This window comes from Homarus americanus, unplaced genomic scaffold, assembly GCF_018991925.1.
Source record: "Homarus americanus isolate GMGI-L3 unplaced genomic scaffold, GMGI_Hamer_2.0 scaffold20465, whole genome shotgun sequence".
NCBI lineage: Eukaryota > Metazoa > Arthropoda > Malacostraca > Decapoda > Nephropidae > Homarus > Homarus americanus.
The window spans coordinates 200,098-344,276 of NW_024756914.1; the positions used below are offsets into that span (position 1 = coordinate 200,098).

The 144,179-nt window shown below is 37.5% G+C and overlaps 6 protein-coding genes across 12 annotated transcripts in view; 3 read left to right on the forward strand and 3 right to left on the reverse strand.

The window, feature by feature from the left end:
* Positions 1-5,761: 5,761 nt before the first annotated feature.
* On the reverse strand, positions 5,762-31,287 carry LOC121857245 (GDP-fucose transporter 1-like). Of its 2 annotated transcripts, none has more exons than XM_042353226.1 (9): positions 31,174-31,287; positions 24,721-24,797; positions 22,994-23,201; positions 20,683-20,821; positions 19,267-19,353; positions 18,610-18,689; positions 16,609-16,821; positions 14,741-14,945; positions 5,762-7,093 (listed from the first exon to the last, which is right to left on the reverse strand). In XM_042353226.1, exons 1-9 carry the CDS (start codon positions 31,192-31,194, stop codon positions 7,056-7,058), a joined length of 1,068 nt encoding a protein of 355 aa, XP_042209160.1. In that variant the 5' UTR covers positions 31,195-31,287; the 3' UTR covers positions 5,762-7,055. The 2 variants fall into 2 exon arrangements, with proteins under 2 accessions (XP_042209160.1, XP_042209161.1); XM_042353227.1 differs by lacking the exon at positions 31,174-31,287 and adding an exon at positions 27,483-27,620.
* LOC121857244 (protein AAR2 homolog) lies at positions 27,571-35,782 on the forward strand. Of its 4 annotated transcripts, none has more exons than XM_042353225.1 (7): positions 27,571-27,662; positions 29,297-29,474; positions 29,858-29,973; positions 31,216-31,368; positions 32,917-33,328; positions 34,693-34,876; positions 35,171-35,782. In XM_042353225.1, exons 2-7 carry the CDS (start codon positions 29,308-29,310, stop codon positions 35,387-35,389), a joined length of 1,251 nt encoding a protein of 416 aa, XP_042209159.1. In that variant the 5' UTR covers positions 27,571-27,662; positions 29,297-29,307; the 3' UTR covers positions 35,390-35,782. The 4 variants fall into 4 exon arrangements, with proteins under 4 accessions (XP_042209159.1, XP_042209157.1, XP_042209158.1 ...); XM_042353223.1 differs by lacking the exon at positions 27,571-27,662 and adding an exon at positions 27,829-27,941; XM_042353224.1 differs by lacking the exon at positions 27,571-27,662 and adding an exon at positions 27,842-27,957.
* A 10,985-nt stretch (positions 35,783-46,767) lies between these two features.
* LOC121857148 lies at positions 46,768-68,001 on the reverse strand. The gene is made up of 7 exons (XM_042353039.1): positions 67,337-68,001; positions 59,752-63,612; positions 58,356-58,439; positions 55,573-56,304; positions 52,379-54,471; positions 48,708-48,801; positions 46,768-48,205 (listed from the first exon to the last, which is right to left on the reverse strand). The coding sequence occupies exons 2-7, from the start codon at positions 63,580-63,582 to the stop codon at positions 48,071-48,073; spliced, it is 6,969 nt and encodes a 2,322-aa protein (XP_042208973.1). The 5' UTR covers positions 63,583-63,612; positions 67,337-68,001; the 3' UTR covers positions 46,768-48,070.
* Positions 68,002-70,690: 2,689 nt separating this feature from the next.
* LOC121857170 (bublin coiled-coil protein-like) lies at positions 70,691-73,500 on the reverse strand. Its single transcript, XM_042353085.1, has 2 exons — positions 73,152-73,500; positions 70,691-71,437 (listed from the first exon to the last, which is right to left on the reverse strand). The coding sequence occupies exons 1-2, from the start codon at positions 73,249-73,251 to the stop codon at positions 71,277-71,279; spliced, it is 261 nt and encodes an 86-aa protein (XP_042209019.1). The 5' UTR covers positions 73,252-73,500; the 3' UTR covers positions 70,691-71,276.
* A 971-nt stretch (positions 73,501-74,471) lies between these two features.
* Positions 74,472-91,954, forward strand: LOC121857079 (spliceosome RNA helicase DDX39B). Its single transcript, XM_042352931.1, has 10 exons — positions 74,472-74,600; positions 77,976-78,187; positions 81,169-81,296; positions 83,897-84,173; positions 84,323-84,441; positions 86,206-86,337; positions 88,859-89,005; positions 89,237-89,374; positions 90,832-91,017; positions 91,620-91,954. The coding sequence occupies exons 2-9, from the start codon at positions 77,977-77,979 to the stop codon at positions 90,961-90,963; spliced, it is 1,284 nt and encodes a 427-aa protein (XP_042208865.1). The 5' UTR covers positions 74,472-74,600; position 77,976; the 3' UTR covers positions 90,964-91,017; positions 91,620-91,954.
* A 30,742-nt stretch (positions 91,955-122,696) lies between these two features.
* Positions 122,697-144,179, forward strand: part of LOC121857121 (p53 and DNA damage-regulated protein 1-like) — a 71,617-nt gene continuing 50,134 nt past the window's right edge. The window contains exons 1-2 of one of the 3 annotated variants that reach the window (XR_006087108.1): positions 122,697-122,825; positions 139,781-139,921. Coding sequence is in view for 1 of the 3 variants with exons in the window: in XM_042353011.1 (XP_042208945.1) it covers positions 139,909-139,921 (13 nt within the window). In the remaining 2 variants the exon portion in view is untranslated. Of the gene's footprint in view, positions 122,826-128,634; positions 128,764-139,780; positions 139,922-144,179 lie in introns of those variants that run through there. The other 2 variants (XR_006087109.1, XM_042353011.1) reach the window with 2 other exon arrangements.

The window sequence follows — 144,179 nt, forward strand, 5'->3', positions numbered from 1 at the left end:
CTTGCATAAATTCCTCACTATCCTGAACTTTTGGAGAAATGTTAGAAAAAATTAAATTGCCTAGTACCAGGTATTTACTGCTTCCTCAAGCTTTGTAATTATTATTATTAGCCTTAAATCTACTGCAGGCTGGCACCATCTTATGGTGGAAAGGAAGTAAAACTGTACTGTATCTGTGAGTTCATGGACTATCCAAAGTGACTTAATAATAACTATATGATGAAACTGGAGTAACTGGAGCAGCATGTTAATACATAAATACATTACCATTCTGTAAACAGCTCACTTTAAAAGAAGCTATTTTATCATAAACATACTGTTAAGGGAGATAGTGGACAATAACAAAATACAATTTGAGTTCATGACATGTAGAGGGCACAACAGTGGTGTTATATAAGGCCAAGAAAACCTAAGGAAGGAGAGAAAGTTGTAGTTTGTATTTGCAGACTTTGAGAAAGCATTTGATGTGTACAACAATGAGAAAGCTAGGGGTCGAGGAGTGCTTTGTTTGAGTGGTTATGGCATTAGTATATGAACGCTCAAAAACTGTTATGAAGTTAAATGATGAGGTTGTGCTAACCATGGGAGAATTTCAGAACATAACCCCAGTCGGTGGCAAGGAATTACTATACTGTACAATGAAAATCTAAAATTAAAGCTCAAAACCTTAATACTGTACAGTTAACCCTCACTTTACGCGGTTAATGTAACCCGGAGGGTCCCGCGTAAAGTGAGAAACGCGTAAAGTGAATAACATAACATATGGGATTAATTGAAATGGAGTCCGGGCCGATCCCCAAACTCCACTTTTTGACGACACACAACTATGTTGTAGTAAAAATTTTATCTTAACTTTATGATGGTATGAAAAAACAAGTAATATAGAAGAGGTTAGGTTAGGAAAAATAAAGGTTAACATAGGAAAAATAAAGGTTAGGTTAGAAAACTAAAAGTTAGGTGGAACACTTACGGTAGTAGAAGAGATGGGTCGGCATACGGGGATGGAGGCTGGTTCCGAGGCAGAGGGCAGATTACTGGCCCTCAGGTGAATCACCATTACTAGGTGAATCACCATCACTGTCACTTACAGTTGTCAGGGCTTCCCTGACAAATCCCTCAAAGTCATCACTTCACTGTCACTATCACTGGCTTGGGCTGGCTGTGGTGGGTTGCGGGCGAAGAAATCTGTTATGCTTTGCTGACGGCTGGCGTTGATGTTGTCGTGATACACCTTGATGTACGGCTCCATAGCCTGCACCAGCCGGGTATGGAAGACTTCATAGCGGTCATCGTCATTGTCGCGGGAAAGGAAGGACTTCATTTTCTCTGCACACTCCATGGCACCCTTAATATCACTATGACTTAAACTGTGTTCTTCGGAGAATGACGCACCTTCTTCCTCCTCTTCACTGACGTGTTCTTCTTCCAACATCTCGTCGGCAGTCACTTCAGGATCTCTGATCACCTCCAGGATGTCGTCGTTGGTGGTCTCGGAGAAGCCTGGAACTGTAACAGTCTGCGCAGCTTCTCTGGCAAGGTCCACTGCTACTGCAACATTCTGAACCTCACCAGTCACAGATTGACTCCTCCTCTCACCTGGTATTCCATGCAACACATGTCTCCATGCGTGACGAATTGTAGCAATAGACAGCTGATCCCATGACTCCACCAAGAAGTCCACAGCTTTCTTGATGTTAAATACTCTCCAGAATTGTTTGAACAGTATTTTTTGCTGTTCCAACTGTTGATCCTCATCTTCTTCGCTCTTGCTATCGGTGGTGGTGTCACTCAGGTTACGCAACTCTTCCCTGGTGTTGGTGTAGTCGTTCAGGAGCTGGAATTTTTTTGTTGAGAATGCAGCTTTTACATTACAGATTAACTCTTGGTCCATGGGCTGTAATATAGACGTAGTGTTGGGAGGAAGGAAGACCACTTTTACGTTGGGGTGACGATCTAACAGTAGGGGCGAGTGTCCTGGTGCGTTGTCCAGCAGCAACAAAATATTGAATGGCACATTCTGTCGCTCACAGAATTTTTTTACATCGGGAACAAAACAGTCATCAAACCAGGAGAGGGACAGTGTAGAGAACATCCACGCCTTACGTGCGGTCAGCCAGTGGACATTTAGCTTGGTCATGTCCATGGTTTTGTAGGCGTGCGGCTTGCGTGCTGTGTGGATCACCGATAACTTGAGCTTACAGGTACCGGAGGCATTGGTGGTAAACAGGACGGTGATGCGTTCCTTCTGCATCTTCCGGCCCCGAATCCTGCTGGCATTCTTTACAACGAAGGACTTGGAAGGTAGCTTTTTCCAGAAAAGACCAGATTCGTCCATGTTAAACACCTGGTCGTCACTGTACTGTCCTTCCTCCATAATCTCACGTAAAAACGGAGGAAATTCCCGAGCCGCAGCACGGTCAGCACTCGCTTCTTCACCACCAATGTTTATATTGGTGATCTTGTTCCGGATCTTAAACCTCTGTAACCACCCAGAGGAAGCATTAAAGGGTTTGGGCTCTGTAATTCCCATCTTTCGTGCCACTGCGATGTACAGTTCACGTGCGTAGTCCTTAACAGAGCGCGTGTCGACCGCCATGTTCCGTCGCGCCTGACGCACCAAGTACCTCACAAGTAATTTTTCTGTCTTGAGAAGCACCTGGTTGTGAAAATACTTGATCATAGAAGCACCTGTAGACTTTGTGATCTTCATGTGCTCCTTTATCTTGGCTGCATCCTTCTTTATTGTTCGAATCGTAGATTCATTCACACCATGCTGGCGCGCCAAATCAACCTGCCTTGTTCCTTTCTCCAACTCTTGGATGATGGTATACTTCACCTCGTAGCTTAAGGAACGTCGTGTCTTCTTTGGCTTAGTGCTGCTGGGTCCAGGTAAGGAAAGGTTTCTCTCTGGGGGTGGTGGTCCGGCGGAAGCCATTTTACGGAACAATGGATGCGCGTTTACACGGAGTGGCCTTGAGGGATGAAACTGCCGCGGCTAGGTCAAGCGTCGTCTTTCCTCCCTCCCTCCCTCCCCCGGGTGGACACGTCATAATACTTTAAGCCAATTACAGCTAGCAGCAGAGGGGGGTAGGGATGCATGGCCAATCACAGGTCTGATACGTCATATGACGTCAGTGATAACGCAACAAAGACACACACTGCGCAACCTTACCGCGCCGCTTGCCCAAGCGGAGGGAGGAGGAGGGAGAGGCGAGGAGCACAGGCAGGCAGGCGGGCGGGTGGCGGGTGGGGCGAATCTAAAAATAGCGTCGCGCCGGACACTCTCCGAGTAATGGGGTTCACGTACCGCATAATGTGAGCACGTGAGGATCTGGCAAGGCACCGCGTAAACGTGGAAACGCGGAATGCGGGACCGCGTAAAGTGAGGGTTAACTGTACAGTACTATACTGTACACCACAAATAGGCTCTCAAACAACCAAGATATGGCAGTGTGAACTGGGTAATATAGGAATCAAAGACACTTATTCTAACAGTCCTGCAGCTGGACTCGCATCAAGTTCTGAAGTTAAATGGTATAAAATTCTCTTTCAGTGTAGCTAATAAAAAGTTAGTAGCTACATGGCCAACAAAATCTTGCATGTAAATTTAAACTTAAAATATCCTTATATCTCATTTTACAGAGTCTGGTTCAAACATCTCAATATTGTCAGCATCAGCAAATCTATGTGCTGATGCCACAGGGTCTTGATTTCTGACTGGAATTTAAGAAGCACACAAATTTTTAATTAGATTACCCCTCACTTCCATATAGGGAGCGGCTGAGTTAAGAACATCTGACTTACGAATACCCAGACAAGAGAACGAATTTATATATTGTAAAGTACAATGTAATATTTCATTACTGATAAAATGTATTTAAATAAGATAGAAACAGCTTTTTTACCAAAGTACAGTGACCCCTCGTTTAACGAACACCTCGGTTAACGTAATTTCGATTAACGAACTGCCTTCCATAAGGATCTTCAATTCGTTTAACGAAAAAAATTTCGCTTAACGAACTTCTTACGAACCGACCTCAACATGTTTTCGCTTGCACTGACCGGGCAACCAGCTTTAGTATCAGTCCGCCAATACATTAATCGGTTCTAGGGCTTAAATTCCTTACTATTTTTGTAAATATCAAGAAGTTTATACTATTCAATAATTTTTAAAGTTTAATATTCAATTTTTTAGTCATTTTAACAATTATTGAACAAAATTGAAGGTAAAGTGACTAGTTTAATGCGCGGCATCCAGCCTCTTAACACAGCAAACAGGCGTCAGTCTCTCTCTGTTTTCAGTGGAGGTAACATCTTGCTTGAGACTCTCTTCAACTAAACGCTTTTTTTCTGTGTTTCCAAGCAAATTATTGGTCATTTTGAAATATATTTTATATATTGACAATATATAATGCAGTGCAGCGTTGATTTAAAGAAAATAATCTTGAATTAAACCAGAGAGCTAAAATTTTATGGGTGAAATGGCACCATGGGGTGACTTCTCTTCCACCCCAATGCCTTCTCTTCTTCCTTCTCCTCCACCCCCATTCTAAATCCCATCATCATCATCATCATCCAGGAGCCTTCTACATACACACCTCAAAGTAAGTGAACTTTTCTACCATTTTTGTTGAATTTAGGAAATTTTCGGTGAGCTGGAACCAATTACCCAAAACCCATTGAAACAATGGTTTCGGTTAACGAACGACCTTCTGGAACGGATTGAGTTCGTTAACCGAGGGGCCACTTAAGGTAATTAATTTGTCAAATGAGATGCGACCGACCGTCTCGGTGTAAACAAGTACTACCGTATACGTGTGTTGGACAGTTGATCAGGGTCTACAGTCTATTGTACAAGCTTTATCCACCTTTTCCGTCATTGCCCAGTGTTTGAGCCATTATGTCTGACAACACTAAATCTGGTACTATACTTAGAAACATTAAAATTTTTATTGGGGCAGATTACGAAAACTACCATTGTTTTGTTTGTTTACCCCTCGGCAGATGGTGTCCCTCATAATTCATAAGGGTTAGGGCTCCTATTATTATGTTGTTGTTTTTTTACTGTACTGTAGTGTGATGAATAATATACAACATTATTCCAAGTTTTGAAGAATTTTACCTTTTTTACTCCCATTATTTTTTTTTTAATACTGTATAAGCATCAATAAAAGTATGACAATAAATCCATTTAACAAAATAAAACAAAACAAAAAATGGGAAAAATAGACATGAAGACAAGTACTGCACTACACCCACGAGTTTGTGTACTTTAGGATAACCATGAAATGCATCTGCCAGACACATGAAGCAGAAATGAAATTGCTCCAATAGGTCTAGCTTTTACACCTATGTTCTTCCCCATTCTGTGTATGATCTCATATCAAAGAACAAATGACACACCACAGTGGGACAAAACACCATACAGTACAGGAGGTCCCAGAGTTATAAACAAGTTATGTTTCTGGACCTTGTTCAGAAGTCTTCGTTTGTAACCCAGTACCATGTTAATGTAATTTCACAATAAAATAAGATTAAAACCCATCCCTACCTGCAAAATCACTTCAATTATAATCCACAAATAACAAATAATGTAAATAATGTACAAAATAAATTGTTATAATTACTGTACCTTGACACCCGAAGATGGCTTGATTACAGTAACGGATGGTGTATGGAGGACTGGTGGATGATTTAATTATTCAACAAAGTAGTGTCACATTCATAAATGTTGTACATGTACTGTACTAGCAAACAATTGTAAGTTGAGCTGGATTTTTATCATGGATACAATGGGATCACATTCATAAGTATGGGTGTTTTTACCTCATGGACACACTGTACTGTACTGTAAATATTGATTGAAATCAGAAAAAGTTTTCCATTACATAATACTGTATACCAAATACACACTTATGTATGATGAAGTGCAGTGGTGAATAAGTACAACTCATACTGAATATAATCTAAAGTAAAACACAGAACTTCATACAACTAAAACTTTGTATATAATCATAGCACTGTCCTCCACTATCTACCAGGGTGGATATAATTATGTAGATTGCCCTCATGCACCCCTATTTCTGCACAGTTAAGCACATTCTTCAATACTCACACCTCTCTCTGGCATTTTAACCTTCTATGTCTTCATTTTCTCCCTTTCTGTTTTCAATCATCCTCTCCATATGCTAATTACAGTGTAGAACCAAAATATTTAAATTATTGTTTTCACCCTCACCTTTTATATTCCATATTTTCCTTACATTTTAACATTAAATGTTTATTCAGTCTATACTGTACTGTACTTAAAAGTTAATGTACCCAACTTGCAATTTTCATGTACTGTACAAATAATTCAAAACTTTCCAATAAATTTCACTACTTTAAGAACTGCAATTCATTTCAATAAATACATTTTGGCTTAAGAAATACTAAAATCCTAGAAAAAGTTTTAAAAATTTACCATGATCATATACTGTACAGAACACATATACAGTACCCTGTATAATGAAATCACCAAATAAAACAAACAGACCATGATTACTGGTATGGTACTGTACTATACTATACTCATATCATGTTTATTCTTTTCACTCCTACAAACCTTATCCCACAATGTTATGCAATGGTGAAAATCAATCCTTTCACTCTTAAATATGTGACATTCCCATATCCCACTTGGTGCCATGCTTTATTGCCTCCTGGATGTCCCCCCCCTTTCTTCACTCTATCCTTCCATCTTCCTTGTCTTCTTCTTTCCTTCTATCCAACTCTGAATTACACACTCTTTATCAATCTTTTATTTCCCATTCCTCAAAGTCTATACATTGCATATGAACAAACCTTGGTCAGTATTCTATCCAACACTTACACTACTTCATCTCCACATTTCTATATTCCTTATTCTTTGTATCCTATTCACCTCACATATTACTATTTTGAACATTACAGTATTTGTTGTTGTTGTTTTTTCTTGCATCCAGAGTTCATACTGTACTCCCATAAATTTGCTGAGCTTCTGAACATCACTGGTGACAATAAATTTCTCCAACTCTTTAACCCTTCATCTGTTCCTCGATTTTCCCTGTGATGTCTGAAAAAATTATAAACTGTAAGATACTCTTAACAAATACAGATACTTCATTAAGAACAACCTACCAAAAAGTTAATGCCACATACATTATACAGTACTTATTCTAGTTCCTTTTTTTTCTCTATAGTTTCAGAGTAGCAATCATAATACAGTACAGCTACTCCTCGACATACGACCGCCCCAGTCGTACCAAAATTTTTTCAAATTACGTATTTTCGAGTCCCGATGTTAGTGATTGCGCTGTGTACTGACTAAATTTTCGTTTGTAATTCCTTTTAAAATGGCTGGCAAGCTTAAAAGTGAGAGTTTTGTGGTGCTGAGAAGAAAAAGAGACACCCATTTTAGATTTTCTATGTATTATTTAAGCATTTTCGACTTACGACCAATTCGACTTACGACCTGGATTTGGGTCCCTAAGTTGAGGAGCAGTTGTACAAGTAATGTAAAACTGTATATGATAAAATATGAAATTCAAACATTGATGCAGTACTACTTTATGTAGATTCTTAAAAAATAAAGTAGGAAGTACCATATGCTTATTACTACACAGTCAGCCAATTAAGTTCACAAAGACCCAACAAGTACAGTACAGGATAGGCCAAGAGATCTGGTAATGGTGTAAAAACCTCGCATCCAAATGCTTGATATACATGAACATGCCAACCAAACAGTATCCCACAAATAACAGATCATACATAAAATTTTATATCTATATAAACATCTAGAGTAAAAATAAAGCTTTAGATAACTGAATATAAATACAGTATAAAGGTCTAGGTATAAATACTGTAAGTCAGGTTTATGAAATTCAGATTTTCTACTAGTTACTCTTAATAGTGTCATCTGCTCAGTTTAATCCTACAGTCACTAAGTTTATTGTTTAATACATACAATAACTACTGTAATATGAAACTACTGTACAGAGGGAAGAACCCGGTAGCACCTTCTTGTTTTCATAAATTAGGTACTGTACAATAAACCCTTGTTAAATCATGACAATGTGTTTTGGTGGTTGCCATTTTATAATTATGCTACTCACGTTCTACATAGCACCTTAATCCTATGAAAGGAAAACTTTTGGTTCAAAACTGTGAAATCTGCACATTAGTTGGTACAGTACTTAAATATATACCGAGAAGGGAAATCTGGGTCTCTGTATGCAGCTGAAGCAATACTCATATAAATTGCATCAGACTCTGACAATAATGTGAAGGTAAGCTCTCATAAATAATGTAGAGAAAGAAGTGGTGGGTCCTGGTTCCACGTCGTCTAGTCTAGTGGGTGATGAATGAAGCAAAAGGCTTACTCCTGAGAGGAGGCAGAGTGTTGTAAGCCTTGGATGTTAATCTCAGGTTTATTGCCAGTTCCTGCTCAAACTACATCACCATAGGGGTGCCGCAAGAGCAGGGGGTGATGAGTGTGCTTGGACACCACCAATAATGGACATGTAAGGAAGCAAAGAAAAAATCTGCAATGAAGCAGATAGCAGTAAGCAGCAGATCTCAGAAAACAAAGGGAAGAAAAAACAACACAGCGTTTGAAGGTGACTCCTCAGTTCATTTTAGTATGAGAGGTTGTGTGGGTACTGGCATAAGGTGCTGTTGTTGGTAGCATTGGAGGTGATGTGAGTAGTGGTATAAGGTTGTGTTGAGGATTGTGGCATAAGGCATGAGTGGCTATGTGGGCAGTGGCATAAAGTTGTATTGTAGGTGGTAGTATGGCAGCAGAGTTGTCTACTAAATGGGCAGTACTGGATACGATGAAAGAAACTAACCTTACAAATGCCCTAGAGGTACAGTCTCGTTCAAGATTCTTTGAACACTGCTGGAGACAGCTGGCAACTCAAGGCCGTTTGTTTACTGTAGTACGTAGTACAATATAATACGAAACAACAAAGCCCAACCATTAATTAAGCAACGGGGAACTAAGTAGCCAATCACCGATCACTTTTGCATTCATTCATAATTTTGACTACGTACTATAGTAAACAAAGGGCCTTGAGTTGCCAGCTGTCTCCAGCAGTGTTTGAAGAATCTTGAACGAAACTGTGCATAGCCCTGAGGATATGCTAATGAAGTTCTTAGCCAATACCTAGGTCCTTCTCTGTGAGATGAAATTGGGAAACAAGCTACTGTAGTACATACCAAAGTATAAGGAGATGCAATACCCTTCAGGTCATGCAACCATCAAATGCAATTATGATGAATTAATTTAATCATTATGACATTGGATATATAATACAGTACTACCTGATAACTCCACACTTATATGATTTCAACTCAGACACTGCTTCAAACTTAGCCTAAGACTTGCTCTTGACAGAGAAAGACTGAAAGAAAGAAAACTTTCACCCTACTTTAGATGTTCTGTACAGCTGAAGTGTTCATAATAAACTGTTGGCTTTGCTGACCTGCCATAGACAAAGAATCCTGCCAAAACATAAAAATTTACTCCTCAAAAATTAGTTTACAGCGAAAAATAAACTTTGATACTCACGGCTAAAATGTAACAGGGGTTTATTTTCCAATAATAATGGCTAACTACAGTATATCATGCTGATGAGAGAAAATAGCTTTATTAGGAACAGTACATATAATAATACAAAAACACATTTAAAAACACACAACACATGCAAAATTAATATAAAAAATCTTCACATTTCCTCCTTACCAGGATAGGGTATCCTACCATTCTTCTCTCAGGACATACGCCTAAAGATCTATAAATCAAATAAACAAGACCGTAAATATGAAAGTGTTCTTTCTGACAACTTAAATGATGTTTTGAAAGAGGAATTGAAAAGATAACCTACTTAAACTAGCTATTAGCTATTCTTACTATTTAACCGAGACATGACTAAGAACACTACCGGTATATTTAAGCGAACATCATGTCATAATTGCATTAGTTTCTTATAAAATTTACATACAGTAAATAAAATTTCAATTTTAGAGAACCTCTTATGAAAAGTCGAGGACAATTGGGGCTTACTGGTACCTGTACATCCTTTTAATTTGGAAATCTACCACAGCCCTTTTCAAATTTAATAAAATATTTATGGCATTTCTTGATGATACATTTAAGAAATTACTTTTAAATTTAAGTTTAATTATGGTAAACTCCACACAGTACATCAACACAATGCAGGGGAAACTTTATTCACAAATGCGATTGGAAGCAAAACATAATGTTATTACAGAGAGCCCCATAAACATGAAATTAAAAATAAATAAATTCCAGGTTAAGTTCTGTTTTACAAAGCTGGGACATCTAGACCTGAGATGACCCAGGATGTTTCACTGTTTTCACCAATTAGATATTACGTATGTATCCTGAGGCTGACGTACATGAATTGAAATCAGTGAATACCTAAAGTATGAAATGTATTGTATCAATATATACTTCAATATATATATATATATATATATATATATATATATATATATATATATATATATATATATATATATATATATATATATATATATATATATATATATATATATATATATATATATATATATACACACACACACACACACACACGTATGGGACTTTTTTTTTTGCAACTTCGGATTTTCGTAAATCGAACCTCCATAAATTGGGGACTACCTGCATCAAAAACTAAAATGTATTCCTGTTTTGTTTTAAAAATTAGAATCCTTCAGCAAACAATTCAGTCATACTGTTGACCCTCTCAATACTTCTGTAAGACATGATGCCGAGTGATCACTATAAACTTGAGAACATTTTGCTGGCGTTATGGTTCATACAGGTACATACAGACAACATATCATTCACACAAAATCCTCATCATATATAAATCAGTTAAATGATTTATATGCAGTAGAATATTTATAAATCAATACAGACTCACAACAAAGTAAACTGTATCATTCACAACAAAGTAAACTATCATTCACAACAAAGTTAACTATCATCCCCTAACTAATAGATAAAAAGATTGCTAAAAGATAAAGCAGCATGTACTCCTTTACACCTACTGACCATTTGACAGAATTACAAAGGAGCACCAAAAATAATGCTACAGTAATGCTGAAAAGAATACATCATTAACTGCCACGGACTATTACAATCTACACTCAAAGACATGGATCGGAAATTATGATTTAACAACAATAAATAAAACCAGCTGACTTGTAATTATGATCAGAGTTTTTTTACAGTCTTACAAAAGAATCAATAAATCCATGTATAATCTTAGCTCGTCTCAAGTGAAAAAAAAGTATGAATGCTTCTACACATCTTGAACACTTTGTCACTATTGACTGTTCCAAGAGACTTCAACCTCTGTGCATTCTTCTACTTTCTCACATCTTTTTTCTTCACTAATATTTCCTTAAGATAAGTGTTGTACGGTACTGTAAATCTTCTTTGATTATTTTCGTTCACTTATAAAATAGCTCCATTCTTTCACAATTAATACTGTACTGTATATATCAAACTACAGTATATGACTTGCAGGTAGTACAGTATTATCACCCAGCTTTTGATAGTCAATTCCTAGTCAAAACTAGGCTAACTATATATTGTAGTACTGTACTGTACTGTATAAAGTAATGCTAAAAAGTGATCCTAAGTGCATGGCACTGGTCTTCCTGACCAGTATGTGTTTACTGTATATTTAGTCATAAGGAAATTTATTATGATGAATGATAAACACTAATACAGTGGTCCCGCGGTTAACGAACGCCTCGGTTAACGAATTACCTTTCTTAACGAACAAAAATTTGGTTAACGAAATTCTTACGAAAATGTTTTGGCATGCTTTGGCTTGCTCACCAGCTGGAAGATTAGTCCGCCAATACAGAAATCAGTTCTAGGGCTTACATTCGTTAAAATTGGAGTAAATATCAAGAAGGTTGTGCTATTCAATAATTTTCCAAGTTTTATATTAAATTTTTTAGTCATTTTAGCACTTATTTAACATAATTGCAGTGCAGGGAACTAGTTTTTGGTGTGCCCATCAGCCACTTCACTCACCCACCAAGGCCTCAGTTTGTATCTCTGGGCAGTGGAGGAAACATCTTGTTTGTGGGTCTCTTGAACACAAAGTATTTTTACGTTTTTACAGTACAATTATTGGTCATTCTGAAATTTATTTAACATATTGACAATATATAGTGCAGTGCAATGTTGATTTAAAGAAAATAATCTTGAATTGCACCTAGTGAACTTAAAATTTTATGGGTGAAATGACAGCATCAAGCATGGGATGATTTTTCTTCTCCCTTCTCCTCCAACCCCACTTCTAATTCCCATCATCATCATCATCAATCAGGAGCCTTCTACATACACACCTCAAAGTAAGTGTACTTTACTGCATTTTTATTTTACTTTGTATGTAATTTTCGGTGAGCTGGAACCAATTACTCAAAATCCCATTGAAACAATGGTTTCAGTTAACGAAATTTTTGGTTAATGAACGACCTTCTGGAACGAATTGTGTTCGTTAACCGAGGGACCACTGTAATAATAAATAAAACTTCAATATTAACTTTAAACCCAAATATTACTCTTAGTCATTTATCTTTATATTGTGTTATGGTTGACTTGCCAGTAATACAAGTTATACCATTTACATTACATCCCATTACACTAAAAATAAAATCTTATTATTACCTGTCTATACCTTTCTTCTATCCAAACTTTACCCAAATTCTGCCATGTAACTGTAAAGACATTATTATAAATAAAAGTATTTATTTTTATGAAGCAAGAAATCGAGGAATGGAAACCAGAAAATGTTGTACAGTATGAGGGCAATTTGAGTATGCACATGTAAGAGATTATAACCTATAACTATAGACAGTACAGTACAGTACAAATATGTACACTTGGTAAAAATAGTATCTTTATAATTTTGTGTGAAACAAAATGACACCACAAAAGAAGGTTTTTTGATAAAGGCCCATGAGGTATACCTCAGATCGGTAGTGAGCCAAAAGGATTGTTCAGTTCAAAATTCACCAGACCTCTCCTAAGATACTTCTTTTACTGGGTGTACGTATGAGGCATCAAGAAAATCAGTGGAATGTAAATTATGTACAATAAGAACAGCTGACAAAGTAAAATATAAAAGAAATAATCTGTCAGTTTTGAAAGAGAAGAAAGCATTACAAATACAGAGTGCACCTACAGTACATATTATACACTGTTATAAGTTATAATCAATGAAACATAAAAAGATTAGGATAAACTCCAGTAAACTTATGGATATCTTGTAAAAAATAAGCAGAAATGATGGCAGGACCATGATAGATACAGCATTGTGATATGCCCTTTTAGAGGTTTTAGACAGTGTGAGATGTTGATACAGGTATACCAATACAGTATATATACTGTAGTATTATGAAATAAATCATGATTATGAAGTACAATATGCATGAGAACAGTGGCATAATGTTCTTTCAATTTTACATCCAATTTACTACACAGGTGACTCACCTTGTCTGACTCCACACAACCTGTTCAATGTTCACACAAATTTTATATTCCCCACAATTTTTTTAAATGCCCAGTACAATATCTAAATTATTATAAATTTATGCGTTAGGTACACTATAACCCTACTGAAGAGAAACATAAAGAAAAAAGATACAAATGATAATCTTCGTATAATTTGGTGAGCATACTGTAAGTGTTATGTGCCACATAACTGAACTTGATGCGTATAAAGTGCCAGAAATGATGGAACAGTTGTGTTTTGATTTGACAAATATATAGATCATATATGACAGAGTGAGGTTAAGATTGGGCCCCAGTCCTAATAAGCTCCAGTCTTAATGAGCTCCAATCCTTGTGTGCCCTTATCCTCATGTCTTCAAACACTAAAATTTAGGTTACATTGGGGTCTATTTTGACCTGTAACCATCTTTGTACTGTACATAATTTTCTGAATCGAACCTTACCATAGCTGGGGGGGAAAAAGAACCTCCCTTAAACATCATTAAAAATTAAGACTGGAAGACTAAATGCTCATGATTGTAAATATTGTGTTCAATACCCATTTTGTTGAATATACACAGTCCTCAACCTCATGTATAACAATAATTTTATCATGGAATATCTGCACTAACCTTCCTCTGAACAATCTCATTTTAAATAAATAGACTATGCTCTTTACTTATTAAATACAGTATATAAAACTAATTATTTATTAAAGGAACCAATTAAAGTAGGAATAAAAATTGCATTTTGTCATAAATTTCAACTCAAAGTTTTACTGTATTCTTGGGGGTAAATAAATAAAATATCATTCAATCACACACACACCACATTTGTACGTCCTGAGTGAAGCAAAAATAACAAAATTTGCAACCTTGTGCATATATTACATAGTAAAGTCAAATCAAGGGTGAAAAAGCAGTGCACAGAAGTGATTTATTTTGTCCCTGAGAAATGCAGAAACAAGACAGAACAAGTTAATTCTCTTACAAAATACTTTGTACTGCTGTGGAAATTATACCTATTTCTAAGCTATTTCCACAGTCCTATCTAGTCTTCAATCAGAGAATCTTTATCAGATATTATAAAAGAGTGCTGCATTTTAAATCACAGGTCTATAAAGCATCAATAATTAACTCTTTAACCACTACGATCCCTACTTTCAAATTTTCTCTTTACCCGACTGAAGTGGTTTTGGAGCATTGTGAGTCGCTCTCATTTCAAGCTGCTTGATGTATGTGTATGCTAAGGATCCCCCTAACACTACCCAGTTGCTCAGCCACCAGAGTACTGCCTTCGACTCAGCATACCACCATGTTGCCAACACCGTCTGGGCACATGCCTTGGCTGTCCCACTGATATTATGGGTGAGTGGAGATGTAACCTGCAAAGGAAATCAAGGTAAATTGCAGAATAAAGGTAAAAAACATTGTTAAAATCAAACAGGCAGATATCATATCAAGTACATAAATTTTAGAAATAGAATTTACAAAGATTAATTTCATAAAGGCCTTCATTACTTTTATCTACATTACAGGTATTTGACCACAACCAAAAGGTAGTGACTAGGCAACCCTTATCAAATATTTCAACCTCTGACTCTTTTGAAGAGTTGAAGACATTACAACCTTGCTAGAAACACTGCATGATGAGCTTTTATTTAATGTTTAAGTTATTTCAAGAATCTTGCTTTCATACTTAATCTCAAGACGAAACACTTGGGATAAGGAATTGTACACAACTGCTTAAAGAATGATGTGGAACTATAGCAACCCTTATTAAAAAAAAATATATATGAAAAAATTTACATCAAAGAGACGAGTAAAGATAAAACTGCCTTTTGTATTATGTGGGTCTCTCTATATTAACACATTTCCACATAAAATATTCAAGTTTATTTTCATTGCTGTTTGACCAGGTAACACAATATGGAAACAACAAAATATAAATCTTAATAAAGTATACTGTATAGTAATATGAAATATGGCTCAGGATTATTTCTCCGTGGGATACATTGTCTTCATCTCTATTTACATTATGTACTTAATGGGTAAACAAGCAACAGACTCATAACCTTACAACTCAGTAGTATTAACATGTGTTCATTGTTCAGCTCATTATAATGGGACCTTTTAGTTAGGAGGTATGTCCTTTCCTCTGTGAAGGAAACCAATGAGAAGGTTCATGAGTGATATGAACAATACTGCAAATGAGTAAAAATATCCCCACAATATCTATATGGACTTTTTTCCTGTTTAAATTATTTCCTGTGAGCATAAATTTAATTATACATTTACCAATAGTGATATTCTGTACTGATTTACTGAGCTATTATAACACTACCGGGTATGTCTAAGGGAATATTACTTTTACTATATGACTTTTTTGCTTTACACACGACTTCTGTGGCATGTATCTCTTGTACAGTGAGGACTGTCTGTACCCCTAAGCTTTCAGTGGTAACTGCTGCTTCTATTCTCCATCTTTCAGGGTGATGGCTGCAATAGAGGGTATTACTAATCAATGGATTAAATCTAGATGTCTAAATTATAGGTGTTATGGGCTGCACCCTGTACACCCTAGTTAGATACATTACATGAGGTAATCTTGGAGGGCATCACAAATACCTTAGTAATACCTGTAGTCTTATACACGATTTCACTCATTGTTTTATGAGACATGCAAAGCATTTTCAAGTTTGGATAATCAAGAGGTTTGTGCTTTTGATAATAAACAGCTAAAGATTAACTGCCTACTTGGGCATTCTATCAGAGTCTTCAAGCTCATCCAAACTTAATCCATGAGCAAATCTGGTTAACCCCAAACTAACATTAGATCTGATCAGACTGAGACCAGTTAAGGCTAGGGTGGATTTGTCTCACCTCCAAGCACTGCATATTACATCCTGCTCTCTCTTAAAAGCAATTATCTCCTGGGTCAGTACCTTTTCAAGATTCACCTGTACCATCAGGACCTCAGATCTCACAAACATTATGTATATACAGTATTACCAATAATACTGTACAATATAATAATTTGAACATTACCTGAATTTGGAGACCAGCGACATACCCCATAGCAAAGCCACAAAATCCTCCAACAACCATCAGACCCCAGAAGTGTAGACTGCCTTCAGTAACCATCAGGTAAGCAGCATACAATTCTCCATTGAAGACAATTAGTGGCAGGAAAAGTACGGAAGCCATGACATTGTTGTAATAACAGAGAACCCATATAGAACCATCCAGAGTGGGCAGGACCTGTGTTGAAGAAATAATGCAGGACATAAATTCAGTCCATAGTTTTTACAGTCAGTCAGTTGCAACAATCTAAAATAGTGAACTTTATTGTGAGAAGCAACTTAATGTATGCCTTTTGCTTTCTGGAATATAGTACTACTGTATTATATAAATTCACATTATTTACATAAGTGCTTTGGTTCTAAGAGTACCATAAACTCAGGTAACCTAAATATATCTAATACAGGTACAGAGTATGGTTTATGGTACAGTCTCGTTTAAGATTCTTTGAACACTGCTGGAGACAGCTGGCAACTCAAAGCCGTTTGTTTACTATAGTACGTAGTAAAAACTATGAGTAAATGCAAAAGTGATCAGTGATTGGTTACTTAGTTCCCCGTTGCTTAATTTAATGGATGGGCTTTGTTGTTTCGTATTATATTATACTATGTGCTATAGCAAACAAACATCTTTGGGTTGCCAGCTGTCTCCAGCAGTGTTCGAAGAATTTTGAACGAGACTGTACCATTATGCAAATTTATGTTATTCAGTACTACTGTATAATCTCAGCATAAATATACTCTGTTTATACTTTTTGCTTGAGAGAGAGAGAGAGCACACATATAACCTGTATATGCTTAGTGAGTGGGTAAGTGAGCGAGCAAGCGTGCTTGGAAGTATACTTATACTGTATCATCCGCATGTGTGTGAGTGTCTTTTACCAACAATTCCAGTTGGTGAAATAAATAAAAAACTAATCTCAAGTCTAGGAAATTTTACTCCCAAAATATTACTCAAACTAAATCTTCATCAAAATTAAAACAGAGAAACCTAGAAAATCCATCAAGTACAGTACCAGGGTCTATAACCAGATATCTCTGTACTCTCTGACTTAAAGAAGGAATGTGAATATAAACTGGATATGGCTGAGAGAGAAAACCAAATCCTACTAGGCTAAAAAGGAGCTACGGTAACAGAGAAGTGATAGCCTTGAACTGATTTAGTTTCGATATGGAAATTTGCTTAAGGGCGAATACCAGAAAATATGGACATCTCTTTTAAAAAGTGATCTTCTTTTAAAAAGTAACTGTGTTCAACATGAGGGATATATCACTGGTAGAGCAGCATACACAATTCTCTTATATCCCAGAACTATAGTCTGATCACTCGAACCTTACAACTGAGGCCTAAGGTCAGTTATAGCAAGGCATCTGATAGGTTGGCAGACGGACACACGGGAAATCATGACAGTTCTTTATTATTTAATCTATCACATTTATACTACAATATTTTAAGGGATAATAACTCTTCTGTGTTTATCTCCGATAATTTCCGCACTTGGGGAAGCAAAAATCAGTACTGTATGTGAAACGCTCGGGTAAGAAAAATATCATAAAAAGAACACGAACACGATGAACAAATTCTGTCTTGCTACATTATGTCACACAGCAAGGTGGAGTACAGTATGTCGCTGAAATTTTTACTGTAATCTTTTTCATGTTCTCCTTAAGGAACTTATATTACCAAAGCATTACACATGCTAATTTCTGCTTCCCCAAGTGTGGAAACTATCAGATATCAACAAAGAATAGTTATTATCGCTAAAAATATCAGAATATAATTACAAGATTAAATAATAAAGAACTGTAGTGACTTTCCCCGAGTCCGTCTGCCATCCAAGCAGTTGCCTTGCTACAATCTGACCCTTAGCCTCAGTTGGAAGGTTTGAGTGAATAGATTATAGTTCTGGGACATAATTATTAAAGAAATGAATAATAGCTATAATAAACTGGAAAAAAATATACTTACTCTTTTAGTGTATATTGCATTGAGAGAGACAAAAGCTGCAGAGAGAAATCCAAATGATACTCCCAGAAGAGACAGTGATCCTGGAAAACAAGATAAGTTTAATGAAGATTACTGGACTCCTTAGAGGCAAGGTTAAGCATAGCTGAGACACCTTGTGAGTTTTAAAGTTGCTCCTAAAGAAAATTCGCAGAATCAAGTCCCATTTTATGACCTTTCCAGCTTTAGCCAAAGTTTAATGAAATCTGACTACCCAAAACAGTGAATGGTGTCACTGGCAACCTCTTTCCAAGGTTCCAGAGTCTGCCAACTGTTTATGGGCTCCACATATGTGTGTCAGATAGCTCAACCATTCTGTGATGTACTTCATTCTCTCACTATACTTGCTGACGTCTAGTTCTACCAAGGGAGAAGCACAGTACTGAAGCAAGCATAAATAAATCACCCCCAAAAAAGGGTACCATGGGTTGGGTCATAATAAGACTCTCCCTGCCTCACACTTGAAGCAGTTAATTTCTCTAAAATTCCCCTCCCAAAGAAAGGTGGCATTTCTAAATTCAAACCTATTAAAAATACAGCCACTGAACCACCAAACCTATCTGAGACAGCTAACAGCCATAAAACTTTATACAGTGGCTCTGTGTAAGAGAACCTACATACCTGCAACATTCTCTTGGTCAACACCCAACCAGAAACCTCCAATGATGACAGCACAGCATAAAATGGCAGACATGGATGTCACCTGGCCTATAAGAAGGGGACAAAATAAAGTATTAGAAAGTTAGAGATGTAAAATAAATAAATAAATAAATAAATAACAATGTGTCACATTCTGCTTAATTTCATCTTTGAAAGTCAATCTAATTTTGTATGACAAGTCAAGCATATCCTTCGTCCAGTATCCTCTTAATTTGATCCAGATAATGCTCTTAAAAGCAAAACCAATCACCAAAACATATGAAGTTGGTATCTTTTGTCTCATCTTTTATTTCCTACACCACAAGACAACTGAACACACTTATTGCATATACAGTATACATTTACCTTCTAAACATTATGTCCAACTCTTTGAATAACTTAAGTACTGTATTGTTTTTGCTTTCTAGTAAGGGAGACTGCGTACATATAAGAAAAATGTTTACTTGAGTTTACTCTGTACATTACTATTGCCAACAAGCATTTTCCATTTTTAATTTATAAGTTTATAGGATAAAAAAAAGACTACTGTACTTCCATAATTTTATGGACCTCTAGATTAAAGATAACTTTTCAAATGTAAACCAAAATAAATTAGCTTTGAAACAGGGCACATTTAGTGCTGGTAGCTTCATTGGCATCCTTTCCTACAGTGTAATGTATTTTGGATCCAACTCAGTGCTCCTATCAGGCTATATCCACCTACTGAGAATGGTTGAATAAGGTTAAATACAAAGTCCTTATACCTCATACAAAGGGTTCAGTTTTAAACAACTACATACAGCACTAAGAATCATTAATATAGTCAACATCTAACTGAATTTGGGAGATATTTTAAATTTTCTGCCTCCTTGTTATTTCTATGTGCCACAGTAAATCTTTTTAGCCTCTATTAATTAGGTGGCCTTGAAAACAATAAGTTACTCCTTGTACTGTATGTGTTGATCTTTCATAAATAAGGTTCAGTTCAATCACTCTTGCTGCATCCTTACATTTCATAAAGGCTTATAGAATCCTTGTTACTGTCAATCTAAAGACAAGTACCCAAGAAATTTCTTAACAAATTTTAATTAACAATTATACATGTTGCTTCTGATGGATATCAGTAAAAACTTTGTTATATATTCTATGCAAATAAAATGTTATGCTTTTCCAACAAACAGCACTTTGGAAAATATAGAACAAAGTGAACCTGACAAACGGCATCAAGAATGGAAAATTTAAAAAAACACAAGTTCTAAGAATGTAATAGTCATCTAGTTTGAAGTAAACAGGACAAATAAATTGTTGGCACTAAAGAGAGTAACAATTAAAAAAAAATGGTCCTTGACATAAAATATAATTTTTTTAAAATTGGAAACATTAAAATAATCAACTCACCCAAAATCAAATATGTAAAGGTGACATTGAAGACTGTTGTCAGCGAACGACCAACAAAGTAGAAAGCTACACCCATATATTTCAAGGATAAATTGTTCATGGAGATCATTGCTACAAATACACAAGTCAAAGGTAAGACCTGTGAACAAAGTAAAGAAAAACAATTTCAAAATGTTTCTGCATTTTCACACATGTGCTGTAAAAATTCCCCCTAAATTAATTTGATTTTAAAAAACAATAAGGAGCGTAAGAACAAACCCAAATGTATAATTATTTAATTGGAAAATAGAAGATTATAAATAAACACAGTTACCCCTTGATAAGATGCTGCTTTGTGTTCTATTGAACTTCATAACCTAAGAAATCCCTGTCCTACCAAACTGAAAAACAAATGAGAAAATTTAATCATGCCAATGTCTAAATGTTATCACCATTTGGGCCTCAGGGTATTAGTAAGGAATGATTATATGAATCAAAGATTAATTTTCTAAATTAGCTAAATGAACAGACATGTCTATACAGCACCAGTCAGTCACATCAGAGATCCATATCCTGGGTTTTTAACCCCTAAAGACTACGCACTATAAGCAAAGATGCCTGAGAGGTACTTCTGTTATAAAAAGAAATGCATGATCACACATAGTACAAGTATCCCTCATTATCCAAATGGGTTAGGCTCCTTGAACACCATTCACATATTAAATTTGGGGATAGCAAATAACAGATCCAAATGGGGAAAAAGGATTTGGTTCCCACAAACAAGAAAACCCCAATAGTATACCGAAAATTAAATCAGTTTATGAACAACAAAAAACCTACCTAACTACTGTAATTTAGTACATAACTACAAGAAAACCCCAGAACTACTATATACCTAAAAATAGTGCAACCGGCTAGAGCCCTCCCACATTCATGGCGTCATTAATTCAAGTTTGTTTTCAATTAACACAACGCTTGGGTACCATTGAGAACAGAACCATGAAAGGATGGCTAAAATGCACACAGATAAAGGGAGAGCACTGCACTTCAACTGCACACAAAGGAAATGGTGTGCCAGACATGCGGTCTGAAGGAGGTTGATGATAAACCGGTAAAATAAAAAATATAAAACAATACTCTATAATACAGTAACTAAAAAAATTAATTTGGTTCATAAACAACAAAACATATTATACATAAATAATGACACCACAAAGTAATCAAAATACAGTAAATCAAGAATTACAATAAAGAAGTGTTCTTGAACAAACTTAAATATATTGATTGATCACCTGTGACAAGCTGCATGAATTATCGAGACATCGGAGAAGTTCAAAACTACCTTTACTGGAGTTCTTGATGATGTAGCAGTTAAAGTTGATTAGAATAAAGCTAGGACTGAACCCTGGATGACTAAAGAGACATTGGAATCAATCAGACACAGAGATCAACTTGTTTGTAAGTTTAAATGAAACAAACATGATGATGAGTTACACAATGAATTTTGTAAGTTAAGAAACAAAGTACAGAACAGTACCATACTGTACTCTATACAGTGAATGATGAGATTTAACTTACCAAAAGGAGAAAGACATCTCTCTAGACACAGTAATGACATATTGTTTCCCTTTTCCTTACTTAAAAAAAATTTGTACATCAGATAGATTTTTGTTTAGATTGCCCCCGAGGGGGCTAGTTTACTGGGCACCCCCTTACATCCTGTGCAAGGTGAAGCGCAGAAGTATTTACAGCGCCCATCTGGGAAGCATGCTAAGTCTATGCTTGCCTTTATGACTCATGCATTAAAGGCGTAGAAGCCTGAAGGGTCATAGGTTTTGTCAGCAAGTTACATAAAGTGACAGAATGATGAGTGTGTGGGGGGAAAGTTCCCGGTACATTTCATCTGTTTATGGCAAAGCGTGGCAGGTCCCTAATAATGTCAAGTGCCAGGCCTGTCACTAGGAGGAGGGATATCTGGTCAGGGTGGGAAGAGGTGTTGCTAACGGCTGGGGACCTGTAGGAGGAGGTCATAGGGCAAGTGAGGATGTAGGGAGAGAGGGTGTGAGAGTCGGGTTGGCCACAAGTACATCAGATAATCTACAGTACAAATGCAAATGTTTTAGGTGTTCGATGAAAAGTTTATGAAAAAAATCTGAAAGGGACACACATGACTATAAGAATCCTTCTACAAAAGGACACCAATAAAAGGGTGTGGGGTACTATATAGGAAACAGGGTAACAAAACAAATATGTAAGTGTTTATATAAATAAAACATGATTACAATATATATGCAGTTATGAACAAAAATATAGAGAACACATGCCAATTTACCTTCTTAGCTTTTGTCCGCTCTAAGCTTCCAACTTCAGGAAAGGTAACCACGTGAGGAAATACTTTAGTGAAGCATGAGAGAGAGAGACATGACACTGTAGTGACTACACACTGGAACCAGGTAACAAACAATGGGGCATCTCTTTCCCCCATAGATGAACCACCCAGCAGTGTCTTGTTCACAAACACCAGTGATATAGACACTGTCCTGTAAAGAAAAGTACATATTTTACTGTACTGAAATTAGCAAAGGTAATTTATAACAGAATTGGGTTTGGCATTGGCAGGCAATTTTCTTTACAAATAAATTATTTATTATTCTTTGTACATTTTATTTCTACAATGCCTGCAGATGAGTGACAGATTCTCTTCTTGTGTACTGGCAACATGTGTGAAATATATGTTGGTGAAAATGGAAGAATGGGCTATTATTTATTTTTATTTTGTTTTTATTAGATTTTGTTAGTTATTATTATTATTATTATTATTATTATTATATTTTCGCCCTCCAGGCCCTGATGTGGGTCACTGACCCGTGCCCGGGTGGGCTAATCCCCGTAAAAAAAAAAAATTGTAATTCCATTTTATGACCAAGAAAATGAGGAAAAGGTCCGCAAGATATACATACTAGTGCTGATTATTTCACAGGTAAAGTCTGGCACTGCACACATTGTGAGCATTCTTGATAGCAAAGACACTGCATCAAATCCACATGAATACAGTATAAAGTTAGAAAAATTTAAATAACTAACTTGATACTGTACAATACAGTACATACATTCTAATTTAAGACCGAGCACCTCACACCATTAAAGATTATTATTACAGTAATACCTGCGTACAAAATAATTTTACCATCGCCAAATATTTAATAGGCAATCAGTCATGCTGACATGACAACTTTAAAACTAAATTCCTCTAAATGAGAACTGAAACAGAAAAATTGTCATACTGTACTGCATTAAAAACAATATCACAGTATTTCTGACACAAGACAGTAATGTATACAGGTAAAATAAACTTTTGTAAGAAGTAAAATAATATTTTCAATTAAACGTGTCATAAAACCTTTATATTTTCATACCAGAAGCTAAAGAATGATCAGCCAACATGCTCACTTTTAGTACAGAAAAAAGAAAGTTTCAAGCTGCTAATACAATAACCTACAGCCCTATCAAAGTGTATTTTAACTGCATAGAGGGCAGTGTAGCCTTGAGGCACCTTATTTTGGCTATCACCATAGGTGAGTTTAGACATTATAAAATCAATAAAATATATACTGTACAGTATTTGAAACATTGCCTTGTACATTCGTCTAAGCAAGAATAGCTTTCATAAAATAAGAAAAAAGTGTAAGAATAGAAAATTTGTATCAGCGAATTTTTGTATCTTGAACGTTCGTAAAGTGAGGAATACCTGTACCTGTATATAATTTTTCCCATTTTACCAGAATCCCACAGTGATCACTGGAAGTCTACAGACACAGGAAATAGACAGTTTAGACTCTTCCTTTCTGTCAGAATCAAGGAAGTTAAGTGCAAGAAATTTAATTATGCAAAACATTTTTTATTAGGTGGCTTAATAATATTTAATTTCCGTACAATTAACCACTTGTGTACAGGCTCCCTTAAGCTGAACAAAATCATCTGCCATGGGCCAAATAAAATATTAAAAGAGGCATCCCCATAGTAAAGGGGTAAAAGTACAGTATATATTGTAGTGCTTACCAGTAGAGGCACACAACTGATGTAATCTTTGCATATTTGAATAACAATGACTCTTCCCTTGCAGGCTCCATGACTATCTGTAAAAGAAACAAAGGTTGTAAGTTAGTCAATACAGAATTATAAAATATGAAAAAGGAAGTACAGTTCTGCACTTAAAAAATTATGAGGCCTTGAGGATAGTACATACAGGGGTTACGAACGGGTTCCGTTCCTGAGGACGTTCTTAAGTTGAAAATGTATGTGAGTTGAAACACATGCTATGTGCATACTGTTCTTACAGAACTCTTTAAAATCCCACTACGGTATATCATAGCCTAAGTCCTTATATGCATCTAAAATTACATAATTTAAGAGAAAAGAAGAAATAAAATGACAATATACAGTAAATGAAAAAAAAATCATCAGGTAAAAAAATACTGTAAATTTAAAGTTTAACCTCTTTCATATCGGCAGGCATTTGTAAGTCGGGACCCCCTGTACTGTACTGTAAATGTTTCTTGAACGTAGCTAATGAATAATCAGGAAGTGGAGAAAATTACCCCCCAAATTTTTTTATTAATACAGTTTATGTGGAATTAACAAAATGCTGGAAAGTACATGAAAATAATTGCCCAAAATGCAAGTAAAGCAGTACAGTATAAGCTATCTTAGTACAATACAGTACTGTATGTGGGGGTTTCAAAGGGATAACTTTCCTTTAACTGTCTCTACCAGATGATTTACTTAGGCTTTAATTATGCCACCACACTTTCCCATCAGTAACCAATAGGTTAACCTGTGACCCCAAGTGAGACGGGAATCCACCAGTTCCAGGTATGAGTACTCGACTGAGTAATGCCCTCTGAGGTGTTTGCAAAGTTCTATTATGTCACTTCTTGCCCGCCAATACATGTACTATTAACTAGGCAACTGCAGGCATTCTAATCTCTCTGGGTAACTGAGGTGCTGTACCACAGGCACTATTCTGGTGGTCTTCCTTTGGACGTTTTCAATCAATCAATTTAAAGTTCGTATGGAAAGTGTGCTGGGAAGGTTGCTTAGTGATAGGATCCCGTCGCTGGCAAGCACATCAACAGTTTAACCCTAAATATGACAGCGATGATAACACCCACGATAAATTTTCCAGTAAGAATATTATAGAAAAACAAAAGTAGGAAAGTTGCAATTCCTTCAAACTTGAATTGATATTTGAAAGGTAAGAAACAATTTTTCTTCGATAGACTTTTTCCTAAAGTGGCTCATAACAATGCACACTGTTGCAAACTATTACTGATTTCTATAGTACAGTGTACATAAAATTTTCATACATTTGCTGGTTCGCAGAGAAATGTCCTTATATAACTTGTATACATGTACTACCTACTTACATGCAGAACCAACGTGATATTGTAGGATGATAATACAGTTAATGTGTAGATTAATGCTGCCAACGATTCTAGCAAGAACATACTGTTTTTCCACCAAAACTTTTCTTGTTAAGTGCTAGTGACAGTTTTATCTTTTGGGAAAGTGTTTCTTTTTTATAATTTATACTTTAGTAATATCATCAGCGAGCCCGTCAGAGAGCCTTGGGAGGGGAAGTGTATAGTGCGCGGGTCGTCTGAATCGCATTACCATGCTACAAAATACACAAACCAACTCTGAAAAGATAGCATTTCCCCTATAGGGGAATACATTACGTTAGGTTAAATAAGGGCAAGTTAAACACTGACAACATTATATAACCACCTAGGGGGTTCAAGGGGGGTGAAGTGGGCTGGGGGTTAGGTCAGGTAGTAAATTTTTTACTTTAGGGCATGAGTCCCTAAGGGTTGACCAATATGTTTTTCCAGTGTAATTTGGTGTGGTTTAAAAGAATATGACCTTCATTTTTGTCGGAAATTGCTCGTTTTGTCCCCCCTCAACAATAATGGGGGATAGCCTGGGAAATCAGGGTTTTTGTACGGGGGAGAACACGAAAACGAGTCATCTAACCTAACCTAACTTAACCGAACCTAACCTTACTGCTTCAGTAGTTTAAAACTTTGGGGCACGCCATGTACTTTAGTTAGAAGTGGATAGAATGACCGTCTTTCTCGTAAAACTAAGCAATAAACTTAAAATAATCGTAGGAGCACAAATCACACCCAACCTCCACCACGGCCACTGTCAGACTGGTCATTGAAATTCAAATCCGTACCCAGGCTGCTTCCTTTGAAAAAATTCAAATATGACTGGTCGAAAAAAATCGCGTGATGATATCGACACATCATTGGTCACAACTGGATGACATCAGTCAATATTGCGCATGCGTGATGCATAATTAACTCTGTTTCACACAGATAACATCTCTTTACAGACGAAGACTGAAAAGTACGTACATAGAATTAATTAAATTCAATTGTGTCGCTATTTTCCATTTCCGACTAGTATAAATTGGGTTCATAATGCTCAGAATAGGGAGATCTAAATGTTTCAGTAGTTTATAACTTTGGGGCTCACTATGTTCTAAAGTAAAATAATACCGGTCAGCAAAATTCATGCAGGAAAAAAATGTTTTTGCTGGCCAAATCGCTCACAGCACTTAAGTAAACGTTTACCGATAATACTGAGCAATTTTGATTTACCTAAAAATATTAATATTTAACTATGACTTATTTAAGCAAAACAGATACCCGGGTCAACAAAAGTCCATCACCCACGGGCACAACAACCACGAGTTATACTGTTTGGAGAGTTACTTAACACAATAAATGATGGTTATTAAATAAGGGAATATTAACCTCAGGAATATCACCAGATGACAGATACGTGACGGTCAGCCTCAACCACCCAAAGTTGTTTACGTCAACTAACTCGTCCGAGTTGGTGCCCGCCGCCACCGACGTGTCCCTTGTCCCAACCCTCGATCAACCTTCCTTCTTTTTAGTCATTTGAGTACATCTATGACAAAATTTATAATGGTAATTGCTATCCGAGAAGTCTATACAGACATACACTACCTGAATAATAAAGGATTAATTAAATTAAATTATAAAGCAATGCAACAACTAACAAAATGTTTACGTTTGCCATGAAGTTATTTTGTTTTCTCTAAACAAAAAAATTCTACTATTATTATTCTCGCCAAAAGATGGAAGCACAAAATAAGCCATCATGATATTAGGATTAGATTTATAACAATTTAAAATAGTTTCTCATGTGTATTATACTTGTGTAAACGTAAACAAAGAGTGTTTGAGGTAGAGTGACTGACTGGTTGGTATAAATCCTCACATGCAGTAGCCAACACATGTGGCTCAACTTGATTTAACTAAACCACAAACGTATAGAAGGTTAGGAGAATAAAGGACAAATGCTCAAGATTACACCACATTGATAATAATATGTTATCGACATTTTTATCAGAATGTTTGTAATGTTGTATTGTACTGTACATACAGTGCAAGTCAAGGGGAAACACTAGGGTAAAATGGGTAAATTTTTAGAAAAGCACCGTTCTTTTTTTGGATATTAAAAATATGTTTTTCCAATGGTATTTGATGAGCTGCACTGAAATAGTGGTGTTTGGGGTTATGTTCATAGAAGTTAAATTCTTATTTTACTTTTTCTTCACCCCTTTCCCATATATACTATAAGCTAGGCAATTGCAGGCTACAAACCTCCCTCTGGAAAACTAAGGTGCCATAGTGCAGGCACCAATCTGGTGGTCCTCCTTTGGACATTTTTGATCAACTGGCAGTCTCTGGCATATCTCGGGGACCAGATGGGGAACCACCTCACTCTTGAAGAACGTTACGAGGGACTGTCTAAATATCTGAACGACTTTCTTATTAGATTATACTAATTAAAATACATCTTGGGTTTTCTAAGAATCTAAAGCCCCAATATGGTCCGACTAATTACCCAAATGTAGCCAAATATAGCCGGAATGAAGTCAAATAATGGTCCTAGATGAATAAATCGGACTGCCAATCACTTCTCCACTAGTATTTGGTGTCACAAAGTCACAAAAAATTGGTAAACTTAATTTAATCTGAGTTAATAGATCGAGTGCATGTACCTAACCTAACCTAACCTCGACTAGTATTTGGTGTCACGAAGTCAAAAAAAATTGGTAAACTTAATTTAATCTGAGTTAATAGATCAAGTGCATGTACCTAACCTAACCTAATCTAATCTAATCTAACCTAACCTAACACAACACAACTCAGATTAAATTAAGTTTACCAATTTTTTTTGACTTTATGACACCAAATAATAATCGAGAAGTGATTCACAGCCCGAATTACGCTTGTACGACCATCATTTGACTTCATTGCGGCTACATTTGGGTAATTCCTCGCTCCGTCGGTACATGCACGCGATCTATTAACTCAGATTAAAGTAAGTTTTCCAATTTTTTGTGACTTTCTGACACCAAATACTTGTGGAGAAGTGATTAGCAGTCCGATTTATTCATCTAGGACCATTATTTGACTTCATTCCGGCTATATTTGGCTACATTTGGGTACATTTGGGTAATTAGTCGGACCGGCCCCAATATGGTGTCAGGTGAGATGGTGCATTTTCTCTTATTCATCTTTTTCCCTTTCAGAAGGAAGAATCATGGATCCAGATTTGGCTCAGCAGATGTTTGAGGAAGGTGGAACACTGGTCATGCTGGGTATGCCAACAGGAACTGAATTTGGCATTGACTTGAATTCATGGAATATTGGTGAAAGATTTAAAGGGGTGAAGATGATTCCACCAGGTCTCCATTTTATATATTTTAGGTTAGTATTGGTACGATAGTCATAATTTATGCCCTTAATTTCTGTTGTCTCCAGTGCTGCCACATTAGTACTTACAGATTATGAAATTTTGATTAGTAGGTGCTTGATATATTGCTGTCTGTCTCTATTTTTTCAAAAATTCTTTTCTTACACCACTTTCCCTCATCATTTCCTTGTCTTGAGATTTCTATTTCCTTTGAATCCCCCACACATTGGGAGTGTAGGCAAGGTGTAGACAGAAACAGTACAGTTATACAGTAGATTTATTAATCTGAAGTAGTTAATATTGTATACCTAATTGTTTTGTATTAAACAGTCCTGCATTAATTGTTAAATTTCTACTGTAATATGAATAACCATTTGTGCTCTCTTCTCCCTTGCAGTGCTGTCAGTCGCCAAGGAGATACAGCACCAAGGACAGGATTTTTCCATGTTTTCCAACACAGGGAGGTACTAGTGCGTCATTATGATCCAAAAGATGAGGACTTAAAAATGGAAGGTAAGCTAACATATTTTGTGTTTATAAACTTTCATCTGGATCATGCAACTGTTTAATCATGAAGTCTGTGGTACGAAAACCAGGACCTAAGGGTTTCAATTTGTGATTTGAATACTATACTTGCATATTTTATTACAATCTCCTTTTCTTAAGATTCATATTTGATCAGAAGTCAAGACACCTTCATAAAGTTCAACTTTCTAAAACACATACAGTGGGGTATGCTATAACGAACGGATCCTGCTACGAATATTCCTATAACGAACGGTTTTACCTATAAAATTGAGAATGCTATAACGAACGGTTTTACCTATAAAATTGAGAATGCTATAACGAACGCAACTCCTACAACGAACGCGGATGAATACGGGACTATTTCGCCTGGCGCATGAATATTGTTGTACCGTGACCCACAACAAGAGCGTCAGGCGCCATCTTTGTCTCATTGTGTAGCCAGTGCACCACTGTTATTGTTGAAATTTCGTCTTTTGATGTGGAAATTCGCGTTATTTGTATAACTATTTTGTTATACAAGTATACAATTGTAACAATGAGTCGTCCAAAGCGAGTGAGAAAGCTAATAACCCTTGAAACTAAGAAAGAAATTATAAAGAAACGTGAGAATGGAAGAAGCATTGCGAAACTTAGTGATGAATATGGGATGGCTAAATCGACTATATGTACGATTTTGAAGAATAAAGAGGAGTTAAAAACTGTGCAAGTGGCTAAGGGAATCTTTAGACTTAGCAAAGCAAAGTGTAATGTGATTGAAGAGATGGAAAATTTACTCTTAGTGTGGATAAAGGAGAAAGAAATGGCAGGTGGTAACATTAGTGAAGCTATAATTTGTGAGAAGGCCAGACAATTGTTTGAGGACCTTAAAGCCAAGACTCCCAGTGGAAGTGATAGTGATGTGCCAGTGTTTAGGGGTACCTGCATGCTGAATAACACTAAGGTAAGATAAAGTACCATATTTTTTACATTTTCCACAGAATTTTTTCAGTGTTAAGTGGTTGTATTTGGGGGCCTGGAACGGATTAATCCTATAACGAACGAATGCTATAACGAACGAGGTTCTGGAACCAATTACATTCGTTATAGCATACCCCACTGTACAGTCTTATTCCTTTTACTATTCCAGACTAAATTTTCATTACCAGATGATGTGATTTTTCATCTAAAAAATATATTGCCACATACTTGTACATCACTCAGATACATTCTAAGTTATTCTTCCCCCAGATGTAGATCCAGAAGAAGTGGAAAGGATCCGTGCTGGACTGCGTGATTTGGACCGACATCTTGGTGCATATCCCCTAGAATCATGGGAGAAATGGATATCTTTGACACAGTATATTGACTCGGGGGAATTACAAAGAATGTTACCAGAATCAGGTGAGTAAGTCAGGCAAAGGAGTGAAATATTCAAGACCCATACATATAAGTAACTCTTGGGATTTATTAATGGAGGATTGACTCATGAAATCCCATTTAATAACCTGACACAATCTTAAAATAACTCATGCATGCTGTGCTGCAAAGGCATCCAGGTTTGGCTCGGGGAATTTCCAAACTAAGGTAGCTCGGGTCTAATCCAGAGGTTAGCCTACTTCCCCTCAACAGTTATCACCATTAAGAAAGGGGAATTATAAGGTACATCTGCCATGGATGGATGGAAACTTGACAAATCCTGGGCCATTCAGTCACTGCACATCCTGCGTCATAAAGAGAGTATGGGCATTAGATTTTTTCCAGGGTGTGTGGATGATGCCCTTACATAGTTGTTCTGTGAGATACCTTGGAGCTTGTGTTGTTCTTTACCCTGGATCTTGGGTTAAAAGGTGCAAGTGAAGCTGATGCTTAGAAGTCATGACTGGCAAATTTAAATGTACATGAGTTACATGATCAATTGTCAGTTATAAATGAGGGATTGATTCTGGAATCCCATTTCATAACAAGCATGGATTTGACAACTCAGATCCTCCCCTCCTATCCACCTAGGGATACTATTGAGTTGGGGATGGAGATGCTTAGCCTGGGGTTCCTCTCAGTGCTTCCTTAGGTCATGGGGCACATGCTTAAAAGAGTAACAGCTTAAACACTTGTCTCTTGGCCTTCAGTCAGCTAGTTTATCAGAATCACCATCTGTGGTTGAACCAGGAGAGATTTTGTCTTTGGTTGTACAGTATCTAATTATGTTTATTATCCATATAATTGTGTTTAGCATGTTCAGAAGAAAAATTGGGGGTTGAACTGTGTATGTATCATTTGTTTGAAAAACTTTCATGATAAAATTGGATAACAATTTGTTTTTGATATCAAGGAATACAACTCCTTTTTCTTTTATGAGAACTTAATATAATTTTGCACAAATTCAGCTTATCTCTGCATAAATTGAGGTCATACTATAGTATCTTCAAAAGTTGATACATAATTTGTCCAGGAAACTTTATGTGTAGGTGACCTGAAGATGCTTTATGACCTTTTTATATATTAGTGACTAAATATCTGAGGTCATAAGATTACCTACAGACATTGTGAACCAGCTGAGACTGAGCTTTACTAACAATAGTTTTTCATTCACATTTTACCCATTTTTTTTTATTCTCGTTTATGTAACCTTGAAAAGGAAAGGAAATCACACCACATTGATTCCTAAATAGTAAATAATATAGATATTTCCTTCAAATACTGAATAAAAAAAATATGAGATTTCACTTCTTATAGTTACCTGGTATTTGATGTTTGTAATAAGCTGGAAAAGGTATGTGTTAATGAAGGGGGAAAGAGAAGCATTTGTTGTTGCTATATCAGGAAAAAGATAATGTGGAACTGGGATAAATTGTTTAAGCCTTATTAGGCAATACTTGAAAAGACTAAAATAATTTCATGAGATGTGCTCAGTAAGTAGTGTTAATGTGCCCCACACTTTTCAATTTGCAGGCAGAATATGTTCTGTAATTGAGCTGGCATCAGGAAATTCATGGCAAAGGACTGGAAAACAATCTAAAAGTGATGGCACAGTTGCAGCTGAAACCATGTCATCAGCAAGCTCTAGTGATCAATCAGCTGCTAGTGGAGAATTAAGTAACCTGGCCCTGCAGTCAAGCACATCAACTAGCAACAAACATAATACTGATTCAAGTTCAGAAATAATAATATTGTGTTCAGATATACCCAAGGAAGAAGAACCAATTCCAGTTCTACCAGAGATGATTCCAAAAGCAGGCACACAGTTTCGTTTTAGTAAATTCCCAGATCGGCCTTACCATGATGGTGCAACACCAAGTGAAGTGACACAATATAGCTTAGATTCCTCCTACAGTGTCAGACAAATGATAGCCAAAGCTAATCGGTAAGTTATTTATTGATATCCAATGTGCTGATAGACTAACAATTTGTGTTGTAGGCTTGTACCACTGCTTTTTGTCAGTTGCAAAATTACAAACTTAGTTGAGCTTATTATTTACAACAGGAACTCACAACCTCGGGGTTGATTTTAATGGTCTTGCTTTGAGGAGATTGATGACTCCAGTGGTGCTGCATAGAGGGTCAAAGTTGTCATCTGAGGTTCCCATGAAATGCCTCTTTACCTTTTAGATTTTACAATAGGTTACATGGCAATGGGAAATCTTTTAAAGTTAATCGTTTCTCTTATAGATACTGCTACAGTTATTAGATAATTTTTCATATTAGATTACAAATAAGCATAATGCTTGGGGCTCTCTTTTCCATCTCTTCCCATTATCTAGTTGACTTTATATAATGGGGATCAGGGCCATAAAAGGAGGAATCATCATCATCACTGCCATTTTTCTGGCTTGCATGAGTTAGCCATGATTACCTTTTGACATGGTGTCCTAGTCGCCATCAGACAAATTTGAGGCAAGTTTTACAGCTGAATGCCCTTCTTATTGCCAGGATTGATCCTGAAATCCCCTTTTTTATAGTTAAGACTATCTAAGAGTTCTCCCTCCTCTAGAATTGTAAAGGGTCAGTTCATGGTCACATGCTATTGTCTGAGACAAGCGAGCAGTGTGATGTGCACCTGCTTCTTGATTTAATATCCCATTTGTTTTGAGTGAAAGCAGCTATTTCTTGAGGAACCCTTTGGAAAGACCTGAATTATAGGTGGCTGTTTATAGCACATGGCTGCCCATTGAAGGTGAAATATGGGTTCTACTGAAGTAGGTTGAGGTTTACTGTCAACATGAGTCACCCACTCTGGTCTTGGCTATAAAATTAGACTTCAGGATCAGTTTCTTCATTCTTAAATTTGGTACATTTGTTCTACCTCATTTAAATAGTTGGATATTGTGTTTGGTTGCTTGTTAAGTTCTAATATTTAAACATTTACAAAGTATTTATTAAAAAACACTTTGCATACTTCAATGGTAGATACCATAGAGCTCAAACTATCCTTTTTTTCTACAACCAGAAGAGAGGACCTTTTCTGTTACATTATACACTTGGATGTTCATGCTAAGTACTCTAATACATAATGTTCTTCTGACTTAACCCACTAAGAATTTAGTAAAAGTTCCCAACAGTATGAATGAAATTCCTCTTTGCTTATTCACAAAAACACTTACTGGTAACACTGATATATGATTTAATTCCTACTTTGTGTTCCTAACATCCTTTTGGATGTTTAGAGTGAAAATGATGCAGCCCAGTTAAATGCACATGGGTTAATTACTTATTTATCTTTCTTTTCAGACCTGAGAGTATGTTATCAGAATTGCAGTTGGCTTTCATAAGTTTTTTAGTGGGTCAAGTTTGGGATGGATGGGAGCAGTGGCAGCGCCTTTTGTCAGCACTATGTCGTGCAGAAGAACTTTTGATGCAGTATCCAGAACTGTACACCAAGTTTCTTTCTATATTACATTTTCAGATTCATGAGGTAAGCCACCAGTTCCAATAAATATACTGTACTCAAAAACCTAAAATACATTAATCTATAACTCCTTTGATTTGTCTGAATTTTCCTTGTAACTTAATCAGTTTAAGGATATTACATCATGCACTAAGTTCTTTTATCAAATGCAACCTTCCCACTCCATGGGATTGTACTCCTGTCTCCAGGGTAGGGAGTTACATTTTATCAACTGAGTGATGATGTCCCCTTTTAATATGATGTAAATTTTTTCTTGTTTTAGGGTTTTATATAAAGTAATTTATATTGTTTGATTGACAGGTCCCAGAAGATCTTTTTGTTGACATTGTAGAGAGCAACAACTTCCTGGCAGCAGCTCTGACAGCTCTATTTGCCAATATGAGTGACAATTCTAACTCTCTTCCACCAGCATTAGTGAAGAAAGCTCAGCGTTTTAAAACTCATGTGACTCGTAAGTTTAAGTGGGATCTTAATTTAGAGGATGAAGGGGAAGATGCTCCAGTCATTGTGGAAACCTAAGATTTATCCTAGCAGCAACTTAATTGAAATGTAATGACCAGCATCATTTAGTTTATGATGACATGCCTTTCAGCCAAGCAGCTCATGTAATGTACAGTTTGCTAAATTCACTGATTCAGACCCCAGGTAGTCCTGGGATTCATGGCTGAGTAATAAACCTTATTATTAGTCACCAACTAATTAAGTATAATATAATTCCTGGATTTTAATAATTTGACTGGTCTGTGACCAATTGTAAGGTTAGTTACCGAATCATTAATCCCAGGAATACCTGGGTCCAAAACCTATGGGTTTGGTGAACTGTATATTACCTGGGCTGCCTGGCTTTAGGCTTTATCATAAAATGTGATTTCTGGGTCAATCCATCATTTATGCTAATAAACCTCTACCAAATATTGGGTTTTCTTGACCAAACCATATCCCCACATTTAAAGAGGGTTGTTAAGGTAAAGTCCTCTTTCTCTGTACAGATATCAGAAATCAAGATACTGTACTAATGTAAGTATACAGTACATAAGTTTGTATGGTTTGTCACTTGTCTTTTGGAAGCAACCCTTGGGAAGAATAATTAACAACTTATGAGATTTTGACAACAATGACAGGGTCTACACACAGACTGGCTCTTCCTGGGTAGCATTATTTCTGTAAAAGTTAGTTTTGTGCCTTTTTAAGAAACTTTGAGCATGATTGGCAAGAATTACAGCAGTTTTAGCTATTACGCAAGTAATACTGATTTTATGTCTTATATTGTACTCATAAAGTTTGTTTATATTTGTTACCAACTTTCTCAAGTCTGAATTAGCATTTAACTTTAAGTGGCTAGTTTTGGCACTAGACCTGAGAGTCTTATGAACATTCGTCACAAATTATTATCATGAATTGTGCAATGATTTTTTTATTTTTTTTTTTTTAATAAATACACCATATTTTGACCTGAATGTATGTAGGAGACATATACTTTAAGTTGGAGGATTCACTGTGTTGAGTGTCAAAGTGACTGCTCGAACTCAAAGTATGTGTCTCCTATGTTATTTGTTGTTATATTTGTTAGTTCATGTTTTACAACAGTCAATTCAAATTGCAAAATGCCATTTATTGACTTTCATACGTCACCAGCCTCACCACCAAGTGAAAAACTGTCCATACAGACCAAAAAATGCTGTATGAAGTTTTAATTATTTCATTCTATGAATGGCATACACAATATGAATTTTTGGGATGTTTTTAACAAAAGTCAAAATTGACAATAATTTTATTTTAAAACATTGGTAAAAAAGGAAACAAAGCAATCTGGTTTGTCTACTGTACTGTACCTGTACATGAAACATCGTGGAAGAGTTGAAACATAAAACAAAGTACAACAGCCTTAGCTAACAAATAAGTACAGTACTGTATAGTCCATATAAGAAACTGATTTTCAAGTTTTGGATACAAACTGAGCTACTATAAAAACTATACCTCAACCTTGTACAGTATACTAATTCAATCAATGGGAAAAAATTCCCCTCACTCCAATATTGCATGGTTTTCTTTCACTGCATCTACATTTCTCCTCCCTGTTCTTTCACACAGGCCTTATGAATATGAAAAAAGATTCCTGGCCAACATAAGGCACAACACTTAACCTAAAAACTAAGTTAGAAGTGATCAAGTGTCATGAAGACAGTGAAGGGCCAACAGTAATTGATAAAGTTTGTCCTTAGTAATAATGGTAAAAGAAAAACACAAATTTTTAATATTTTTCTCTATCATTATTTTTAGAGGACATAGAGTGGTGAACGCTTTGTTAGGAATTCCTCCAGTTGACCAACATTTTCCAAAGTAATCCATAAGAATATACAGGCTCTACCATTCATACACTTAACTTGTGGCTTTCCAGGAATGCAAACCCTTTGTATATCAAGGGATATACAGTACTGTATACATATACTGTATACAGTACAGTTGCCCCTCATGTTCGAAGATGTCCAGGCTAAAGCCACCTAGGTGTGAATTTGTTTAAGGTGTAGAAGCTGTCGCCAACACAACGACCACACCCTAGGTTAAAGAGTTGATGACCGAGTGTCAAGGAATAGTACACGAAAGAAAGACGTAAAGAAACTTGCCCATAGTTTCACTTTGTCCAGGAATTAAACCCAGGACTCTCTGACTTACGAAGAACTTGTTTATGAAAATCCAGTTATAAAAAAAAAGTATTTTTGTCCCATGTATTTGTAAAGATTTTTCTCAGAGCTACCTGTACCAGACCTGGTCAGTTTATAAAGACAATTAAACTTAATGCAACATACAGTATTATGTTGTTTATTAAGAAATGTTAACTAAGCTAAAAATAATTACATGTGGTGTTTTAGTTATCATGGCTCACAGGATCAACAAATAAATCCGTGGCAAGATTCTGACTTGAAATATTTTGACTGGAAACAGTGATGTGCACAGTATCTGATGTCAACAGAAACAATACAATGTTAAATGGATAAGTTTAGCATTTCTTCAGACAAAATCTCATCAAAAATTACATCTAGTGAAAGCAAAACATCTCAAAATGTATACAAGTGCAGAGGATTTGACTAACTGATGATGTGCCACTAAGAAATTAAAACCACATGTCTAGGCTGGGCCTCACAATGCATCATAACCAGTGGTGCAGTTTCTCAGTGTGCTCCCCTGAAGGTACTGTATTTCAAAACCTTTGATCCACACCTGTTCCTTACAATATACTGATTGCTGGGTACAAAAGGTTGAAGTATAATTTTATTTAAATAGGGCAGTTTGTGACTTTGTATCATTAATTATACAGTAATAATAATAATGTAATACAGTACCATAATTAATAATTGTGCATGTGCATTGCAAATTACGTGAGAAAAAATGTGCAATAATAAATAATCTAATGCAGTCCATTCAAAAGGGAATTCCTAAGGTACAGTTTCTCATTTTATTAATGGTGCTGTAAGATATCCACCTATTTATGATGGGGTTACGTTCCTGAAAAACTCATCGCAGGTGAAAATATTGTAAATCGAAATCATTATTAACTTGGAATTCAATGGGATACGTTCCCAGCCAGTCCGACACCCACTTGTCACTGAAAATAAAATTTCTACACCAATAATATACCTACAACACAATTAAACAACACTCACCACATCATTAAGTGAAAGCCTGGTCATCATTACATGTCCCAATCGAAGCTATGGGGATTCTTGAAGGTAGAGTGGCAATGTCACTCTGACTTCCACACAGCCTCTGGGGGAGTCTCATGCAGCTTCATAATGTCAAGTTTCACCTCCAGAGACACACCATGCTCTCAACAAAGTAAAAGCACTTTAGTCACAAAACACAGCAAAATTTACTTCACATTCACCAAAACAGTACAATATGAACATCAGTGAAGTTCTCTCACTGTAAAGTTAAAAAAAAAAAAGAAAAAAAAGATAAGTAACAGATACCAATCGATATTTGTTGAGCTACATGATTACAGCCATGTGCGATCATCATGGAACAAATCTTGGGACTGTACTGCACTGCGTGGCGGCGCTCAGGTAGACCACAGTTGACAAGTGCACTAACAGATGTGTTCCATATTTCACAATGGCCAGACGATGGCCATCGTTTATGCAAATTTGTTTATTTTAAATAAGGGGTGATTCTGAATACATTATCATCGTTAAAGCGAAATATCGTTGATAGGGAGATTGTAAATCTGGGATAACTATGCAGTATATAATTACTGTAATATGGAAAAAAATTATTAATTGCAAAATTCACAAAACTTAAATTCAGTATGTAAAATAAAAAAATAAAAAAATTCTGGTGCCATTTCTGACAAATGCTTTACACTGACAGAACATTTATTAAGCATATGAAATCAATATACACATAATACAGGCAATACTCGATTGACGAAGCTTAGCTTTATAAAAATCCAAAGTGACGAAAAAATCAATATCATCCCAAGATTCGATCTACGAAGAAATTCCTCAGGTAAAACTTTTTTTTGCCAATTTTCATAATTTTTCTAAAGAACATTGAAAATACTAAGTTTTTTTTTTCAATACAGTACTGTAAGTTTACTTATTTCACTAACTTCAATATTCTCTAACACTTGCAATGTTATTACTGGTAAGTACTGAAAATTATTGAGGGGGGGGGGGAACCCAATTATTTGCGAATTCGCACTTATGCAAGGATCCCTGGAACGTAACCCTTACATAAGGTGTTAAATATCAAAATGTCCAGTTTACTACTATTGTGCTGGAACTTGTATGAGCCATGAGACTTTCATTAGTTTTTAAAATTTGACTCCATTAATTCCTATCAACAAGACAGTAGTCTGTTGTTCTTCAATCAAGACTAAATCTCTAACTAATATGGATATGGTCCCTATAATGAGATGTAAAAAAACACAAGAATATGGCCCCATTACTGGAATGTAGACTAATCTATATAGGTTAAAACATGAAAAATATACAGAGTAGTTATGAAAAAATATGAACCATAAATATCATCCATATCAATGAATATACCAGACACGAAATTAAAAAAAAAATTCTCGTTTAAAGGAGGCAAGCGGTGGAAGACTGACTTATGCATCAAAACTGTGAGCCAAGATAATTGAGTTGATACATAGTTTGTTTACATTGTTTTTTAGCATGTGTCCATATAGTCATAAAGTCAAGTATAAGTGCTCAATAAACACCAAGAAACATTTATGAAAGTATTAATATAATACTGTACTCAGAAGCCCAGAAGAGGTGTATCCTCACCTACTTGCTAGGCAGCCACACTTAAGGGAAGCCCAATGTTTCATTCCAATTTCTTTTCTTCTTCCCTAACACTTTCTTCCACTGTCTTAGAAGGTTCATGAACACACTTCCTCGATCACCTACGGTCTTCCCTCACATCTTCACTCTCAGAGGAATTCACGCAAAATTAATGCAGAGCAATCACTCATGTGGTGTCTGCTAATGGAAGGACAACAAAAATTTTAATTTCCATGCATACCTCCACACAGACCTTCACATCCAAGGTCTCTGATTGGCTGTGCTCGTGTCATGGCATCACTCATCACCGATTGGCTGTGCTCTGTGGTTGATAAGCAAGTATTCCCCTGGCTGTGACAACTGTCATGCCACATTATTGCACACAAGGGTTAAATCCTATATTTTTCCAAGGCACTTTTACCTACGTATCCCAAATGACATACCTGTATCTACCTTCCAAAATGTTTCGAGGTTTTAGATATTCCTCTGGCACACATTAAAACAAACATCTCGTTTTTCCATGGATGGTCACTGAGTCAATCTTCCACCGAGAACTTCACATGTTCACACATTGTTACCAATAATTTTCAAAATGTTTTAATTATTAACTTTTCATGTGAGTAAATCAAGGAATACAGAAACTTCAAGGAAAGGAGAGGGTGTAAGACAAGTGTAAAAAGCAACAGAATATGGCTAAGACAATAAGTAGATTTACCCACACATATTGTTCACATCCTCAATTTACATATGCATTATATAAAGTGACTTTTTTTTAATAAATTTTCGGACATACTGTACTTTAATTACAAACAATGGTGAAACTTATTTTTGATGGATTAATGACATACCTGTACTAGCACTGTACTGCATAGAGAAAGGTTGGTGTGCCTTCCTTGCTGTCACTCCCATTACAGTACTGCACTGTTTTTACCACTGTGTATCATTATGTAATCATGTACAATAAATACAACCAAATGCGAATAATTAGATGTTATCCATTAAAGTAAAAACAATCAATAAATGCTGGGCAAACAAAATTAAATTTCCCATACATAAAGTGGAATAGGATTACGGTATTTTGGAAGTTATAAAAATATTTTTTAAACAAATACAAACCCCTTTTTTCACACTTCAGGTCAATATTTAATACTGTACTCACTACAGTGAATACCTTAAGATAAAGCTGCCTATAGTTTTCCCTTTAGTAAAGTATACATATTGACTTCAAAATGCAGCAATCAGAGATTAAGAAATTGGAAAACCTGTACTCTATTGCAAATACCTGTATGCTCCAACACTTAATTTGTCTACTCTATTATTTCTAATATGTAGTAAAATAACAATATGTTTTTTAGTCTTCAGCTGCAATCAGTTAGCTTTTACATATAAGTAAACAATGGTAACCAACAACTGGTAACTGGCTGTGGTAAGGTGCATGTGAAGAAAATCTTATGCCAGTAAAAAAAATTCCAATCAGGCCAGAATGGGCTGACAATGGAGTAACATAGCCAGACTTAATAGAATCACACTTACAAATGTAGTAAACCTTTTTAATCCAATGTGGTATTGTAACTTGTACTGTATTTGTGTATAGAATCACTGAGCCCCTAGCTGTGGTGACACCCATACATGTTCTTGCACATTAAAATTACCCACACTTTGTTTCACCTGAATATAGCAGCAAATCATTTCTCCAGTAAACTACAGCATAGTTACCAGATTGTAACATGCTCATTTAGTCCTTTACAGCTGTAGAGAAAGGGTGTTTATCATCTGGTTTTAGGGGGTGAGTGACCCTGATGTTTTACTAACTTAAATGCATTGCAATTTTTTTTTTCATATCTTAATTAAATATGTATTTTTCCATCTTGTTATAAATCTTGGCTGCCACATCTGAGATTCAGTGAATTTAATTTTCAGCTGCAAGTATATGGAGTAAACACATATTTGCTGGATATTGTCAGCAATCAATGCTGAGGGTTAGTCAGGTACAGTATGTTACCCATAGATTTATGGGTCTAAACTATTTACTTAAAAACAGTTGCTGACTCAATGTCCTCCATATATTGCTATACCTTGTACAGTATATGTTTTACTTTGTTATTTCCAGCCCATAAAACATAATTTATTCATTAAAAGACATGACACACTTTCCATGGCATCTAATACAGTACAGTAATTCACTGATAAAATATTATGTTCAAGTCCCATTCATAATAACTGTAGAATATTACTGAAGTATTATTCTTGACCAACATAAAGATAGACAATCAATGGTTTAATTCTTTGGCACCAGAAAATATAAGGGTACAAATAATATTCTGAATATAGCACCCAACCTGGACTGCAGAAAATAGTGTACTGTATATGATAAAGAAAGGAGCAAAAGAAATAATCATAACTTAAAACTAATACTCAACCAATAATTTAAATACAGTATATCCTTTGCAGTGTAACAAACTTTAATGACCATATCATATTACAACATACACAGGCTTCACTTCAGATTTACATTCTCCCACACAAACAAAGAAAAAACTTCCCTATATCAAAATTGGTCCCCTTTGGCACACAACACGTTTTCATTTTTCACACGAGAAAAAGAAACTTAAAATAACACACCCCATTTACAACAAAGACCCTTGTTCATATCTGATACGATATATTTCACAGATTTTTGGAACACCTTTTGTGAAACTATTTCGAAAATGTTAAGATAAATATGAATCTAATGAACAGGTCCAAAAAGCGATTTTTTTGGGATAATGCAAACAAAATTTGTACCTTAAGTTCAGCAAGATAAAAGAAAAATAATGAACAGTAAATCTAATAATTACCAATATAATTGGTGGAGTCCCATAATGTCGGATATTTTTTTCAAAATTTATACTACTGTTCAAATATTAAATTTAAATTTTAAAGCCAATGCTGTTTACCTTTCTTCTACATTCCTCATTCTTGCTGCATATCAGAGTTATCTCATTAACTATAGTTTCTTATTTCAATGTTATGTTCATGACAAGTAAACAGAGGATATTTGGAGGAGGACTTAGGTGTATGTTTATATTGAATGTATAATTTTCTAAAAAATTAGATTCTCATGAATGAAAATTAAATACACGTTGAAGCTCTCATATCCGGTAACTCCCCCAAAACAGCACTTTTCTCAGAAATTCCTTTACCCAGTAAACCTAAAGAACAGCATAGTCAGATGGTAACATGAATGAAGATTCTACTACCCAACAATCTTCCCATAGCCAGTAGCATCTCGTAGTTTTGCTACAAATCTTTCTGACAGCGTGCCAATCGCTCCAGCCATTCAGTTCATTTGTTTGAATTCACTGTTGAGGAGTGGTTGTGTGCAGTATTTAAGCATGTTTTATTCTACTCTTACTGAACTGCACCATGGCCCCAAATACCGGTACATAAAAAAAAATGGAGGTGAGAGTAAAAGGAAGTGGTCTGTACTATCAATTACAAATAAACTAGTGTGTTTATACTGTAAACAGGTGCAGGTATACAGTGTTACAAGTACAGGTTGTACCTCTCTAGTCCGGCAACCTCGGGACCTGACCTGACCGGTGCCACCCCATGGAAATTCACCCTTTTCCTGGACAGATAGTGACTTGCGCTTACGTTAGCACCACTTTCACTGCTTCGTGGTCTCTTTGAAGACATATTGAAGGGTTAAATGTCGTACACTAGCTTCTCAAATTTCGCGAGTTTTTAATTCAACGTTTTTTATTTGGACACACAAAAAAACACTACATAATTTAAAATTTTGATGGCGGAAACTCGAATTTCGACGGGTTTGAACGGCCCGCCAACGTTCAGACGACATGCACAATCGTGTAAACAGCGTCATTTCTCTTAAGTACAAAAGATTCATTATTGTTTATTACTGAATGTCTTTTTTATTGAATTAATGTTTATGTGTGCAAAATGAGCAATACAATTCATTAATAATACGTAGAATATTAAAATAAAACACACGAGGAAATGAGACAGCATTGTTTTCGTTGATTACAAAACCAGTGACCGAGTGGTTCTACATATAAAACAAGAAAATAAGACCCTAGTTGTAGCTGTAGTAAAATTAATGTAAAAAATTAATATGGTTGTTTTAAGTAATGTTATTTGATGTTAATAACTAGAACAATAAAAGTAGCAAACCATTAATGTAAAAGAAAAAAAGTGAGACTGCGCGTATGGAAGTGAGCACATATGAAAAACATATCGTCATTACTCTACATAAGAATATGAAAGCAACACTTATTTACTGTTCATATATGTTTTAATTAATGTTTCTTATTTTTTTTTACTGAATTAATGTTTGTGTGTGCAAAATGAACAATAAAATTCATTAATAATTCGTGGAATATTAAAACACACAAGGAGACGAGACGGCTGCCGGCATTGTTTTCGTTATGTTTACAAAACCAGTGACTGATTGGTTCTACATATAAAACAAGAAAATAAGACCCTGGTTGTAGCTGTAGTAAAATTAATGTAAAAATTAATATGGTTGTTTGAAGTAATGTTATTTAATGGTAATAAATGGAACAATATAAGTAGCTAACCATTAATGTTAAAGAAAAAAGTGATACTGCACGTATGTAACTGAGCACAGGTGAAAACATATCGTCATTACTCTACATAAGAATATGAAAGCAACACTTATTTACTGTTCATATATATTGAAGGGTTAAATGTTGTACTCTGTAATGTATAGACAAACAGAGAGAGAGAGCCGAACTGCCGGATGTAAACAAACCTTAATTTCCCGCAGCTTTGTTTTTTTTTTTACAGGGATCAGCTGCCTATCTACCTATCGGGCAAACTAAAATCGTTCCGGACCACAGAATGCCGGACTAGAGAAGTACAACCTGTACAAGTACCTGTACATAAGAAATACAACCACCTAAATAAATGCAATTTCCTTCATCCAGCTTGGAGCTAATCCCATGGTTGCCAGATGTGAGAGCTTCAACCTGTATCATGAAATGCTTTGGCATGTCACCACATTTTCAGAACAGATATAAGTAGGACAAGATGGATAATTTTACTTCAAACTTAAAGATGTTCCAAAATTTTGTCATTTTATCATCCTGTCAGAAAGACCAGAACATTTTTAACCAGGAAGTAATACAAGACTAAAAACAAGTACTAGGGACTGTGATTTCCCTTAACCTGAAAAATAATTAACTGAAAACTTCCACAGTACAAAATGTATACAATATTAAATATCTTTCCACCTACACAGTTTCAATGACAAAATATAGCATACTAAAATATATTAATACAGTAGTACAATACTAAATACATCTTGCATACTATTGTACATTACTGAAGACTCTTGAAATTTCTATAGAGAGCACTGGAATTCCATTGAAGACCATTAAAAACTAAAACATATCATAGTAGCTGCTAATCACTAACTATTCCTCAGTACAAAAATACTCTACAAGCCATGTCAATTGGGTTACAGAATTTGACAAAAGCACTGCATTGTATAGTGTAAGGACAACACAATACCTGTATGTCATAGATGCACACAGTAAATTACATTTTACTTAAATACTGTGCTTTGGTATTTTGTACAAGTGCATTTGGTTCCATAAATATGTTGAATTACTGTATCATTAATATACAATAAGGACACAGTGTAAATTTATCACTGAAAGATAAAGACTACAGTAATATCAAAGATATGAAAGTTAGACCATCCTAATTAATCTTCAGTTGTAAATAAATAAGAACAGAAAAAAAAAATATTTTAGCCCTGTAAAGGGATTTCTAAAAAGAATGTCTCCTGTCATATAAGAAAGATTCCAAGATAAATATCTAGCAGTTGCTTCAAAACTGGTTTCTGAAAGCACAACACTAATATGATATGGTTTGTGCATAGAGATGCACAAGTTATACCTTGCACAAACCATAATCATATGTTCTCTACAATTAATGGACCGTAACTCTGCCAAATAACATCAGATTTGCTGAAATAAATATTCATTCAAGAACTTAAAAATATGTTGTTTTGTAGCTTATTTGGTTTATCTCTGATTACTTTGGCAAAAAGATAGCATAAATAATAAGATGTTCAGGGTGAGCACAGTTATCCTACATTCCACCAGTCATGGGAGGCCAGTAACTTCTGAGTTGAGTTTTATCTTTTTCCAACTCTACAAACAGTCAAGCACATACAGTACAGTGCTCTTGTTACTATCTGCGTTATGCTTGTGAAGTCGTGACTTGGCACAAGTACAGTATCTATATTTACTTCAAACATTATTTTCATCTTATCTTATCATTCATTTTTATTTTTTTCAATAGGTTAGCTTTAAGCCCACAGCAGATAAAATCGAAATTACAAGAGAAGATTGGGAAATACTTGTACAGTACAGCTCCTCCCTGACTTACATCGGGGTTAGGGACCCAAATCCAGGTCTTAAGTCGAAATGGTGGTAAGTCGAAAATGCTTAAATAATACATAGAAAATCTAAAATGGGTGTCTCTTTTTCTTCTCAGCACCATAAAACTCTTACTTTTAAGCTTGCCAGCCATTTTAAAGTGAATTACAAACGAAAATTTTGTCGTACACAGCGCAATCACTGATGTTGGGACTTGAAAATAGGTAATTTGACAAAATTTTGGTATGACTGAAGTGGTCGTATGTCCGGGTGGTCGTAAGTCGAGTAGGAGCTGTATAATAATAAATATTTTTTTTGGAAGATGCATCAAACTTGCCTGAATTGTATGCTTTGGTTATAAATGAAACTATCAGAACCAGTTGTTCTGGATTAAAACCTAGATGAAGATCATTCAAAACTATGCTGCCATACACACTAGTTGTTTTACACTGATCATGTTTAGTAAAAAGAATGGGCAGAGTCAATATCAGTGTTTTGAACTGTTTTTAGATATTAAATTAAACCGTAAGTCTTTCAACAACTAGTTACTAAAATTTAAGAAATAAATATTCTATGACTGTACAGTAGCACAATTATGCAATGTAATAAATAAAAGTTAAGTACTGTATTTGTATGATCTGGCACTATATACAGGTATTCCTTGCTATACAAATTGGTTCGGTTCCTCAAAACCAAGAAAACCCCCAATATTATACCTAAAAATAATGATATCAGTTCACACACACACACACAATAAAACCCCACCCTACCTATATACTGTAAAATAGTACCTAACTATGCTATACAAAATAGTACCAACACTATAGAATTAATACAGGTACTGTAAAATATAAATTTGGTACATAACCTTAAGTGAGAGCAGTAAGGGCTGAGTAAGTGCCACCATTCATCTAAGTGAGAATAGCTTTCATGTATGTAGTAGTAAGAGGTGTAAGAATAGAATATTCATATAAGCAAATATTCGTAAAGTGAACGTTCATATAGCAAAGGATACCTGTATATCAATGTCTCTTCCCCACCTATGTATACAGCAAACTTTAAGAGAATTATTTACCCAAATATCTCCTCTTATTTCTCATGTACCGTATATAACAGACAGGAGAGAAGGCTAATTCCAGGTTTTAATTCTCCAAATATATCAATATGCTTTGATCAATCTAGTTAGACACTGATTTCAAGAATTGTAGTTTGATATACTGTAATGCCACTTTCTTTAAATATACTTCTCATCTGGAGCCATCAAGACACATGTGAATTATCTGCTGTCACCAGTATTTCATGTACATTACAGATTTAAGTAAATACAGGAAGCATTAACAAGCAGTTCTCATATCACATTAACCTGTAGACAATAATACAGGAACTCTGCTACAATTGTTGTGGCAACAAAAAGATAACTGATCAAGTACCTATCCCACATCCCCTACAGCTTCTTCCAGAGATACAAAGGCACACTGTACTTGAGAGAACAAGGCAATACTTGTACTTCAAGGCTGGTTTGGATCATCATGGACGGAAAGGTGTAAATTTAAGTACGATAACATATTCTCCGATCTAAGCCGAAGTCTCTCTGCTAAGGTAGTGGCCTCATCTAGGGAAACCATCAGTTCCTGAGCACTACCCTGAAATAGAATGAAGTCTTTCAGAAACAAAGAAACATGAATGCCAAGTAAAACCTAATATTTTTCAGTTATCCATCTGCCTCTTTTTCTTCCCTGCTGTCCCTGAAAATTTTTCTTGTAAAAGGCAAGACTACCAGAAATACAGATGTTTAAATAAAAAAAAAAATTCAAAACATAAAAGTTAAATACATCTACTGTACTGTACTGTAATATAAATATTTAAGACCAGATCTTCATACCGTGTTATATGGTATAAACACAAAAATTCCTCCAAAAATTTGTACTGCAAAAATAAAAATTTACTGACTTGTCCATTCAAATATTCTTTCCTAGTTGTATACCCTCAACTAAGAAGCTCTTGTTTCTGTGCCTTCCTGGGTTGGAGAATTGGTCCAGCATGCCTTATCCCTCGAGGCAGCTAGCTTTGCAAAAAAAAAAAAAAAAAAGCCTTTCAACCTAATCTACACTAAATTTGAACAATGAGAAGTTTTATTCAACATACGCTTCTCCTGTGTTTACGATGAATGCTGCCATGTTGTGAACTCTTGTGTTTCCCCGTGTCATCAGGACAAACCTTAGATGTCTCACTTCCACAACTATAAAATATATAATTTACAGTGCTTAACAGTTAAACAGCCTGGTACAGAGAGATTAAATACTCTAAACAGTAAAGATACATATACTCTGTACAGTAATCCTGCGTTTTTCTCTGGGTTTTTTATCGCGGTTTTGACCATTCGCTGTTTTTTTACAAAAAAATTATATATATATAAAATATCCTTTAAAATTTATTTTTTAATTTTGCGTCATTTTCAAAATACCAGTGCGGTGCGGCAAACAGACGCCTCTCTTTCCCGCCTGACACCCGCTGCTCCAAGAAGTCTCAGTCCACACGTACCTACCGTACTGTGAACGCTACTGTGATTACCTCTTCTGTTTGTTCTCCCACGTGCATTCCACATGGCTCCAGGACGTAAGCCAGCCTCATGAAAGGCAAATATTACTAGCAAAGACTCTAAAGTGACCAAGAGATCAAGAATAGTGATGACCTTAACGGATAAAACAGTTTTACTGGACAAGCTCAGAGGTGGTATGAGCTATGACAATTCATTTGTGTCTTTTGTCAGAATACAAGTCTTCAAGTGGAGGAATGTGGGTGGAAGAGGACTGGCTGGCTGAAATGACTGCGTGAGGGCGGGCAGATGCCAGGACAGCAGGTGGTAGGTAGCTACCAAACAGGGAGGTTTTTTTTTTTTTACGTGGATTAGCCCACCCGGGCACAGGTCACTGACCCACATCAGGGCCTGGGGGATGTAATAAAAATAAAAATACTAATAATAATAATAAACCATAAAGAAATACAAAAATGAAAAAAAGATCAAGAGTGAGAAACAATATATTTATGTTGTGTTGTCAATGGTAAGAGAAACAAATGAGACCCTGCAATTGTGTGTAAATGAGGCAGAGTCAGATCAGCAACCTGAGACTTGGTCACAATTTTTGTAATGCCATATGGCAGCAGGGTCTACCATAGACAACACAATATGCTTCCAATATCTTCCCAGGCAGTAGTACCTCCCTGTTTGGTAGCTTTACTACCGCCTGGGAAGATATTGGAAGCATAATGTGGTGTCTAATGGTAGACCCTGCTGCCATATGGCATCACGAAAAATTGTGACCAGGTCCCGGGTCGCTGATCTGACTTTCTGCCTCATTCATACACAATTGCAGGGTCTCAATTGTTTCTCTTACCATTGACAACACAACATACATATATTGTTTCTCACTCTTGATCTTTTTTTCATTTTTGTATTTCTTTATGGTTTATTATTATTATTATTATTATTATTATTATTATTATTATTATTATTACATTTTTGCCCCCCAGGCCCCAATGTGGGTCAGTGACCTGTGCCCGGGTGGGTTAACCCCGAAAAAAAAAGAAAAAAAAGAGACTGGCAATGCGGGTGTTGCCGACCTCAGCGAAATAATTTTTTTTTTTTATTTACTTGTAAATAATTTGTTTTGCATATAACTGTGTTAATGTTTTTCCATTATTAACTACAATATGATTAGTTTAAAAAAATTATGTTAGTAAATGCCGGTACAGTGCATCAGAGATCAGTGTGACCACTGGGCCGTGAGTGGAGAGCATGGCGTGGTTAAGTGCATGACCTACCTGAGCTGTTTGGTGGCCACAGGTACAGTGATTCCTAAAAGAGTATTCGCGGTTTTAGCTTTTCGCAGGGTTTCAGGAACGTAATTCCCGCGAAAAACAAGGGATTACTGTAGGTGTACAATTCTCTAAAAAAAAATCCATTTTTTATACTAAATGGAATAAAAGAATCAACATGCAGTATACCTAAATAAACATTATAGGTATAAATTTTCTCATCTGCACACTTCCAAACTTTACTATTACTGTACGTATATGTAATTCCTATTGTGACTATCCCAACAACTTTAACATCTGTATACAGTACAGGTATAATATTTCTAATTGGTTATCTCTTCATCATTGAATGAACTTAAATTCAACTTTGGTTCCATCTCCATTCTTTCTATATAGTATACTATGGGCTGGACTGAGTTGTATTGCGTCATTCCTACGCTCAATATACAATAAAAGGAGATAAATAAAATTCTCCTACCCGTGAAGCTTAAGACAATGTAAATGTAGAGGGTAGGATGCAGTTACTATTATTTAATACTATAATGTAAAGAGAAGTTGCTTATAATACAGCTATATCTGGAGGTTATTTTAACTATCATCCCATCCTGTATACAGTTACTGTACTTGTTATATACGAGTCATCATCCTAACTTCTTGCAGTACAGTGTACAGTATTTGATAAAGAAATATAATCAAGGCTCTGCTTTGACAAGTTAAAGTTAGATAATAATGAGATAACATTTTATCAGCTGTTAAAGATAAGGATGCTTCATGACAATGAACTATTTATTAAAATATTTGACAAAATCATTGCTAATGGATATTTCATTTTCTGGTTAAATTAAAAAGCCGGTGGGGGAAGCTATTTATATATACAGTATATATATACACAGTACAGGTACTGTATTTGAATTAAAATACGTACTAGTAGTATGATGGGAGAAAATGGACCGAGTCCTGATCATAAGACAACTTTTATATCAGTTAAAGTGTTGGACAAGCACTTTCCATCATCTACAATATAATGCCAAATCTGTCAATGCCCCTGTCAGATGCTTCCTGCAACTGTGATTAATACCATGAAATTCAGCTGAGAAACTCACTGACAGAACAATAACAGTGACACCATGATTCAATATCCAAAGAAAATATATAATTTTCTGGAAGACGATTTTGTACAATAAAAGTTTTCTTTTAGCTGTGTCATGACATTTACACTACACTTAAAATCTTGAGATGAAAAATACTTAATAATGCTATGAGTAATTTTTCTGTTAAATCCCTCGCATCTTGGCAAAACCTAAGCAAATTCAACAGGAGATGTTTCCCTTTGCTTTATTCCCTAACATCTCTTGCAAAATTTCAAAGCAAAATTCATATGGACATAAAAAGAGACATATAGAGTCCACTAATTATGGAAACCGTCAGTATGCATTAATAACATACAATAAAACAACAAACTGTTTAACTAGTATGAGCTTATACTATGCACTGTACTCAATGAATTTAGTTATTCTTGCATCAAAATTATCACTTATTCATCTCACAGTTCATTACATCGTTTGTGTGGTTGTCACTAAACAGGATGACCTTTGGACACAAGCTACAAGCTTTGTCTGTTTGCACTAAATTCATATGACATACCAACAAATTATTTACCTAGCATTAAGTTATACCACAATTCAAAAGACAATCATTCTCACATCACCATTATCACTTATTCAATGAGGCAAATAGTATCAGATCTCCACAGTGATGGAATACCTTACAAGTTAGCTTCTAAATTCATTTATATGGAAATAATGTCTTCATTCACATTTATGTTTTTATAAATAATTGATTTTCCTCTACACCATACACAAGGAAATTAAGTCTCAACTCTTATATAAGATTCAACCTGAGAACAAGACATAACTACTTTCTGTCTACAACTATCATTCTAAACATATGATCTCTAATACTGCACAGTACTCTTAGACAGGCAATGCATAAAAACTTACTTGTAGTTATGAATGTATATGACTGGTGCTGTTGTACTTAGGCGGTGATTTTCAGAAACTTGGACAGATTGGTTTTCCTGGACCTTGGCCTGAGTAACGTCAGTGATAATTTCTTCATTAGATGTTTGTATTGGCTCCCTATTTTCTGTTTGAACTGATGCATGTTTCGAGCAAATGTGGCCAAATGAAAGAGTCTTCAAGGTCCGTTTATGATCTGTCATATGTTGTTTAGTTCCAGTATTTTCTATATTACCTGCTTGAGATTCTTTCCTTTTAAGTCTCTCTCTATGTATTTTGATCTTCACTGGACTAGAAGAGTCTTTTTTTCTCTCTCTGGAATTACTTTTTTTGTTCTTAGGAGTGCTCGTGGGTATGTTATCCATCTTAGAATTAGCAAATAGAGATTCTGATAACCTCTCTAAAGAAGAGTTTGAAAATTGGATACTTGTATCTTCTTGAGAATCCTGGTAGTTCAAGTCTACTGGAGATTTGTAATGATTATGAAAATCCTCACTCACATTTTTATTTTTAGTTTTGGTATGTGTAGTAGTCCTAGATCTGATACTTCTATGCATTTGATCTTTAGAAGCTTGTACATGAGATAGTCTTGGAGGTGTGATGTATGAATCATGTTCTGAGTCTTCTGAATAAAGAGATACATCCAGTGCCTTAAGTGGGTTTTGTCTCCTATTCATTTTGGAAGTTTTATTACTTGAACTTGTTTGGCTCCCTTCTCCTTTGGTTTTCTTATTGTGGAAGACTTCACTCGTGAGATTCATCATCTGTGATTTTATAATATTCAAATCTCGTTTTAATTTAGATATATTGTTATAAATATTTGAGGAAGAATTTCGAGAGCTTGTAGACATCTCTGACTGATCAGAGATATTTCCACTGACAAATCTTGCACTGTATTTATAAGATTGTGTTTGTTTTTTTGGATTCTGGTTAACAGGGGAAAAGATAACATTATTACCTTGATTCTGTTCTATACCTACAGACGAGGACATTTTACTGCCAGTCTGCCATTCTTTACTTTTTACCTTTCCCTCAACAGTTCTTTTTTCAGACTCTTTCTGAGACATTCTCCTTTGTTGTACATATGATGTATTGTTGTTAAACTCACCACCTTGGCTAAAAACATCTTCATTAATTTTCGTGTCCTTCAGGTCAGAGTTATTGCTCTTTGTTCCCCTTCGAGAATCATTTCTTACAATGTGGTCATCATTGAGGAGTCTCTCATGTCCAGTTTTCTGTGTGACATCTTGTGATTCACTGTGTCCATAGTACTGACCTAATTTGTTTTTTGAGCTGCCTTTGCTACTCCTGCTGCCAGATAAAGTTCTGCATTTTCTAGTAATGTCAGTATCCACCGATTCTCTAATTTGGCATACCTCAGATTCAGGAAAAGCCATTTCAATAAGGTCACTTGATGGTGCTGCATCAGCATGACATTCAGAATTTTTGTCTCCACAAAATGTATGAGTACTACTCCTAGATGCAAGTTTATCAACAGCCTCATTGTAAATGCAATCACTAACATATTCTTCATTCTCAAATGAGCATTTTTGTGGGTCTTTTATCCTTATTATTGATTGTAAATTAATGTTACTTGTGGCATCTAAGCTGGAAAGAAAATTTGGTATATCAAGCTGCTCTGGCTGATCTAAACTAGCATTATGACTCATCCTTGTGCTCTGCTCTGAACCAGGACATCCACTGTCAAGGTCACGAACTTTAATCGCCTTTCCCCATGGCAGGCGAGGGGTTACATTGTTACTCCTCCAAGAACACCTGGGTAAATCACTCTCTAATTTTGGAGAGCTGCAGTCAATACTGTGGCCATGGTGATGAGTCATCTGTTTATTTTCTACAACAGTAGCATGGTCTAGTGGGAGGCTTACACCAGTTCTGTTGCGATATTGAGCAGAGTCAAGATGGAGGTTGGTCAGACTATTGTTTGGATCTTCATGAATGTCAAAGGGTTGACTGGAATTCAGCGATAGCATGGAAGGCACTGGACTGGTACTTGAGGACTCATATGCGGTATGAGGCACTTCTGGATCAATCAGTGATGCCTGCCATAACTTTACCTGATACAAAATAAAGAAAATTTATAATTTAAAAATTATTAATTCAAAATCGGGGTTGACGGGTGTCTTGTTCAAGTAGTTTTAAAATTATATGAGGGCACAAAAATCACTGTGAGAGTAAATGGTGAGGAAAGTGAGGAATCTGTTGCATGCTGATGACTTAGTGCTAATTGTAGATACCGGAAGTTATGAAGTGGTAGAGGAGGAATTTAAGAATTGGTATGGGTGATTGGGTGAGGGACCAAGGGTGAAAGTGGAAAATGGCCATTTGGTGTCTGTAAGAAATGTGTTGACAGCAACTCAATAATGTGCAATGAGTGGAAGGTGCAGAGGAGTAGATGACAGACTGCAGGACGTTGTTTACTTTAAGTGTCATTTATTCACAAGTAAACATGTGGCCTTAGCAAGGCAGGGGAACTCAACATTGGGGACATATCCCTGGACTGTGTAAATAAGTTCTGCCATCTGGATAACATGACCAGTGAGAAGGCAATGCGAAAGCTAGATCAGTTGTAAGAGTTAGAAGTAGTTGGAGAGTGCTTAGGGAGTTGCTGCTTTCATTAACAAAAAGGGAACATTCCCTGTATGAGAGGAAAGATGTCTGTAACTGGCAAGAGAAGTGTGATGTTGTATGTCAGTCAACCATGGGTACTTAAAGACAATACATGCAACTTCAGCGAACTGAAATGAGAATGGTGAGATGAATATGCAAAGTGACAATGAAAGACAAGAAACCCTGTTCAGACTTAAGAGAGCAGTTGGGTAGTGAGACTATGGGTGAAGTCTTGTACAGAAGTAGGCTGAGATGGTTTGAGCACATGGAGGGAATAGTGAAGAATAACTGGGTCAAGAGATGCATGAATAGAATAGTGGAGGGGAGGAGAGCTAAGGGGTAAGCCAAGAATGACAAGGGGGGATAGATAGTAAGAAATAACACGAGTTAAGAACCTGACAAGAAAGGCTGCAAGAGATTGAAGCGTGGAAAATGGCCAAAAAAAGTTGACGATGGCGATAATGATAACCTTAGGATAGTTAACCGTCTGTATTACCATCTATTAAATAGTAAATATAGAGAGAGAGAAAGAGAAAAAACACACTTGCCTTCTCCAGAGGTCCAACAGTCTTCATGGATTCCCTTGAATGTGCTGGACTACAAGCAGCCAAAGGACTAATGTCAATCTTATCTGTGCCAGAGGGACCTTCTAATATATGAGGGATCAACCCCACCACTGGTACAGTTTCTTGAATGTTATTATTTTTCTTAAAATCATTTTGATTAATTGAAGTGGGAGGATCTGTAGACACAGCAGGAACATCACTTCTCTTACTCTTCGGAGTTATAATGTTCTTTGAACTTGTTTTCAGCTTAATATCTATTTCTGAACCATGCTCTTCCTTTTTCAGTTTTACTGAAGAATATTGTAATGGTGTGTGGCTCCTTTGCTCATGACTTAGGCGACCATTCTCTTGATTATTTTCAGTTTGAGTCTTATGCACCTCACTTTCTAAATTAAGACGTGGTTGTTCACTTACATCCCTGACAATTTCTTTGGTTCCAATTTTTCCTCTACCATCTTGATTAAATTTCCTAAACTCAGCAGAAAGGTTTTTTATATGGTTTTCATTCACTCGCCTCTTATCAACCCCAGAAACTGTGTTTGGGCAAGACACAGTCACCTCACCCCCCTTTTGACATTTATCAATTACAAGATCAAGATCAAACCTAGAAGCAGTGGCCTGTAATGCCAGTCCAAGTTCCTGAAGCAGCTGGCCTGACTCTTTTGCAGGTGCCAGGAGTGTCAGCATTGGGAACTGTGATGACAAACACCAGTACTGTAAAAAATAAAAAATGTATATTAGCATATATCAAAATTTAAATTATATTTATTTGTTCTTTCTATCATATTGCCACTTATCAGCTTACTAGCCTTTTGGGCAGCAGTTGGTCTCTCCAATATAAAACGGAAGGAAACTGGAGTCTGGGAAACCTGTGATGTTTGGTCATATTGGATAGCACCCTCCTCATATATGTAGCTATACTGTGTATTGATTCATGAAATCCCAATTTTGTGAAACAGGAAATGAGTATACAAGTAATATGACCTGCAAGAGTCTACCACCAAGCACCTATGGGTAAAGCCTGCCTGTGACCACAAGGTATGCAGCACTTGATGATAGTGGGTGTTATCTGAAAGTACAATGTAATTAAACAACTGATAAATGCATCATAGCTTACCTAGCAATTTAGTAAAACTATATGGATCCAGTTGCTGCCTTAACTACCCGAGGGGAATCAGTTTAGAAGTTGAAATTCTTCGAGAATGTTCACTCTGAGACCCCAATCACTCCTAGGAGAGTCCAAGTTCCTTGCCTGTTCAGGAATTCCTTTAATGCAAGTAAGAGGGAATCCAATTCCTTTAGACATCTTCCTGGCTACAAAATAGGAATTTCAAACCTAAATCCTTCATTTGTAACCTATAACCCATAAACCAAATTGGGAGAATGAGAAGAGGTGGTCATATGCCAAGTGAAGAACCCAAATGCACCCAAAATAAGGAGCAAACCTCTCACAAGAAAGAACAAAATTGGACTCTCATTCTGTGCTTTCCAGTACTGTACTTACACTACATAAAAGGAAGTCAGAAGCTCTTCTTTCAAACATCTTTTCACAAGATGCTACCAATGAAGAAGCAAAATTCCTTGGGTCCTGCACCATAGCAATGAGATTAGGTTGTGGGACCTTGACCACTTTTGTCATGTGAGAGATATTTTCTTATGTTAAGCCAATGATTCAAAAGCATTCATGTTGAAAGGTCTAATAACACTATGAAATAAAATACAGTTATAGGAAAAACTGAAATTCAAAATCATGAGGGAAAACAGTTACCACTTTTTCCAGAAAAGTTTTTTCCTGATCCGTCACCAAATGATTGAGGGAATACAAACTACTATACCAACTTGTTTTACATCAAAGGCTGACTCCTCCAAACAGAGACCAAAATAAACAGGCAGTGTTGTACGCGTCAACGAAAAAAAGTGGCCCTGCCAGCATAAACAGCCGAGAAATTTGATGCCGTCAGCGTCAGCATAAACGATTTCATAAATTGACGCCGTTAGCGTCAGCATCAACGAGTTTTCAGTGGCGTACAAATGCAGCCCCGAAACGCATATTCTCCTGTGTATGGGAGTAACATATGCAAAATAAAAAATATTCAATCATTTTTACGCGTATTCTCCTGTGTATGGGAGTAACATATGCAAAATAAAAAATATTCATTCATTTTTAATCATTTATTATGATTTATATTATATCAATTTAATTATTCATTTGTTCCCCCGCAAGAATATTAGCATCTCAAAATGCTTGTCGCTCATTCTGCTGTGCTTGGGCCTCAAGACGTCCTTGCCCATGAAGAACATGCACCCCATGGCAGCACTAGAGGGGATGGGGGGTTGTATTTGATGAACAACTCCCTCATGGACGTCTTTATAACAAGATAATTGAAAATCAAACTTGGAAAAAAAACAAATTTTGAAGTTGAAGAACAAATTGATACTTGACACTCCGCTCGGGTGAAAAGTTGACTGCGTCACCTATAGCGTCACCTGTCCAAAAAATTGATGGCGTCAGCGTGAACAAAAAGTTGCCGCCGTCCATTGACGGCGTTAAATTAACAGTGTCAATGTACATCACTTTAAACAGGGTGGAACATCTGTGTATAATGATCTTATTTATACAGTACAGTATAATTTACTGCGCAGATACCAATTACTGGGTAACTAAAGACAGATCAACAAACAATGACTATATCCCCTGAGTGTTTCCAGTCTGGGGTTATAATAAAAAAAAATGGATGACACAAACAGAACATACTGTACAATACCTGCTGTAGGATACTATGCCAAATGATGTTTCTTTCACTGTGTTGTAGCGCAGCACTTCCCTCCAGTAAGGCAAACTCTTTTACCTGTAATATATGAATCAAAATGTAGATAGAGTACCAGTACTAACTCAGTATTGTACATACTGTACTGTATAAGCGAATAAATTACTGTAAGTGCGTGTGACCCATGTATATGCTGATAACCACAAAGGAAACAAGAAAACATGATTGGGAACTTCACGTTTTCTTGTTTCCTTTGTGGTTATCAGCATACTGTATACTGTACAGTATAAGATATTACTTCAGATTTGTAATAAGACATACATGATAGCTGATACAGTTTAAGTGATTGATACTAATATTCCCACATGTAATACTATGGAATTCAGCAGTCATAGGAGGTCAGAGGTAATACTGCAGGCAAGTACTGAGCTTGTCAAAAGTATAAAGAATATTGTAATCTCATTATGACTTCTCACAATATGTTAGAAATCTATTAATAACAATTACTGTACAGTATTATAAAAATCAATGATCTTTATTATTTTGCAAGTGTTTCTTTTCCTTCAGCTGATCTAGTCACTACTGTACTGCACATGATGGAGAAACTCTTCATTTTCTCATATACAGGTACTGTATCTCAACTTAAAGAATGCATACATAAAGAAACTAATTTTTGCCCAAATTAAACAGAAACCAATACCCGGTATTATTAAAGTGATCTGTGTGCCGGGAAAAAAATCTGGAGCAGTACTGTACACTGTATGTACGAGAAGTCTGATACAGTACAGTACAGTAATTATCTAAATGTACCTCAAGTAGTTGGATGAAAATACAGTATCTTGAATGTTTAAGGAGTAAACTTTTATACTGTACAGTGCTGTATAATGAATGAAGAAAGAAGCTAATACCGAATTTCTTCATTTTAAATATTGTTGGTACGTAGCTACTGTGCTAACTTTCAGAATGAAATGTACAAGTACTGTATATTTTATAATCAAATACAAACAAATATTAAAATCACTAGCAGTTTTATGGCAATGAAACAATTTGGTATTGATTCCAATTATTAAAAAAGAGAGAATTTTGTACGTTGAGTTACAGTACTGTACTACATCAAGACCTGTTCCTAACAAAGATTAATTCATTGGTGAAAAACTGCAAGCTTAAGACAAATGGAAAAGTGTACAATATAGTGATTAACATACTGTACTTAAAGGTGTTCTGTATTCAAACATTCTCCAGAACTAGAAGAAAAGTTGAGCATGAATCACTTGTATTAGATTATATTCATTAAACGTGAATCACATTTACTGAATAAGAAGTGCTGCTATAATAAATTTTCAATACTGTACTTCATATAAACAGTTTCTCCATAATTATTGTATCAACTTACCCTCTTTAAAATGTTGTTAGCATCCTTCATCCACGACTGTAGAGAGACTCCTTCAAGGGAAGATTCTGTCCTTTCCAAGTCCTTGTTTTTATCTTGGTCAGCTTCCGGAGAATGATGATCTCTTGGTGCATCCCTTGGAAGGCTGTCTTGGAGTACACAGGAACTGCTCGGGTCATAGGCAAAGTTCCAGTTTGGATCCACAATGGGTGTGGAGGTGTTCTTAATGAAGTTGAAGCAGGTTAAGGTAGGTGACAGAGACCTTATGTTTGGTGTGTTTGGGGGAGTCACTTGGTAAGACGATCTCCTCCCTGATAAGTTTGGTGAGCTAAGATAATGGTGCAGTGATCTGCTTGGTGTAAGTGGAGGCGTTTCATTATGTGAAGATCTACCACTATTATCTCTCCTTTCTTCTTGAGTCTTAATAGTAAAAGAGTACTCCTTATTAATGTGTATATCCTTGTGAAAACGAAGTCGGTCAATTTCATTTTGCTTTTCGGCAAACATAGCATTCAGGTTATCATAACGTAGTTGCAGAGCAGCAAGAGTAGTATCACTCGCATAGCGTGATTTTCGTTCACAAATCAATAATTTCAGAATTTCCTCGAGCCTTTTAGGATCACCCTTTTCCCCAATAATCTGGTCTCTTATCTTTCTTATATCATGTGGCATCTTCTCTTCATTATACTTTGATAATTCCCTTAATAGCTTTTCATCCAAAACTATTGCTTCATTAGTTACCAGCTGCATTTTCTTTCTTGCTGGAGTAGAAGGAAGAGATCTCGTAGAATTTCTCAAATCTTTATCTTTCATATCCTTAATATATTGTCGAACTTTACTTGTGACTTGACTATAGTCAACTTTCTTGGAACTGGCTATGCTCGTCATACTGGAGCTCCTAGACCTATTTAATTTGTTTAAGCTAAAACTCCTGTTTCTTTTTAAATTGACATGATTCTCTTCCTCATTCAGAGCTATGGCACTGATACACCGACGGTTCAAATTACCCTGACCTCCAGACTCAGACCCACATCTAATTTTCTGCTTAGGAATAGGGCCTGGAGACAGAGACTTTGCTCTCAGGCAGTTCCCCTCTAAATTATCACTGCTTACACTTATAGACCGATTATGCAATCCCTGATTTCTTGATCTTGGTCCATAGTTTGAAGCTAAATTATGAAGACTTCTGGATGAATTGCGGTGTAAAGAGGCTCGCAAAGGACCAGGAATCTTAGTTGTGGGAGACAAGGGTGGTGTGGCATTCTTCTCCATTGTCTTGTCAAATTTGATGTTACTGGTTAACATTGGTAGTTTTGATTTTGTTCCAGGTTTGGAACTATACTGGCCAACTACTATAGTTGAACTCTGACTAGAATGTGGATGCACAGATTCACTGCTTGTTTGTATTGAAACCTGTGTTTGTACTAAGCTTCCCCCTTGGACAGAGGAAGTACCAGTAAACTGACTAGAATCATCATGAACTATGTTAAGGGGAAGGGATGGAAAGTGTTTTCCACTTAGGGGACCTATGGCACTTGCTTTGGTCACTTTCTGTTCATTATTTTGGCACTCATTTCCAGATATAGTATTATTACCTGTCTGTTCCAAAGAATTCTGAATGTAAGCAGAACACAAATCAGACTCGCTTTCTATTCGAGAGTTCTGATTTTCGCTTTCCTGCCCTGACTCTTCTGTTCTCTCTGTTATGGCTGAGATGGGAGACTTGCTTATAAATTCTAGGACAATCTCACTAGCATCAGAGAACTCATCATCAAATATTTCATCTCCAGAATGGTCAAAATCAATATTGATAAGTTCATCACAAGATTCATTTTCTATGCTTAAAAGGAATTCATTCCCACTAAGACATTCAGAATCTTCTGGGACACCTTTCTCTTTTCCTTTGTCTGACGGTGATCCACAAATACTATCTTTTTTAATGGCATCACCTGTTCTGATCTCTAAATTACTCTCCCTTCCATCACAAGCATCAGAATGTAAACTTGATGCTGTTTGAACAATGCTTTCTGACAAGTGACTCATATTTTCAGCTTCAAATAAAGTAGAATGAAGGCTGTCAACACCATCTCCATGTTTTGGGGGAATTTTGACCACCTTGTCATTGGAGAGGATAACTTCATCATCTCTGTTGTCTTCTGGACTTATATTATGACCAATTGAGATTTTATTTTCTAAGGATTCTGAGAGGCTATTTCTGGAGGTACAGCCATTAACTTTTCCACTACTGGCACAAGATATTTCAGCTAATTCAGGAGGCTCTGAAATATTAGGATCGGTTGCTTTTAATACCGTGTCTTCAATCACAAGTAAGTCATCACTTTCTTTATCTACACAATTTATCACATTCTGTTCCGATTCTTGTGGAATATCTTCATCTTCTACTTCTTCTTCTGTGTAATATGTGGTGGCTTCATCTATGACATTACGACTTTCATTACTGTTATCTCTCTGTTTAGTATCTTTATTTATACAACTTATCGCATCCTGTTCTAATTCTTTTGGCATATCTTCTACTTCTTCCTCTGTGTCATATGTGGTGGCTTCATCTATTACATTTATATTTTCATTATTGTCATTTCCCTTTTTACTATATGTCCGCATGGACTTTACTGGTGAGGCTATGCTTGAAATACTGTGTGAGAATGAGAATTCACACTCACTCTTATCCTTTACTCTTCCTTTAGGGAATTCTTTGCCTTTATCAATCTTATGTAATGATTCTTTTAACTTAGTTTTATGGCATGGAGTGTTCTCCTTTTGACTTGAGCATAAAAGCTTCATTACCTTTTTTGCAGTTTCTCTAAAAGTGATATTTTCTTTGTTCTTTAGAATCTTTCTTTCTTCAATAATTACTTGTGAGTCCGGTAATGAGACTCTTGACAAACAAGCATCAATTTTTTCCACAGAAGCCTTTACTCTGGGAGATAATTGACCAAGCTTCCTGAGTGAGTTTTTTGAACCTATGTCGGAAGCATGTTCCCTTTTTTCTTGCCAATCAAAATGACATACCATACTAGACACACAATCTTTACTGGCACATGAAGCAGAGCTCTCCTCTGATACTGGAGGCCTTTGCTTACCATGCTGTAATGATATTAATGAATCACATTCTACAGACGTACCTTGGAAAAGTTCTACAGGTAAAGAGTGTCGCCTGGGAGCTGATTCAGTAGGTTTATCACTTGTTTCCTCAATGTCACAACTAAATTGTTTAACTAAGCTGCTAACTTTATGAGCAGTACCTAAAGAAAAGACACTTAACTTTGGAATACTAACTGATACCTCACTCACTGATCTGTCTTTAATGTATTCACAATTACTGCCAGTGCTGTGAGTTCTGAAACTTTCAACAGACCAGTCACTGGATACTGGAGAAGGATCTGCAGAAATTAGCTTATCACTTCCTGAAATGCCCTTAAAAATTTGAGGATACAGCTGTTCACCCTTGTGCTGGAATAAAGATTTACGTGGTTTCTTTGGCACCACCTCCTCCTCTCCCGCCTCTTTATCTCTTGAGCCATTTTCATTTTTTTTTACCAAAAAATCCTGAAAATTATTTCCTAAATTATCATTATGACTCTCAGCACCTGTAGAGAGAGACTGTGTATTCACAATTCTTTTGTACTCATCTCCTGAAGCAGCTTCATTTAAACTCAACCAGTTGTCAGCAGTGGTTGTTTCCTCTTCCTGTACATCTATAAGGGAGAACACAAGGGATTCTCCTTTTGATTCAGAGAGGCTCCGTGCTGCTTCTTCACTGTGCTCATAGATTTCTTCTTCAATTTCCTCTGCTGTGTCATCATCACTCGACATTAGGCCATATTCTCACCATCCCAGGGATTTCTGGAAAGGTACCGTATTATTGGTGAATTTTTGAAGAAAAATTAAATTACTTATTTCAAAACATTCATCCAATCAACAAATTTATCAGTTTATCAAAATATAATTAACATGGTAAAGGATTTCATATTGCAATAAATCTAGAATGTGCATGAAATAAAAAAGCAATTTTATCCTACCATATTGAACAAACATATACTGTACAAGTCTCTCATGAGCTAATAAAGTTTTGTATGAAATTACATCAAGATGTTATCATATCTCATTGAGCAGTTAATTAACTTCACTATAGATGAACCTTTTTGACTGTCCTGTATACAGTATTAACATGTGTACAGTACATAAATGTGCAAATGATTGAAGCAGAGTTCTGCACGTTACCTTCTATTTAAATTCCACAAGATATTTTTCTAAATCTTAACACCGAAATCACACTGGGTGCCACATTTACCAAGATAAGCTCTTCTCATATCTCCCTATAATTAATTAACAGATAAAAGTCTCCACCTCCACATTACATTAAAACTTTGTCACTTGTGTGTTATTATTTTCTACACCAAGAGTGTAGATTCTTTCTCAAATGAGGATAGTGTACAGTACAGTAAACAATTTTTATAACAAACTAACACCATAGCCTAAATACAGTAATACAGCATTGAGATTTGTTCTGCTAAAATCACAGTTCAAATTTGTAATGATAAAGGAGAGGATTCTGGGTTAACCAGCTATCTACTGAAAAATCTCAATACCTGTAGAAGAAAACTACTGTACAGTACTTTTTTCCTCAAAAATAAACCAAATTTGGTGGAGAAATTACACTTTTCGTATTTTGTTTTCCCCTAGTTTTTCCTGTACTGTACTGTATATAAAGATGCTCTGTACCTGTTGTCTGCTTCACGACACCATGTTTGCACTCCAACTGTTACAGCCAACTGACCCAAAATGTTAAGCTACGGAATGCTTCACAGTCAGAATGAACTTCTTTTCCATACCAATCTTCCTAAGCAAACCTAACATAACCTAAAAAAATAATATACAATATCTGTACTTATCTACGATAAATCATAACACCGTATATACTGTACAGTATAATGTAATAACATTCACTGGAGGTGTTCGCATGTATGGAAAGGACACTGCTGCTAGGAAGAGTGCTTGTATCACCAAACTAATATTACCCAGTACCGTACAGTATTACCAAAATCACAAATCCTATTATTTGTCCTATTTGGGGATATTTTTAGTCTTAATGTAAAAGAAATTATCATCATCATCTAGATAATAATTTTCTAAACATCCTACTGTTGTTTCTTAGTGAGTATGAAACAGAATAGCATTAGTACTGTAATGTCTATGAAACATTTCTCCTCTTCACATAAACAATTGAGAGAAGCACAACAAACAAACATGATGTTATCCTCAGGTGGCTAGCACAGAGCACTTTCATTTAAGAGAAAAATTAGGGGAAAACAAATACGAAGTGCTTTTCTGTTACCCAAATTTGCTTTATTCTTGAGCGAAGAAATAGGCTATGTTTTCAGAACAGCATAATATAACACTGTACTTACAATGGTTGTGCCCCTTAACCAGCAATTTGAAGAAATTATTCTACAGAAGATAAGTGCTTTCATGTAAAGCTCCCCAAAATGTGAAAGATTAAGCTTCTCGAAATATTATTTAAAAAAAAAAAAATCCATTCTATTCTATGCTCGCATGCGAGGGGACATATCCATTGTTTAAGCTGTAAAAATATTATTACAAAAAACTTATTTCTACACATCTTTTTGGGCTCGGTAATATTATACCTGTACAATATAAGGACAATGGTCAAAGTTAACCAGCCACCTATTGAAAAATACCTAAAGAAAATTCATTTCTGACATCAAGAATAAACCAAAATCAGGTAAAGGAATAGCACTGTATGAGAAGGCTGCCGCTATTATTATTTGAGTGAGCATCAAGAGGCACTGTTGGCTAACTGTTTCATAAACATTAATAATAACAATGTTCTCTTTCATACTCACTATTAAGGAAAAACAACAGTGGCAGCAGCATCAGAAACTTTACCCAAATTTTAAATACCTGACAATGAAAAAATATTCTTTCTTACGCTAAGAATAATCATGACAATATCCCCCAAAAGGATGACACTTATTACAGTCTTGATAATAGTGTAGTAGGTAAGACTAAATTTTCATAATGATATTATGTACTATACTACACTATTAGTTTGGCGATACATGTGAACCAACACACATGTGGGCAAATGTCAGTTTACCTGGTAAGTTAATGCAATGATAGCTGACGTGATCAACCGTCCAAGTGGCTAACAAGCAGATCAGTGGCGAGGAAGATCAAAGTAAATATGGTCTTTGCATTTGACACATGCAATAAGGCATCAATCCTGAGGGTGACAGCAGCATCCTCATATTAGGTGAAAAGTCAAATAAGGAAAAGTACTACCTATACTAGTACTCCTTCACACAATTTGCTTTAGCTTTGAATTAAGAAATATAAGTACAGTAATCTTTATTCAATACACATTTTTCATTGGGTAGCTGGATAACCTGAACAATTGTTGTTAAATATTACTTTAGGGATTTTAAAGGTAAGAAAGCATTTATCTGATATAGAATATCTTTAAGTTGCTGGTTACGGGACACAACTGTCATAAAATAATATAAAGTTTTCTTATACTGTATAGATATATTTAGTTTGGTAGCTGGTTAACCCGGCCCCTGTCCTTGACTATTACCTTCATTTGATTTAACTACCGTAGTGCCATGAATGTATAGGACGGTCAATATGTAGTTTCGACCAACCACAGTTCTCGAGTTGAGCAATGTGTTTTGGTAATATTGCAGTAAACAGCAACCACAAATTCTGGAAATTCACTACACTCAATCGATAGAACTAATTTTTCTATGATTATTTACAAATATTACATCAGGTTAGGTTAGGTAACACATTTTTTTATCAGATTCCTTGGTTGCTGTAATCTGAAATTTTACCTGTGTTTTTCCGATGGTTTATAAAATTTTAAGACACTTTTCTTTTATGACGTTTTTCTCGCAAATTACATAAAATTACCTAACCTAACCTCCTAACCGGGGGGCTCCGCCCCTGATATATTTAATTCATTTACGATGGAAACGTCATAGAAGAAAAATGTTTTAAAATTGTCTAAACCATCGGAAAAACACACTGTTCAACTCAAGAGAAGTGGTTGGTCGAAACTACAAATTTACCTATAAACCTAGCATGACAATGTTGTAAGCTACTGTATTACACATTGCATTATTTTTTTAATAATCTTTATCGGATTGTGTCATTAGTAGTAAGTTATTTCGACTCCATGGTCAATTCTGAACCACTGTCATTGTAAATTTCTTGTAAATTTAGTGGTAAGCTAGCAGAGTTCTTCAGGAATTTTCCTCCTATGTTACTTAACAATGAAAAAAATCACCAAATAAGGTACATTATTATATTTAATATTTTGGACATTTCACTGACAATAAACTAATGACGAAACGTGTGTTGATAAAAGCATGATGCCCCATGTTGATCCAAATTAGTTTCAGAGCATACTATACACTCTGGATGGAGAAACCAATCTAATTTCTTGTGGCAAAAACTATGAATACGAAGTTACTATTTATAAACTGAAAAATCAATTAAATCAGTAAATATTAAACAAGAATTAAGAGGTATTTATTACATGACTCACCTCACCCAGCCTTCCAGCTCGACACTCGTTGTTGTCGTCTGCTCTGTGTACACAACAACAGTTCCTCCGGTGCCAAACCTTCAGTGTTGATTGATATTAATGACATATACACATCACTAATCCATGCAGTTTTATCAAATATATAAATTTCAATACGAAACTCTGATCATTTTACTTGTGTTTTGTAAATACAACTTAAATTTTATTAGGTACTAAACAAAATTTAACGTTTGGCATTTGACCTACATGCGTATTATGATTTAGCGCACAGTTATTTATCGCCTATATTATTCATGGAACATTTGATCATATGAATTATCGTACAGCAATTATTCTAGCATTTATTATATCTTATAAAATCATGCCCTCCGGATGTAAATAATTACAAAAAGACACACAAACCACCATAAATTGTACATAGGTATTCCCACTACTGTTCAAAACTTTATCATAAAGTCTCAAAAACTCACAAAAGCTTACATTTCACAATTTTCATCACTATACAATGCTTAAATATGCTACCACTACACATTGTTAAATAATAATAATAATAGTAATTATAAACACACATTGCTGCTTTGGATCCCTTTATTAATTTTTACTAGTATTATTATTTCTGATTTTTATTATTTATTTTTATTAACTTTTATCATTATTACTGTATTATTATTATTACATTTTCGCCAGCCCCCCAGGCCTTGATGTAGGTCATTATAAAATGACCTGTGCCCAGGTGGGCTAATGGGCTTTGAACAGTGTACCCCATGAAAGGCTGAAAATCAAACTGGAAGGGTACGGAATTCGGGGAAATGTCCTAACGTGGATAGAAGACTTTCTACATGACCGCAAGCAGTGTGTGGTGATGAATGGCACGAAATCATCATTTGTACGTGTCACAAGCAGGGTACCACTGTACCACAGGGCAGTGTATTGGGCCCGTTGTTGTTTGTTCATTTCATAAATTACATGCCTGATGTTGTATACTCCTCCATACAAATGTTTGCGGATGACTCCAAGTTATTTTGGAAATCAAGAACCAAGCGGACTGTGAAGAGCTGCAGAAGGATCTCTGTGAGCTCCAAGAATGGTCGAAGAAATGGCTGCTGAGATTCCATATCACGAAGTATAAGAGGATGCACCTGGGGCGTACCAACGGTAAGGAGGTGTATCATATGTCGCAACGGGATGAAGAAACTGCATTAGTTGAGACTGAATGTGAGAAGGACCTAGGTGTGTATGGTGACAATGAGCTGAAGTTCTCAGGCCATTGCGAGAAGAAGGTGAATCAGGCAAAAAATTTATTAGGTCTAAGATCATTCAGATATCTAGACGGTCCGTCCCTCATAACGATCTTCAAGAGTGAGGTGCTTCCCCATCTGGAGTACTGTCACCCTGTCTGGTCCCCGAGAGGGCCAAAGGAGGGCCACCAGACTGGTGCCTGCACTTCGACACCTCAACTACTCTGAGAGATTGGAGCACCTGAACTTGCCTAACTTATAGTACAGACGGGCAAGGGGTGGCCTAATTGAAGTGTATAAGCATTTCAAAGGGCACTACTCAGTCGAGTGTCCTTACTTGGAGCTGGCGGACGCTTGCCCCACAAGGGGTCACAGCTCAAGATTGAAGAAGCCACAAATCCAGAAAACTGTGAGGGCAAACTTTTTCGGAGTGAGAATTGTGAACTCTTGGAACAATCTGCCAGAAAGTGTTGTGACAGCACCGAGTGTGAAATCTTTCAAGACCAGACTTGACCAACACTGGAGCAGGTTCAGGTACATTCAGGAGCCAGTGCATGCCCAGTACTTGCCAACAGTGAGTAACAGACGAGACCGATCGCTCAAGCGGCTAACGAGCCGATCAGTGGTGAAGAGGATAAAAGTGGAAGTAAAAGTAAAATGTTTTTCCTCTTTGGTCACGTCTCTGTCTTGCACTGTTGGCAAGTACTACTGGGCATGGATTGGTTCCAGGATGTACTGTATATGTACCTGTACTAGTGTTACTTTTACTTTCTTTACTTCACCACTGATCATCTTGTTGGCCACTTGGGCGATCGGTCACGTCTCTGTTACACACTGATGGCAAGTACAGTACTGGCTCCAGAATGTATCTGTACTGCACCTGCATCAGTATTGGTCAACTCTGGTCTTGAAAGAGCTCACACTCAGAGATGTCACAACCCTTTCTGGCAGATGGTTCCAAGAGTTAACAATTCTCACTCTGAAAAAGAGTGCTCTCACAATTTTCTGGACTGTGTTTTTAATGGGCAACTTTTATATGAAGAATGCAAATATCCTTTTTGTCAACAATACAGAGCCTCTTACAACTGTTCACCATCATCTCTCAACATGCTTGGTGAGAACAGGACTGTCAGTACTGTATCAGAGTCATTAAGCCCCCTATAGCAAGGAGCATATTACCTGAGTCACATGTCTCTTACTTGTTTCATGTGTAAACATGTAATTCAACAATAGTTTTGGAATGAATATGTGGTATTATTGTTGTACTGAAGTACCTGTAAATTACATACAATATTATTTTTATTTTGAAACAAACTAAAGAGGCTTGGGAACTATATACGAGTCAATGCTCTGATGTGATCTGTATTCAAGCTAAACATGACTAATACTGTACAATACTGTACAGTACAGTGTATTTTGGAACATTTAAAAGTTAACCCAAAGCATCAGCCTCATGGGCTAGGTATCACAAACAGGCCAAGATATTTGTGAGCCAGTTGGGTTCTTCCAACAAGCCGATGAGGATTCGGTTATTCTACAAGTATACTGGCTTATACAGGACATCAATCTCAACTTTCCTCCTCAGGGGTATTTGAACTCTGGACCAATGGATTACTAGACTATTATAAATCACTCTTACCACCATTGTATTGAACATGTTCAGAATACTCGTGCAACAGCAAATATACAAGTTTTACCTGTACTGTATTAGTATTGTAATAAATTTCCCTTGACATGATATATGAAACTACATCATTCTTCTTCAATATACTGTATTTCATACACACAGAAAATAAAACACTATACAATACTGTATAAAATAACAACCAACATCTAATTCACACATACACATACATATATATATACAAAATATGGAATGTTTTATATACTGTACATAAAAGAACAACAATCTAAGTTTTAAAACTTACAAACTGTACTTGCTTTTACATGATACATGAATCTTACTAAATCTTTCACTTCATAACAATAACTAAACAAAATATAACGAGACCTCTCTGATAATAGGTTTAAAAATGTTACTGGTCTACATTAACCCTTTCACTATAGCTGGCATAAGACCTAACACACCCCTCTGGTGCAGTGGATATATGGGGAGAAAAAAAAAGATTCATACTTGGACTGACCAAATGAAATGAATATTTATCATTAGGAATTGATACTTTATACTGCTGCTACATAGCATGTCATCTGCTGGAGTAAAGTAGTCAGTGCTGTCATAATATGAGCTACTACAATTTTAATTTTCTATTGTATTTTTTTTTGTATCTCTTACACAAATTAGTGTACAGTACAGTGTCAGCGTTTGTATTAGCACATACCAATGTGCATGGATATCCATTTTGCTGTCCAGTAAATCCATTACAGTAAATAATCTGAATACTCCTCTACATGAGACAGTGCAGTGTTCTTGTACAAGTCTTTCCGATATTTTGAGTGATACTGATGCATGAAAGGGGAAAATTGGCGATTTACTCTATGGCAACACATAGTCAGTTGTCATTGGACAACATAACCACTAATAATAATGGTCCAACACCTCACTGGGCAGTTTTGAAACCACAGTGAATAGGATTTTTCATTTTTTTAGTAGCTATATACTGTAAGTGCCCGCCACAGTGATAGGGTTAAATACTGGCAGCAACATTTTATCTTTTTTAATATACATGTATCCCTGTGTTTTGCTACATCTGTGATGATTGTGTTTCCTCTTTTATCTCTTCAACAGCAGCCCGATTCTCCTCCAGAATCTTCCTCAGACGATCATTGATAGCATCATTCCTCTGTTCAATGGTGTCCAGAGCAGAGTTCAGAGCATCAAGATCAGCATTCAGTTTCAGGAACTCTGAAAATACGAAAAGCGATTGCAGTTCACTTAAAGGGTTTATATTTGTTTTATGAATTATAAGTCATTACACAGTAGTCACTAAACTGTACAATACAGAACTGCATACTTCAACTGAATACTGTACAGTACACCACAGGGTATGTGTGTGTGTATATCAGGCTGTGCAGATTAGCAGTACCCTGCAGCCTAGACTAAGGGGCTAGGCAAGTGATATTTTATGTCCACTTGCCCAGCAGACACGCTAATATTTTGAGGTAAATACCTAGACAGAACTTTGCCTGGCATTGAATGACCCTACCCTCCCCCCTGTACATGTTTAACAAGGGAGGTCATCAGTGTATCAGGATTAGTGACCTATTGTACATCAGGTGCAGGTAGTCGACCTCTACATTAAGCCGCCAACCCACCCCTAATCAGTCGGTCAACTTGCCATTATTTCATGGAATCACATGACAATTACCGGTACTGTTACTGCCACTAACACCAGATTAGAGGTGGGGGATCAGTGGTGAAGAGGATACAAGTACTAAACAGTAAGTGCTTTCATGATTATTCACATCTTCAGGTTTTCTTTAGGTACTCTGGTTTCCCCCTGTACTAGCACTGGACAATGAGGGCTGTAAAAAGTAACAAAGAATTGACAGTAAGTTGATAAGTGGTGAGAATGATAAAATCAGGGAGTACAGCAGGAGTGTGTGAAAAGGACTTGTTATTCAGCACATTTTGGGGAATGAAGCAGCAGCCACTGACATTTTTAGGAGTTACGGTGTTCTTGTTTCGACCGTTAAGTGCCCGAGATGTAATTCAGAGTGTCAGTACTGTGTAGATCGCCAAGCATGGTACTGTGGTAAGAAATGGACACTGACAAAGATACCACTTCCTCATTCAAGGTTAGGTTAGTTAGGTTACGTTAGGTTTTCAGGTTTTTGCATTTTCTGACCTTGCACTTTTTTCTCAATATCTAAACAACGACTCATTTCTGACAACAATGAAGGTCATATTTGTATTTAACACGATAATTTACACTATAAAAACCCCTTTTCAAAAATCAATTCGGTTTTGGCAACTATCAAATATTTACGTGCCTCAGATATTGAAGAACTATAGTACAAGCCTTCAAGGCCTGGACTGTAGTAACGGGATCCATATCAAACCTTGTCTAGACGCGTTGTTGTTTTTGTTGCGTTGGGTAGATGTGCCCAACAAAACATCCCAGTGTGACATAAACATCCCAGTGTGACATAAACATCCCAGTGTGACATAAACATCTCTTTGTTTTGCTGGCCGGACCGTGTTTGCCAAACGTGTTGAGAGGAAAAGTGCCCGGTGTCCGTAAGACTGTAGTTGCTGATATAATAGAGGGAGTAGTTAAGAAGAGCTATTCTCAGGTTGCAGCAGGGCGACAGAAGATAACTGAGAGTAATGTAGGATCCAAAGACGTCTTGCAGCAGCTAGGGACTCTGCAGAAGCGTTGTGACGCCACCGAGTGTGACCTCTTACTTAAGCCCAACACTGGCGCAGGTACAGATAGATCCTGGAACCAGTACATGCCCAGAACTTGCCAACAGTGCGTTAAAAAGACGTAACCGACCGTCCAAACAGCTCATAAGTCGATCAGTGGCGAAGAGCAAGGGGATAAAGTAAGTAAGAAATATCTCGATACCGCCAACACTACCCTTCACTTCATTACTGAGCATCCAGGTCGACTTACCTTCCTCATCATATTCTTCATCTTCGTCACTGTTTGTCTCCATTTCATTCTGCTCCTTTTCCATAGGACCATCACCCACTTCTGAAGTGTTTAGCTTCATCTTCTGAGGTCCCAATGGTCTTAGAGTTAGCCTTTCTTCTTTGTGTTTACATTCTGGTCACCTGATGATGGTTGTGTTCAGTCTCCATCAACTGTTACGTCATATATCAGTACCGAACCCTGAAATTCTAAAGCCCTTCTTATGGAAATAATACATATTATATGGAACACTATAGAAACAAAGGTGTTGTTAACTCGAAATATGACGTCGTTATTTCCTGCAAAAGAAGTGTGAGTTCGGGGTTTAGGAGAGGGGCTCCATACTGTCAAAGTCTTTGGTACTGTTCTGTGAAAACTTTTGGATAAAAATTCTAATGTTGTTTGGATCGAAATTCACGAATTCGCAAAAAAAAGGAAATATTCAAATTTTTAACTAAAATAGGTGAATTTTTTCCTTAATACTTCCCCTTGACCATGTAACAAGTTCCTTAATTTTTATTAATAAACCATTTTTATTGTAAAAAAAAAATATTCGTGAAGTCTTTATTATAAAACATGGAATTTTAATCCTATAAAATTAATTGTGTGGTGTTTTAGCGCGTGTAACAAGGTTAATAATTTCGCGAAATGAATCTAAATGAATCTACGCGTTGGTTAATTTATAATTATCGAAAACCATCAACTAGAACAAATTTTTGCATGTAAAAATACCTTTTTGTTGTTATAATGTTATTACTGCACTCCAATAACTCTTAAAGCGCGTAATAATTTTGGTAATTCCACTAACCAAACATCATTTAATAAATTATGAGGGATAAAAGTCTCTAGTAACAAATCCATTTGCCAAAGATCTTCCACAATGTGGTAATGTATGATAATAAACTTCTGCATACGTGGATACGTCCAAGTGCAAATTATTACTTTACATTATAATATATAAGATATGTAGAATATGGAGATAATATTGATTTATTTATTAGGTTTTACATTATATGAGCCAAAATCGTAAGGATATAATTAATTAATTCTTCCTTTGTTTTGAGACAAAGTAGAGTAATGAAAATGAGTACGATCATTTTAACACTGGTACGATGTTCCAACAATAATGGCATGAGATGGCGACACAGATGATGCCAAGTAACTAAAGAAAAGATATGATTAAATAAATAAGTACTTACAGTTGAACACGCTGAGTAGGATAGAAATTCACACAAGAAAAAATATGTAAATCAGCGAAAAATATAGGTAATTGTGTGTTAAAGTCACATTTATATGGCGAGGTCAATATATAATACATGGCACCTGTGCAGGACGCCGCTCGCCTCCCTCACACCTCAGCGTGCTAGTGGTCCCCTGTGTTAGACGCCATCTTATCCGGTTTACTGCTGTCTCTACAACAATCTTTATCAGGTACGACTTGGTACGGTAGTATGTTCTATTGTAATTTTTTATTTTCAGACGTTTTAGGTTGATGTTGAATTTATTGCTTGGAAAGTTATTACATAAATGGGGTTGGAGATTGATAATCAATGGCGCATTATCTTGCCACCTGGATGATATGTATCTGCGTTGCTGTTATTTGTTATAAGCATTGTCTTCGTGCCTCATATTATTTTAATGTATCCAATAGTTGTGATAGTTTTATTTTTGGGGGGATTGACAACGTACCTGCTTCAGCTTATCTTATTCTTTCCCTGGAGTCGAGAAATGTCAGCCCAATGTGGTAAATTGCCGAGATTGGAACTAAGCAGGGCACAGATACTGAATATTTACAACTTGTGAGTTGTCACAAAGCAATGGAGGAAATGGACACCTTGCATATTGGCATTCATGCAAATTAATAGGAAAATGGGATCACCTGAAAAGGGTCCGACTAATTACCCAAATGTAGCCAAATATAGCCGGAATGAAGTCAAATAATGGTCCTAGATGAATAAATCGGACTGCCAATCACTTCTCGACTAGTATTTGGTGTCAGAAAGTCACAAAAAATTGGAAAACTTACTTTAATCTGAGTTAATAGATCGAGTGCATGTACCTAACCTAACCTAACCTAACACAACACAACTCAGATTAAATTAAGTTTACCAATTTTTTTTTACTTTATGACACCAAATAATAATCGAGAAGTGATTCACAGCCCGAATTACGCTTGTACGACCATCATTTGACTTCATTGCGGCTACATTTGGGTACATTTGGGTAATTCCTCGCTCCGTCGGTACATGCACGCGATCTATTAACTCAGATTAAAGTAAGTTTTCCAATTTTTTGTGACTTTCTGACACCAAATACTAGTCGAGAAGTGATTAGCAGTCCGATTTATTCATGTAGGACCATTATTTGACTTCATTCCGGCTATATTTGGCTACATTTGGGTAATTAGTCGGACCGCCTGAAAATGGGGTAAAATTGCGTTTGTTGCCACCATAGGATTCTGAAGTAAAAGCTACCTCTTTCCGATGTTTTTTGGTGTTCTGAATGAATTTTAACATCATTTCTGTCACAAATCACTAGTTTCCGAGATATGCCCCCCTCATCACCGCAGAATCAAGTGATTTGCGACAGAAATGAAGGTTAAATTCGTTCGAAACTCATCCAAAATCACAATGAAAAATAGTTTTGATGTTCCTACAATGTTGTGGGGAATGGATCAGTCAGTTATCATTAACTGGCTGGGGAGTGTTCCGTCCGTCTTTGGGGGTTTGTTGGCGTGCATGTTGTTGGTTATGAAGTGGGCAGGTGGCAGCAGCATCTTTCTTTATGGAAAGAACCTGATTAAGAAAAGTGCTATTCCTCATCCTGATTTGCCCTTATCTTGAGGTAAAAAAAAATATTTCTTTTAAGATTTTTCTTGGAGTGGCTGGATAACCTGGGCCAATGTCTTAAAATGTTACTGAGGATAAAGGCTTTCTTATTTCTTGACAAGGCCTTGAGAAATAAGGAGGATTTGCATTTTACGTAGTGGATATTTTGCCGTGACCGGCTAAGTCCTTACTAATGCTATTTTACCGAAAGTGTGCTGTGATTGGCTAAGTACTTTCTGTTTAGTATGATGGAGGGTCGGGCCTCTGGCTAGAAAGTTAGGTTAGGTAGGTTTTTTGGTTGGTTAGGTTAGGTTCTAGTAAATGTTGCCTCTTTTATAATGATAGGAACATTTGTGGAAAAAATAAACAAAGTTGAACAACTTCTGGTTAGGTATGTTAATGGCTACACAACGATCAACTCTCTACGAAGTAAATGCCAAATGCCGCAAGAGTCACAGTCACATCGCTCAAACGTTGTTTGCTGATAATGGACGATTAGCCATCAGAGTGCACTCACGGTAAAATACCGCAGTAGGAACTTAGCCGGTCACGGCAAAATATCCACTGCCAATTTCATATTAATATTGTGAACAAATTTTCCTGAATTGTTTCTTACACACGAACACTTACACACAACAATAACTTGGCAGCTACTGTTGCAATATATGATTCATTGGAGATGAGATGAAACAACTTAACCTACCCAGTTAACTACTGTTAAACCTGGTGGTGGATAGATAGGACAAGTAGCTCATCTTATCTCCAATGTACGTGTCATAAAATAGTACGTACTGTACTGTATAGCTTTAACTGGTTTAATTTTGGAAGTGTTCCTCTGTATGTAAGTCATGTCAACAGTGGTAATAGCATGACCAGGTGGACAGTGTATATAGTGTTCAGGATAAAATAAAATCACATTCGTAGTACATGTACAATATTGCAAGGCCTCATCATTTGATGGGATATTCTTGAGGTAAGAATTAATTTATCAATTAGCTATAGAAATTTTATTAAAGATTTAGATTAACAAGTAATACTGCCCCAGAGTTCATTCTTATTTGATGCCTTTCTTTTCCTGAGTACCTTAATTTCACAGCAAGTATTTCCTTGTTCTCGATTCAATGTAACAGTCTGAGAGGTTCTCCAGACTCATTCCACTCTTTGGTAATATAATGTGTGTACAAAAATGAGAGGATCAGTATGTTGTATACTGGTACTTGGTCTGGGAGCTCCCCCAGTTAGGTTAGGTCTCATAATACAGTAATTTCATTTATCTGTGTAATTCAATTGTGTGGTCCAGACCTAATGTAGCTGGAGAACCATGTACATATGTTGCAGTCTTAAAGCTACTCTTAGTTAACCAGAAGAAGTTGAGTGAAGCTAAAACATTGAATTTTTAAGACCAGGTGATAGTAGAATTAATTAACCAGAGGAAGCTGATTGTAACTTTTAGAACTAGATTAAGTAGGTTTAACTAATTAATGTTGTGTTTACACTTCCCAAATTAGTAAGGCCAGGTAAACACTGACAGCCTGAAATGCAATGATTTCTGCAGGAGGGTTAGTGACATGCTGCCGAGACCCAGGAGTATTTTTTAATTCCAGGAGTTAGTTTCATGTGGATTCAAAATCATGTACACAAGGTTTTCAAGAACATAATGGACATAAATTTGCTTCTGTGCTGTATGAACATTAAATGATTAACAGTTTTACATTCTTTCAGGCCACAAATGGTATAGAAATTGAATTTAAACAGCACTTTTTGTTCTAGAGTTATCTTACTTTGAAATATTAAGATGGTCCTACATACAAAGGAAATTTTAGAGAATGTATTCAGATTGGAAATTATTGTTGGCTAAGTCACTCAACCATTGATAAAATCCCCACAGACACACAGTTCGTTTTCACAATGTCAGGCAGCAATTTGCAGAACCATTGCTTATTTTACTACTTTCTGTAAAATGATCATCATGTTTCAGAATGACTGACCATGAGACTGAGCTTTTGGACTACGAGGAGGATGAAGATGCGGTGGAGGCAGGAGTGGGAGAGTCCAATGAGGCTGCCCCAGCAAAAAAAGATGTCAAGGGTACATATGTATCCATTCATTCATCAGGTTTCAGAGATTTCCTCCTCAAACCAGAAATCTTGCGGTCCATTGTTGACTGTGGTTTTGAACATCCCTCAGAAGGTGAGAAAGGTTAAAAATTTCTTATACCATTGTGGTTTTAAATAACTACGGTCTACTCAATGTATAAGGTTAGGGATGTGAATAGAGAGCAGAGGATGCCAGTGCTCAGGAGTGACAAGACAAGGTAGTTTTGGAAAAAAAAATCTACGAGGAGCATTGAACCGAAGTATGCATAAAAACATGTATGATGTCTTTCACTAGTATCCATTAAATTTGGTTCTGTGCTCCACATACCTGTATGTAAGAGAATGTATGACAACCGAAGTCTCACAGGCAAATAGTAAGCAAAGTAACAGAGTTGACGGTGTAATTTAGAATCTCTTATTCAGATTAATTTCTGTAAACTTCCATGAGTTAAATATGGAATGAAACTATTATTAATAGGTGGAGCAGTTTAATCTCACTGTTAGGGGGGAATGTTGCTGTGGTTTCAATAGTGAACAATTTTTATTTATCTTTGTGGATGTAAGTTTAGTCAATTAAATTCAAGATTTTAAAGCTTACATTTACCTCACTTCGCATTAAAAAATGCTGGTACTTAACTTTTTTTGCAAGGCCTGCCCTACTGGCCTTTGCATATTTTTAAATTTAGTGATTTATAGAGTGGGTACTTAAACCCCAACCTCACACACTCGAGTCATCTCTAGTGATGTTTTGAGAATTGATGGTATCTCATTTATTTCAAGCATTACACCCTCTCCCATACTGTACTGTACAGTAGTACTAGTAAATAGACTCAAGGTATACCATTCTGGGGTTAAGGATGTTAACTTGGTCAAGGTTATGTTTTTATATTTTATTTTCTCATCTGACACTTTAACATTTTGAAATCAAGATAGTTATAAATTTAAGGTGTCATTTTAAGGAATTTAACCCTAATGATCTCAAAATTGAGAAGCCAAAATTAAGTTTATTATTGTTTTTGATTATGTCTACAGTTGTTGCAACTGGGTGTTTTTTGGTCTGACTGCCTAAATACAGTATTAATACAGTATATACTCGTCTATAACCCCCCCTCGTTTATAGGTCGACCCTGATTTTTTGACCAAGAAATCGTTAATTTACGATATTCCTCGTTTATAGTTCGACCCATGTTTTTGAGGGTAATGGAACAACAAAACCTTCACTAAAAACGCTTTACGTCCTATAAACTGAGGCTCGCCGTGCATGAAACACGAGTGCCGAAGGCAAATTGTTTACCATTTATTATTACGACACTACACTGAAACGTGGGTAGTTTAAAAAAAAATATTGTATATTTCCATTCAAGTATTTATTCAAGTCAATTAGGAGGGAATATTATTGTAATACAGCAGTTTTTTAACTAAACCATTCGAAAAGCGATTACGGTAACATCTTTTGAACGAAAGAAAGCGAAAGTCATTGCTTTCGTCACGATTTTATCCCACTTTCCATTGTAATACGCACGTAATTTCAGCAAAAATATTACATTTCCATGAATGTATTATATCAAGCACAGTATGAATAGAATATTGTAATATAACAATTTTAACCGAAAACTATAAAAAAAACGAGTAACCTCTCAAGAACAGAAGCTTAGGTAAAGTCTTTTGTTTTCGTCATGTATTTTATCCTATTTTACATTGAAATACATTACGTTTCAGCAAAACTACTATTTATTTCTGAGAATATATTCATTTAGGTGCAGTTTAGGTAAAATATACGTGTGATGTAATAGTTTTTTAACTGAAAACGATTCGAAAAACACGTACCCTGTAGCCCTGTTCAAGGAGAGGACTGGGAGAAGCTGTTTGGTGCTGCAGACGATGACAAGGAAAATGATTTTGATCGATTTTAATGAAAATATTCAGAAATATGGTATCGTAGTATTTATTCAAGTCAATTATGATAGAATATTATCGTAATACAACAGTTTTTTAACTGAAAACCATTCGAAAAGCGATTACGGTAACATCTTTTGAACGAAAGAAAGCGAAAGTCATTGCTTTCGTCACGATTTTATCCCACGTTCCACTGTAATTCGTACTTCATTTCAGCAAAAATATTACATTTCCGTGAATGCATTATATCAAGCACAGTATGAATAGAATACCATTGTAATATAACAATATTTTAACCAAAAACTATTAAAAAAACGAGTAACTTCTCTTGAACACCGGAAGGTTAGGTAAAATCTTTTGTTTTCGTCATGTATTTTATCCTATTTTACATTAAAATACATCACGTTTCAGCAAAACCACTATTTATTTCCGAGAATATATTCATTCAGGCGCAGTTTAGGTAAAATATACGTGTGATGTAACAGTTTTTTAACTGAAAAAGATTCGAAAAACACGTGTACCGTCTAGCTGATACAGCTGGTGGTGCGTGATGCGTCGTTGTGAACAATAGGAGGTTGGAGTAGATTACCGGGTATTAATTAAGTGTGAAATATCGAAAAGGTTTTTAATACCGGTATTTTTTGTAGATCAATGAGAACTGTGATACCGTATATGATATGATAAGTTAGCCTGTGCTAAGAACTTCAACTTAGACTACTGAAAGCACGTTGTAAGGTAATGTAGCCTATTGTAAGTTGGTGAGCTTCATTTACTGAAGGAACTGCACAACTTTTCATTACTAATTGGTACATATTTTACGTTTCCATTGTTTACTGGCAGTAAATGGTAAATATTTTTCATGTCTGAAGCTAAAAGTTGCTCCTCGCCCTTCCCATCATGCCTAAAAATTTGGTCTTAAAAACTCGAACTATACACGAGTATATACGGTATATTGTAAAAGATCATTGAAAATATAATGGTCTCAGACGAACAAAAACCAGTGTTTTTTAGTACAGTATATACTGCACATTGTATTAGTTTATTTGAGCAATTAGGTTGTAATGTCTCTTTGTTTAGCGTTTATATTTTTGTACCTGGTACTTCACTGATTATCATTCTCTTATACTTGAAATTAAATTTTTGCAGTGTTTTTATCTCTATTTTTTGTGCCTCCAACAGTGCAACATGAATGTATTCCCCAAGCAGTGCTGGGTATGGACATCCTAGGGCAGGCTAAGTCTGGTATGGGCAAAACAGCAGTGTTTGTGTTAGCGACCCTGCAGCAGATAGATCCAGTTGATGGCCAGGTATGTTAACATTTATTTGGGGCTAAGAGTGATTCAGTTTTTAATTACCTGTACAGTGCAGTATTGGGTTTTTGAAGTTGCTGGTGATAACTGTTCAGACATTGTGTATTAAGATTGTGTAACTACATCGTTAATGGTAGCAGAGTTTTATGTTTATGTGAATCTAAATCCTTCCAGTAATACTGTACATGAGCAATTATACATCCTGGCCTTGCAGGATGGTATATTTCGCTTTTACCTGCTGTACTCAAAGAAATTATAGTTTCTCAAGATGCTTACAGCATTATTTGCAATATTTTTGCTTAAGAAGTATTTTCCTGGCTGTCATCCTGTTAAGGAGAAGGGAACATGTACTCAATGTTTTATTTTTGAAGATAAGTGTGTTGGGATACATTATTGGCAATGGAGTGTGTACTTACGAGAAACCGGATGAGATTGGAAACTAAAAAAAGGGGGATAGAACTGAATTTAACAGAGCTAGACAGAATTGTAAAATTTTAGGTAAAGAAAATGTAAATTCTGTGAAAACTGATCAAAGGACAATCTATGGTGAACTGAAAAGTTCACAGCACAATTATTTTATTGTTTCTCTCAGCCAAATAAAGTCATCTGACATTTGCCAGAATAAAATGCCTGTACCTAAGTGCAGTGCTGCCCTACAAAGGGTTAAAGCCATTTGAGAAAAATTGACAGGACACAAGAGGCACAGAATTTTCATACTCCAGCCAGCTGGTCAGGCGTCTGAATCATCTTGGCTGAGGCTTCCTCATACTTTGCCGGCATTCTGCACACCCCCACACATTTCTTCAATTCCAATTTCTACACTTTCTCATATAACTCTACACCTTTATATTACACAATTAGCATTTGAAATTTAAGAATACATGATAGTTTTCTTTAATTTAACTTTCCTCATATTACTTGAGAGTAAATGAGAAATTGGACAACTGGGCAATTGGCAGTGTAATGAAGCTACAGGTATTTGTCCTCACACGAGTTCAGAATTATATTATATGGTGATTATAGGAGAAAGATTACACACTGAAAGCTTATTTGTGAACATTGAGAGTGTAAGAAAATAAAGCAATCAGTTAGTGAAATAAGGAAGCATACTGGTAGGAAAAAAATATTGCATTGTTGCATACAGTATTACTTAAGAAAGGTTACAAAAAATATTTTATATTTCTGTACAAAATTATTATTTTTTTATTTACAAGTATTTCTTGAGTAAAATATTCACAACTCGGCATGTGGCCACGTTGGCTTGCAGTGTACTGATAGTTCAAGTACAGTGGGGTATGCTATAACGAACGTAATTGGTTCCAGAACCTCGTTCGTTATAGCATTCGTTCGTTATAGGATTAATCCGTTCCAGGCCCCCAAATACAACCGCTTAACACTGAAAAAATTCTGTGGAAAATGTAAAAAATACGGTACTTTATCTTACCTTAGTGTTATTCAGCATGCAGGTACCCCTAAACACTGGCACATCACTATCACTTCCACTGGGAGTCTTGGCTTTAAGGTCCTCAATCAATTGTTTAGCCTTCTCACAAATTATAGCTTCACTAATGTTACCACCTGCCATTTCTTTCTCCTTTATCCACACTAAGAGTAAATTTTCCATCTCTTCGATCACATTACACCTTGCTTTGCTAAGTCTAAAGATTCCCTTAGCCACTTGCACAGTTTTTAACTCCTCTTTATTCTTCAAAATCGTACATATAGTCGATTTAGCCATCCCATATTCATCACTAAGTTTCGCAATGCTTCTTCCATTCTCACGTTTCTTTATAATTTCTTTCTTAGTTTCAAGGGTTATTAGCTTTCTCACTCGCTTTGGACGACTCATTGTTACAATTGTATACTTGTATAACAAAATAGTTATACAAATAACGCGAATTTCCACATCAAAAGACGAAATTTCAACAATAACAGTGGTGCACTGGCTACACAATGAGACAAAGATGGCGCCTGATGCTCTTGTTGTGGGTCGCGGTACAACAATATTCATGCGCCAGGCGAAATAGTCCCGTATTCATCCGCGTTCGTTGTAGGAGTTGCGTTCGTTATAGCATTCTCAATTTTATAGGTAAAACCGTTCGTTATAGGAATATTCGTAGTAGGATCCGTTCGTTACAGCATACCCCACTGTACCTTGCTGCAATATAAAAATGTTCCCAAGTAAGTTTTCTTTTAAAAGTGAATTGTGACACTAAAGGTGATGATTTACTTTTGTGGGATTTTCCGTATAGCTAAGCCTCTGTGGAACTGAATCAAACAACAAAATCTCATGTACATAAGAACATAAGAATGGAGGAAACTGCAGCGGGCCTATTGGCCCATACTAGGCAGTCGTGTTTACACCCAACCCCTATCACTACCTATCACTAATCCTCTCTTTATCGTGACCTCAAGCCTGAGAAAAAATATTCCGTAGAAATATTGCGGCTTGGAAGTTTTATTGTACAGTATATGTATGAGTACAGGCGAATGTGGTATAAAATACATGCCAGGTTGATACTGAGTGACAACTCTCACTATTGTTCTGTTAATTTTAATTTAAGTTGTGTAAATTAATTCCTCTTATTCTACCGCAGGTGTCTGTGCTGGTGATGTGTCACACCCGAGAATTAGCATACCAAATAGCAAAGGAATATGAACGGTTCAGCAAGTATATGCCCACTGTCAAGGTTGGTGTGTTCTTTGGAGGCTTGAATATTCAGAAGGATGAGGAAACACTGAAGAACAATTGCCCTCACATTGTTGTAGGTACACCCGGTCGTGTCCTTGCTTTGGTCCGAAACAAGAAGCTTAATTTGCGACATCTCAAGCACTTTGTCTTGGATGAGTGTGATAAGATGCTTGAACAACTAGGTATGTACCAAAGTGTTTTGTTTAACAGCTTTAGATTTAGAATTAAAATAATTTAGCAGGTATTACTTTAGGTTATTATTGATGTAATAGTACAAGGTTTGTAACTTTGCTTCGAGAAATGATTAATGGAGTAAAATGTGACCTTGCAGACATGCGTCGTGATGTCCAAGAAATCTTCCGCAACACACCCCATGAGAAGCAAGTGATGATGTTCAGCGCTACATTGAGCAAGGATATTCGTCCAGTATGCAAGAAGTTCATGCAAGATGTAATTACTGAAGTGTTTGTCTTATTTCTACCATGGTATATCTACACAACCACCTTGGTATTGTACCTTGGTGTCAACAACTTAGCACGGGTGGGAAGTGGTGCTTCCTGTTGGGGGCCTGCCTACCAATCTGCCTCTCAGCCCCCTCCTGTACCCTGAAGAAAGAAGAACTCAATCTTGGCCAAGTCGCTCTATATCATATCCATCTCTCATCCACAAAGAACTGCATCGGAATCATTGCCATTTTCCCCAAATCATCTACAGTCCCTAGTTTTGAAAAACACATTTCATATTCATACAAATCAAAACCAGTAACTCAGCTCACATTCGTTATGATACCAGTATCCTATAGGTTATCCTGAAACCTAACAGTACCCAGTTAGGGGCACATCCTGAGTCCTGCCTTTTTGTACAACTGTACATCCTTACCTATATCCTTATTGCATTCATCCTAGTGGTGCAATATCTCCAGTACCTCATTGCCTTTTATTGGTCCCATCCTTTCATGTTTGTGCACTCTTCTCTCGTGCATATCCTCGCCCATACCGACGCTCTTCAGGAGGACAGTGTCTTTGATATGACATGCCACTTTCTCGCACCGTGGCAAGTGGTGCAGATGAGAAAGCAATTAACCTCATAAACCCATCCTTACCTTATCCACTCCATCATTACCTTATCCTTACCCTACCCTTGTGCCACCAATCAACTCACAACTCATCACAACATCACAACTGCAAGAGAAAAATATAGAAGCTGGCCTTCAAGACATCGGAGGAAGAATATTCCATCGAATTGAAGGTGTTAGTAATGAGGGTGGAGGATGAAGAAGCATTGGTGGTGCCGTTCCTGTATTGACACCTGGTCGGTGGTTGTGATGAACTACAGCTCACACGCCCGGGCCTTCATGACCAATCCTGGCAGGCAACCAAGGTTTGGGGATTTGTGGGAGGGTCATGAGTGCATAGTAAGCTTTTATTATACATAGGAATAATCTTATGGGTGAAAGAGAACTAACTAACTTATAAGTATACCCTTTTTTATTTATCTTAAGTGTATAGTTCAATCAGATATATCTTGTAACTGTATTAAAGAGGGAAGTAAGTAGTTTTTCATGTGGCTCTTGATATTATTGGTGACATCATTTAATATCCCACAATGGAAATTATTTGATGGATGATATTGCCCGGACAAGGTATTCAATTTACTGTGTACAGTAATTTTTTTTTTTTTGTACATTATTGTACTTTTATACTGGTGCAAACTTCTTTCAACAAATTGAAGTATTGACATCCTGATCTTGTATGGGCAAAGGCTTAAAGAACCACAAAGTACAGTACATTATTCTCCCATCCCCACCTCCCTCCCCTTGAAAAAATCTCATATGTTGTTTTGTTTTTCTGTTTGTCAGAAATTTTATAGCATTGCTGACTGGATTTTTTATTTTTGTTTTTATTTTTTTATTACCAACTGATTTTTTGATGCTTCAACTTCTATTCAGTTACCATAGTGAGTCTCCTAGACACCCGTAAGTTATGAAATAAAAGAATACTGTATGTTGAATCCAAATTATGACCCCTAAATTTCAAAGTGAAAATTTTACTTAAAGTGAGTGCACAAACCCACTGCTGAACCCCCTCCCCTCACTCCCCTCCCTTTTATCCAAGAATTCTTCTTATATGTGATACCCTGGATTGCATGACTAACTTCTGCATGGGTTAATGATTTTTTCCTTTTATGCAACATTTTGCTAACTTATCTTTACAGCCCATGGAAGTTTATGTTGATGATGAAGCCAAGCTAACCCTTCATGGCCTCCAGCAGCATTATGTCAAGATTAAGGAGAATGAAAAAAACAGAAAATTATTTGAATTACTTGATGCCCTAGAATTTAACCAGGTAAATATGTATTTGTGTGTAGAGAAATAATAGGATCATAGAAGTAATGAGCAAATTAGTAACACATTTCTATGGTAGAAGGAATACACCCATTCTAATCTTGACTGGTATATATTATGGCATAAGTGGTTTTGTTGCTCCATAACTTGCACGATTGGAATAAATTTATTAGTAAACTATGTATACATTTATACATTAGCCAATTTTCCGTATTTTGCAAAATAACTATCCAATCACTAAAATATGAAAAGTAACAAAAGACCTGCACAAAATATGGTCTTATTAGGTGGTGAGATGCCATCTGGTCATTGATTTGCCCATGGGGGTGCATGGTGAACAGGTGTGAGGTGAGTTTAGTTGGAGGAAAGTAACATTTATTGGGGACTGTTTGGTCAAATGTGTAGATTTATCTTGTATTATCCTGGGGGGGAGTGATGATGCCTGATGCTTTGCTATGTGGTGATGGACCTTGTGTCTTGTAGTGGCAGAGATAGTGTAGATGGCAAGTGATGGTGTAGAACGGTAGATGACAAAATTTTGGTGTGGGTGGGTAAGAGTGGGATCCAAACTCGACTAAGACTTCACTTTACATCACCATGAGCATCTCCATGTTGTAGCTCACGTTTCTTTGCATCAATACACTTAATCCATATCTTCTTGTTTTAAGGTGTCGTATCCCAGTACCATAATTTCTGGTTGTAAGCAATGGTTTGTCATTTAATATTTTTGTGGAAAATTGATGTCTGATGAGTGAAATAACTTGGAAGTAGCATAATGAAATTAATAAAAAAAAATACTGGCCAGACACACACGACTTCATCTGCTTTGACCACCACCATTACCTCCCAAAATAGAAACAAACTTTACATTTTCTGGTTTTGTTACTTATAGTAAATTTTGAATATTTTTTATGTCCTGCATAGGTACAGTATGCTTAAAAACTTGTAGTCACTCAATCTTGCAATGTGTTTGGGAAATGTTAAGGGTAGTAGCTTAATGTGTGGCTGTGAACATCTTATTAACCACACCAAATGCAAAACACCAGTTTTTCATGTCTTATCAGAATATAAACTCTCTTAAAATAATCTAGGGACACTTGGAAGAGTGGAATGTAACAACAAAATATTTACCAATTTTTTGGCTGTCAAGGGTATTTCCTTAGCACCTTTCGTAGATTATCCCCGACAGTTTAGGGGAGTGGGGGTATCAGGGTGTGTTGGGCAGTAGCTGGCATGGTGAGATGACTGATCACATGCCTACCATGTGATTACTTATTGCCTTTTTACAAACCCTTTTTACTGACATATTTCATAAAATTACTGGTACATCACTTATTTCTTAGCAATTTACTCAAAAACATTAAGTTCCCACTCTACCTTACTTTACTTATTTATTAACTTACTTGTTTACAGTGTAGAATATGAAGTGCAGTGAACAGAGGCAGAGCGCTGGTTCCTGCTAAATTCACCCCCAGATGTTCATTGCCACACACACATTAAAAAAAAACCCCGGCAGATGTGGTTTTTATGTACGTTGGCCACAAGTTAGAGGTTTAGAGTGTATGAGATCATGCAGGTGCAAGGTACCATGGCCAGCTGCTGCCCACTGTGGTGATCTTAACCACTAGTCACTATCTCCAGAGTATTTATGGGCTGAAATTTCAAGTTAATAAATTTAAAGTACAATAAATTAAAAGAAAAGACTTTGCACCCGACAGCAACGTGCCATGAAAAGTTATTGTATGTTTGTGTGGTGTGTTATGGGAATTTCTACATAGAAATGCTGTGTACATGGGGAAGGGGGTGACCTTTTCCTGAAAATTGAAAAATTACATGTGGAAAGCCTTGTCCTAACTCTTGGTAATTATCAAGCTTATACTGTACTGTGTTGTATAAAGTTGGTCAGATTTTTCAGGCCCCACTATGAAAATGGATTAGCCATTGTCCATCTGTATGTATTCACACCTTTACACTTTTTGAATATACAAATTGGTCGTGTTATCCTGAAAGTTTGCATGCATGTGTAGTTAGAAGGGTGGCTTTGCATCTATAACATTTTGAAAGGTTAACTATTATGATCAGTGTCCAAAGTACAGTACTGTATCTGTGTCATATGGACAAGGTTTCTAGTTACCCAGACACTTTGAAATAGCTATTCATTTTTTCCTCTCGGTCAATTAACACTGTTGCCTGGTGCTACTGTTTTTTTGGGGGGGGGGGGGCTACACTTTATGTATGCTTTGCCGTCCAGACAGATGCAAACTCGCCAAACTGTAAAATTATTCTTCGGTGAAACTTAAGGAACCTTGCTGATTTATTTATTTTTAATAGGGATTAAATGTATATTAAAATTGTAATATGTACAGAGGTTTTCTTCATATTCTGTATAATAGTTGAAAATTGTTTGGGTTATCTGAAATATTTTAAGTACTATAGTAACTGAGATGGACTTTTATTTGATAGTTTTAAGAAATTTCTGTGTAATTATTCATTAACCTTATATGTAATATGAAATTTCTTAGGTTGTTATATTTGTGAAGTCTGTGCAGCGGTGCATGGCCTTAGCACAGCTGCTGGTGGAGCAGAATTTCCCAGCCATTGCTATTCATCGTGCTATGCAGCAGGAAGAGAGGCTCAGTCGCTACCAGCAGTTCAAAGACTTTCAAAAGGTAAGCTCTTTTTTTCATTTCAGGTTGCTTTATTAGTAATGAAATAATCTACAAGTACGGTACTTCTTTTTTAACTCCCAGTATGAGAAGTATAGTTTTTTTTCTGAATTTTAAGGTTGCCAGTTATGGCAGTGAAGGATATTAATTTTTATTGTGTCAACTGATTTTTTTTTATGGAAATGGTAGTAATAAATTAAATATGGTTCCATAAAGTTGATTTAACTTTTTCAGCGTATCCTTGTTGCCACAAACCTGTTTGGCCGTGGCATGGACATTGAGAGAGTTAACATCGTCTTCAATTATGACATGCCTGAGGACAGTGATACGTACCTTCATCGGGTAGCAAGAGCTGGAAGATTTGGAACCAAGGTAAGTTTATTTGTTTAGAAAGTCTTTCATAATGGCATTCTCATTCTTGCTGATTAATATTACATCAACAGCTTTCTCTTGTTGAATACTCTTTAGCACTCCTCATATTTGTTCATCATCTGTTTTATGGCCATTTTCCACACTTGCATAGTTTATCCTTGATGGCAAGGTATCTCGGGCAAATTTGAAGCAAGTTTATGACTAGATGTCCTTCCTATTGCCAGATAATCTGGCATGCGGTGTAAAGCCATGGCACCTATTTTTACTCCTACTACTCTTCTATCCACTTGTTTGCTGTAGTCCTTCCACTGAACCTTTTTCACCCATCAGCCTGCATTTACAAATTATGAATTAGGCATTATATGTAGGACTACTAGGTGCATTCCTAGCTGGCAAGGCTGGGTCACAACTGATGGAAATCTGAGGTTACTCATCTACCAGCAAAAAAGTATATAAGGAATAGTATGGATACAGTACATATAATAAGCCTTCGGTATGCAAGGGGGGCAGCATAACCTGCACTATATTGGTTAATATTGACGACTGACCTTCCGACAAGTAATTTGTTTTGGTGTTTATTTTCTTAATTCTATTTTCATCAATGAGTAATATGATAATCATTTCTTGTGCAAATGCTTTGTTTGGTAGATATTTAGGCACCTAAGGTGCTCACTAATTTGTCTTCATGGCGGTAATGCAGCGGTTTTATGTTCAGGTTAGGTATGGTTGGGTTGGATTAAAAAATATTGCACAAACTACGAGTGTCCTCCATAAAACACAAGTGAAATTGTGGCGTTTTTGTAATCGTTTGCTATGCTAAATCGCCTGCGGGTTAATCGTCAATAATTACTACTATATTTAACTTGCACTTTCCAAACAATTAAGTACACATGTACAGTTGGGTGGATTGGAAGTCTGCCAAGTTCCAACCAGATCACCCTCTTACTTTAGGAGGCAAGGAGTGTATCCAGTAAACTGCTGCACCCACTTTTAATTAATTGAATTTTTTTGTGTAGCCTGACCTGGTGGTACCCAGCAACCACCCCCAGAGCTTGACCATCACATTCTTGTGGATTATCTGTTCCTTAGTAGTATTTTCTTAATTTTAATTATTCTATAAGAGCTTTCTTTAGTCTTCTATAACAACATTTCCTTTTTTGATGAGCTTCCTGAAACAGTGTCCTCTTAACTGTTTTTTTAATTATGCCTTAATATTATGCATAGTTAAGTTTATATACTGGGACGCCGAATAAATGGTCCCATATCTGTGTGTGTGGTAATTACCACAAAGGTTTACTTGTACTGTACCTTGATCTTTCGTAGAGGAAGGGACCTATTGATTATTGTTGCAAAGGCCTTTGTGTCAAGGCACTTTTGTTAAATGAAGTTAATAATCATTGGCTTATAGATCCAGTTCTCTGTTGATAGTTTGTTTAATACAATACATTATTTTACAGGGTTTGGCTGTAACATTTGTCAGTGAAGAAAGTGATGCCAAGACTCTGAATGAAGTCCAAGAGCGATTTGATGTCAATATCACGGAACTGCCAGATGAAATTGATCTCTCTTCATATATTGAGGGCCGCTAACAAGCACTTGATGAAATACAGTACAGTACTGTACTGTATATGCTTAATTTTAAGGTGAGTAGTTACTTGCAAATATTTTAATTTTGAAGAGGGAAGGGACTTGAGGCATGGATGATTTATGATTAAGGATATGCCATAGTTTCTACTGTACCCATGGGTTCACATTCCAGTAGATTACACAAATTGTAAAGATCACAAATTGCAGATCATTGGAGAGGGACACACACACACACCCAACAAGTTAACATGTGGGTTAGTGACCAAAGGACCGGTGTGTAAGGCAGAACACTGTAATTATGGGGGGGTTTTAAATCTTGATAAAATTACACGGGGAAAAGGGAAACAACGGAGCACCTTAGCTTTCGTCTTTATTCAAGACATCTTCAGAGGCAACTGGATTACATGGACAGAGAGAGGCTTAAATATACAGGGTGACCTTATTAAACATGAGGTCAGGTCATAATGATGTCATCCACTAATCCACACACCAACACACACGTAGAGGAGCTTAAGAGAAGGGGGGCGACGTGACTACTCAGGTCAGGTCAAAAATAAAGGACCCACTAAATAACTATCCTACATCTAGATTATACATTTATTTATTTATTTTTATTTTTTGAATCTTATTTTAACTTCCCAATTTTTTATTGTTTCAGGTTGTGCGTGATATTGCGTCCATGAGAAATGGAAGAATAATGTGTGTATGTGTAAGTCACATTGATACTGAAACTAGCTGAACTGCTAAATTTTCAGTATATACATTTTTTAATGAGGTAAAAAGTAATTTTACATGTGAGTGTCTGGAAATAATAAAATAACCAAAGTATTCAGGTGTACGTTTTTTCCTAATGTATTTGTTTAACTAGACTTTTTTATTTTTTATTGATGGTAATTGATTTTATGTATTCTAGCACTAGCAGAGCTATAACTTGCTACTAAAGTACAAGCATTTTGTGTACAGAATAGTCTTGAATAATAAAATATGTATTTATGGTTTGTTTTATTTTCTAATAATGTTTTTATACTCTGATCACTGAGGTTCAGGGGTAGTTATTGTACTGCCTGTTTGCAGATTAATGATTACTGTTTATCAAATTTGTTGGGTGCATTGCAGCCCAAAATCATTATACCTGTATGGAATTGATGATTCTACTGTAACTGATTTTCATCTCGGGATTGGCCATCGCATTGAAAGCTTTCACTATTGGCCGTGCCATTGTGTCAGAACATTTCAAATATTTCTTGACAGGAAAATGGATACTGTATCACCATTGACTTGTTCCCCCAAATGAGACTATGGCCATATTTTATTGTGATGGACCAATGCATAAAATGAAAAAAAATTCTAGATGGATTGGGTGTTTTAATGCTGGGATACTTTTGGGGGGAATGGGACTGGGTCTTCTAATCTTCATAGCAAAGATATATCAGTGGTAGGTGTCACTTGTCTGTAATTTAAAGTATACTCTACTTTCCTATGGTTTTGAGGAGCTGCACATACGTATAGGACAAATGGTGTACAGTAAAACCTTGCTATTTGCAAGGGTTAGGTTCCAAGGAATGGCGCGAATTGGCAAAATCGCAATTAACATACCACCTTAGTGCACTAATATATACCTTTACTGTCATCGATTGCAACTTATACAATGAAAGACAAAAATCGTGTTGTGAAAACATATGCCAAAAGGCTAAAACTTTTGGTGCGCTCTGCCGTGTGGTAGGCCTCTCATAATTTTTCACGAGTTATATTTATTCTTCAGACAAAACCACGACATGACTTTTGTCTTTGAATGTACACATACATGGGAGGATGAAGATGATAAAATCATGAAAGCCTACAAACTATTAGTTTTAAGTGAATGATAGTTAACAGTATTTGTATGCATTTATCCATTGTTGAGGTGTATACACAATCTATTTATACTGTACTACATATTAACTACTAAGGTGAAATTTCACTTATGTTTAATTTTGTTCATTATAGTGTGTAAAAGGCAAAATAGGTTTTAGTGAAGTGACAGTAATTAGTAAAAAAAATATAGGGCAGTAAGCAAGTTAAAGGACACTTGGATCCTGTGTAATATTTTCCCCTTTACCTTGTAAAAAGATTTGCCTGAAACTTTAATTTATTTTCTGATTTTAATGCATACTGCTGTGGTCCATCGGCACACTACAGGTAACTTTTCTTACTTTATTTGTTATACTGCTACTATCACAGCATGGTAGAGTCTGTCCATGGTGTGCATGTTACTTCATTATACATATGTTGTTTTATACTTTTTTTTTATACTGCACAGTACAGAGTATTTCCAAAAGTATTTTCCACTGGGGGGATGTCATAAAGCACTTGATATACCTGGGTTTTCCATATTAAGCTTTAGTTTGTTGATGTAAGCAGTTTGGAAGAAGCAGAGATCGCCTGATGCACTAACTCGAACTTGTCATGCTACTGCTAGTCTGAGAATCTTCAAAGCTGTCCTAAGATCTCCAGATATGGGTGAGTTATTAATTGTATTTTCTTTCAAGTCAGTTGGGTGTACAGTCCTCCCAAAAGTATTGTTAGCCATGGGGTCAGTGTGATTCGAAGTTTTCCGAGCAATGTTACTCGACCGGTTTTTGAATGGTTGGTAGATCTACATCTACCACCATTGAGCATAAATGGATTTCTTGTAATATTGCAGTATCTAGTACAGAATGCTACACACGGATGACTGCCTCCCCCAAATCCTAACTTCTCTAGCTATGGTGAGCAGGCATACCAACTTATAATGGTGTACTGGGAAGCATATCAAAGCATTTCGTCTAGCATTTCAAATTGTAGTCACGGAAAATCTAATGATATTTTGGGGGGACTGTACATTGTATTTTCATTCTGGGACATATATGGGGTGGACCATAGAAAGACAAATATTTTAGAAAATGAGACCTTCCGAGTGCTGTACAGGGGGTGAACGGAAATAGTCACAGGAAAACAAAGTCATGACTTGTACACATTGACAACAAAATATATATGATGGCATTGCATATAGGTTAGGTTTGTTTTTTTCAGTGCCTTTTTTTCCTGGATTCGTACAGGGATATGGAAAAGAGCAACTCCTGTAGGAAGCAGAGCAGAGTGCATGAGACAGGTGTCACAAGTTGATCTTATAATACACCCCCTTGTATATTGCTGTGCTATAATAACTACAGTTTTTAATATATATTATAGGTTAGTAATACACTAGTCCTCAACAACTAAAAATTAATAGACACTGCGATACGTGACGTTTGCAACCAATTAAGTGGATAATCATCATATATAGAATTTAATTGTAATGCCTCTGAGATGTATTTACACTATAATAGGCACATTATATACTGTGCTAGAGAACAACTGAAATAAATAAAGCGATATGGATATATACAAACTAACATTTTATGCTGAAAAGTGTTCCAGATAGTACTGTGAAAACGACCGTTCATTTGGATACAGTGTGGGGTACAGGTTGTTTGGTTCACACTCAGGATGGGATGGAGAAAGGAAACTCACAATGTGCTCTCTGTATACATATTGTATTGGATGTACAGTGCTGCTTGGTGCTGGGAAGGCAGCGTGGTTACAAGCGTGATGTAAAGAGAGCTGGTTGGTGAGGATGCTCAGAGGAGGACCAGCTTGTGGGCCGCCAGGCAGGAGCGGAGGAGGTGGTGTTAATTGAAGACTGGCTGTAGGTAGAAAGAGAGGTAGGTCACCACGAGGTCAGGTCTTATATAGCGGAGGTAGGCGTGGCTTAATAGCTGACCTCTGTCATGTAAGGCGGCGCTGGTTGACCTGGGGAATTCGCGGGGTCGGCTACTCGGCGACAAACAGCGTTTGTAGGGGAGGACTCCACTACAATAGTAATGCCTCTTTTGGCAATTAGGCAAACAGCTTTTTGAGACTAGTTGCCATTGTAATGTATTTACCTCTAACAATTTGTAAATGCGAAAATTTAAGGTATGGATATGGACATCAATTATAATTGATGTCCATATCCATACCTTAAATTTAAGAAGTATTTGAACTTGTATTCATTAATAATTATTAATGAATACAAGTTCAAATACTTCTTAAATTTTTATCGGCCACATTCCGGTAAACGGAGATGTTATGTTGACTGGTTGTGGCCTGTGGGGAATCGCATAGTCTCATACGGATTTCCTGAGCCTCAGTGCAAAACACCGACAAATGGAGACAATAAACCGTCGCAGACTGGCAGTGAGAAAGCAACCCAAGGCATGATAACAGTTTTGATGAAGTGACCTAAACCCAACGCAAATATCAAGACGGCTGTTAGAAATGGGTCGTTTTCTCCGACGAGAAAACAACGCCTCTTATTCTCACTGGAGAATTCATTGCTGGAAGAGGAATAATACAAGGTAAGCATGGTAATTTTACATATAATTTGTTTGATAAATTTTAAGATTACAACAATCTACTTATATTTTATTCGATTACACTGTTTAATTTCACATCAGATATGACGAGGAACATTTGTAGCCAAGGAATATTCAATCGTCCCTACTTGTAACCTTGCATGCTGTCTCTCTAATTCTAATACATAATAATTGATATAGCATAAGCCTCCAATGCAATTCATTTCACCTTATATTAGCATTTTTATTCTTTGTATAGTTGATAATTATATATTAATTTAGAAAAAACAAATAAAAATACATTGAATGCTACGCTACGAATCCACACCCATTATAAATCATTAATCAGTACGAATGATTATTTTCTTAAGTTGCCTTCTATTATCTGGGCATATTACTCGAGAGTTAATTACGGGAATGTACTGTAGCCTACACTTCATGAGACTGAAATAGTGGATACAATTAGACTGAACACGAGCTGACGTTCAAAGCATATATGACAGCAGCCACTCAACTAAAAAGACAGCTTCACTGATACCTTTTTTTTAATGCACAAATCAAAAGTGAAAACGAAATCAGTCATACAAAACCAACTAAACCAAACCTAACAATCCAAGGGTGGTTTTGATTAGGTTAGGCTGGGTTGGATGGTGTTTTCTTAGTAACAAGTATTTTTCATTGTTTTCTTTGCCAACGGATTTCCATTCTACTCATTAAAAAAATCGGTGAAAAGAAAGTTAAGGAGCAATAATAAACATTTAACTCCCATAGATTTAAGTCAGGTGACACAGGCCGTAGAGTTTTAAATTCCCACACATTGTCCTTAGGTGTTTAAAACCTGACTCTACCTGCCGGCTGTTGTTTGCACGGCCGTAAGATGATCTTATAATAATGTATAACTGCGCCTCAACATTAAACTTCTTTTGAGATAGTATTCCGGATCAGTACATTCAAAGTTTCTTCAAAAACTTTCCTCGTGTTTGAAGTCTTAAGGATTCTATACTGTAAGTGTATGGTTCATCCCAATGGGTGAACGCGATCACCCCAACTGTGGCGCCATCAAGCGGCTGCTAAGCATAAACAATAGTTGTCAAACAGATTAAAGGCGGGAGATGCACATTTCGGTGAATGCATTGATTTTTATTGTTTTGCGCACATTATTTTATCATCTACAATGGGATACAATTACTGTGCTGCTATAAATTGTTCCAACAATATCAAAAGGAACAGAAAGCCGCTGTTCTTCAGATTTCCAAAGGATCCGGGGAGGTGAGTCGTAAACCTCTGTCAATGTTGAGTATTGATTAGTTTTTATGAACTCTTTCTTTATTTAATGCATTTAGTGTTGATAAAGATCCACTTTTCAGAATTGCTAGTGAACATCAACCAATTGGATATATAAGACGAACAGGATACTGTTGTGTTTTCGAAAATATAAGGCTGGAACTTTAGTTTTTGGGTTAATATTCGTTTTAGGACTGCCCGTCGCCCACGATTGTTAAATTTTTATTTATTTTTGCACGAAATTATGATTTTCTGTATATTTCAGTGTGTTTGACTGAATTTCACATTCATATCTTGGGCAAAATGGTTTACTGTTTATCACTGTTGTATACCTGCACTGTTTAGGGCAGGCACATAGGAAACTGTAATTATATACCCCCACGACCTACGTGCACCGTATACCTACATTGTGTATATTCATACTGAAGACTATAACTGGATAGTTTACATACATGCCTATTCAATTGTAAACTTCTATGACAATTCCACTGAATAAATGTTATTGTTATTATTATTATCATTATTATTATTATTATTATTATCATTATTATTATTACTATTATTCAAACTTCGAACAATACTCGTACATTGGTAGTTGTGTAGTTTTGAAGCTGTGTTGTATTTTATTGTATTGTAATTTTTAAACCGTAGGTCCACAAAATTAGGTGTGAAAAGGTTAAAGTATCTCACTGCCAACTGTTACCAATTTAGTGATGTTCTTTATATCACTACTGGAATAGTAGCCTGTTCAGAACAGCTATAATAGAGTGCATTGGTTAACCGACTGATATTTTTTCGATGTTAAATTGTGTAAAACTGGTGTAAAGCTGTAACTACCACCATTGCTCTTATTGAAGAACCGAGGGGCGTATATTTCCTTAAGTAGGCAAATATTATTCTTAGATATCTAAATTTGGATGTCAATAACCTACAGACGATATACTGTATAATGTTTTTTTTAATACTCTGGTGTTATCACCATATCAGGTAAGGTTCAGTGGGCTTAACTGAGTTTATACTAGCAGCCGCTTAGTGGCGCCACCGTCGCGGGGATAAAAAAATAACATTGAGTGAGCCATCCTTTAGAGTATAGAATCCTTGTATATGTTCACTATTACACCCGATATCGAGACCTATACAATGTGGTTCTTGACATCCAGCCATCAGAAAATCGCTAACATAAATAATTTAGTGCAGTAATTCTGCATTGCGTATATAGTTTTATTTACAAAGTGTAAGTATTGAAACAGACTGGACGACAACTTGATTTTTAATCAGTTATATTAATTTGCAGAACTACTAGATGTCATTACGTAGAGTGCAGTACAGTGAACTTGAGAACATAAACACAAGTCCTAGTAACTGAAAATGATGCTGGAATTACGGCAGCATCTTACGAGTAGTAGGGAATACCAGGATTTAGCCCAGATTCCATGCACGTGGTAAATTTCACGTGTGTACGCCCTGACTTGAAGGCTACGTCATGCGCTAAACTTGGGTGGCAGGGAGTGTCGACGAGTCCATTTTCACAGAACGGGGAGGACACCTAGATACACCTCACTGGTAACTTATGTCATCTACTAGGTTAAGGAAAGTTACATCGATATTTTGGTCACTCAAACGTAGAGTAAAACTCACTATTAAGTAAAGAAATACAGTACAGTACACGGTAAAATTGAGCGCGTATTAAAGTACGTGCGACCCAACAGGTTGAAAGAGACTATAACAAGGGGGTGGTGGGAAGGGTTGTAGCCGCCAGACGTTAAACATGCTATTTATTACTTCGCGCGAAATAAATTTATTTGCTTTTTTTTACTGTGGCAAGAAGTAGACACACACATTAATAATGACTGCTATGCTCTTTGCACACAGGGTATTACAGACACGTTCAAAAAAACTTTTGACCAGACGTGCACTCACGTTATCCGTAGTAAATATAAAATAGTAATTCCTTGTATTTTAATTTTGTAAAAGATGTCATTTTAAATTAAAAATTAAAATGATTTCTATTGTCCAGATGTTTTCACAAACATCGTGTGCATAAGTTATAGAAAACGAAATATCGCAGAGGTTTCCCGTAGATTTCAATTTAAGATGACTGGGATTAAGTAGGAAACTGAAACGAAAAAAAAATCTAAAAACAAGAGTCCAAAAGAGAAACTGTATAGCAATAATAATGATGGTAATAATATTGTATGATAATATAATCAACTATAAAATCAAAGAAAATTAATATTGATAATAATTAACCACCAATTTATGTACTACACGGCTAAACTTACACTGTACTGTAATACGGTGTTGAAAGATAAATCGACTGATCAATCCCACACGATTAAATTCCACTTGGACGATCGTCTGTTTTATTCTGTTTAGCGTAACCTACTCTAAACTAACTTAACGTAACGTAACCTGTTTAATGCTATTTAACAGACGATCGTCTAAGCGGGATGACACCTCCCACACAAGTCTCATATTTAACGAAACATCGTTGACTCAATTATTTATGGACTGGAATTGTTGTCTCGGTTGGCATTAGTCTCCAGTACGTGTCTAAGACGGAGGATGTCCGCTCCGCACTTCTTTTTGCAAGCTCTCAACAGTTTACCCCGACTCCCACTGTCAGGCGCCTACCGCATGGAGAATCACAAAATAATTCACCACCGGTTTTTATTTGTTTCAGCTGTCCCTGTGCCACGAGTGTTCATGTATGAGGTTTGCCGCCCTCGAGGCATAAATAGTTATGTAAAATAAATACCACCGTCCTGTAAACAAGGATCTACCATGACAGAGGTGTGGCGACTCACTCCCATATTAAGAGTTGCTGGTTGGCGCCCAAGACACGCCAGTCCAACCAACTGTGAGTGGGTGTATCAATTTTCCTCTAGGGACGTAAAGGCGGTCGAGTAAGTGCTGGTCACACTAACTTCTTGTGTACTGAAAAAATAAGTCTTTGTCTACAATGCGTTGTATGCTTGTATCCGCACTGACCCTAACCGACCTGGCAAAACAAACTTTCGTGTTACTTAAATAAAACAAAACAAAAACAATACGGTATACGAGAGTATGACTTTGACTTATAGCAACAAGGACACGGATATTGGTCAAATTGCGCTACGGTGGGATTGGACCGTAAGTAGATGTGGTCTCTCGTCAACAGTTAGGAGGTGAAATAACGCACAGATCCTTGAGATTCCGGGTGCTGGTGTTGGCGACCGTTACCGCCAGTATCACCTTCCCACTAAATCACCCTCACCAGTTCTTCCCGCTCGCACAACTAGAGGACTTCCCGCCTTACCCAGGTCGGTGGTTGACCGCCCGTTACGAAACCAGTTGGTGGAGGAGGAGGATGATGTTTGTGGCGTGAGTTGTCCTTGAGGGCCACGCTAACCCGCGCCCGGCCCGCTACCCGCCACGCCTAACACTGCACGCGTTCTGACCTTCTCAACGTTACGCTGATGTTGAGACAAACGGTCACCTGGGGAGAGAAGATCTTCATACGACCTCGTGGCCATCCTTACGGCAGATGGCCCGTTGTACACACACACACACACACATTGTCTTTAAGGTCACTCATCTTCCTAACTGATCTTGTATTATCTCTTAGAATTTTTTAATCTGGTATGTGACAAAATGTGTACAGTACAGTATTTGAACTACTCATGCTTGACACTTGAGTCATTAGTGTAATGTGTTGACTGTCTCGGACAACCAGGTGGTGTAGCGGCTGTGTACCGTAAGACCTTTAACACCATATACGTTAAATATAATGGCGTGTGCTCCAATCGCTCTCTATCACGTACTGTGTGTAAAGGATAATGTAGCGAGGATAACAGGAATGGATGCTCATAAACGCATTTGTTCACATACATGCGCACGCAGATGCACACTTACCCCAACATCTGTGCAAATGCTTACACACATACATACTGTTTCGAATTAATTAGTAAATAGACTCATGGAGACAACATCAAATGTCGACGTAATTGTAAGAGAATGTGGAAGACGAGGAGGATGGCGGGTCAAGGTCCCCTCCCTGCCCGGTTCGCTCCCTAAATAACCCTTCCTCACCTGGCAGCACCCACAGTCCAGACCTTGACCGGTGGGGTGGGCGAGGGTTCACGCACTGACATGTTCTTGACACTCGCCCGCCATACCGAGGAGGCAGTGGTTATCCCGTAATGGCTCCATTGTTACCGCTATGGAGAGGTTGATGGTCGCGAGGTTACTTCACTCTCTTGTGGAGGTGCTTGACCGTCGATAATGTTTATGATAATTACTCTACCGGAATAAAGAAAAATGAGTAAGCCGCTCAACAAATAACTAATGAGATAAATGAATTAATTAATAAATTAATATACAAAGAAGTGCATTATTTTTATTTGTCTTAAGTAATTTTTATTGGTGTAAGATGCATCGATTTAAACTGTGCCTAAGTTATTTCACTGATTAAACTTGTAAGCAATATGTTAATAAGTAGACTGAAATTTGAATTACCTGACTACCGTGCAGGAGGATTGACATAATTATTAACCCTTTCCCGCCGATTGTCGCTCTTTAGCTTAGGGAAACATGCAGGAACCGAAGAGTTAAACACTGCCTGCGAGTATTTTGGTGCCTCAAGGTCCCGTGAGCCGGGTAAATGTGTTTTTATAGAGAATAAAATAACATTTGACAGTTTAACATCTACAGTTGGAGGACAAATATTACCTTTGAGAATCCAACTTACCCAGAGAGCGAGGGTGGTGACCTGAAGGTTGGAGTCACAGCAGCAGGTCAGCTGGAGGGGAGTCAGTGACCTTTACTGCCTGATTTGGGAGTTCGTGGGTCCTTGGCGAAGAAGGTGGACTGGAAGGCCCCGCGCCACCATCACCTTGGTAGAGTGACCTGTAGCGGCGGTTGAGGGGAAGGCTGGGGTTGACGGCCACCACAGTCATACTCGAGGTCACATAGCGGCTACTCGAGGGCTCAAGGACGGACGGAAGGGAGGGAAGGAAAGGTGTGGAGAGAGAGAATGGAGGGGAGCGACCGGTAGTTGTCATTCCCCAGAAAAAATATAATAGTTGCACATAGCGGGAGATAATGTGGAGTGTTAGGGAGGCAGCGACGTAACGGGGGGCGCTGGCCGCTCACTCTTGCTCAAGGTGAAGTGATGCTGGTGAGTGTGTTAATAATGAAAGTGGCAGGTTTCTGTATTTACTTATTTAGTACTGTTTGACAGCTGGAAAAGCTTCCATGGGTGTAAATACAAATGTTTTCATATATGTAGAATATAAAATTATGAGGGAAGACTAGAAGCGTATACAGTGTGTTGATTCGTATTATGTAAGTCTTGATTATTTAAAAACAAAGGCTTTGACGTTAATTTTTTATGTAATTTAGGTTATAAAAAATGAATCAGAAAAAAATTATTCAAAGTGAACTTAAGAAAGCTGATCCATGAGTTAAGGTAAAGCCATTGTACAGCACTGGCCACTACTTTCCTGCCTTCGTGTGCATCACGTCCTAGTTGGGTGATATTTTAAAGTAGGAGCCTGTGAGAATCCTGGCCTATGTTCGCGTACTTCAAGTTGTCGTACTCAAGGGATAAGATTTCGTACTCAAGAGATGAGTAATCGTACTCTTGCATGTTCATACCTGATCTGTATGTTATTTTTTGTTATTGAATTTTTGCTCTGTTGATATAAGTCTCCCTACTCACCTGTTTATCAGTAAAATAACCGAATGTAAACAATCTCGTAATTTATTCGTGCATTTCGTATTTCAACGGATTATTCAGATTTAGATTATTTAATGAAATTATTATAAAGATTATATAGTATATTGGTTAATAATAGTAATTAATTTTAAATTATTCTCATAATTTACCTGATATGACTGTTCAGTGATTTATCCTTGTTCCAGTGATGACCTCAGGTAAACAACTTTCAACCAATCACGTTCGCCCGTGAATGAAAAAACAAAGATGGCCGCTGACAACCAGTAGAGGTAGAGTAGACTTGAGCAATTATTTATTTATATGTTATCAAACTTTACTAGATATTTGAATGAATTTCGTCAGGATTATTTTTTGTGCTTTTTCAATTTATGTATTATTTTTTTTAATATGCCAAAGATTGTCGTTTTTAAGTTTCATTTTGATGAATTTAATTACATGGAGTAAACAAAGGTTCAGAATGTAGGTGGGTGTCGGGGTCACGCGGTGTACCAAGTTCTGGTGTTGACCTTGAGCTGGTAGAGGGTGTGTGTCGGGGCGCCCCGCCTCCCTAGTCACCCATCCTGAAGGTGCTACGTCGGGAGAGGGGGGGGGGGGTAGTGACTCTCCCCTCTCAGTAGGCAGAGGTTGGAGGGGGCGCTGACCTCTTCCTCCTCCCTGAGCACCCTCTCAGGAGCCCCCTCCCCCCCACACCTGTACCGGAACAGGAGTAAGTGTCTAGGGTCCAGAGAGGGGACCTTGAACTTGTGGAGTCACCCTGAAGGCGCTATGCTGCGAGGGGGGACCCACCCACCTATATGGAGGGTGGGGGTAGCTGACCTTCATTCCCCTCCCCCTACCTTTATTCCATGACCTTCCCACCAGGAACAAGAAGGTATGGTTGTATGGTGGGGTGAGGAGGCCTTAGAGCTTAAGAATTACTCATCCTGTAAGTACTACAGCAGGTAGGGGTTAATGACCTAAACTTTTGACTTGGTAGAGAGTTGGGGTGCTGACCTCCACCCCACCCTCCCCACACCATGACACTCAATCCTCTTAACACCGGAACAGAAGGTATGCGACTAAGGCCCTGTGAGAAGGGACCTTGAACTTGGTCATTCAACCATACATCTCTGCCCTGGAAACTATTCCAGCCATTTCCTCGAAGCGTCTCTCGAGGACGATTCAGTGTCGTGGGGAGCCTGGAAACTCGTAGAGACCTGGAAGAGACCTTGAAGGATCAAGGGAGTCCGTCGAGGTGTGTCCTGAATCCTCCGTCTCAAGGCCAGAGGACGCTCAGATGAGAGTGTAGGATGCTGATCTTGGCGACGGACCCTAGACGGAAGCTACACATGATCTAATTTTCCTCCACTATCAGGCTACGTTAAGCTGAATTTTTCGTGCATATCATGTGTCAGTCCAAACAGAAGTAATTTACACAATTTTTTCCATTTATCGGTTTAAACTTATGGTCGCTATTCTTGCACCGAATGTGTAGATGTGTTCTCCCCTGTGTTTTGAAAATGGACTCGTCTTGAGGGCACTGACACTGGTCTCATCGCTTTGTTTCATCTGTCTAAACAGGGAGGTAACAAGATTATATACTTCAGATAAACCCTATTGGTTCCTTTAATCACATGAATGCATCTTCTCGACTCGGATTGGTGTAACCGCGGCCTTCCAGTGGACTAAGGAATCTGATTGGACCTCTGTGAATATGGCGAAATTTTGGGCCAATGGGAGCTCTAGGTCAGTGCCTTGCCACTCCCCCATAACCTTAGCTCCTCCCTTCTCTATCATAATATCAAACTTTGAAATCTTTAGACGGTGTGCATCTTCAGCCAGGGGAAGACGTGTCTGTAGAAGCTTATGAACTTTGTAGTGTCTTTGGGAACTCTGTTGTGTGCGCCTCAACCCCAGTATAAACAAAGGCTGTGTTGGAGAGCTTTGGGATGACATCTTCAGCGACGTTGCAATTGACGCATATTATTGTATCATCTTGATAACTTGTGCTTTTAATAAAATCTTATGCAACCATTTTCTAGAATTTGTCTCGGTTTTGTTCAGACTCGAAAATGTGAATGTCGGTTCAGGTGTTTGGTGATACTTTGTGAAGTGAAGCTCGGGTCTTAGTTGTCAATATGACGTCCATCTGTCCGTGTTATTTAAGTATGTATTTAAATATAAATGTTTTGTATCGTGGGAGTGTAAGGAAAGATGAATTTGAATTTATTTAATATAATAAATAATAGTTTTATTGTCACAAAGATACGACGGCCGAGTGGATACAACGCTCACCTCTCCCGGGGGTCAATGGTAGACGCACCCAAGTTGTGAAGGCGGTCGAGTGCCATCACGGTGCCTGAGGATTTTTACTGAATAAATATGTATATCTGGGCGGGTGTGCCAGAAAGGGAGGTGGTGGGGGCTCCTGTGTAGCAACGGGCGGACGTTGACTCGGCAAGGTCGCTAAAGTTGCCAAACTCCTATTTTCCTTCTCACAGTCAAGGACCTTTAACTTTATTACAGCACCTAAATTCTTCATTCAGTGCTGCAGATTGTTAATCATCACATTAATACATATGAATCTGACAAAATAAATTGGGTGAAATACTTTAATAAAAGACTATGATACACTTACGTAAAATGTGGAGACAAGAATCTGACTCAATCTTATTAGACGTTCGGTACTGTAGCTGCACAAATATTTTTAAACACAAACGCAGTATTTTAGGTTATAATTACAGCTAGAACATAATAATCAAAATTAAACTGTCTAAGACTCCATTAACGTGTAAAGTGTGAATTAAATTTACCATTCATCATCTGGCAGTGTGCGCGGGAGTGGACATCACCAAAGTCGTGGGTGGCTAGTTAGTTGTACACGTTCTACCCCTATAAGTTCATGCAAGGGCAGGTAACGTTAAGTCAATTGAACTTAAAAGGGTGAAATTAAAACCTTATTACCAGAAGATTATGTTGAATAAAAAAATTGGCGTGAGTACAAGGGCTGGCGGCAGAAAAAATAGAGCCTTGTGATGAACGTTGGAGACGACAGAAATAGTGTGTAGAGTCAGTGACCGGCTGAGACTGAAGGTTTTTCTCCTCGTCTGGGCTATTTTTGTTTCGTCTGGGTTTAAAAATAATCTGCCGTGAGCGGAGGGAGAGGTAGGAAGTGGGTGTATGGGGAGCAGGTGGGTGGAGGGGGGTAGGAAGTGGGAGCAGGTGGGGAGAGGTAGGAAGTGGGTGTATGGGGAGCAGGTGGGTGGAGGGGAGGTATGAAGTAGGTGTATGGGGAGCAGGTGGGTGGAGGGGAGGTATGAAGTAGGTGTATGGGGAGCAGGTAGGTGGAGGGGAGGTAGGAAGTGTGTGGGTGTGGGTTGGAGGGTGGAGAAGCATCACAAGGGCTGGTGGGTGACCTCCCGGTGGCCGCTCACCTCTGGGCCAAGGTCGACAGGCCAGGGTCGTGCTGACACAGGTGCACCAGGAAGTAGAGCAGTTTCAGGTGTTAAGCAGCTTGGAGCACCACATGAATCATAACAACATAACCAATCGCCTGAAAAAAAAGGGCATTTGATGTTTAAAATATTTTCTTATTTATTTTTGGTCATGAAAAAAAGAAAAACAAATCAGCACAGGTAAAGATATTTAAGTCTTCCTAAAATTAGACCCTAACCTCATTAACCTCGCCCTTGGTAGCTTTAGGGTGTTTAATCAATAGATGAAATAAGCTTGGAGGAGGAGGAAGGGGGGCTAATCCTCAGGTGTTCCGGTAACTGTGACTCACATTTTACCAGTTAGTTAGTTGGTGTGTTGTTAATAAAGGCTGAATCAAACATTTTTAAGTACAATGACTTTTTTTCTTAATTGGACGACTAATCTTGGGGAGTACTACAGGTGGGTCGATATGGTGGTGGTGGCAGGTACTGGTAGTATGGTGGTGATGACCGTGGTGGTGGGGGACAGAGGACCTTGGCTCGGCCTTGGTGGTGCTCCTCGACACAGCCTCGTCTTCTTGGCCAGATCAATGAGTTGAAAGTGACTGACCTTGAAAACTCTTGAGCGAGGTCATGACATTCTGTACACCCTATTGGTCTTATATGCTCCGTCCCTGTAATATATATATATATATATATATATATATATATATATATATATATATATATATATATATATATATATATATATATATATATATATATATATAAAGAAAATAAACCTCATAAAGTATAAATTAAAGGTATTTTATTTCGATTTGTTGCTTAAAATTTTAGAATAAAGTTTAATTTAATAAGAATTAGAGAAGTAAGTTAAAAGTCTCATTACTAATATTAAATTACTTGATGGCTTCGTTAGTCTTCGGTCGAATTGATTAATTACTGTTTACTGTTGTTTGTATATCTTTACTGATTTTGTAAGTTGTTTGTACACCTGCTGTATCTATGTAATTTGCTCTATCTATCTATCTAATGGAGCAATGGCAAGATACATAGGTCCTGGGGCTATTTTATCCTTCACTGCCACAACATCAACTTGTTCATTCATAATAGACACGTGCAGTGAGCCGAGACGCGTAGTCGAGCAGAGGAAAATGACCATTATTAGTTCACGAAAAACACATTTAAAGTCTTCATAGGAAGTTTCATTGGCAATGTTAGTTATACCAATATAGACAGAAGACACGTTTAAGGCTAGATATACACCATAAATTTCCTCTGAGCTTATCCTCTAGGTGTATGTACGTTTTCTAATTTGGTAACATGAGAGAAAACGGCATTATTTTTAAATTTGATCAGTAACTAAAGCATTTGTCACAATGTTGGTCCAAACGTATTGATTCATAGGTTGACGTTCCCCATTTGTTGACACGACAGACCTCAGAATCTCGTTCGGGGATACAATAAATGGAAGTAATTACCTTGATAAAAGGAGAATTTAGTTATTTCATTGGTGATTGGTCGGGAGTCTCCCCCTCCACCGTGTTTCGTAAAGACTTATATTTAGTGTTCCATGTTTGCTCGATAGTTCAACATCTATAAGAGAGACACTTACTGAACCAGGACGCGTTAGTGGAGTATTGTCGAATGCGTGTGTAGTCGTTTACATGTTTGTATTCGTGTCCGTCTCGACCGTGGCCTATACTTCGTGTGAATGCGGTAACACTAGAAGTGGTTCGGTAAAGGGTTCGGTGTCCATTGTCCTTTCCATACGCAGCAGCAGCACCTAGTGTAGGTTAACAACACGAGTTTTGCGGAGTGTTCAGGGTTATATTGCTTGTTAGACTTACAAGAATTTCTATCCGGGGTGTCAAGTTATGTACAGTAATGAATGTTCAGTAAATATTAAATAAATATTCATAAACATCACAGTGATAAAAACAAATGACAGAAGTAAGCGTGAAAGCAGTTTGTGATTTTTATGTTGTCAAAGAACAAAATAAACGAGATAATAATAATATTGATTGAGTTCGAGTTGGAAACAAATGACTTACGTAGTTGGGTTTTTTCTCTAAATATTTACTATGCTAACATACATAACCTACTTATGTTCTTGACTACAGTGGCCTCACAAGCGCCCAGGTTTCCGTATTACGCATGCTGGCATATCGTCAGGGTGCCAGCGTCAATATGTCGTGCCACGGCTCACGCAGTGCACCGCCGCGCCGCACACCCCACCAGTCCACCACACCTGTACACCTCTATACTGTTTACTGCGGCGGGACGAGGCCATTCAGTGAAAGAGGGGAAATCTGTATTCTCATCCTGTGTAGTTTACCAGTTTAGCCAGGAAAATACTGTAGCATCTAGTAATTGTGAAGCTTTTACGAAATAGAATGAAAACTATAGTACGAAATTATAAGTTCTAGGATGACTTAGTTATCCTAATCGAACATATTTCTCTCTGTTCACCAGAATGGACTCGTCCATTCTTAAAGCCCTCACCACACACCCGTCCAGATAGTCGTCACTCCCTCCCGGGTCCCGCCCCATGAGCCATATCACGCCTCGAGTCAGTGCTGTGTAGGCGACCCGAGAGGGAAGTTACGACTGTTACTTCTTTAACATTGTTCTATGTTGCCTCTAACAATGTTTAGTATTATAGTAATTCTTTGTTAATTGTACAGTACGCATTAGATGTGTTAGCCTTGCAAAAGTACACGGGCGAAATATAATGGACATAGAAGTGTGTATTGTGTGTACATCTTGGTGTGTATAAATGACCTTAACAAGACAGCGTGCGTTCTTGGGTGTTCTCTTGGGGAGGGGGGGGGGACATGTTCAAATAACTAACCTGTGTATGAGATTATGTAAATGTGAAAGAATTTATAGATGTGATTATATGTGTGTGTGTGTTTACATGTGTAGGAAGTTAAATATATACGTGTAAACGAATTTCTTGTGTATGATACGTAAGGATATGCATGGACGGTATATGTGTGTATGCGTATATGTATGTATGTATGTATGTATTACAGGGTATATATGTGTAAGATTTCGTATTTGTGTATGTGTGTGTTTGCATGTTTGTGTGTTATTGAAGTTCAGAAAATCTACAAGTCTTACGTCACATTACATAAGTTTATTTTATTACCATGCAATAAAATGTTGATACATTTTTATTTTCGTGATTTTACCTCAATAATACATAATAATGGAGATAGATAGATAGATAGATAGATATAGAAAACAAATGCCTATTAATGAATGAGTTGATAGCTTAATAGGTTAGAAAATAGATTAATAGACTGATTAAATAAAGAGAGAAATATGAAAGGCGATGCGATGATAATAATAATAATAATAATAATAATAATAATAATAATAATAAATTGCACGACCTTATACCAGTCTTCTGGGTTGAGACTGTATTCCCCCGCACAACAATGGACTCACCCACTGAGCTTAAACTAATAAAATGCACTGACGTTTGATATCAAGAATGCTTACTATTTTCCTTACAATATGAGAACAAATTTTAAATATTAAGAAGAATTGTGGTTTTCAAATTGGTATATAGTTAAATCTGAAAGCAAATATTATATGTTCGTTTGAGTCATGATTTACGGTCCTGAAAAACGTATGGGTACTAAGACACTTATTGTGAGGTATATTTGGGTATATTGTTTGCAGTATTGTTATATATAAAAGAGTCCGGTATGGTGGAGATAGGTGACGTCACGAGCTGTACGTCATAATAGTCCGGTGACGTCACGAGCTGTACGTCATTATAATCTGGTGACGTCACGAGCTGTACGTCATTATAATCTGGTGACGTCACGAGCTGTACGTCATTATAATCTGGTGACGTCACGAGCTGTACGTCATTATAATCCGGTGACGTCACGAGCTGTACGTCATTATAATCCGGTGACGTCACGAGCTGTACGTCATTATAATCCGGTGACGTCACGAGCTGTACGTCATTATAATCCGGTGACGTCACGAGCTGTACGTCATAATCCAAACACTAAAACTTTCTCCCTTGTAAACTGTAACTTTTCTACTGACCTGCATCTCACTTTTTCTCCTCACTCTCACTTTCGCCCGGGTGCTGTTCTGACCTTTCACTTATAGTAGAGAACAGAGGGAAAGGTATCATTCGACTTTCACCATATATATTAGATAGTTTCAAGAGGCTTTCACTCAGCTATCTCTTATCTTAGGTTGACTTTCTCCTGAGTGTTGGTGGTATAGGTGAGGGAGATAACTTGACTCTCTCCTGTGGTATAGGTGACCTTGTCTGACCCTTATACTCACCTGACCTCACCTGTGTTCTCTCTCTCTCTCTCTCTCTCTCTCTCTCTCTCTCTCTCTCTCTCTCTTTCTCTCTCTCTCTCCAACCCAGAGCCCGAGAGAGAGAGATTGAATGATTAAGAGAGAAAGAGAGAGAGTCGTCACCTCGCCCCAGATCACTCATGAGAGAGAGTAAAGGAAAGTAGGGGAGAGATGGAGACAGAGAGAGAGAAAAAAGGTAGATGGAGGAAGAAAGTAGAAAAGAAATTGATCTCAAGGCAGTTTCTCTCTTTCCTCAAGGGCACTCACCAGGGTTAGAAAGTTCAGTTAGAAATCAGCATCAAGGTACAATAAACAAGGTACTTTCTCCTATGTTTCAAGGTCTGGGTCAAACACAGGTAATAAGAGAAAGTTATCAATGAAAACTAATACTGGGGTGATTTCTCCTTCATTTCTGGATTAAGGGGATAAAAGTATACAATAGAGAAAGTTTAAAAGGGAAAGTATTTTGTTTGAGGATACTTTCTCTTATGTGTATATAGGTCTAAGGAATTGAAATTTAGAAAGTTGGAAAGTTGAAAATAAATCAGTTTTAATGTTTTTTATGTTATTTTTGGGCTAAACTGGTTACATACATATGGTTCGTAATAAACCATATGATTCTTAACAACAACTTACACTAGACAAAGAATAAAAAGTAAACAAATTAACAATAGACACTAAATATTGATAATAATCTATGGCTGTTGTTTAGATGGTGTTAGACAGAAGCAAATCCGTCTCGGCTACCGTCATAGGTTAGGTTAGGTTAGGTTAGGTTAGGTTAGGTTAACTCACGTATATGCTAGTACATTGTTTACCTCTGTCCTGTCAGGTGTAGATTGGTTAGGTGATGCTGACAGGATCTAACTCTTTAGATCATACCTAACCTAGCACTACAAGTCTTAACCTAACATTTCTAGTCTTACCTAATTTAACCTAACACCCCCAAGTCTTACCTAACTTAACCTAACACATCCAGACACACATAACACCAATTTTAATCAGACATACACTAATCAGTATATCTTTAAATTTAACCTTATTAAACGTAAAATGACCAAGAATCATTAATAACTTAACCAAATATAACAGATCATACATAATACAACTAACGATAATTTAGCTTAGTTACCGGTATGTGTTATGTGACGTCAGAGTCAGAAACGAAAATGGAGTCGTCTTTGTACTGAGACTGTACTTGCACGCGTCTTGTTATCTCAAATTACAGGTGAAAAAAAATAAATGAATCACAGAAATACAGAATGTAACTAAAAATAGTCCTGAATTTTATGGTCCTTCCCTCGAGAAAGTATGAGACGTCCGCTATCTTGGTACACCATGAACAGCGTCACTTAAAGAGCATTATTCAAAGTTTCTAATTTCTCCAGAGTTTTTAGAGGGTGAGAGAGACAGAGAAAGAAACTAGGTGAAGGTGTCAGCGAGATGGAAATGTAGGCTTTCTCGCTCCACATAGGAAGAGAAAGCCAAGGAAAGTAGGAGAGTAGAGAGAGGCGATAAGAAAGTGAGGTGAACATCTCGTATGAACTGGCACAGCGTCGAGACATCTTTGGGTTATGTGTCGTATAGGAGGAACTGCTGTGACTTTCTCGTCTTATTAAGTTTCTAAATTTCCTTACGAAGTAGAGAACTAGAGTATGAAGAGGAGGATTGGGGCAAGTTTATCCCGCTTCTAGTTTAAAAGTAAAATTTCATTAAACTATCTCTAGGGCTCCTGGGTGCTTAAAATACCTATAGTGATGAATTTTTAATATGAAAATAATAATGATAATAATAATATAGGATCTATGTATAAATTTAACGTACAGCTTGGTCAAAATATAGACCTTTGACTCCATAGGATCCTTAAAATTAAGAAAAATGAAAGTGTATAGACCATAAGCGTGTTGGACTAAGATACACGTCAGCCAATGTTTTATCAATCGGATCTGAATTGAAGGAATGGCGATCAATTGTTTATTATATACGAGAGAAGAATGTGAAAAATATACATAGAAAAACAAAATATTTCACTCCTATGGTAAGAAACATGACAATAAAAGGTTGAGGATGGGGTAAATTTTTCTTTAACTTTTATATAACTTTAAAATCTCGCAAATTAAAACACACACAGAAAAAATAATGATGTTTTATGTCAATCTACGTATTGTTCCATTGATTGATTACTCGTGTGTGTGTGTGTGTGTGTGTATGTGTGTGTATATAATGGTCTCTGTTAGATGTTGTGAATATATAGCACTGTCAAGGACCGCCACCTCTCTCTCTCTCTCTCTCTCTCTCTCTCTCTCTCTCTCTCTCTCTCTCTCTCTCTCCTGGCAACAATTTCTCTCACTCGAGGAAAGTTTCTGGACAACATAAATGGGTCATATTCCAACAGGAGCCGCCATTGTGACCTTGAGACCAGGGTAGTGAAGGACAGGAGAGTCTTTCGAGCGCTCTCTCTCGCTTTCCTCACCCGATTAAGGAAACTTCTCTCACTTTCACTTTCACATTTTCGCGTCTCTCACCACTTTCACTTTCACTTGAGGTACGGAGGACGATTTCATTTGTCACCTCTCACTTTCCATTTCAAAATCGTAGTTTCTATAACCTCCAAAATTTCGGTCACCTTTCGCTCCGTCGTTCGTGATTGGCCAGGGCATAACTTGTAGGCGGAGTTAGGGATTACCAGTTGGCCAATCAGAGGGAAGAGTTGTAGTAGCCGGCACCCCACATCCACAATATTTTCAAGGTCCATTATGATAGTTTAACTCAGCCATATTGTAACATCTCTCGTGGTGTGAGGTTATGTCACGGCACAGATGGATTATATCATGCCTGTGGGTTATATCATGCCTGTGGATTATATCATGCCTGTGGATTATATCATGCCTGTAGATTATATCATACCTGTGGGTTATATGCCTGTGGATTATATCATGCCTAGGAATTATATCATGCCTAAGGATTATAATCAATCTATCTATCTACCTAACTATGTAGGGGTTAACTTTAGTTAGGTTACGTTAAGTTAGATTGGGTTAGGCTATGTTAAAGTGTAAGTTAATTTGGGTTAGGTTAATTTAAGTTAGGTTGGATTAGGAAATACTAGGTTAGGTTAGGTTAGCGTTAAGGTGGATTAATCTTCGGGTGAAATAAGATGGGGTGCTTAATCTTCAGGTGATTCGATACATTATTACTAAGTCCGGAAATAGAAGTGATGAGAGAGAGAGAGAGAGAGAGAGAGAGAGAGGGAGTTTCACTTTTAATTGACACTTTTCTATTCAGTTACATCGCTCTCACTCTTATTTTCACTTATGATACTTTCACTTTCTCTACGGCACTTTCGCTTTTTATTCTTACGGTACTTTCACTCTCTCTAACCTGTGACTTTTATTCTTTTCTCAAATACACTTTCACTTACTTACGGCATTTGTTCTATTTTACTTCAACTTTCTCTCTCTCTCTCTCTCTCTCCTTTCTTCACACACACACACACACACACGCAATCACTCGCTCTCTCTATCTCTCACTTTCTCGCTCTATATAAGGTAACTACAGATTTCTAAATAACTTTCCACGAGAGAAAATTTGGCCAACTTGGCTTTCATTCGCCTCAGTTGACACTTTTTCGAGGAGTAAAATTTGGCCAAGCTTAGGATGAGAATTTCTCTTCGTCGATTTGAGTACAGATGTAAAAGTACTCAGCCTTATTTTAGCCTTTAATTATTTTTTATTTGAGTACATATGTAAATGTACTTACGTGAAAGAGGCGAATAGCGTCTCTAAAAATCACGTGAACCTGAAGACGTGAACTCGATTGAACTCTCGAGAAAGCACAACAATTCGCCCTTTCTTTAGAGAGTTCCTTTAAGTTAACCTGGAATCATTGAGAAGAACTCCAGGATACCTTTAGGACTTTCTATCAAGATATACCTTTAGGACTTTCTATCAAGATATACCTTTAGGACTTTCCATATACTTTAGGTGTACCCGTCTCTCTACCCTCCCCTACTTTCTCTCACTATCTCTATTTCTATACCTCCTCCCTATACTTTCCCCTACGCTCTCTCTTCCTTCCTCGTACCCATCTTTACTACTTTCCCCTACTCTCTCTTTTTCTCCTGGTGTTTATTTCTATATCCTCCTTTCTCTTACTTTCCTTTCACTCTCTCTTTTTTCTCTTTCTTCCTTGTGCTAATCTCTACCTTTTCTCCAACAAGAGAAACTTTTATAAGACATTCACTCTGATGAGGAAGTACAAATCTTACCTTCCCCCGATCCCTACTGGAAGAGAGAGGCCACAACACTGTGAGAGTGGCGTGAAAGTGAAAGGTGAAGAGGAGAGAGGTGCAAGGAGGATGATGACAGGTAATAGAAATGGGGAGAAAGGGAGAAAGTTTGGTATTCTGGCCCCGATTCTAATTTTCATGGTCGTCAAAGGCGCAGAAAGTTATCGGGAAGGCACAAGTCTATCCTTCAGGGTCACGTTGACGAGGACTGCCCCCCTTCTGCTTCTATTCCCCCCCCCACCCTTTTCACCACTCTGACGTCATGAATGTAAACAAACGAAATATATATCGAGAGAATATATAAGAATTACTACATTATTTCGTCATTAGTTCATCAATCATCATCTAACTACTAATTATTTTTAAGATCAATAAAATTAAAATAATAAAGGTAATATCGAATGAAAATACCTCACGGGTTATTGATACGGAATTTGACATTTTAAATAATGAATAAATGCTAAAAATATTAGTTTGAATATGTATCAGTGACCCAGTTACCTTGTAAAGAAAAGAGGGAATTAATGTTATTGTTTGGTGGCTTTGTGGTCACCAGGAATCAAGGGTTGTATAGTATGGTACAGTAGGTCCGTGACTGTTTCATCCATTCTTATGTTTGTTTTTTGTTTTTGATGAAGAAGGGATGTTGACAATCACAAGCAGCATATAAGAAGGACAGGATGTGTGTTGAGACAATTTGTTAACCTATCACAGTCTGTAAGGAGGGGTGAAGTATACAGTCAAGGTGTATCAGACCAAGGCAGAAAATTCCCTTTGTGATCTGAATAGCTGAGGATTAATTATTGCCTGGCTACCTGTCAGGGAAGCTTGCCAACCTGTAGCTAACACAACACCTGGGAGGAAGATGGCGCGCTGAGCTGGGTCAGCATAGTTCTCATGTTTTCCCACAACTAGACGAGGTCGCTTCCCCTAAGTTGGCGATTAATATAAAGTAATAATATTGCAAAATCAATGGGTAGGTAGATTTTATATATTTCATTCAATAAAATCGTCAGACAAATTTACAGTGGTAAAGCATGAACATAGGACTTGACCATACCATTACTCGCTAACAAGTCAATTCAACTAAGGATGTCTTCTGAAAGCTGTTTAAAGGTTATTGTATTGGGGTCCTCATCAGATATCATTATGAACCTGTAAGTGTAGCCCACGGGAGGTCGCCGAGGTGATAAGGGTGGAATTTGAGCATGTCAAGGGAGGGACACAACGGTGTGTGTCTGGGGCACCAATGCCGATTGTCAGAAATATATACTTTATAAGTATTTGAATTTTACTACCAGTATTATATGTGTTTATTGATGAAGTATGTAGCATTAATGCTATTTAAAGATCCACCATGACACACCCCTGCAGTCTGAGTGTTGTGAACGACTGCCATCATTTTGATTGTCGACTCGACTGCGTGGTGGGTGGCAGGGTGCAGATTGCAGGCCGTGCAGCATCCAGGGTGCTGCTGTTGAATTAGGGCGAGTCCATTATGAACGCAGAGGAGTCAATATCCGTACGAAGCATATAACAGTATCGGATTGGGGTTTATCCTGTCTATATACTCCAATTCTTTTTATTTCGTTAAATATTCCCATGATTAATAAAAAAAATTGTGTATTTTAAGTTAAAACAAATTGCACGTCGACTTTATAGACTCGTCCACAAGTGGACCCGGGAGGAAACGCAGCGTAAAAAAAGTTATTCTTCCACAGAAAACGGTTGGGTACACTGAACTGTTTTAATAATACTAATAATATGGTTCATTTCAGTCGCCATAAAAATTACATTGAATCAGCTTGTACTGTATATAGACAGCGCAGATATACAGTTATTTTTACATTGATTTTATAAACATAAATGTATGTATATGAAATATCCAGCTCGTAGGAGGTGCTATAAACTCAATGATATGTTTACGAGGAATGGAATCTTAAAATAGTGTAGTTATCCTTGTCGTTAGGCCGTGTGTCCTGGTTGGGGGTGAGCAGACTGTAGCTACATCCTCAATAAGCTAGAATTAAGTTTTGGGGGCTTACGTTTGAACTAAATTATCTGTATAGAGGATGTATTTCTTTAATACATGGTTTTATTCGTGATTGAGAATATATATGTTTACATGTATAAATGAGTATATGTATATTTATGACAACCTGGGCTTTATACCTAAACTGATTAAACATCTCGAGTGTATTGTGACAGACTGATAGAGTGTGTGTGTGCAGTCGACCTCTGTGTTGTAAGGTTCACCCCGTTACACGTGACCGTATGTGTGTGTGTGTGTGTGTGTGAGCCAGCCACTACCATCCCAGGTCACCGCCCTCACACCTTGACACCCTCTACCACCACCTAGCGGCCTCTGGTGCTCCCTGATCTGGTGCTACTGACTCCAACACCTCTACCACAACCTCTACTGTCCACACACCTCACCTACAGCCCCTTGTGTAGCTAAGGTTATGCCTGCCAACACACACACATACACACACACATGCACACACACACACACACACACACACGGGAATGAATTTAATGACGAGTTATATTTCAATTATTAGTGATCATTTTAACCAACTGTCAATTAAGTATAATCAGTCTCACATAAATTACGATAATTACAGGGCTTTAAAATGTAATCAAATCATTCAAACAATTAAGGCGGATAAATGGCACAGATTAGTTAGTATTTATTGAAAGGTATATCAAGGCCGCTAACTTCTTTCCGGAAATACTTTATTGTTACTCCAGCTATAGTCTTTATTACCTGGAGGCTTCGGAGTCGTTTATACTGGGAGAAATAGTCCGGAAAAAAATTCGTGTCCGGTAAAAAAAAGAAACATCACATTCTTTTATTTAGTTTAGGTTAGGTTAGGTTATGTTATGTTAGGTAGGTTAGGTTAGGTTAGGTTAGTGAAGTTTCCTATGACTAGTTTTCTACAATTAAAGAATATTCTCGTCGCTGCTCTACTGGTTCAGTCAGCGTGAGTCAGCTTCTGTTTTTTTGTTCAGTGCCAAGATATTGTAGTTGTGACGAGAGTGAATTATACCTAGTCACTTTAACATCTCAGTAACAATTTTCTTTTATCATTTGCATTTGTGTTTTTCGTCCTCTAAATATAAAATGAACTGAATTAAGTTTTCCTTGCAAAATATTCCGTCATTTGCAACTTATATTTTATTTATAATCTTGGAGTCATTTTGGCGTTATTAGAATATATGACTAGAGGACACTGCCGCCCCGTCTACACCCAACCCTTATCGTTCATGTATCCGTCCAACCTATATTTGAAGCTACCTAGCGTGTTCGAGTTAATGATGCAGCTTGGTAAACTTGTTCTACTCGTCCAATCGGATTAAGTGCCATGAATGTTGAATCAGTTTCCTGTCCTGTAACAACGTCTTAATCTAGTTTAGAACATCTTCACTTTCATGAGCCTCCACTCTACGTATCAGTCTTTGGTGAGGGACTCTGTCGAAGGCTCTGCTAAAGTCGAAGTAAACCATTATATTTGTGTCCGTCATCCACTGATTCCTTTAATACTCTGGGAAATATCTCATCGGGACCTGGCGACTTAATAGGTTTAAGTTCATCTATTTGTTTACTAACATCGTTACTAGTCATTACTATCTCGCTTAATCTATTTTCTTCACTGTTTTCATAGATAGTCGGTGCCTCGCGTATCATGTTTAAGTTTTCCGTTGTGAAAACTGATGAAAAATATCGGTTCAGATTATTGCTCATTTCCCCGTCGTTATCAGTTAGCTCATCGGTATCTGACTGTATTGATTCAATCCCGTCACGCGCTTTAGTTTGGTACATTTGGAAGAATCCCTTAAGGGTCTTCGTTTCTCTTGCTACTTTTACTTCATCATTTCTCTTTGCTTTTTTATCTCGGCCTTAACCCTTCTGGTCAAAACTTTAAAATAATCTCGGAGGTAAACGTCACCACGACTTATTCTACCTATAGACGTAGAGTGAGGGGCGATATGATCGAGGTGTATAAATGGAATTCAAGGTTAATCAAAGGCGATATAACTAAGGTACTTAAATTATACAACCAGGAACGAACTCAGGCTCTCAACTTGCTCAATCATGTTAATATTATTATTATTATGGACTCTGTATCTATGTGTTTTTCTGGCTAAATAAACTGTTTCAATATCAATAATATTTAGGCGCGAGATAGATAAATATTGGTTTGGAAATAGAGTAGTGGATGAGTGGAACAAGTTACCAAACATCATCATTAACTCGAACATGCTGGGTAGCTTCAATTATAGGTTGGACGATATATGAGCAATAGGGGCTGGGTGTAAACGAGGCTGCCCAGTATGTTCTTATACAGTGAGTGATGACTACCATTTGTCTGCCGCCTCACGCTCAGTGATAATGCCAACACTCTTATGGTTTTACCTGTGTCTGGGTCTACCTGTTCGAATTATCACACCAGGTCACCTACATCCTGACTCCTCCCTCGTGGTGACCTGACCTGGTGACCTCTGTGACCCTCAGCCCCTCATTCAGACAGGTCACGTGGTCAGGTATAGACACGACCCGCGTTTGTCTGACCTGGAAAACAGAACAGTGGGTCGACGTCCCCCCTCCCTCCCCCCCATCACCCCCGAACCCCCGCGAACTCCATGGACCTCCCCGAACCCTACGACCTACACTGGCGACCAACACACACACACACACACACACACACCTGTTGACGAGGACGAGTGAGATATGATTTTCTGACACACATGAAGTTTCACCTAAGGCTAGCGCTAATCTAACCAAATCTAACGCTAACCCAACATAACCTAACCTTACCCCCGCAAGGTAGAGGATTCGATTCCCTCTCCGTGCAAAATCCCTCACCCCACTCCCCTCTCTATCCTAGTACCCCTTCCCACCAAACCCCTCCCACTCCCCACTCCCCGCGTCGCCTAAGAGCACCCATCACCCCACACACACACACACACACACACACCTGTTGACGAGGACGAGTGAGATATGATTTTCTGACACACATGAAGTTTCACCTAAGGCTAGCGCTAATCTAACCAAATCTAACGCTAACCTTACCCCCGCAAGGTAACCTGCTATCCTAGTACCCCTTTCCCACTTCCCCGCGTCGCCTAAGAGCACCCATCACCCCACCCACGCATTTCACCTCACCCACACCTCTTCATTCTCCACACCCGTCACCTCACCCACACCTCTTCATTCTCCACACCCGTCACCTCACCCACACCTCTTCATTCTCACCCGTTCTCCACACCCGTCACCTCACCCACACCTCTTCATTCTCCACACCCGTCACCTCATCCACACCTCTCCATTCTCACCCGTCACCTCCACACCTCTTCATTCTCCACACCCGTCACCTCATCCACCCTCACCGTCACCCGTCACCTCACCCACACCTCTTCATTCTCCACACCCGTCACCTCATCCACACCTCTTCATTCTCCACACCCGTCACCTCACCCACACCTCTTCATTCTCCACACCCGTCACCTCATCCACACCTCTTCATTCTCCACACCCGTCACCTCATCCACACCTCTTCATTCTTGATACTCTACCGGATACTGTATATAGGTTGAGGTGTTTGTTTGTGTCTTGGTAACTGTGTCACAGGGGGAGGCAGGTATACCTACTCCCGGTCCACCATTATATCGTCTACTCTACCCAAGGACTATGCCTCTACCTAGTGACCTCGTGACCTATAGGAGTGCCACCTCTTCCTTTCACACCCAAAACTCTGGTGACCCACTCCCCCCGCCCCTCAACCTCCTGCCTCACTGACCTGCCCCAGCCCGTCACACTGCCCTACTACTGTGACCTGACCCACCTGAGACATTCCGGTGACCCCTACACGACCATGGACACCCCCTCCACCTCTGGGCCATGGACACACCCTCTGGGAAATTGGCATTGAGTGACGGGATGCGACGGGCGGTAGATGGGGGGGTGGGGGGGAACTTGTATGGGTGCAGCGGGTATAGAGCGAGACTGACTGAGCCACATGGTTGTAGTTTTTAGAGAGAGAGAGAGAGAGAGAGAGAGAGAGGAGTTTTCGGATCACATGAAGATTAACACCCATTGGCTATTTCACCATCAGATTAACCACTCTAACCCTAACATAACATAACCTAACCTAACCCTCTCAGGCAGCGTTAACGTGTTACTAAGAGAGCATGTGTAACAGTACCCCCCCCGGGAAAGTGTCAGCACATACATGTACATTCAGTACACGGTCGATGGGGGTTACTTAGCTGTGAGTAGGTCAGGCGAGAGTCAGCAAGTGAGCCAGAGTTAGGCCTAAGGGACAGGGGGCGGGGGAAGGTCAGGTTACACACAGGGAGTTGGACTAAAAATAATGACCTATAATAAATGAATTCCATATTAAGCATAAAATAAGAACAGTATATGGGATTATTTTAATATATGAATTACGTTTTGTATATTGTAATTTTTTATATTTACTATGACACAAACAAAAAGTTCATTATTTTTTTGTAGTTTGTAAATTACTTCATGTAGTGGACGAAAGGTTATATACGACTTAAGTGATTAATTTGTCGTTATATTGTCTTAGTCGGTGTGGAACATAGAGCCAGTAGAAATATTGGATGGAATTATTATCTTTGAGTACAGTGTGTTTCGTGCTTCACCCCTCACTATCACCCTTCATACCTGTCACCATAACTCAGTCCAGGTAGCATAACACATCACCTGTCGTGGGGCGTTCTGTAAATCATGCTCGTTTGTGTATGGAATTATGGTGTGTGTGTGTGTGTTTAAGAGAGAGAGAGAGAGAGAGAGAGAGAGAGAGAGAGAGAGAGAGAGAGAGAGAGAGAGAGAGAGAGTGACCAAATGTGGGTTAGTCCATGTAGTTCATGACGAGACTTTCTGAGGTGGTGTCGGTGGCAGAGGCTATTAAGGTGAAGGTTTTGGGTCCAGCGCACTGCTCCGGGAGAGATTTTGAGGTTAAGGTTTCGGGGAGGTAGCGGAACGGTGCCTCCCTACCTACCTACTTCGTCCTTTACATGGGGTCGCAATACGGTCTACCTGTGTGTTGTTTTGGGTCAAGAGCAAAGGTTATACGAAGCTCCAGTTAAGCTTGTTGGTGCCGACCTATACTCCGTGACCCAGCCCCACTGTTCCACTTGTAGGAGGGCAAGGCGAGGGTCACATTAACCTTAAACTTGGAGTCGTGTACCAGCTTACTGTCACTGGCGGGGAATTAACGCACGTGTCCAGGTGAAAATAATACCTGGCTGATTATTAGTATATGTCCCTGTGTAATATTCTATGAGATATGTAGTTAAAGAGGTGTTATTGTTATTATTATTATTATTATTATTATTATTATTATTATTGTTATTATTATTATTATTATTGTTATTATTATTATTATTATTATTATTATTATTATTATTATTAGTAGTAGTAGTAGTAGTAGTAGTAGTTGTGGTAATAGTAGTAAGAAAAGAGTATTGTAGTTGTAGTATCAATGGTACTGAATGGTAGGTACCAAGGGTCGCATCTGTGTTAATACATCAATAATATTAGTAAGATGCTTCAGTAATATGGCCGATATGAACTGTATATTAAAACGTGTTAATCATCATATAACGTATTAAAAATTTCAATTAATATTAACCCCCGTAAATGCATCCAAGTTATATTGTGTTTTTCTTTTCTGGTCAACTAACTCATGATTATTAAACACGAAATTCTTTAAAATAAATATATGTAATCAAACTTAATGTACCTAGATTAATTAAGAGCTCCGTGTCTAGTTGAAAATATGTCACGGATTTAAAACAACTTCTAATGCTTGGAGATATCTATAAAAACACTAGTATCATCTTTCATTAATAATCGATAAGCAACACGATTAAGTAGATATTTTGCACATTTTTATACATTTTACTGATAATTATAGCGGTGTACTTAACTCAGTGTAGAATTTAGCCAAGGACTATTTTAATGGGTATTTTCCTTTTTTTTTGTCAGCCTGACTCATAAAATCTGTCACCAACATTGCCCTATATGTGACGTCGACTTTGTTATTATACTGTATAGGGATATGTCCAAACGCTGTTATACTCTCACACAACACCATTGGCTAATGTACACACATGTGAACAATATTATCTTACCAATATACACATATACAAGGATTATCATCTCCCTCCACACACACACACACACACATACCCACAATCACATATATAGGGTACCAGAGCATACCTTCAGGCCACCAGTGTACAAATGCACTAGTATAACGGCAGTGAGCTAACGGAAACCATATGAGAGTTCGAGTACTGTACATCACTGTGGCGGAGGATCAACCAGGTCGTGCGTGGGTAGTGGTTGTGGTGACCTGTAAGCAGCAATACACCGCTATCATGTCTGTCTAACAAGTAGGTATATGGAGCAGGGAAACGTGTCGTAACTGTACCATTCTGACTGTGTTTTATGGAAGGGAAAGTTATGTGGGGAAGATAGTGTGAGATACCTTAATTTTGTTTTCCCTTACAAATAATATCAACTACAGGTACTTTTTAATTCAGTTGGTGAGCATTATCGGTATATAACTACGTAATATTAAAAGGCTTATTATTCATTAGGTCATGAGTATTAAATTGACTGGTGTTGTTTATTAATAACTCTGTGTTCTATAATGGGATATGTTGCTAATATCTCTCTCCATCTCCTTGTACTGCTGACCCAAACAAACATCTGGGTCAAGTGCCAATAATCGTTTTCTTTCATACAAATCTGTTAAAGAAAACGGTATAATTTCAAGGGTACCTAACATAGATTACAAATATTATCATGCATCGTCAATATTTTCCAACTGTCTTGTGAAAATATATGTGAAAATGATAGAATATATTTTTCTCTAATAATTAATTATATATTTTAATTGTACCCAGAAATGCTCTAAAATTTAAAAAAGTTCTAAAATGGTTTTGTATTTTATATTGTAACCAGATGCTAGAATATTACAGACATTTACGATTTACTTATCATATTGACTTCTAAATATATAAAAGGATAAACTTCATAAATTATTGCTTTAAATATATATCAAATAAGGTTCTAAAAGACAAAACTGTGATTATTTCGCAAGCCGTCATAGTCCACCATCCAATATGTATCACAGAAAACGCGAGTGCCGAAGGTCATATGAGGAGGAAATACTGAGGAACACGGAAGTACAAACAGTTACCAAGTAGCAACATGTTATTGTACGGAGCACGCGTTTATCTGTAAGTAATTCCGTCTTAATGAAAATGGTTTACCATAAAATAGAATAAAATAGTAAAGAATAAACGCCTAGTAACATCATGTAACATGTTTAATGTTTAATCCGTTGTTTAATCCGTGGGAAGAGGAAATATCGAAGTAGATAATCAGATCATAAATTAAATCGTCCTCAAATGGCAAATACAGTTGGGTGAGGGGTGACCTTCTATACAGTGGTGGCCATTATGTAGGATGTCTCTTGCTGTAGCCCGCTGTTGCTATACCGAGAATACTCACAAATCTACCGTGGTTCTGAGTGCATCATCCGCTAGTTACTGTAGCGATTGTAGACCGGTAATGAGTGTGGTAATCCGCGTAACACTTGAGGAGTAATGTGTTTGAGGGAGCCAGATGGTGTTCGTAAGGCACCCTCACTCAGGATACTTACCGTTCAAGGTGAGTCCCTGATGGTGTTGAAGGTCTTAAAGGAAATCTCTATGTTGCTTTAATTTCTAATATTTAATGGTACAATACAGTATATATATATAAAATGTACATATAGCATTAGAGTATATGAGTTTACATTTGAATATTTCAAGTCATTGTATAAGAATGTTAGGTTAAATACTTCTTCAAGGACAGATTATAAAACTATTGTCTATGTTATATTAGAGAGTTCAGTGTTCACTAAGCAACAAATGTAAAGAGTATTGTTATCTTATTTTAAGAATATAATTGATCACCATATCAAACACGGACCCAAAAATGTGAAACTACAGGTGTCCTCGAGGGTAAGGCTGTGTATCCTTCACTGGTCCTTCGGTTTTCCTGCCAAATATCGCTCTGGGACCCAGATTCTGGCTTCTCCCGCCAAGAACCTTCGGCGTAAAACAAGTTCCTTGGTTTGTGTCCCATCCTAGTCCCTCTCTCCCCTCCCAACGCCTGCTCGCGTATCCTGGCGTGGCTGTTCAAGGCCTCATCTGGGATCCCCAGAGAGTTGCATGGGATAAACAGGTCCCGAGTGGACGTCCCAGCACGATGAGTGTCCCGACTGTGTCGTTTCAAGGTTCAGAAACACGGAAGTGGGTTACGCCTCGTCCATACCCGCGCCTCCACTGAGGACTCATGGGGGAGTACACTGTGTGAGTCTTTCCTTCAGGATCATCACGGACATAACCATACCACTCCTCCATCACTGGCCTTACTGTGTGTCTTAATAAACTCAGGCTGGTATTGGTCACTGAAGGAATACAGACACACCTCACCACGCATATAACGCTGCTTTAGTACCTTTGTTTCATCATGCTGTGTACAGGTAGCCTTGTTCACTACCAGATGTAACTCACACACAAGGGAGGATCTTGGCGTAACTTTCGGAGTGACCCGTGAAGCTTAACCACAATATCTTACTAGTGTCTTAATTACTGCTTATCCTTAATTTATTTACTCGACAATGTGAACCTGAGTTATTAGGAAGTTTTCATATTTAACGTATTATTAGTAGTAGTAGTAGTCTTAGTAGTAACATCATTATTATTATTATTATTACCTACATATCTCTTACAATCTCTGCGATGATATAAACATTAAAGTCAGACATATCATCTCAACGTATCTGTCGTGAGGATGTGTCTACCGTGTTGAGAGCTGTGGATTTAAAGTTTATTTCTGAATGTTTGTTGCTCGAATATAGGCTTTATCATTTACCAGTAACTCAGGCGCTTCGAATCGGGGGATATTAAAGTGTTGAGACAGACAGGCAGACAGACCAGGCATAAACCATCTGCCCTCTTATGGTACAGGTTATTAAAGAAAATGGCCAATTAAAATGTAACTTGGACAACTGGGCGAAAACTGATGGAATCAACACTATTTCTCTCTCGCGTTAATAACAAAAGAAAAGCGACTCATTTTAAGTAAACTGCTGTATGTATTAGATCAACATGATATTACATTCATTAGTAAATGGTTAGTATATTTTATCACTGGATTATTTAGAGATAATCTTTTATGGGTGATCTTCATTCATCTACTGACACCGTTACTCCCCTCTCCGCCACAATGGACTCGCCCAGGCCAGATAGATAGTCCACGTTTCACCTCTTCAAAATTCACGGGAAAAGAGCACTTACAGCAGTGTTGTCCTGAGAGCCACAGGTTGAGTGTGTGAAAGGCTTTGCTAAATGTAGGTAATTTATTTCTATCCCAGAAACTATTAAAGAAGATTTATATTACTATAATATAAAATAAATTTGAAAATTTTTTTTTTCTATATTCTATTTTGTAATTATTATTTAATGACGTATAGGGAATTGAAAACTGAAAATGTCAAACGGGGAATATTTGGCCTTGGTATTTAGATATTGTATAAGGTATATGGGAGGTTTACTATAAAGTATTGATAAAAGCGAGCTACTTGTAATATAGAACAGATATACAGTATATGGCTCGAGCAGCATAGATAAACAGGGAATTGTAAATTTTAGTTTATCATAGCCATTTTCCGGTCGTTGTGAAGCCCCAGAGGTACACGTTCTTGGTATTCTATGCATTGATTCTCACTGAACGTCTGCAGAGTACCAGACTATACCACCGTCTCGTGCCAGTTGGTGGGAGCGACTGCTGGCTGGCGGAACAGCTCAGCCGAGTCAGTTCATTGAGTTGCCAGCCTCTGTGAAGTGGGAAATGTCGGGCGTATCCATTATGGATCATGGGGGATTCACTTCCTATGTTGTACCTGTTTGATAGTACGTGATTGCGTACTTTGAATAAATAATCCCTGAAGCTCCTGATAAATATTAGTTACTTGACTCAAATGCATATGAACCCCTGCTGAATATATTTATGTATTGTGTAGACTCCCTCATGACCAAGAATAGATTCTTCCAGTGAACAGAGAGTTTCCTGATGTTCCAAAATCTGAATGAAACCAACGCTAAGATAGTATGTTTTTACCATTTTCTGGTCAAGAATATCCATACGAATTAAATTAATTCTTGATGTCATTAAAAATATATTTAATTAAGTCATAAAAATTTAGGTTCATTCCTGTAATATAGCCATCAGTGTGTACTTTCCCGTTGTGGGCGTGGCTACACCAAGACCCACCCTATCCCGAGAAATTTGGCCAGTCACAGGCATTTATTGCATCTCGACAGCCAATTAACGTACGTCATATTAGTTGAACATCGAAAGCTCCAGTTTGATTGGCTATCGAGCTATACACGTCACCTATCCCCTGGGTGACGTCAGGGAGCTGGAGACACTATAAGGTGATTAACTTGATGATCGGAAGTCCGCTTTAGGCTGATTACCGTCGGGTTATGATGATCCAGCTAATTATGTATCGATTCATATTACAAATAAAATTAATTAATGGGTTATTTATGGAACTGGAAGGTATTTAGAGCTTAGTAAACCGTTAATGATTGGAGCGAAAAAAAATCTGTCTTTTGAAGTTAGTAAATTAAAAAAATATATATTAATTTTTATTTTTATTTTATATCACTACAAACGAATGAAAGGAAATATTTAAACGATGGAATAAGGATAAGATGAGAGAGAGAGAGAGAGAGAGAGAGAGAGAGAGAGAGAGAGTAACATTTTTAAGCATTTTTTTTGTACCTGTACTTTCACCGGACGTATACCTGTAATTATAACTTTACCTGTAACTTACTGTAGTCTCATGACCCCAGTAGCCTATCAGATTCAACTTACAATCTTGCCGCTGTTTCTATTAGTCTCAGTATCTCTCAGGGTCATGAAAGTGCTTTACATAATTATTGCTGATACAAACTTATATGATATAGGCAGAGTTTTGTTAATTTACTCGCTATTAAAGATGATATAGCTAATAGTTAAACACCCCAGCGTTATCTGTGTGGGTGTTAGGTTAGGTTAGTGTTAGATTTACTTTATTGGTTAGGTTAGATTGGGTTATGTTACGTTACGTTACGTTATATGTTATGTTAGGTTAATGTTACCAATGAATATTTTTCATATTATAATACAAACATATATACATACATACATACATACATACTTACATACATACATATACAAATTTTCACTAAAAGGTCTTGAACTCAGATCGTGGTTGGACAGACCTACATAACGTTAAGTTAAACATCACGAGTTAACTGTTAACCTGGCCTGACCTGACCTCTTTCCATGACCCCCACTTCACCACGCAACTGCTAACCTCATCAGGGGTCACTCCACTTTGACCGCCTTCCCACCTAGCGGTCACTTACACAACTACCTTCCCATATTCACATGACGTCACATACTCCTATAATGCAACGCGTCTATTCCTACAAGATAGTGGACCGCGCAAAGGATTATGACGTCAATATCTCCACCCAATACGGAAAGCCAGCGGTTACAGGGGAATCCTTACGTATACCGGATTAGCGGTCCTGTTCATAGCGGTATTCGGAATATTTCGCTATAACGGATATGGTAGATATAGCGATTCGTTCTATTCATTCAGATACGGATAAGTTCAGGTATAGTTGTGATTCATGTTTTAGGTATAGTCTCTAGTAACGCCCCCCCCCCCACTCCCCCACCATAGTTCAAGTTCCTATTCTTAAACACTATCAGGACTACAGGTGACATACTATTAAGACGATGCCACAGCTGACTATTGCATGGCGATCGGGGAAACTACCAATAATAGCAATAATAGTACAGCAATAATACTACTACTACTAATAATAATAATAATAAGAATAAAGGTTGCGATAATACTTTTATTGCCCCCCCCCTCCCGTATAATTATCGTCATTGTTGTTGTTCTTCTTAGTAGTATTTAGTTCACCTTACGTAAAGCATCTCTCAGATAACAGAGTGTCGGGGTCAGGCAGTTAGAAAACGGTGACTCAGATCTGTCGAGGTTAACCACGCGTGAACTTGGGACTTTACGCTCTGACGACACCTCTAGTACTGTATACCTCTGACCAGCATACATCGACCCTGCCGGCTAACTGTTAACCCTAGCGGCTCTTTGACCGAACAAGGTGTGGTAACGAGGTGCATGGTCGGTTTAGCGGCGTCCAACGAGCCGACCTGACCCGAACGCCGCGCCAACCCGTTACGGTCTGGCAGGTAACTGTCTGCTGTTATTAGTGCGGGTATATAGCGGGGAGGAAAGATCTCTCTCTCTCTCTCTCTCTCTCTCTCTCTCTCTCTCTCTCTCTCTCTCTCTCTCTCTCTCTCTCGTTGTTATCTCTCTGTTTTATGTGTTCTTTTTATTGTCTTTTATTTCAATTCCTATTAACCTTTTTTTTATTTGACTTACTAATTTATTCATTTACCATTATATTGATTAAACCTGTGATCAGACTTTTACCCATCAAGGTGTGTTTAGTAAGATACTCCAAGAACACGTTTCAGGCGTATGTTGCCAGTACTCGTGAATATGGTAATCCCGGGCGTGTTGACCTGTGCCTGGGGGGGGGGGGATGTAGGTATGTGTGTGTGTGTGTGTGTGTGTGTGTGTGTGTGTGTGTGTGTGTGTGTGTGTGTGTGTGTGTTTGTGTGTACACCATCGGGAACCTAAAAAAAACCATGATAAACTTGAGTATGTTTTATTTAAGGGGTCGTGTACCATCATAATATATACCCATATTGTACCAAAAGTAAGTTAGGCTAGTTTAGGTACTATGGTCGTCTACTTCATTGTCTAAGGCCAGTCGGAAATCCCCCCCCCCAAAAAAAAAAATCGCTATTGTAGTCAGTTATCCGTATTAAGTGCAATAAATTCATGTACGTTCATGCTGAATTATTATGAACTTGTATGGCGACTTGATTGAGTAAATATCTGTCTATCCAAGTAGATGAATATATCTATCGATCAAGTATACAGTGAAAATATTAACAGTAAGCTGGAGGCCAGACGTGAAGACGGACAGGATGATAACTGAAGCTCGGCCTCAGACTACACCCTCAGAGAGAGTGTGTTAACCCTCAGCCGTCACTCACCAGCAGGAAAGTAATAGAGAAACTGTAACACAAGAGTTTCTACCGAGATACATGTGTGTTAATGACCTTCAATGTCTCACTAGTGACCCACCACACACGGAGCACAGTCGAGAATTGGGTGAAAGTGGGTGTAGGAGGAGACAGTGTCCCAGAAGGGGAAGGAAAAGTACAGTAGATCGCGCGGTGAGGAGAAAGGTAGAGAAAATTAGAGAGTAGTGTAGAATGGTGGTAGTGTGTAGTGTTGTGGGTCACCTGTTGACACATGGCGACTCTGACAACACCCACATATATTTCTTAACCCCCTGGGTACGTGGGTCTCTCTGCTGAATAAAATTATCTGATGTTACCCAAATGAAAATAAAAGTAACGTTCAGACATGACGTGGTTAAGATGTTGTGTAAATATCAATTGTATAGTTTTATTGTAGTTTGGTAAAGATATGGCTGTCAGTATATCTATATGTTAACATTAATATAACCCATTCTCTAAATTGAAATAGTATTGAAATGGTTCCCCATTAAAACAATAGTTTACGTTTTCTTTGATAAATTTTGCTTGTCGTTCTCTCTTTTCGTATGATATACTGATACAAATACGTGAAAAATTAACACGGGATTAATTTTACATCACACACACACACACACACACACACACACACGCACACACACATATATGTACCAAAACGTACAGGGACAAATATGATAAGGGTAACCCAGAGGTGAGCGAGATAAGAGTTTATAACAAACGGGACTTTTTAGCTGAGTCGATTATGGTTATCAGCGTTATCTAGGATATCTGGGACGACCATATGAGTCATCCAGTGTTGGTAACGCTGTTGATCATATCACCGTGTTATCCAGATGATGACCTCAATCCTACAGAAGTTGGTAACGCTGCTGCATGGATTATGTCCCATCTATGATGAATAAATGTGAACCAATGTCTTGTAACCCACCTCTTGCCCACTAACCCGTCTCTTACCCGCTAACCCACCTCTCCCAGTAACTCACCTCTCACCCACTAACCCACCTCATACCTACTGACCCACCTCTTACCCACTAACCCACCTCTCACCCACTAACCCACCTCTTGCCCACCTTCTTCACCTATACACAGTTTTCCCCGGGTTCTGTTGCTCTACTTTCCTTTTCATTGTAGGTGCGCCAGTCACCTCCCCTCCTCACCCCCCATCTCTTCTTCAGCGAGGCGGGTCATCTGCTTACCACGTGGTTTAGGTCCTACGGTTACCAGGTCACTGTCACTCATTAGCGTTACATTAGAGAGATATTCCTGACCCAGAACCTGTACTCCTTCCTTCCTTCCCCTCCTTCTCCTTCCTCCTCCCTCCCTCCCCCTCCCCCTACGTCGACCCCAGAAAAAATGTCAAATCACAATGTTCGAGATAGATAGATAGATAGATAGTAAACTTATTCATCTTTTGGGACCAAGTGGTGTATTTTTTCCCTCCATTTTCTGTGACATCTGTTGAAGGACTCCGTGGCGATATCCTGCGGCCTTCATCCTGCCAACCTACATCACGCCATACACCACACTGATGATGCCTTACTTTATTATTATTGCTGTTGTTGTTGTTTTTGTTTTTGTTGTTGCTCGTGTTGTCATTATTGCTTTAAGTTGTACCATTATTAAAAAAAAAAACGATAGTCACTTAGTAATTGTATGTAGAAAATCGTTTATAATTATCAAGAACTAAATCTGAAGCTCACAAACTGTTCTCCCGGTTAAACGTTACGAGAAATTTTCCAGCGGTTTTTTCGGCGTGGGTCATGTAACTGAACCGTCAGTCACTCCAAACACCGCTCACACGACCCTAATAACTGGCCGCTTCACTTCCACCACCGCAAGCTTTCGCACTCTGGGTCCTCTATCTCACTGGTGATCTACTTTTCTTTCGCTTCTGGGACATAAGGTCTTCTCTGGTAGCTTCCCTTCTACGGTTTCTCCCGCGTCCCTTACTGGGGCACTAGGTAACGGCCGCCATCTTTGTCCTCTGTCTTTGAGTTCAGGGTCGCTGGTAAGAGGAATTATTTACCCAAGGATGAATAGCGATCTTCAAAACAATCACTTAAATAACACTATCTCAAATAACAAGTAAATAAATAACTATAATATTTACAGATTTACAAATATATTAATCCACACAAAACTGAAATTACGATTGGATAGAAATATTTTAGTGAGTTTTATTTTCTAGTTCATTTACGGTAGGGTAGCGTTGCCTATTCTGGGAGTAAGAATATCGCCATATCCTCTCCCCCCTCACTATCCTCAGGAAGTAGGGTAGGGCTTCTCTGACCCGCTTCATGAAAGAAAAGTGGACCAGTAACGGTAGATGAGGGAGAGGGGGACGAAATTGGGGTAAACACAAAGGTGTACATGTAGAGCAGGTGAGAGAGGAGGGAGGGAGGATATCACCACATAAATTCTGTCTCTTAATCTCCCTTTCCTCCGTCATCTCTTGTCTTTGTTATTATTAATGGTATATTACGTTCGAGTTTCATTATATATATTTCTGAAGTAAATTTATTAGGTTATTAGTATTATTATTATTATTGTCATCATTATTATTACTATTATTATTATTATATTTACGTTAAACTTTATCTTGTTTACCTGGATGAAGTTGGCGCGTAATTGGTATAGACGTAACCTCCACGCGGCCGTGAACTAGGTCGAAGGTCAAGCTAAGTAGATCACAGTATTATTAGCCCTCGCATCTGGGGAAGTGGGACACATATCAGGGTAGAGTGAGCGAGAGAAGGAGAAAAAGAGAGAAAGAGAACGCGGGAAAGCTTGGTACGTGGGGTGAAAATTTTCGTGGCCATCTTGACGCGACAGTTCTGAAGGAAAGTTGACCTGGTACGCTAGAATGGTGACTGAGTTGTACTAGTATGTCGGGAAAGGAGAGATCGCCACAGTTTATGATCCTCAACACACCTTTCTCTTCTCTCGTTAGGTCTGACTTCCTGATATCTCAATGGTGACCTAAACAAAAGCGAGATTTGGGCACCTTCTGGCCTAGTCGGGCTTCCAATTTTTACTAGTCTCCCCCTGTAAAGAAGTAGCAAGTCTCTCCGTTTTCTTTGATCTTTTTTTTCATTTCTGGTTCACGTTTCTTTTATTTTTGTCAGTGTATTTATATTTGTGTAGTGATGGTTCCCAGGGCGAGGTATACATGGGAAAAATATTATCTCAGTCAGTAAACCAAGATAAACTTACAATTATTTTCATCCTTAGATTAGATTTAGATGATTAATTTAGAATAGCCTATCGTTTTCTATCATCGTCGAAAAGAAATATTATATAAGGCTTTTGTTAGCTTGGTCATATATAAGATTTTTTTTTATTATTAGTACGTAGACCTGCATTAGGGAGAATATATTATATAGTTTAAACTTATATTGTTTTCCTATCCGATGACAGTTACATTACAGACAGATAGTTGTGTAGAAACCTATTTAGTCCGAGGAATGCGAAGATTAACCGTAGTAGTTACCTCAGGTCCTAAACCGTTGAGACGAGAAAGTTAGTTTGAAAAGTGGCGCGCGACACACACACACACACACACACACATACACACACACACACACTCACACCTCCAGGTCAGGTCGAGGAAAGTAGATCAGTGGACACAAAGATCACCAGAAAGTTACGGAGAAACTTACCATCGTGTCCCAGAACCTGCAGTGAGTGGTAAACTAGATCACACAGTAAGAAGAGTGTCATGGTACCAGATTTTCACCTTGTTGTGTTTACGGGCGGTCGACAAGAACGATACTTTAGTGAACTTGGTCCCTATGTTTGAATGTCGTCCACAGAAGCATAAGTTATCGTTCACTTTGTTGATTTTGTTAGGTTAGGCTAGGTTAAGTTAGGTTTGGTTTGCTTAGGTTAGTTTAGGTTAGGTTAGGTTAGATTAGGTGCAAAAGGCTGAATAGAGGTGTGAGTATAAGTAAGCTAGAAACACAACAATAATAATAATAATAATAATAATAATAATGATACCACCAAGATAGCGAACCGTCTATAAGAGAGATGAATGAGAAAGTCGAGAGCGAGTGAAAGAAAGTGAGCCCGACCGAGATAAAATAGGGGTGTGGAGGTGAGAGAGAGTGTGCTAGCTCTACCAGTGTCTTAGTAAAAGTAGGGGAAAGCCTTTCTTACTGGGAGAGAGCTGGTTAAGATACACTAGTTTCCAGTACAGAGGAGAAAGGAGGCTGGGGAAAGGCGGTTGAGAATGTAGAGAGCCAGAAAGAGAAAGTTTGACAGGTCCCATAGAGAGAGAGAGAGAGAGAGAGAGAGAGGTTAAGTTGGGTCAAGCTTATAGATTGGTTAGGGTGGGTTATGTTAGGATTTGATTAAGCAAGTTTAGATTAGGTTAGGTTAGATCGATTAGGTTTAAGTCAAGTTAGGTTTCGTTAGGTTAGGCTCAGGTAAAGTTAGGTTTATTTTAGGTCAAGTTAATCTACATGGGACAGGTTAGAAAAATATTATCTTGTGGTTAAATTAGGACTGAGTCAGTATATGCAGAAATGACCTTGTGTGGTTAATGTACTAATTACTGTATGATCATTTTAATAAATATTGACGTGGCTGTAGCTTTGTATTGTACATATTGATTAAACTTTCATATACCTCCTTATACTTTCTTATACCTCCTTATACTTTCTTATACCTCCTTAAACTTTCATATGCCTCCTTATACTTTCTTATACCTCCTTATACTTTCTTATACCTCCTTAAACTTTCTTATACCTCCTTATACTTTCATATACCTCCTTATACTTTCATATACCTCCTTATACTTTCATATACCTCCTTTGCTAAACAGACAGTAAAGTATTTTGGAGTAACACGTAAGTCAAGGGTAATGTACGGAATAGGAAAGTGACGGGGGTAGTACAGTGTTATAGCTACACAAAGGGGAAGTGGCGGGGTTGAGACAGTGCAATACAACACCTGGTAGTAAGAAAGTGAAAGTAGACAGTCACTAGACGAGAGAAAGCTGAAGGCGGTACTTTCACTTCTCTCTCTCTCTCTCTCTTTCTTTCTATTTTTATCTCTATTTATCTTGCATAACATAAAATACACAGGGCTAATCACATTATATTTCCTATTAATCTTTATTATTATCATTATTATTATTGAGATAGTAGTAGTAGTAGTAGTAGTAGTAGTGTTTGGAGGTAACTTGAAAACATTTAGCATATCAATAAATTCTCACCCAACGTCCTCTGTGTGTGTGTGTGTGTGTGTAGAACACCTGGAGGGCGCGCAGGGTGAGGCAGCTCAACCTTGTGTCCTGTCCTTCCTCACCTCTTGCTTCAAGGTTAAGGTCGGTCACGCTCCCACCTAAACCCCGACACTGAAATAGCCAAAATCGATACACACACACACACACACACACACACACACCCAGTTTTGGTAGGACAGGAAGGATAGGCTGAAGTGTGTTAGAATGTGTCGAGGAGAGAGACTGGTTCGGTATGAGAGTAGGATGTGTAGTGAGGAGTAGAACTATGTGACAAGGATGTGTAGTGAGGAGTAGGACTGTGGCAAGGATGTGTAGTGTCACCATAGTTGTTTAATGCTTTCATGGATGTGGTTTGAACTAGAAACATAAACAAAGGAGGAAGTTTGGGTCAACTGCTGTCTTAGTGGACAATTAAACAAGAAGAATATATATTAGTGAGTTGGGAAGTTGGTGTTTATTTCGGAAAACAAATATATTGAATGTAAATATAAAGGATGAAGGTAAATAGTGAAGTTTGAAAGAATAATGAGGAAAAAAAGACGAAAATAATGTGTAGAGTTCATGAATATTCGGGTCAATTTAATTTTCTAGGGAATTATGTGTTCTTATGTATTCCTAAACCATACAGAGAGACACAGGCAGACGGACAAGGAGACAGGTAGGCGGACATATGATACAAATACACGTATCTAGACTTTGGGCGGACATAAAGACACAAGCAGACGGACAGAGACAAGTACGCAGACGCAGAGACACGGACAGACACAGGCAGACTTGCAGCGAGACAAAGGACAGACAGGGTTTTTGTTGTGTTGTGGTGGTGACGACCTTGGCGGGTGAACGACCCCTACCAACACTTCCTGGTCATGACGTCACCACTCCTTGAGAGAAAACGGGAAATATATAATTACTTGGCATACTACCTTACACCTCTGTCGCCTTATGTTAGTGCCATCAATAAATAGAAGGAGAATACTATATTAAAACCAAGACGAACTCATTATGGGAGGCAAATTTGATTATATAATACACCCATTTTTAATATTCTAATGCGATATGCAACAGTTTTAGTCAATCCATCTTGCATCATTGTCTAAGGAGAGTTATCAAAGAAGATGTTTTAGACTTTGTGACATCAATTTCAAGTGTCAACACGAAATAAACAATAATGTAAACTACTAGACACTTTTTCTTTAGTTAGTCCAACATTAAAATTAAATCAGTATAGACTCAGATATTAGAATGTCTTTAGGGCATTTTTGGGGGGTATTATTATTATTATTATTATTATTATTATTATTATTATTATTATTATTATTATTATTATTATACCATTGTATGCGTCTCACTGCTTATGTCCCAGCTACTGAACTAACGAGGACTTTGACTGGATACCTATCAATCTATCTGGACTGCACATTATAAAAGAAACCAACCATTTGCATAAACATATACTATCGTCTCTACTCTTTATATGGAATAAGTGTTTGTTTGTGTATAAGCAGAGGAAAACACAAACATTTTAATAAACACAAACAAGAAGGGGCAGACGTATCCTGAGGTGAGGACTGATAGGAGGCGAGGGGTGTGTTGGATGACCCTGGCGCACTGGGCGAGTCCATTCTCACCACCACTCTGTTGTCTCACCGTCTTATCTCATCCTCAAAGGATTTCCGGCTTGGATACCTCTTAACTGGATGTCTTGTCTGGTAGTTTCATGTCTATTGTATAACTCTAAGTGTACAATATGCTGTTTAATTGATCGTTCATCATTGAGTACTCTATATTCAAATAGATTCTATCAGTTTGGGTATATGATATTTTATCAGTTAACTGGATGGTTTATAATATTTTTAAAAAGATCATTTATTGAAAGGTTCAGAAAAAATGTGATTGGTAGTTTAATTACGTAGGAGCGTCCGTATGCACAACGTCTACCTTCACGTCAGGGTCATAAGGATATCAATGCATCTATGGACCAACGCCCATATTTGGTCCATAGCAGGACCCAGGCGTGAAGGCTGGTAATCCCTAGACAATCCTACAAGGCCGCAGGAGTGTCGGTGTGCAGCTCCAGGGACGTGGCACAGCCGTGAGGGTCCCACAGCTCGCCTGGTGCTGGTCCTTGTGTGGGACAGATAGCGGAGTTGGCGTCCTTCAGCTCAGTGTTCGGTGGGACAGGCAGCCCTCCCAGCCTCCCTGGACGTGTTGTGGCTGGCTCTCCTAGGATACCTTCTCACCCTGTTGACACTGAAGATGTTCTCTTCTTTTATATTTAGTTATTAAGCAGATTATTTAAGACAAAAGACGTCTTCGTATGTCATCAATAAAGCATAGTGGGAACCAAGCGCTTAGTTACAAAAACAAAGTAAATATTGAACGAGGAAGTGGAAAATGCGGTAGTGACGTATGCACTAATTTCAGAGAAAATGTGGCAAGAAATGCAGGGCAAACTATGATAAAATGATTGGGCAAGAACTATCGTAATTTGTAATTTATTTTGCTTTAGACTTGATGGTAAACCCTAGCATGTGTTTATATCACTGTTTTAAATATATTTCAAACTTATTATGTATTAAGTCTATTTTTTTGTAAATTATTGTTCACTGTAAAGAAAGCCTTTAAAAACCATTATGGCGTTAGTGAAAAGGTCACATTTTAGTTGTTTTTAAATCACACGGCTATACTTCTTGTTAATATTATTGATAAACATAACCAATGTATAGCCCATATACTTCCTTAACCTATTAAAAGCAGGAGTAACTTGACGAATATTAATGCCAATATGAGGCGGCAACGGCGAGTCAGGACAGGACGCGGGACCGTACAGGAGGTCGACCCTGAGTCATACTCCCGGGCGGATCCCGGGAACAGAACCGCTCGATACGGACTCCCTCACTCTTAGAGCCACTACTTCCTACTTCTCCCAACTGTAATTTTGCTTTACGAGATATAATGTATGTAATTTTAATTTGTTCCCGCGCCATCGGTTAAATTTCTAAAGTGTGTTTAGTGTTTTTACGGTCGGTAGCGGAAGGTGGTTGGGATAACTGGTGGCCCTGGGTTACGTCAGCAGAGGGAGCGCCGCCTGTCGCCCAGGGTCGTCTGTCCTGACAACTCAGGGCACTACAGGCTTTGTCTCCTGTTTTCTCGAGAGAAAAACTCATTGTTTTTATCGAGCATCTATTACTTGTCGGGTTAATACATTAATCATTGTATAATTACAAGTAGCTAAGCGTGCTATATGAGGTGAAGTGTAACTTAGACTGATATGCCACGCCAGGTTTCGAGGTGAGGGACTCCCCCACTCGATAATAGCTCCACCTGCACACCTGGAGTCTGGTGTGGCCGACCTTAGCAACCACTCCTATGTTTACCCTCCTTCGTGCTGCTACATTTTATAGTTACATTTATGAGTGCTTATCATAATTTCTCGGATTTTCAATAAAACGAGTGTTTTTCTCTGGTGAGTGGTAACATATTACCATACATACGTGTCATTTTCGGATGCATGGCACCAATAATTTATTAAAATCCTTAATTCTCTTTCAAAAGTCATATACTAAAATATTAACAGAAGGGGTTATCAGTATTTAGGATGTAAACGGTTGTCAATGATGGTGTATAAACAAGAGAGCGTGAATGACCCTCAGTGCGGTGGTCGTGTTCAGCAGCGCGGGGGAGGGAGTTAACCAGTAACTCACGATACACAACAACTGACGCAGCTATGACACTGTTACTCCGCAACAGAATGTCATAAACAGACGACTTCTCAGCTTGTGTTTACTTGGCACACGCCGGAATACGTCCAACACAGTGGCAAAACATAAGTCGTCAACTGTTTACATAGTGGAGGAGCCTTCTTAGACCGTGACGTCATTGGCCATGAGAGAAAACGTAATAAGAGAATTAAAATATAAGGGAGGGACTATGTTATATAGCTCTTGGGCCATTATTATTTTACCAAACCCTCCTCTGATTACCATTATATTGACTGGCGCTTTACCGAATCAGCCAAAGTAAGGGAGAATTATATTCCCAATGAATGTAACTTGAAATTTGTTGTAACTTCCGCATAATATCTACACGAGTTCCATCTCTTGTATACTTCAGATTTCAGTTCGTGAAGGAGGGCAAGCGTAAAAGTTTATTAAGTATCCTAACTTACCTGAAGTATGATAGAATAAGTAGATATTCTGAGACTTTTCATATCTGGTTTCCCTTATTAGTAACTATATATGTATATGGTTACTTGACAATAAGATATGAAATGTCTTGGCAGAAAGCATTGAATGTTTGGATCATTTGTGCTCCTGTTTGCACGATTTGTCTTTAATTCATTAAATTGTTTTATTGCACGACATTGAGTCATTTACATATATGTATGGCTGTGCTGTACATACACATACGTTCTGTTTATACCAGTTATATTAATTATATAATTTGAATTTCGGATAATTCCTGTCACTCCTCAGCATGGAACCACCATAGCAGTTGACTGTTTTAGCTTTTACCTCCGGTGAAAACAAGGGCGTTAGCTTTGGTATGTTTGCTAAAATAGGGTTCACCCACCGCCCCCACACCTACACGGCCTCCGCCACCCCCCTGTGCCACAGTAGCATGAGGGTCAGTGACCTCGGTGAGAACGGAGGTTGTGGACGCGTAAGTTCTATATTTAGAACATGACGTCAACTTGTGTGACGTGGCACAGTGCCAGGTGGTATAGGTGCCATATTGTACAACTTGATATTGAAACAACTTGCCAGTGACACATTTTTTCTCTACACACTACGAAATGGTTATAGTGTTTACTCCCTGATGCAACAGTAAGTTCGTGGACCATTGACTTATTTCTCATTTCTGCAGGAGAAAATGTCCGGTGATGAAGAAAATCAATAGAAGATGTTAGAGGACAGTTGGAGTCTGCGGGTCGGGTCTGGTCCCCACCTGTTGCTTCTGTCCCTCACTGGTCCAAGGTTAAGTATGACGTCACCATGACATCATATGGTAAGTACTGGCGAGTTCATTCATGTCAACAACGGCTATTTATATTATTAACCTGTATTTAAGTGATAAGAATTTATATAATGTGTATTAGATTTATTAATATATTTTGTTAAATATAAATCGCACCATTGTTAGACTTTAAAAACAAAATGCTCCAAATTGTATTCCACCTCAGAAAACGAAGCTTTACCTGACATTTCAAAACAAGTTCTTCCTCATTTTTACCATTTCGCATTTTTAATTAAGCGTTCCAGCAGTGTGTCTCTTGTGCGGTATACGACGAACAATTTGAATCAGTTTTTCACCATTGAGTATTGACCAGTTTTCTCACAGGTTGTGTATACACCATCAATAAGGCAAAGATTAACCATAAACATTAATAACTGTTAAAAAAATCATCGGGATATAAAGAAAGTATATTAGTGTTTGATCTGTTTTATTATTAATGTTTGTCGACTAGCTACTGCAAAACATTGATGAGTGATAACCTTCCTCCCCCCTGTATAATAATGGCCTCGTCCAGTAGTCTCCCTGAGGACGGGGAGTTGCTGTTTACTATTTATTAAGAAATTCCTGTATGTGTGCTATTCACTAGTTAACTATTATATTATTTTTATTTACATTTGTTCATAGTTACAATGTGGATGTGTTTGTTTCTGTATTACGTCATCGATCTTTGTATTTCGCCACTATCAGCGCAGGTACAGCAGTTGCCAGGTAGTATTATTAACGTAAATACGCCCCGACTTACCTGGGGAATCTGCGTAAAGCCCTGACAATAGCGTCACGGAATACAATAATTTATTTACACGTTAATAGCGACGTGCAATAATTGATGTAAATTTTAAGGATTAGATTATATTTAAATTATTATATATATATATATATATATATATATATATATATATATATATATATATATATATATATATATATATATATATATATATATATATATATATATATATATATATATACAGTACAATTATGTTTGAAGTCCGTAATGCAGAGATAAGGTATCCATTAATACATACATACATACATACATACATACATACATACATTTAAAAAAGGATTTAATATATGTTTGTCTGCGTGTGTATGGTGATGGGTCTCAGGGGCCGTGGTGGTATAGGACACTGAAATATAAGCACCATTACACAAAGAGGTGCTGTAATGTGGCCGACACTGTACTCCACCTCCCTCACTCCCCCACCTGTTGTACCTAATAACAGCTGGGTGACCAGGAGGTATGAGTGATCTTCACGGCAGCAGGAGAGCAATTTTGGTCCTCAAGTTCTCTGCTTAACGAAATGATTGTGTTTATATTTTATATGTTATGGTGTTTACGTGTTTCAGAAGTGTCAGCCATCTTTGTACTCCTCTGACCAAGAGTTCAATAAAACAATAGTAATTAGGGTTGATGTCAGGATCAAAATATATCTTAAATGAATCAAGATGGTGAGGCTGTATTTATCTCAACAGTTGCCACAGTTACTCATAGAATATTATCTGACAACAGCTTAAAATACTTATGATTTATATGTGGAAAAGAAATATGATACTTTTATTTATTTTTTCGTATTCTATGACATTAATCCGGATTGAAATGATGAACTGTGTCTTCCAATTCGGATTCGACTGATGACAACAACTGAAATATTGGCAACCGTTCATTAGTTTACGAGTCGTGTTAGTGTGTTGGTCGCCGACTGATCCCAAGTGAAGGAGTTTAATATCTTGATGGATTCTGAAGTAGAAGTGGACTATATCTCATGAGGAAGATAAGCTCGAAGTCATGTAACTATTGTATTAACCTGATACACGTGAACCACCTCTATGACGTTGGAATTATCGTTTTGTCTTGCTGAAGTAACACTGGATTCATTCTCTGGTCAACCAAGAGTATGTTCAGTCGTATTTCAGATGTTAACACCTTTGGCTACCTGTCACCTGCTCTCTTATTATCGTAATTAGTGTGTGTGTGTGTGTGTGTGTGCTCCCACGGCGCTATGTACGTATACTAGTGTGGGTTGGATGAGTGTGGTGCGGGGAATACACTTTTCGTGACAAGTACAGCTGTATAGGGAAGGAATATGTCGAGGTATTTGTGTTGAGCTAATAGGAGATAAATGTTTAAGTATTTTTTTTCCTGTTAAATATGTAAACGGATATTATGAATTATTGGGGAAGATCTTGTGAAACAGGAAACGACAACCGTATTCATGACATCCGCCAGGTGTCACTACTGCGGCAAGGGTTCTCATTAACCTGGGTTCCTCTGTATGACCTTGTTTGAATATCTTTCGACAGCTTGAAGGAATGAATGGCCACGGCTTGTCATCCATTGTCATCCATCTTGTTTGGTATCTTATAAATTATGTCTCCACCAGATCTTGTTTTAACAGCTGTCAGCCCCAAAGTTCTTAGCCTCCATGGATACTCAAGATCGACATATTGGAGAAATGATTTAGTCCCCCTGTGTTGTACTTCCTCTCGTGATAGTGTGTCGTCAATCTTGCTAGTTCATGTGTGTTCTCGAGCTAACAGAGATGAACTGGGTTAAGCTTGGTAAGTCTATTGAGAGGCTTTGTTTTCATACTTATTCTAACCTGTTGGACTGAGGTATGAAATATGCATGTATTCTGTCAGTAAGGAATCAATGAGTTAGTGGATTCACGATGTGTCTTCCCCTGCGCCACAATGGACCCGTCCAGCTTCCCGCCAGAGGGTAATGTGCTGTGAGTCCTGTGACCGCTCAAAGGCACCTCGGACCTCAGTACACGGTGCACCCCAGCTAGTCCCAGGGGGAGTAACACTCTGTAGTCGTATCTTACTGGTGTTGCTATACCTTGACGGCCCCATACCTGCTATCTCGTTCCATACCTGCTATACCTTACCCCATCCATACCTGCTATACCTTACCCCATCCATACCTGCTATACCTTTCCCCATCCATACCTTACTCCACACTTAATTAACTTACAACACAAAAAATTCATGGACCAGTACAATACAATTACATTATTTTTTACACATTTAAGTTGAGCGAGACGTGAACTTTAATTCCTCAATCTGGCTGAGAACAACTATTAACGGATGATTCAGGGTTATGAACCTCAAGGGAAAGATGGCGGGTGTATGGACTCTCCTGACCCCCCCATCCCCCCCTCCTGCTGGCTCTCTGTGTCTTTTCTGTAAAATTCAATGTTCTTTATTATCCTCTCGGTGGTAATTTAGGAAGGATAATGCAGTAATGTTGTGCATGTCTGTCTGTTCGTTGTAAATTTGTCTTCCGTTCGGGTTGTATGGAGGGTTGGTGTGGCGGCTGTGTGGTGCTGACCCAAGTTAAAGAGGAGTTAGTCCCGTCTTTCCTACAGGGAGATGAGTCGTTTCTCGTCGCTGTCGTTAAAAAGTCGAGAATCTGTATTGAAACTTATTAACAGTCACGTAAAGAAATGTGTATTGATTACCGATGACATGATGTGGACAGGCCGCTGTGTGTGTACGGTATAGCAAGATCATAACACTGTGAAGTTTACCGAGCATTGAGTTAAATCAAGTCAAGCGGTCGATCACGCTGACCTGTACACCCACCTCCTACAACAGCTGATTGCTACTGACGACTGAGACACTGAGGTGAGGTCTGGGAGTGACTTCTCAACAAACTTTCAAGCGGGACCTCCTCTGCAGCTGGGCGAGTCCATTCTTCTACTGTACAGCCAATGAGCGGCCTCCTTCCACTGAATCATGGCGGTGTAGGATTTCTGACCGCTGAAAGTTCATTATAAAGCTACCGTTGGATGATAGAATAACTTACGTGTTTAAAATGTTAGTATATAGACATTGCAGACCATGATCCATTGGAGTTGTTATGATTTCAATAACTTGGGCAAAAGACGGAGCCATAATATTAGGTGAATATCAATTGTATGGTAACTATTCACTATAAAACCTGTATGTAGCTGAAGGTCACAGGCTATGAAAAAAAATAAAAGGATATCCCCAACACACGCACCAGAGGGACTTCAGAGGTGAAAAGTGAAAGTCAGGGAACGAAAGGGAAAGTGGCGAGGAAAGTCAAGGATAGAGAGAGTGAGAGTTGGGTAGACTCAAGGATGAAGAAAGTGAAAGCCAGCCGAGACAAGGGTACAGAGAGGGAAAGTACGAGGGTTAAGTTTCTTGAGAGAGAGAGAGAGAGAGCAACACCCTCACCCCGTTTTCTTTACGTGGAGAATGTTTAAGTCTCTCCTCTTCT

Excerpts from the sequence above, each read along its gene's own strand:
- LOC121857244 (XM_042353225.1), top strand. The coding sequence starts at position 29,308 with ATGGATCCAGATTTGGCTCAGCAGATGTTTGAGGAAGGTGGAACACTG. Across the intron at positions 29,974-31,215 it reads TGAGGACTTAAAAATGGAAG|ATGTAGATCCAGAAGAAGTG; the intron begins GTAAGCTAACAT and ends TTCTTCCCCCAG. Across the intron at positions 33,329-34,692 it reads ATGATAGCCAAAGCTAATCG|ACCTGAGAGTATGTTATCAG; the intron begins GTAAGTTATTTA and ends CTTTCTTTTCAG.
- LOC121857245 (XM_042353226.1), bottom strand. The coding sequence starts at position 31,194 with ATGTATCTGAGTGATGTACAA. Across the intron at positions 16,822-18,609 it reads ATGCAATATACACTAAAAGA|GTCCTGCCCACTCTGGATGG; the intron begins GTAAGTATATTT and ends TCTTCAACACAG. Across the intron at positions 14,946-16,608 it reads TCGCTGGTCTCCAAATTCAG|GTTACATCTCCACTCACCCA; the intron begins GTAATGTTCAAA and ends TTTCCTTTGCAG.
- LOC121857148 (XM_042353039.1), bottom strand. The coding sequence starts at position 63,582 with ATGTCGAGTGATGATGACACAGCAGAGGAAATTGAAGAAGAAATCTAT. Across the intron at positions 56,305-58,355 it reads GGCATAGTATCCTACAGCAG|TACTGGTGTTTGTCATCACA; the intron begins GTATTGTACAGT and ends TATTTTTTACAG. Across the intron at positions 48,206-48,707 it reads ATCGTAAACACAGGAGAAGC|GGTAGTGCTCAGGAACTGAT; the intron begins GTATGTTGAATA and ends ATTCTATTTCAG.
- LOC121857170 (XM_042353085.1), bottom strand. The coding sequence starts at position 73,251 with ATGAAGCTAAACACTTCAGAAGTGGGTGATGGTCCTATGGAAAAGGAG. Across the intron at positions 71,438-73,151 it reads TGAAGAATATGATGAGGAAG|AGTTCCTGAAACTGAATGCT; the intron begins GTAAGTCGACCT and ends TCGTATTTTCAG.
- LOC121857079 (XM_042352931.1), top strand. The coding sequence starts at position 77,977 with ATGACTGACCATGAGACTGAGCTTTTGGACTACGAGGAGGATGAAGAT. Across the intron at positions 81,297-83,896 it reads TAGATCCAGTTGATGGCCAG|GTGTCTGTGCTGGTGATGTG; the intron begins GTATGTTAACAT and ends ATTCTACCGCAG. Across the intron at positions 89,006-89,236 it reads AGTTCAAAGACTTTCAAAAG|CGTATCCTTGTTGCCACAAA; the intron begins GTAAGCTCTTTT and ends TAACTTTTTCAG.